This window comes from Semicossyphus pulcher, unplaced genomic scaffold, assembly GCF_022749685.1.
Source record: "Semicossyphus pulcher isolate SPU_LCO1_2020_fin unplaced genomic scaffold, fSemPul1.0.p SCAF_21, whole genome shotgun sequence".
NCBI lineage: Eukaryota > Metazoa > Chordata > Actinopteri > Labriformes > Labridae > Semicossyphus > Semicossyphus pulcher.
Window position 1 is genome coordinate 991,337 of NW_027211695.1, and position 144,179 is coordinate 1,135,515.

At 45.1% G+C, this 144,179-nt stretch overlaps 5 protein-coding genes and 3 non-coding genes across 9 annotated transcripts; 6 read left to right on the plus strand and 2 right to left on the minus strand.

The window, feature by feature from the left end:
• Positions 1-1,754: 1,754 nt before the first annotated feature.
• Positions 1,755-52,129, minus strand: zanl (zonadhesin, like; the record flags this gene model as incomplete). Its single annotated transcript, XM_069672695.1, has 99 exons — positions 1,755-1,810; positions 3,914-3,954; positions 5,208-5,304; positions 5,403-5,540; positions 5,822-5,957; positions 6,050-6,252; positions 6,405-6,535; positions 6,645-6,806; positions 7,071-7,272; positions 7,372-7,501; positions 7,587-7,837; positions 7,937-8,081; positions 8,273-8,481; positions 8,563-8,834; positions 9,093-9,220; positions 9,312-9,476; positions 9,563-9,709; positions 10,091-10,188; positions 10,277-10,421; positions 10,519-10,721; positions 10,913-11,184; positions 11,315-11,423; positions 11,520-11,697; positions 11,787-12,034; positions 12,144-12,288; positions 12,468-12,670; positions 12,867-13,036; positions 14,574-14,681; positions 14,926-15,069; positions 16,290-16,435; positions 16,798-16,922; positions 18,000-18,116; positions 18,428-18,566; positions 18,737-18,933; positions 21,732-21,873; positions 22,218-22,356; positions 22,789-22,917; positions 23,067-23,215; positions 23,363-23,607; positions 23,794-23,935; positions 24,079-24,272; positions 24,670-24,808; positions 24,982-25,178; positions 25,718-25,859; positions 26,204-26,342; positions 26,775-26,903; positions 27,053-27,201; positions 27,349-27,593; positions 28,671-28,809; positions 28,983-29,179; positions 29,719-29,860; positions 30,205-30,343; positions 30,776-30,904; positions 31,054-31,202; positions 31,350-31,594; positions 31,781-31,922; positions 32,066-32,259; positions 32,672-32,810; positions 32,984-33,180; positions 33,720-33,861; positions 34,206-34,344; positions 34,777-34,905; positions 35,055-35,203; positions 35,351-35,595; positions 35,782-35,923; positions 36,067-36,260; positions 36,673-36,811; positions 36,985-37,181; positions 37,721-37,862; positions 38,207-38,345; positions 38,778-38,906; positions 39,056-39,204; positions 39,352-39,596; positions 40,659-40,797; positions 40,985-41,181; positions 41,721-41,862; positions 42,207-42,345; positions 42,778-42,906; positions 43,056-43,204; positions 43,352-43,596; positions 43,783-43,924; positions 44,068-44,261; positions 44,391-44,447; positions 44,674-44,812; positions 44,986-45,182; positions 45,722-45,863; positions 46,208-46,346; positions 46,779-46,907; positions 47,057-47,205; positions 47,353-47,597; positions 47,784-47,925; positions 48,069-48,262; positions 48,596-48,674; positions 48,763-48,860; positions 48,948-49,115; positions 49,673-49,822; positions 49,906-49,990; positions 51,568-51,833; positions 51,937-52,129. Coding segments are annotated over 99 exons (15,780 nt in total), but the record flags the coding sequence as incomplete, so codon positions are not given.
• An 11,294-nt stretch (positions 52,130-63,423) lies between these two features.
• On the plus strand, positions 63,424-63,505 carry trnas-uga (transfer RNA serine (anticodon UGA)). The gene has a single exon. It is a non-coding gene; the product is annotated as a tRNA-Ser (tRNA).
• Positions 63,506-64,529: 1,024 nt separating this feature from the next.
• trnat-agu (transfer RNA threonine (anticodon AGU)) lies at positions 64,530-64,603 on the minus strand. The gene has a single exon. It is a non-coding gene; the product is annotated as a tRNA-Thr (tRNA).
• Positions 64,604-81,850: 17,247 nt separating this feature from the next.
• Positions 81,851-85,822, plus strand: serpine1 (serpin peptidase inhibitor, clade E (nexin, plasminogen activator inhibitor type 1), member 1). The gene is made up of 9 exons (XM_069672352.1): positions 81,851-81,905; positions 83,600-83,838; positions 83,932-84,156; positions 84,266-84,460; positions 84,549-84,747; positions 84,855-84,955; positions 85,065-85,151; positions 85,240-85,323; positions 85,408-85,822. Exons 2-9 carry the CDS (start codon positions 83,601-83,603, stop codon positions 85,452-85,454), a joined length of 1,176 nt encoding a protein of 391 aa, XP_069528453.1. The 5' UTR covers positions 81,851-81,905; position 83,600; the 3' UTR covers positions 85,455-85,822.
• Positions 85,823-87,191: 1,369 nt separating this feature from the next.
• Positions 87,192-95,076, plus strand: ap1s1 (adaptor related protein complex 1 subunit sigma 1). Of its 2 annotated transcripts, none has more exons than XM_069672309.1 (5): positions 87,192-87,343; positions 91,129-91,307; positions 94,220-94,328; positions 94,409-94,546; positions 94,970-95,076. In XM_069672309.1, the coding sequence occupies exons 1-5, from the start codon at positions 87,341-87,343 to the stop codon at positions 95,015-95,017; spliced, it is 477 nt and encodes a 158-aa protein (XP_069528410.1). In that variant the 5' UTR covers positions 87,192-87,340; the 3' UTR covers positions 95,018-95,076. The 2 variants fall into 2 exon arrangements, with proteins under 2 accessions (XP_069528410.1, XP_069528411.1); XM_069672310.1 differs by lacking the exon at positions 87,192-87,343 and adding an exon at positions 89,574-89,601.
• Positions 95,077-100,902: 5,826 nt separating this feature from the next.
• Positions 100,903-108,301, plus strand: vgf (VGF nerve growth factor inducible). The gene is made up of 2 exons (XM_069672689.1): positions 100,903-101,106; positions 102,805-108,301. Exon 2 carries the CDS (start codon positions 102,840-102,842, stop codon positions 104,943-104,945), a length of 2,106 nt encoding a protein of 701 aa, XP_069528790.1. The 5' UTR covers positions 100,903-101,106; positions 102,805-102,839; the 3' UTR covers positions 104,946-108,301.
• A 3,549-nt stretch (positions 108,302-111,850) lies between these two features.
• Positions 111,851-111,932, plus strand: trnal-aag (transfer RNA leucine (anticodon AAG)). The gene has a single exon. It is a non-coding gene; the product is annotated as a tRNA-Leu (tRNA).
• Positions 111,933-113,390: 1,458 nt separating this feature from the next.
• snapc2 (small nuclear RNA activating complex, polypeptide 2) lies at positions 113,391-117,647 on the plus strand. Its single transcript, XM_069672672.1, has 6 exons — positions 113,391-113,740; positions 114,259-114,432; positions 114,565-114,706; positions 115,028-115,540; positions 115,880-115,968; positions 117,138-117,647. Exons 1-6 carry the CDS (start codon positions 113,546-113,548, stop codon positions 117,447-117,449), a joined length of 1,425 nt encoding a protein of 474 aa, XP_069528773.1. The 5' UTR covers positions 113,391-113,545; the 3' UTR covers positions 117,450-117,647.
• Positions 117,648-144,179: the final 26,532 nt, after the last annotated feature.

Below are 144,179 nucleotides of genomic sequence, written 5' to 3' on the forward strand. Positions count from 1 at the left end.
ATGAACATCATGCTGTGTTGAAGAAGAAACTAGAGACTGAGACCATAAAGTCATTAGGAACATGTTTACTGAGGGAATACATCAGGAGAGGAGGAGGAGCATGTTCTCATAGACTTCTATAGAATCACACCCCCTGGTGGACGTTAGAAAGAATGCAGGATTAAGGCATGTGTCTACAGTCTACGGTTGGGATACGAGGTATTTGTACCATCATCAGTGTTCAGCAGCGACACAAGCTGTAGACGTTACAGACTCTTCTGTGAGATGACCGTCAGCACAATGTTCAGACCGAACATGAGAGAAACGTGTTTATAACTGTTGTGATCAAACACTGGAATTTAAAGGGCAGTCTGTATCGATCTGTGATCACAGCTGCTGTCCAGACAACATGAGTGTGCCTTGTGATTGAACTGTGTGAACGCTCCTCTTTCAGAGTGTGTGAGGAAGACGAGGGTCGACTCTCCTGCTGTGACGTTTCTCCTGTTTTCTGTTGAATAAAGAGTTGCTGGGTTTATTCTGTGTCTGTCTGGATCTGACTTTCATTCATCTGATAATTAGTTTCACATCAGGAACAGACACAGCAACACGACACGAAAAAGTCATGTAGGCTTCACCTGCCTAAGATTGTGTAGGCCCCCTTTAGCCCCCAAAACAGCCCTGACCCGTCGAGGCATGGACTCCACTCGACCTCTGCAGGTGTGCTGAGGTATCTGGCACCGAGACGTGAGCAGCAGCTCTTTAAGTCCTGTAAGCTGCGAGGTGGGGCCTCCATGGATCGGACTTGTTTGTCCAGCACATCCCACAGACGCTCCGTTGGACTGAGATCAAACCGTTCCTGAAGCATGTCTGCAGTGAGACAGGGCGCATCATCCTGCTGACAGAGGCCACTGCCATCAGGGAACACTGTTCAGGTAGGTGGTACGTGTCAGAGTAACATCCACATGAACGGCAGGACCCGAGGTTTCCCACCTTTGACACCTTTCTATCAGAACCAGCATTAACTGTTTCAGCAGCTCTTCTGTTGGATCGGACCACACGACCCATGACCCTGTCCCCGTGGACCTCCTTTGGTACCCCTGCCGACCAGGAACACACCGCAAGAGCTGCAGGTCTGCAGCTGCTCTGACCCAGTCGCTCCACACAACTTTAACAAGTGTTCACCTGCTGCCTAACCTACCCCCCCCCCCCCCCCACTGACAGGTGCCATGGTAACGGGATCATCAATGTTATTCAGTCAGTGGTCATCATGTTACGGCTGATCAGTGTTTGGAGCATCTGTGAGGATCCTTCGTCAGATTATTGATATTATTGATGATTGATCTAATGTCATCACACGTCTCACACTAATGACGTCTGCACTGTTTTTAAATGTTGTCACATTCATGTCTCTGTCACGTCTTCATGGTGCATGCTGCCCCCTACAGTACGAGAGCGTAACAGGAGGCAGCACCTCCGTCAGTTCAACACAGTTTAGACATGTGACCTTTAACCTCTCCTTGTAACTGTTTAGTGTGGACCAACACAAACACAGAGACACGTTTTCTTTGTTTGTTGGCGTTTAATTCCATAAATACATAAAACGACACACAGAGCAGTTTTCTGAATCAAACGTTCACATGATTAAAATCTTAACATAACACATCATAAGTTAGGAAAGCATAAAAAATCAAAATATTCACAATCTCATAAAACAAACGACTCCTTCATTTCTGTCTCTGCAGGCTGGTGGACGTGAAGTCCTCGTCCGGCGCTGCTCACATGCTGGTCACCTTCTCTCGTGTCTCGTCCTCTATGTTTTTATAAGGAACCTCTGAAGAGGAGAGAGAGGGATGTTAGAGCTGCTCCGAGGAACTACGTGACACCTGTCGGCAGCCTTCAGCACGAGTCCACACTCTCTGGAGGAAACTCCTCTTTAAGTGTGAAACTCAACAAATTAAACTTTGTTTTAACACCAAAGCAGCGCGGCCGGGCCGGTTCCTCTCACTCATTGATTACCCGTTTGATTGACATGAGTTGTGTTCAATAGTTTGAATGAAGCAGGACTGTTTACTTTGATCGTTAATCACCTGTAAATATCTCTGGTGCATTAAAGACACATTTATTTATCTGTTTGATTTTAGTTTCACTCCTTCATCCTTTCATGTTTCAACAGGTCACACTCTGGTGTCACATTTCACAGCAGCATTCGATCACTTCACTGTGGTGTCGCCACGACGATAATCTGTGTGTTTGGTTGTCTCGCTGTGTTTGGGGTGTGACATCATATTAATGTGACAGTGTATCTGTGGTGATCTGATGCAGGTCTGAAGCTTTGAGTGCTCACGGCCTGTTTTTTATGGTTTCACAGGTTTCTGGTGTTTGAGCTGGAAGCTGTCAGTGTGATCTGCCAACACTGCACCAAAGGGCATTCTGGGTATGAGAAAAAGAGGGATACCAGGTGCTCACGGGAGCAGGTTGTGTCATACCTAGCGACGAGGTCAACCACGCCTCCTCACTCAGATGAAAGTTTCTGTCCCTTCCTGCTCAGAGTTGCTCTGAGAGTGTTCCTAAATCACTAAATCACTAAAGTTTTTAAGCAAAGTGAGGATCTCTTCAAAAGTATTCTGAGAATGTTTGTGAATACGGGCCCAGGTGAATGCCAGGTGCTCTTGAAGGCTAAAAAGTTAACTGTGGAAGGCACACTCGCACCGAGACACGGGTTTAGTTTAAAATGCTTCTCTCGTACAAAACAACATACAGGAGTCAGGAAAACTCATGACTTTCATTTCATGACTCTTTGGGATTATTTGGCCTCACAGATGTCGTTTAACAAAAACCTAAAACAATTCTTTTTAAAATGTTCCCAGAAATGAATTTATATCTGTTTAAAAGCTTAAGCCTGGTGTTCAGAGGGAAACAGCAGCTGAGGATGTGTCAGCTTTACTTTCAGGTGTTACGGTCTGTGTGAGTTCTCTCCCTCTGTCTCTGCTGACACTCTGCATTCCCTCTTTGTGAACCTCAACCTCAAAGCTCAAACTAAGAGAAGGACGAACACACGGGCTGGAAGAGAAACCAACCGACTGACAGACAGAGCTACACAACACGAGCACACACGGAGCACCTCTCACTACCTCTGATGGTGAGGCAGTGAGGCAGCACAGAGCACACAACACAAGGGGTACATATAGACTTCACACACCTGGTGTTAATCAGGAGCAATCAGACACACACACACCTGACCTGCACTGAGCTGATTCCCTCATCAGACTCACAGAGCGAGTGTGTGAGTGTGTGTGAGTGTGTGAGTGTGTGAGTGTGTGAGTGTGTGAGTGTGTGTGAGTGTGCGAGTGTGTGTGAGTGTGCGAGTGTGTGTGAGTGTGTGAGTGTGTGAGTGTGTGTGAGTGTGTGAGTGTGTGAGTGTGTGAGTGTGTGTGAGTGTGTGAGTGTGTGAGTGTGTGAGTGTGTGTGAGTGTGTGAGTGTGTGAATGTGTGTGAGTGTGTGAGTGTGTGTGAGTGTGTGAGTGTGTGAGTGTGTGTGAGTGTGTGAGTGTGTGAGTGTGTGAGTGTGTGTGAGTGTGTGAGTGTGTGAGTGTGTGAGTGTGTGAGTGTGTGTGAGTGTGTGTGAGTGTGTGTGAGTGTGTGAGTGTGTGTGAATGTGTGTGAATGTGTGTGAGTGTGTGAGTGTGTGAGTGTGTGAGTGTGTGAGTGTGTGTGAGTGTGTGAGTGTGTGAGTGTGTGAGTGTGTGTGAGTGTGTGAGTGTGTGAGTGTGTGAGTGTGTGAGTGTGTGTGAGTGTGTGAGTGTGTGAGTGTGTGTGAGTGTGTGAGTGTGTGAGTGTGTGCGAGTGTGCGAGTGTGTGTGAGTGTGTGCGAGTGTGCGAGTGTGTGAGTGTGTGTGAGTGTGTGAGTGTGAGTGCTGCACACATTAAGCCTCACCTGATGACTTCATGCGGATGCTCTTCATGTCCTTCTTTTTCCTGCGGACACACAGAGCACAGGTGAGGCACAGAGCACAGGTGAGACACAGAGCACAGGTGAGGCACAGAGCACAGGTGAGGCACAGAGCACAGGTGAGGCTCAGAGCACAGGTGAGACACAGACACGCAAACACACTCCTGCCCGCATGCACAAACGAGAGAGAAGGCGACAGCGGCTCGAGATTACCCTCCCCCTCACCAGTCCTGACACCAGATTCACACTCAGGTCCAGTTAGTGACTTTGTCTCACCTATTCTGACACGACTGCTGAATAACATAAGCTTGTGACCTGCAATGGAAATGAAATGAGCGGTCACATCCCTGATCTCCTGTTTGTGCCTGAGGCCTCCTCCTCATGGTGTGTTCAGACCAAAGCCCCGACCCTCCCAGTGAGCCGTCAGCTCGGATCAGTACCAGGGTTTCTACCGGTGCTCTGTTTCAGCTGTGGAGCGCCTGTCCACCTGTCTCTGAGATCTGTCTCACTACAGCGCCATGAAGCCAACATGAACAGATGTTACTGAGATTTAATGACAATAAACAGGCTGAGAGGATGCTGAGAGAACTACATCAGGATGCTGAGAGAACTACATCAGGATGCAGAGAGAACTACATCAGGATGCTGAGAGAACTACATCAGGATGCTGAGAGAACTACATCAGGATGCTGAGAGAACTACATCAGGATGCTGAGAGAACTACATCAGGAGGCAGAGCTCATGCTTTGTCAGGTCTGTCTGTGAGACGACTTTAAAATGCTCGTTTTTAGAATGGAGTTTGGTTTGACAGTTTCTACTCCAACTCCAGGATGTTGGGAGAATCTCTACGCTCCTTTGAGTTAAAACTCTCATCTCGTTTTGCTTTCATTTGCACCTTTTGATTTTTTAGCTGGAAGATAAACATCAAACGTCCTCGCCCGCTCGCTGCTAAAGCTAACAGGCTAATCGTAAACCTTGCAGTTATTTGCAGAAGAAGAACTGAAAAGTGACGCTCATTTTTTAGACGGTTATGAGAACAAATAGATTTTTTTGCGCTGCATGAACTTTATTTTCTTCCTTCTTCTTCTTTGTAAAGAGGCGACGTTGCTCCTGAGACCTGTCTGTCTGTTTCTCTGTACGTGATCGGGCGGTGCCACAGTTGGCTTCGTCTCTGGTCTGAACACACCTTCAGGCTTTCATCCTGCTAATGTCACTCAGCAGTCGTGAAGCACGCACACACACAAAGCTGTGATGTTGCACGCACTCGGCCGACACTCACTTGGATTTGCGTTTGCACACACACACGATGGTGATGATGATGATGATGATGACCGCGAGGGAGACCAGGACGGCGATCAGGATGATCCACTTGGTTTCTGTGACAAACAGGATCAAAGAATGAAACAGAATCAGCCTCTGACTGAAGCAGAAGTGCGACTCTGATGAGTTTGAACTTTATCGTAAGACTTCTTACCGAGTCCTCCGTCGGGCGTGACCTCCACCTCACAGTTGGCGCCCTCGAAGCCGTCCGCACACTGACAGCTGTATGTGTTGTTGCTGCCCAGGTGACAGGTTCCTCCGTTCTGACACGGGTAGCTGAGGCAGGGACTCTCTGCAACACCAAACACCTCACTCATCAGCTCTTCCACTCTGTCCCCCCCGACAGCCACCGCTAACGTTCACACTGATGTTGCACTGATTATGTTAGAACCTCACAGGAGGATGTTACTGCCGGTTAGCCGGCAGGAAGGAGACACAAGAAGTTTAAAGATGAAATGCATCAGAGGAGAAATCATCCTGGCTCTGCAGTGCAGTTTGCACGCACTTAAACCTGGTTAAAGATTCAAACAGCATTTATTATAACCCGTAACATCTCTGCCCACGAGCACGCACCTCTGTAGCAGTCTCGTTTGAACTCGTAGATGGTGCAGATGTATCCCTTCTGGCAGCTCTTTGGCTGACACACGGCGCCGGTGGCGGTGCACTCGCAGGCCTGAGAGCAATCCTCCGTCACAAACTTCTCCTTCAGCTGCAGGGCGAGAGAGAGAGGGGGGAGAGAGAGAGTCAGAGGAGGTCACATGATCACACTCTCTGCTGTGTCTGACCCGGGAGGACTCTTACAGGATAGTATCTGTCCAGGAAGTCGCAGCCGCACTGAGTGTACGGCACGCAGGCGCCCTCGCTCATCACGAAGCCGCCGTCACACTTGCAGCCTTCCACACAGGAAGTGACGTCACAGTCGGAGGGGGCGGCCAGGTTGGCGCAGGAGGCGGGGCAAGGAGACATACAGGTGGAGTAGGAGCTGTTTGCACCGCAGGTGAGGACTGAGAGAGAGAGCGAGAGAGAGAGAGCGAGAGAGAGAGGCTGCTGAACATCTGAGACATGAACCAAAGCTGTGTCTGCAGAAACGAGAGTCTGTCCTCTGTCCTGTGTGTGTGTGTGTGTGTGTGTGTGTGTGTGTGTGTGTGTTCCTCACCACAGCCCAGCTGCTCCCTCCAGGCCCCCAGCGTGGCTCCGGCCTCCTGACAGGCTGCAGCGTACGCCTCGTAGCTGGCACAGCGCAGCTCTGCACTGCCCTGCTCCGCACACAGGTCGAACACACAGTCGCTGCAAACACACACACACATTTAGTCATTATATCCACACGTTATAAGAGCGCTGTAACACACACACACACACACACACACACACACACACACACAGTGAGAGCACTCACTCCTGGTAGGACTGGGGCGGCAGCTTCTCGTGGCAGTCAGCGAACAGACCGCCGGGGTTGGACAGAGCTCCACACTGAGTCGTGCCGTTGTAGTTGTTGAGCTGAGACTGAGAGCAGTCGGAGGTCTCGAACCCGGAGTCTGGATCCGTCTCTACATCCCGCCTGCAGGCAGAGAGCACAGAGGGCAGAGGAGACGTTAAGTGTCTAACAGGCAAACAGACGAGAGCTCCAGGGCATGACTTCACAGCCTGATATCACCAGAAACATTTACCCCGATGTGTTTGTGAACAGACCGAAATGTCTCGCTTCAGTGTTAACAGAAGAATGTTTTTTACGCGAGTCTGTGTTTGGAATTAAACAATCAGACACTTTTTAACTGATTTAAAACCCTCTGAACTGTACTTAAAGCCGTGGTTGTGGACCTACCTGTGGACGTGGACGGTGTGAGGACGGTCGAAGCTCCTCAGTCCGTCGGCCTGTCGGTCGGTGACCCTCCAGCTCTCTCCGAACGTGTCCAGATCTCTGACCACGACGCCGTCCGGCTTCATGTACTCGTTCCTGGTGAGGCCGTCGTAGTTTCCACACAGACCTCGGACAGAGTTCTTGTAGGTGCCGGGCAGGACGATCTCTGAAACACACACACACACACACACACACACAGATTCAGGATCAATCCAAAGACAGGAGTGTTTGATCAGAGAGGACAGAGCTTTCTTCTTCTTCTTACCTCCGCGGCTGTTTCCATCGAAGCGCACGGTGAGTCCGAAGGCGGTGGTGAGCTGCACCTGCCGGGAGTTCATGGTGATGCTCAAGCCCCCCACCGGGCTGAGAGGCAGAGCCACGCGCTCCCCGTTCACCTGCACACGAGATTTCACTTTAACCTCAAAGACACAGCAGGAAAGAATCTGAGCGGACATCAGACAAAGACACAAACGCACTGACCAGGACCCTCTTCTTCTGCTGGAATCGAACGTCCACGCCGTACACGCTGATGTACATCTGATCCAGGAGGGACACCCTCCTGTTGCCCCCGCGCCGGATGTTCTTGCCCCGCACCTGAAGGGGCTCCAGGCTGGCGTTCTCCACGTTGTGGCCCTGGGCCAGGACGTAGGTGTAGGGGCCCTGGAAGTGATGTGTGAAGCCGTCGAAGGTTCGGTAGTGAGGATCCCCGGAGACGCTGCACCTGTTGAACTCTGAGGAGGAAGATGAGACAGAGGAAGAGGTCAGACTCTCCTCTTTCATTAGCATCACTAGCAGCTACGAGATGCTAACAGGTGACGTGTCGCACTCACTGGTGGGTTTGCACTGCAGCTCTCCCAGGTTGTCCAGACCGCACACGGAGTTGGAGTTGCAGCTGTGATCTTTACAGACGATGTTTCCGCCCTTCTGACAGGAACACTGCTCTGCACACTTATCTGTGAGCCACGAGTCTCCCACCTGCGCGCACACACACACACACACACACACAGATAAGAGTCAGACTGACCCTCTCCTCGTTCCTCTCCAGTCCAGTCGGTGGCAGTAATGCCCCCCTAAGCTCGCTGCCTACCCTCAATAAACACTAGAAGAAGTGTTTTGTGTACTTCCTGTTTGTGTTCCTGGGCCAGAGGCGACCGTATTTTACTCACATCGTGGTACTCTCCGTCCGAGTCCAGGCAGCCGCACTTGTCCAGAGGAACACAGTTGTTGTCGCTGAGGACGTGTCCGGCGTCACACTGGCAGCCCTCCACGCAGGTGGTGGGGGGCAGGTGGCAGAAGATGGGGAAGAGGTCGGAGCAGGTGGGCGGGCAGGGGGCGGTGCAGTCTGAGTAGTGGCTGTTGGAGGGGCAGGGCAGAGCTGCAGGGAGGGAGCAGAGACGTGTGGTTACAAAGGATCACACTAGAATGAGTCGTTGTTTCACGTGTCTGAGAGACTCACGGCAGAAGGTGTTGTTCCTCCAGCTGATGGTGACGCCCGCGCTCTGACACGCCTGAGCGTACGCCTCCACGTTGTCGCACAGCGTCGCCTGCATGCCGTCGTACTCGCACATGTCGTAGATGCAGTTGCCCAGGAAGGCCTCCGGGGGCACCGCAGAGTGGCAGGGCTTGAAGGTGTCGGAGAGGATGATGGAGCCGCACTGAGCCTCGAACTGCGTCTCTTCTTCCGGGGTGCAGTCGGGGTCGACGTCAGGACGGGTGTCGGGCTGACAGCTGGAGGAGGAGGATGTCAGTGTGTTAATTCTACTCAGAGCAGCATCTGTGCGGGGGTCACTGAGGTCAAACTGAGGAAGAATTATTCTTTTAAAGATTAAAGTCGGACTTTTAAGGGTAAATAACTAGCAGGATATATTCGTGTTCACTGGGGGAGCTTCAGCCTCATACTTGGTCTGATGATTCAGAGACAGAGGGACAAGAAGGCCCTCATGCTAACCACATCATAACACTGTGTACAGGCTGTGTATGACTGACCCAGGGTCGCTGTCTCCCTCTGACTTCCAGCTGTTTCCCAGTTCGATCACATCCTTGGCGGGTTTCTTGTTGGGCATCAGGTTGTCGTCTTCGGCGTCCTGGTTGTAGTTTCCACACATGCCGCACAGCTGGAGAGGAGGGAGGGAGGGAGGAGAGTTAGTGCAGGGTTTAAGACACTGACGGCCATCTTGGAAGATCAGAGAGCGGCGTCATCGCTACCTTGTTGAAGTATTCTCCGGGCACGGTGATCTCCAGGTGATGGACTCCGTCAAACTTCACCTGCAGACCGAAGTCTGTGTCGAGCAGGCTGTAGGACCCGCTGGTGATCACTTTGGCTCCGGCCTTGTCGATGGTGATCGGGGTTCGAACGCGCCGTCCGTTCAGCTGAGACGAGACGGAGAGGTCAGACATCATCTCACTCTGCTCTGTCCCACAATGATTCATTTAATCTGAGTGAAAGTGTTCCTCACCAGGACTCTGCGGCTCTTCTGCAGCTCCACCACGGTGTCACCCGGCAGGTAGACTTTGGCCGAGCGGACGTACGAGGCCTCTGGCTGACCACGCTCCTCGTTTTTAGCCACGATCTTGAAGGGCGTTACCATTGTGGTGTTACACACCTGAAGGATCCAGAGGAGATGGTGTTACTTATTATGAACATTAAGGATCCCGACAGAGGCATAAAAACAGCCGGTGCAGCTCTTTCTTCAAAGCCACCAGACTCCATTGACAAAAACGGTCGTTTTAGCTCACAGACACAGAGACTCTGCTCCACTGCTGCCTCAGTTAGTTAGTGTGATTGTGTTACTGTGAGACTCTGTTGTTTACACGGTGAGTTCAGATCCAACACAATGTTGGTGTAAGAGAAAATAACACAAACAAACTGGACCAGCAGCTCCTGAGTTCGGTGAGCTAAAATCGCTGTTTTTCTCAATGGAGTCTGGTGTCTTCGAAGAGAGCGATGTAGCGTCTGTGTGCTACAGTAAGAGCTCCTCCCTCACCTCCACCAGAGTGTACGTGCAGGTGCCCATGAATGTGTGCATCACTCCATCAAAGGTGTAGTAGTGAGGATCTCCGGCCACGTGACACACACCTTTACCTGAGGGGGGAAACATGATTTAAACACTAAACATTAAACTGTGTGTGTTCTTCAGTCGGGATGAGGTGTAAGGCAGGTGAATGTTTACCTGTGGAGTGGCAGTCCTGCACTCCCTCCACCACCTTACACTCCTGAGCGGGGCTGCAGAGCCACGGCTCACACGTCACGTTGTTGTTGCTGTTACACTTGCAGCGCTCGGAGCAGTCCAGCTCCGTGAACCACGAGTCTCCCACCTTCAGAGAGAGAGAGAGAGAGAGCACACGGACGAGTTCAGAGCATGCTCACACTTGTCTCACACACCTGTCAGGTAAGTGAACCGCGCTCTCTCACCGGTCTGTACTTCCCGTCGTCGTCCGTGCAGCCACACTCGCTGAGCGGGACGCACTTGTCTCCGCTGAGGACGAGTCCCTCGTTGCACACGCAGCCCTCCACACACGGCAGGTCACAGGTGCTGTTGGAGGGGTTCTGACAGCTGGGCGGGGAGCAGGCGGGGCCGCAGTGGTTGTAGCTGCTGCCGGGGGGGCACTTCAGGGCTGCAGGATGTTAAACACACATTACAGCTTCTATCATGTTCATGTATTTAGTCATCAGCTTCACGTGTTTGACTTTGTTTGATCTTCTCGATTGAATCGACAGAATGATTCGCGGTGACGGCTGCAGTTTGTGGAGGAAACGATCTTCTCTTCTAACTTTGGTTTTACTGAGTGAATAAAGAGACACGTACGGCAGAAGGTGTTGTTCCTCCAGTTGATGGACACTCCCGCAGCGGCACACATGTCGGCGTAGCTCTCGACGGCCTGACACAGAGCCACGGGCTGGCCTCCGGTCGCACACATGTCGTACACACAGTTCTCAAAGAAGGACTCGGGGGGCACGACGGAGTGACACGGCTTAAAGATCCCGTTAGGATCAGTGATCATGCCGCAGCTGGTGGGCTTCATGGCGTCCTCCTCCACGTCGTCGTCACAGTCCTCTTGTCCTCCGCCGTTGGTGCAGCTGGAGAGACGAGGGAACACAAAGATGAGCGCTGGTTGTTTTTGGAGTAAATGAATCTCATACTTAGCAGCGTGTGAGCCGTCCATGTTTGATTATACTTCTGTGTTCATGTGTGGGTGATGTGACTCACTCGGGGCGGGGGTCAGGGACCTGCCAGCTGTCTCCCAGCTCGTTGGTGTCCGCGGCCGCTGTGTTGTCTGGCTTCAGGTTGTCGTCTTTGGGGTCTGTGTTGAAGTTTCCTGCAGAAGAAACAAACACGGGTCGGTCAGAGAGCCGGTAGCTTCAGGTTCCTTTGTTTTCCTTTATCTTACAGTTTCAAAGCTCCTGGTTCTTACCACACATGCCGCAGAGCAGGCCGTTGTAGGAGTTGGGCACGGTGACGTCAGCGTGGTGGTTTCCATCAAAACGAACCCTCAAACCAAACGAGGTCTCCAGGACGACGAACTTCCCGCTCAGGTAGATCTTCAGTCCGCTGATGGAGGTGACAGGAGGGACGACCGCCGTCCCGTTGACCTGAACAACAGAGGGACAGTTATTGTGATGATGGGAGTGCAGACATTTAAAGCAGTAGGTACCAGATCATAGTACACAAGGTGACCTACCTGGACTCTGCGTCCCTTCCCGAGGATGACCGTCACGCCGCTCACGTTGATCACCACCGCCCTGACGTAGGAGACCTTCTTGTTGCTTCCTCTGTGCTCGTTCTGGGTGTCCACCGTGAAGTACGGCAAGCCGGAGGACTCGTTGCAGGGTTTGGTGAGCGTGTAGGAGCAGGCTCCCATGTAGTGGTGGGTGCGTTTGTCAAAGGTGGTGTAGTGGGGGTCACCAGATACGGTGCAGATACCAGATCCTGAACAAGAGGCGGAGGAAGTGAGCTGAACTGTGTCACTCTGATGTCACTCTGATGTCACTGATGTCACTGATGTCTCTGTGTGTGTGTGTGTGTGTGTGTAACGTACCGACAGGGCGACATTCATAATCTCCGTCTTGCAGCTGGCAGCTCTCAATCACCGGTTTACAGCTGGTGTTGTGACACTGGACCACACCTCCGCTGTGACACTCACACCTCTGCTCACAGCCCTCCAGGGTCCAGTCATCACCCACCTGACAAACACACACGGTCATTACACACAGGTAGCCTACATACGATATCTTAATGCATCAGGGACGTTACACAACCTGACAAAATGCAGCGTCCCTTAAACGCCGACATATTTAAGTGGAGTTTGGTAGAGAACTCGCCTGATGTCAGTAATACTGTGTTTAATGTTGTTGACACTCACGGGGTGATAGGATCCGCTGGTGTCCACACAGCCGCAGTCTTTCAGGGACACACACTTGTCGTCGCTGAGGATGAAGCCGGGGTTACACGCACACCCCTCCACGCACACGTCCTCACAGCCGGAGGGTCCGGACACTCCCAGACAGTTCTCCGGACACGAGCTCACGCACAGAGAGTACGAGCTGTTGGGAGGACAGGTCAGAGCTGCGGGGAAGGACGGGGGGGAGGACAGAGGATTGAGACGAGGATGGAAAGATAAACGTCCGGTTACACGAGGATTTTATTGGCCCAAAAATGACGAGGTTACTTTGAGGTCACGACTGTCCAACAGTTTGTGGATCAGATGATGGAAAAAAGAAGATCTACATTTGGATGGACAAAAGCGCTCCTGGAGACTTACGGCAGAAGGTCGGAGTCCTCCACTGGTGGACTTTGGCTCCGGCGCTCTGGCAGGCGTCGGTGTAGGCCTGCAGCTGGTCACACAGCACGTGCTGCTCGCCGTTATACCGACACATGTCGTACACACAGCTCCGGAAGAACGGAGTGGGGTCTACGACGGCGATGCAGTCCCTGAAAGAGAGACAAACATCAGCTCAGCCTGATGGTCAGACACCAGAAGGTTTATTTTTGGGTCCAGTAGATGTGTTCATCCTGCAGCAGTGAAACAGGCAGTAACGGCTGCAACATAATCCTTGATGGGTCAAAGGTCATCCACTAAAAGTTCTTGTTGTTTCCACTGACAGGCTCAGATTGTTCTTCTAAGTGTGTGACAACATGACAGAAAGGATCCCTACAGAGATAGACCTTTTTGTTACAGAGGAAGATGATTGTTTTAACCACACACAGATGTTACATCGCTCTCTGCACACACACCAGACTCCATTCAGAAAAACACTGATTTAAGCTCACAGGACACAGGAGCTGCTGCTCTGCTGCTTCCACAATCTGTTTGGGTTTTTTTAGTTTAATTGAGTGTCTCTGGTGTTTAAAGGGTTAATTCAGATCGACACAATGTTTGTGTCAGATAAAATAACACAAACAAGCTAACCAGTCACAGCCGTGGTACACCAGCAGCTCAGCGTCATTGGAGGTAAAATTGCTATTTTTTTACATGGAGTCTGGTGAAAAGAGAGATGTGTGTGTGTGTGTGTGTGTGTGTGTGTGTGTGTGTGTGTGTGTGTGTGTGTGTGTGTGTGTGTTCAGAGTTCAGTCCAGTAATATCCATGTGATTTTCCAACAACGAGCTGTAACTGTAATCAGAAATAAGATAAACGAGTTCAACAATCTGAGCTGAGATAACACAATCTTTGTGTTGGACTGAGTCATGGACACGTGTGTCCGTTAGTAACCGTTGGACCCCTCCTTCAAAATAAAACACTAACTGCGTGTGGTGTTGTAAAGCAGGAACAGAAATAAAACCAATAAATCTCAGCCCAGTCACGCCCTGTAACGAGCGCAGCGTGTAATCTGACACACGCACGCCCGCACATACAGATAACAGTGCTGACTGAGCGCAGAGCAGGGAGGGTCTTTGATACACGTTTCAGGTGTGAAAGCTGAAGGTTAATACAGTTTGATGAAATATGACATCACATTGGAGTGAAAGAGTGATTTCTACGGTGGCCCAGAGAGCTCAGCGCACAGCAACTTTAGGAAAACGCTTCATTCTCTTCATCTAACTCTTCTTAGATTTTAAAGGCGTCATATTTTAACAACAGGTGGTGAAAGAAACTTCCCTCAAACACACAGTGATTGTTAAAAACAGCCTGTGTCAGACAGACATGAGCTGATACTGAGGTGCATCATGGGAAAAATAGAATCAGTTTTTAATGATACTAGAATGAAACTTCTTTCTTCAGCGTGCAGTGTTTTCTTTTGTGTGCTGGCCGAGGAAAGAGCAACAAAGTTGGAGCAGGGAAAGACAAGGAGAGGGCTAAACACACGCCTGTTACCAAGGAAACGAGGGCTCGAGTTACATGTGAACTGGTGACCAAACCACGGCCTCATCAGAAACTGTCCACACCGTAGTTTAGGTTGTTCAGAGTCTGCTCGTGTCTCAGCAGGGCGGTGTTGTTACTCAGCTCAGGTACTGAAGGTGTGTTCTCACCTGAAGGGTCCGGCGGGGTCTTTGATTTTGCCACATTTCTCTGGTTTCACCACCTCAGCCTCCAGACTGGGGTCACAGTCTGGGTCGGGTTTGGTGCCTGGAGAACACCTGAGCAAAGAAACAGCAGGGTCACTGTGCGTTCCTCACGTCGACACAAACTTCGATATCATTCCTAAGAAGTTGTTTTGTGTCCCAGTCTGCTCTCAGAGAGTTCACACAGGAATATAATCTGTTTATGTGTCACATGATTACGAACATGTGCAGACCAAACAGCCACATGCAGCTCGGTCACATGTTCTAACTGCAGAGAGAGCTGGAAGGAGCTCCACAGAGACGAAGCACGCCAACTCACGAGTCATCCTCGTCCTCCTCCGTCTGCCAGCTGTTCCCGAAGTCGTTCACGTTCCCGACCTGGACGCCATCTGGTTTGGTGAAGTCATTGTTCGCGTTGCCGTCGTAGTCGCCGCAGAGGCCGCACATCTGGTCGTGGTACGAGCTGCGGGAGGAAGACGAGCAGGGATTAAGAGATGAAGAGGAGCCTCTTAAGAAGTCTTAAAAGCTCAAACACTCTAAAGTCGACAAACACGGAGACGGGGAGCAGAATCTGTGCGTGTGAAACTCCGAGTCCGCCCGTCATCAATAAAACAAATGAAAGTATTTAGATCGCTGGGAGGATTTATGAACCATAGCAGATCTCAACAACCTTTGACCTGCAGCTGCACGGAGGATTTCTTAAGCTGTTTCCATCAAATATACCAATTTAGCTGTTAGAGATTAAAGTGCTGCATTCAGACCAGATTATCACGTCCTGCAGGGGTTTGTGTTCTTCTCACTTTGCAGCTTTGTTTCCACATGTTTCGATTCTGTTTGTGTTCAGCTTCTAGTTAGTTTGCTCTGATGTTTATGTCTCTGTTAGCGTCGAGTGTATTTTCAGCGTGTTTGATGTTAGGTCGGTAAAATGAGGAGAATGTGAGCTAACTGTGAGCTAGTTAAGAGCTGTGAAAGTTGTTTAACTTCTGTTCATCGGCTCGAGTTTCTGAGACTGTTTAGTCTTTATCTGTATACTGTTGATGACTTTGCTCAGACACTGCGCACACTCGCGCCGAGTTAATGTCGTCGCATTATGTCGAGCTTTTCAGGGACTCATGGAGCGTTTAGGCAGAATTAAAGCGTCAGAAAAATGAGATATCTGATAATATTGTGCATCCCTAGATTGCTGACAGGAGCCAATGAGGCTGAAGCTATTGTGATAGCTGCTCGTGTGTTCAGGTCCTTACAGGTGTACAGGTGACTTGAACCTCTGGGTCTGAACTTATTCCTCTCATCTCTCTGAGCGCGTCATCGTCCGTCCTCTCTGTGTTTTTGCAGCTTTTGTCTCCTTAATTTTTCTCGTGCTTTTGTTTGTGTCTTTGTTGTTTTATCGTCCTCAAACGTCTCCTGCTTCAGATTTATCTGTTAAAGCAGGTTGTAAACTCAAACTTGGCAGAATGATGAGGCTTTACTTGGCTCTACTTCAGCGTTCACCTGCAGGCAGAGCTGATTGAAACCAGTAGAGGGCGTGTTTGGATTTAGTTTGAACAAATTCAGCTGCAAAACGTGACGCAGTGTGCCGAGCCTCTTCACAATGAAAAGATGAAACAAAATGTAACAAAGCAAATAAAAAAACACTGCAATGCACAGCAGGTATATTGAATAAAGGCGATCCCCTGTACACACCTGGGGACTGAGATCTGAGCGTAGTGGTTTCCATCCCAGCGCACCTGCAGGCCGAAGGTGGTCTGCAGGGTGATGTACTGACCGGCCAGGCTGAGAGACATGAGGGGGGAGGGGGAGTGAGGGAGGGCCACACGCAGTCCGTTCACCTGCAGGAGGAGAGAGAAGAGGACGTTTAACAGAGGCTGTGTTTACGGTGAACATCTGATGCATCACAGATTATAAGAAACGTGGATGAAAACACGCAGCACGCGGGGATTTACGGGATGAGGGAGCTCCGACACCGAGAGAACCTGAGCACGGATCAAACAGATGAGGAGGAGCGCAGACAGACTTCTGGGATTATGGCATTAAAAAAGATAAAAGGAAGGAGGATGAGATCGAATGGAAAGGTGAAGAGAGCGAGGGCAGTTTAATTTCCTTAAAGGAGAAGATTAGGGCTGCTGCAGCTGTGAGGACGGGCCACATGTTAGCGAGTGTGCTGGTGTAAATACATGTCGTCGTCACTCACCAGCGTCCTCCTGCTCTTCATCATGGTCACAGTGACTCCGCTCACAGTCACGTACAGTTTCTTCAGGTACGACACTCCTGACACTCCTCGCTCCTCGTTCTTCCCTTCCACTGAGAACCAGGGACCTGCACGACATCACACACGACGAAAGGACGTTAAAACGGTCATCAACTGTTATCAGATTTAATTTCCTGCTCAGATATCAGCCTGATTTCAGTGACAGATCCCATCTAAGTGTGTGAGTGTCTCCAGTAGATGTGTTCATCCTGCAGCAGTGAAACAGGCTGTAATGGCTGCAACATAATCCTTGATGGGTCAAAGGTCGTCCACTAACAGTTCTTGTTGTTTCCACTGACAGGCTCAGATTGTTCTTCTAAGTGTGTGACAACATGACAGAAAGGATCCCTACAGAGATAGACCTTTTTGTTACAGAGGAAGATGATTGTTTTAACCTCACACAGACGTTACATCGCTCTCTGCACACACACCAGACTCCATTCATAAAAACAGTGATTTTAGCTCACAGGACACAGGAGCTGCTGCTCTGCTGCTGCCTATATCAGTAAGTTAGTTTGTGTTTTTGTGTTATAAATGGTTAGTTTGGATCTAACACAATAATTGTGTTGGACACATTAACACAAAGAAATGAACTGATTGACGCAGCAGCAGAGCAGCAGCTTCTGTGTCCTGTGAGCTTAAATCGCTGTTTTTCTGAATGGAGTCTGGTGTGTGTGCAGAGAGCGATGTAACGTCTGTGTGTGGTTAAAACAATCATCTTCCTCTGTAACAAAAAGGTCTATCTCTGTAGGGATCGTTGTGTTGCAACAGTCAGCAGTCAGGTCAGAGCAGGTCAGAGATCAGGAGTGTCACCTGTCATACCTGTGATGACATCACATGTCACATGTAAAGTGTCCAAAAAAGAAAAGGAAACTGTGTTTCTAATTGAAATATGGCTTTAAACAAGATGAACTGTTTCTGAACGTGTCATGTCGTCTCAGTGGCACCTTCTAGTGAAAGAAACTTTACAGGTCACTTAAAGAACACGTGTGCATGTTTCATATTTGGACAGTGAAACGTGCTTCAAGGCAGGCTGAGAGTTCTACAAGTTTGGGCGTTTACATTCAAGAACAAAAAGCAGACAAACAAAGTAAAAGCCTTTCATGTGAGCCGACGTTGGAGTGAGGACAAAATGCTGTTCCTACCTGTGATGTTCTTGCAGTTCCTGGCCAGCGTGTACGTGCACGTCCCCATGAAAGTGTAGAACTTGTCGTCAAACGTGTTGTAGTGAGGATCTCCAGAAACCACGCAGTCCTGAGAGCCTGAGAGAGACGAACACGCACAGGTGAGCCAACAGACTTCTGCTAGAACTGAGGACCAGCAGCTGTTCTCCAGAGAAGGTGTTTGAACTGTTATTAACTACTATGTGATTATTCTAGTGCTCCTCCGTTCACTAGCATCCATCCAGACGTTTTGCTTTGATGTCAGACAAACGCTGATCTTCCAAAGCAAAACCTTTTTACCTTTTACAAGAAAAATCTTTGATTGCAGTGTGGACTGTTTCCATCTCAACCTGATTCAGTCTGACTGCATAATAAAGACACACAAGTATCTCATATGGGTGTAAACTTACTAGTGGGGTGGCATCCCAGCTCTCCATCCTGGTGTTTACACTCATGCATTGGGGGGCATTCAGAGGCCTGACAGGTCACGGTGGGGGAATCACACTTGCACTTCTGCTTACAGTCCTCCACATAAAACTCCTCTCCGTGCTGAAACACACACACACACACACACAGAAACACACATATTTGAGCTGCAGATGTACATTTGTAGACGATATGTGAAATGTGCATACAGCTCCTAACCTTAAGCATCACAGCTGAATGCCTATAATGACCACCCCGACTGTATCCTCACCCTCTCTCTAACCTTTACCTACCTCATAGTACTGGCCGTTGGTGTGGTTGCATCCACAGGAACTCCTTCTGACACACTCGCCGGCACTCAGGATGTACCCGGGGTCGCACACACAGCCCTCGGAGCAGGGCCCGCCGCAGGAGGGGGGTTTCCCAGAGCAGGTCTCCTGACAGGGGTCTGCACAGGGCTCATAGTGGCTGTTGGGGGGGCATTTCAGAGCTGGGGGGACAATGATAAGCTGATGTCAGTGCTAGGGTGGGAAAAGAGGCAGATGCTTCGGCTACGATCTGCACTAACTCCTGTATCGGTTTAGTAAACACAACAGACACTCTAACTTAAAGTGGGCTTATAAAGCTTCCTGTCCTGTGCTTCTTGTGCCTTCGTGACGTCATTATTTGGTTTGTAGAATACTTGTCTGAAACCTTAAGCTGCCACTTTGTTCCTTGCAGCTAGAAGTGACCATATTTGGAGCTTCAGAGGAGCAAGGCGATAGCACACGCTCGAGCCCTGGCTTGGTTAGCAATCACAGTAACAGTGGTATCAAAGGTGCACTGTGTAAGATTCTACATGTATTAATCATTTTATATTGCCAATGTGTGAAGGGATAGGAGAGGAACTGATAAATTGAGACCTTCCCCAACTTCCTCCATTGCCTCTAACAGCCTGTAGGCTGGTTCCTATGTAAAGCACTCGGGATGGTTTACCTGCGAAAAGAAGAGAATGTGACGTATCTGCTACTCTCACCTCGCTGCCTAAAGCTCATTCTCCTCCATGACAGTCAACAGTGGGCAACATGAGACAACGCAAGATGAGAAATGGAGATGGATAATGCCAACAAACGACTGGCACCCACAACAACACCAACACAATGTACACACAAGAATAAAAAACACCCATTGGTTTCTGAAGCAGCGTTTTGCGCCGCCGCTGGGGGTCGCCATATTGGAAATGCCAGTGCCGGCTAATCTAGAGACGGGCAAGGAGGCGAAGCGTGACCGAGCTAAAGCCAATGGCTGAGCTCTATGGGCTGGCCGCATGAATCAGCCAGCTACGGCTATGAAGCTAGGCTATATGCTCCTCAGCGTAGCTAGCGGTTATTAGCCATAGACTGTATAAATCATGAATGAGCTGGTTTGACTTTCCCAGGAGGAGATTCTGTCGGTGACTGACTGCAGGTGTTTAGTTATCAGACTAAAGAAGTAGCGGACTCGCTGCTCGCTCGCCCGGTGAGAGAGCGGCGAGCCGACACGTAACGGGAAACTTAAAATAACCGATCTGCTCATCACTGCAGTCCGCTGTAATCTCTTTAACTCCTGACTCCTATCTACTGACGGACGATTAAATAAATGTTTGATAAACACTGCACAGGCTAACAAGCAGCTAAAGCGAGCACAGTATACCTGCTACTTAGTGCTAAAAATATATCAATACAATAACACTAACATTTAACTCACCGAAAAGCTGGAGCTCAGACTTCTTGCACAGCCATAAAGTTCCATAAACACACAGAGAGATTATTTGTCCAAACTTTGAATGAAAAAATCCCCAAAAGTCTCCAACAACACAAACAGGTGAAGGTAAGCTCAGTGTCTGTGTCTGTGTTGAGGTCTAGCACACAGCCAGCAGGATCCGCCTGTCAATCAAGTGATCCGGCCCCTATGATTTAAGGCTTAATATAATTAAAATGGGTGTGTTATAAAAAAAATTCACCCCCGGACAGTTTTCTTGAACAATAAAATTAGCTATTTATAACAAAACCGTTTTTTGTACCAGGCTGTAAACATGTTTATTTCAGCTGTAAAAATTGGCATTTTCCCACCTGCGGTAATGTTATTTCTTGTTTTCTGGCGCCAGCCTCAAGTGGCCACTCGAGGAACTGCAGTTTTTTGCACTTCCGCATTGGCTTCATTTTTCAACACCGGAGGTTGACGCTCGGTTTTATCTAGTGAAGCCCATCTGACCAAACAGGAAGTAACCGACATCAGGGGAAAAACTAGAGTCAACATCAGCAGGGCACGTGAATCATGGAGACCTTCGATTGCTTTTTGGATCAAAACAGAACCACAAGTGGCTTTGCTATTGGACAGGTAAGCTGACATCCCCGCAAAGCATGTGAAACATATATCATTGTGATACTGTGGTTTTAGCTGGCTAATGTTCGCTAATGCTTGGGATGATTTCCTGGTTTGCCGGGGTAATTTGCCGTTTGGCTACGAAGCAAGAGTATTTATGTTAGAGCTAGTTGGCTAACCTTAGCATGCTCGCTAACGTTATGAATACTATCTGTGTGTATGTCAGTTATCTAGCTGGACACATAACTTTGCCAGCTAACATGACAAACGGTGCTGATTTTGTAAATAATGTAGCAGAACAAAGCAAATGTATATAACTACCGATTGTTTTCTATTAGCCAATATCGTTACATTATCTGCCCAGGCTAATGTTAGCCAGCCAGCTGTAAGCTGTCAACAAGCTACTATTAGCAAACAAGCAATGTTAGCTTGTTTGCTATCGCAGACAAATTGCCAGTTAGCCAACCTAGCAAAACACCGTCGAGTAGATAACATCAGCTAACTCACGCAGACACTATCCAAGTGTGTAGCCTATGTCACTTGTCTAGCTTTACAAATAACTTTTCAGCTAACATGATACTAACTTAGGTATTATGAGAAACAGTGCCAATGGTGTCACTAACAATGAGGATTTTTGAAAGTTACACAATGCACCTTAATGTAGGATGCTAATTTTGGCTATCAAAAGAATATACTTACTGAACAGCCATCTCCTCTGATTCTATTTTATTACAACCAAACCCTACACAAGCATTGCTCAGGTCGCCATGGTAGTGACCTGTCATTCACAGGTAGCCCCGCCCTAAACCCTCCCCTGCTTTCTTGTCTGTGTGACTGTGTTTACTGAGGGAATAAATCAGGAGAGAATATAACCATATAACCAGTGGAGTCGCCCCCTGCTGGCCACTAACCCTCGCTAACGCATTGGTTAACCCAAAAACTCACGGCAGAAGGTTTCATTCCTCCAGGGTCCGATGGTGACCCCACGGTCCTGGCATTCATTGACGTAAGCTTCGATGGCTTCACACAGAATGGGCTTGGCTCCGTCCAACTCACACAGATCAAAGAGACAGTCCCTGAAGTGATTCTGAAGACAAACAGGAGAATGCATTAAAACACATGCACAGGTGCATTATCCATATTTTAATGATAAACAGTTAAGGCTTCAAAATATCTTCATGCTTTTCAAAGTTGGCAGCGTTCTTGGAATTTGGAGTCAGCATTTGTTTGGAGGGCCATTTGGAGGGCAAGATGACCACTACCTGTAGATCCCCAAAAGAACTGGGACAACCTACGCTACCTGGCAGAGGGGTGGGGCCAAAGGGTGGGATTGGGATTGGGCCACTAATTCTTACAACAAAACAGGGAACATGTTTATATTTTTGTACTGTACATGTGTGTGGTTGTATATAACTGTGTGTATTGACTTACATTGGGGTTGACTTTGGGATGGCACACAGCGAAGGGGCCGTTTTTGTCCAGCAGGATACCACAATATCCAGAGCTCTCGTAAAGGTCCTGTTCTTCTTCATCACATTCAGGGATGGTGGTGTTGGGTTTCTTGTTACACCTGCCAACACAGACTGTCAGCTAGAGAACCTCTCTTTGTCTTAGTTTTTGTCCTGAGCAATTAATGAAGGGGTTTAAAACTGGAATCTTTTGGGAGGCCTTCCAAGCACATCCAACTGAGAGGACTTTGGGGTAGACCCAGAACTCATTGGAGGGATTATAAAGGTCATATGCCTAAGGAAAGCAAGTACACCATTGGAAGAGTTGGAAATGTTGCTATGGCAACTTGCATCTTGGATAACTTGCAAAGAATGCTGCTACTGCAACCTGACTCAGGATAAGATGAAGAGAATGGATAAATGGACATGCTTTATTGTGACGTGGGTGAACTTATCCTTTGATACGTAAACAACGAAACAGAGATTGGTAAACAAAGATAAAGACTTTAGAGATGAAGTGGGTTTCTGTAGAAATATGAATGCATGCCACTCACTCTGGATCAGTGTTCCAGCTGTGTCCAAACTCATTGGCGCTGTTGGTCAAGGATCCATCTGGTTTACGGAAGTCATCTTTAGTATCTCCATCGTAATTTCCACACAGTCCACACACTTTGTCCTCATAGCTGCAAAGTACAAAACAATCTGAAATGAGTCATTTGTGGAAGTGAGAAGTCCTCTTTACCACGTGCAAGAGGTTGTGACTTGTTTTCATTCAAATCAAGTATTCATGTTTTCACTGATTATTCGAGACTATTTCAGTGTTTTCACTCACTCTTTAATAACTTTGATGTCCATGAAGTGGTTTCCATCATAGCGAACTGTTAAACCAAAGTCTGTGGACACAGTGTAATGCTTTCCAGATTTAAACACAGAGACACCAGGGGCCGGAGACACTGGCAGGTTAACATTGGTCCCATTCACCTGAATGGAGAAAGCAAAGTCAATTATTAGAAACTCTCTACATATAGAATCTACCTCTTAAAAGTAATTTCGTACTCTTGTCGATGAGTTGTAAGTAATTGTTGTTACCCTGTTAAAACTGTGTTAGGTCCTCCCCTCATTTCTTACCTGGACAGTGCCACCTTTGAGGATGGAGATCTTCACATTACGAACATGCACATGTACAGCCTTCACATAGGAGATGGTGGGCCTGTTGAAGCGATTTTCATTGTCCGCATGGACCTCAAAGTATGGCAGAGCCGTTGTATTGCAAGGTGCAGACATCAAATAGCTGCAGTTGCCCATGAAGTTGTACTTGCGTTTGTCAAATGTGGTGTAGTGGGGATCACCGGATGCTATGCATGTAGATGTACCTAAGGGAAATCCAAATGGGAAACTGTACGTTAGCAACAGACCAGGAATTAAAAGATTAAGGAAGTCCCAACCAAACCCATCTCTCGAGGGTACAGCAAATGAGGACAACAGATCCCTTTGGACCATATTAGCTTTAATCAGAAGGTCCTTTTGAAGTGAGACATGTCAGACACAGTTTTTGTTACCTTTAGGATAGCAGCCTGAAACACCATTAACCTCGCGACACTCTTCAGTGGGTTCACAGGAGTTATCAACACATTCCAAAGTGTAGTTCCCTGCACAGCGACACACCTTTGAGCAGCCATCCCCAAATACGATCTCGCCAGGCTGAAACAACATTCAACACGGGATCAGTACTAGCAGGGTTTACAGAATCTCACAAGAACAAAATAGTATAACCTTCTTGTCATTATATCCTTGCACTGAGCAGAAATTCATGCATATGGGGAACATAAACCCAGACATCTGACCTCATAGTAGTTATTGTTGTCATCCAGACAGCCACATTGCTCCAGTGGTACACAGCGCCGTCCCTTGAAGACAAACCCTGGTTTGCAGAAGCAGCCACTGATACAGGAGCCAGAACAGTTGGTGGAGGGTTCCATACAGGTGGGGATACAAGCTGGACCACAGTCTATATACTCTGCATTAGGAGGACATGGATCTGTACGGCAGAACAAAAAGAAATTGGTTAATACAAGATTTGGATAAAATACATCTGAAAAAAGAAGAAAGAACTATGGATAAAGTGTTATTGGAGACCAGAACCAAACTTTATAAGGACATGTCATACTTGGTGGTTTGGTTGTTGTTGGTCTTGGAGTTGTTGGTTGTGCTGGTGATTAAAAAAAAATAAAAGATACATTTTTAATTTGCAAACCAAACCCTGGGCTTCCAAAGCAAAACATTTGGATTTGCAATCAAAACTGTTACATTTGCATCTAGACACCTGTAATTACAAGAAAATCTTTGATTGCAGTGTGGACTGTTTTGATCTCAACCTGATTCAGTCTGACTGCATAATAAAGACACACAAGTATCTCATATGGGTGTAAACTTACTAGTGGGGTGGCATCCCAGCTCTCCATCCTGGAGTTTACACTCATGCATTGGGGGGCACGCAGAGGCCTGACAGGTCACGGTGGGGGAATCACACTTGCACTTCAGCTGACAGTCCTCCACATAAAACTCCTCTCCAGGCTGAAACACACACACACACACAGAAACACACATATTTGAGCTGCAGATGTACATTTGTAGAGGATATGTGAAATGCGCGAAGGACATACAGCTCCTAACCTTAAGCATCACAGCTGAATGCCTATAATGACCACCCCGACTGTATCCTCACCCTCTCTCTAACCTTTACCTACCTCATAGTACTGGCCGTTGGTGTGGTTGCATCCACAGGAACTCCTTCTGACACACTCGCCGGCACTCAGGATGTACCCGGGGTCGCACACACAGCCCTCGGAGCAGGGCCCGCCGCAGGAGGGGGGTTTCCCAGAGCAGGTCTCCTGACAGGGGTCTGCACAGGGCTCATAGTGGCTGTTGGGGGGGCATTTCAGAGCTGGGGGGACAATGATAAGCTGATGTCAGTGCTAGGGTGGGAAAAGAGCACTTGAGCCCTGGCTTGGTTAGCAATCGCAGTAACAGTGGTATTAAGTAGGATGCTTATTTTGGCTAACAAAGACTATACTTACTGAAAACTGAACAGCCGACTCCTCAGAGTCTATTTTATTACAACCAAACCCTACACAAGAATTGCTCAGGTCACAATGGTAGTGACCTGTCATTCACAGGTAGCCCCGCCCCTAAACCCTCCCCTCTTTCTGGTGTGTTTGACTCTAAATGGGAGCATCAGTGACTAAACGAACATCACGCTGTGTTGAAGAAGACTTGAAACTAGAGATTGAGACCATAAACTCATTAAGAACATGTTTACTGAGGGAATACATCAAGAGAGAAGGAGGACCATTTTCTCATAGACTTCTATATAATTGGACCTATTTTTGCAACCAGCAGAGTCGCCCCTGCTGGCCACTAACCATCGCTACATTCCTTCATCCACCTATTATTTCTCCACCCATTGGTTAACTCAACACTCACGGCAGAAGGTTTCATTCCTCCAGGGTCCGATGGTGACCCCACGGTCCTGGCATTCATTGACGTAAGCTTCGATGGCTTCACACAGAATGGGCTTGGCTCCGTCCAACTCACACAGATCAAAGAGACAGTCCCTGAAGTGATTCTGAAGACAAACAGGAGAATGCATTAAAACACATGCACAGGTGCATTATCCATATTTTAATGATAAACAGTTAAGGCTTCAAAATATCTTCATGCTTTTCAAAGTTGGCAGCGTTCTTGGAATTTGGAGTCAGCATTTGTTTGGAGGGCCATTTGGAGGGCAAGATGACCACTACCTGTAGATCCCCAAAAGAACTGGGACAATCTACGCTACCTGGCAGAGGGGTGGGGCCAAAGGGTGGGATTGGGATTGGGCCACTAATTCTTACAACAAAACAGGGAACATGTTTATATTTTTGTACTGTACATGTGTGTGGTTGTATATAACTGTGTGTATTGACTTACATTGGGGTTGACTTTGGGATGGCACACAGCGAAGGGGCCGTTTTTGTCCAGCAGGATACCACAATATCCAGAGCTCTCGTAAAGGTCCTGTTCTTCTTCATCACATTCAGGGATGGTGGTGTTGGGTTTCTTGTTACACCTGCCAACACAGACTGTCAGCTAGAGAACCTCTCTTTGTCTTAGTTTTTGTCCTGAGCAATTAATGAAGGGGTTTAAAACTGGAATCTTTTGGGAGGCCTTCCAAGCACATCCAACTGAGAGGACTTTGGGGTAGACCCAGAACTCATTGGAGGGATTATAAAGGTCATATGCCTAAGGAAAGCAAGTACACCATTGGAAGAGTTGGAAATGTTGCTATGGCAACATGCATCTTGGATACCTTGCAAAGAATGCTGCTACTGCAACCTAACTCAGGATAAGATGAAGAGAATGGATAAATGGACATGCTTTATTGTGACGTGGGTGAACTTATCCTTTGATACGTAAACAACGAAACAGAGATTGGTAAACAAAGATAAAGACTTTAGAGATGAAGAGGGTTTCTGTAGAAATATGAATGCATGCCACTCACTCTGGATCAGTGTTCCAGCTGTGTCCAAACTCATTGGCGCTGTTGGTCAAGGATCCATCTGGTTTACGGAAGTCATCTTTAGTATCTCCATCGTAATTTCCACACAGTCCACACACTTTGTCCTCATAGCTGCAAAGTACAAAACAATCTGAAATGAGTCATTTGTGGAAGTGAGAAGTCCTCTTTACCACGTGCAAGAGGTTGTGACTTGTTTTCATTCAAATCAAGTATTCATGTTTTCACTGATTATTCGAGACTATTTCAGTGTTTTCACTCACTCTTTAATAACTTTGATGTCCATGAAGTGGTTTCCATCATAGCGAACTGTTAAACCAAAGTCTGTGGACACAGTGTAATGCTTTCCAGATTTAAACACAGAGACACCAGGGGCCGGAGACACTGGCAGGTTAACATTGGTCCCATTCACCTGAATGGAGAAAGCAAAGTCAATTATTAGAAACTCTCTACATATAGAATCTAACTCTTAAAAGTAATTTCGTACTCTTGTCGATGAGTTGTAAGTAATTGTTGTTACCCTGTTAAAACTGTGTTAGGTCCTCCCCTCATTTCTTACCTGGACAGTGCCACCTTTGAGGATGGAGATCTTCACATTACGAACATGCACATGTACAGCCTTCACATAGGAGATGGTGGGCCTGTTGAAGCGATTTTCATTGTCCGCATGGACCTCAAAGTATGGCAGAGCCGTTGTATTGCAAGGTGCAGACATCAAATAGCTGCAGTTGCCCATGAAGTTGTACTTGCGTTTGTCAAATGTGGTGTAGTGGGGATCACCGGATGCTATGCATGTAGATGTACCTAAGGGAAATCCAAATGGGAAACTGAACGTTAGCAACAGACCAGGGATTAAAAGATTAAGGAAGTCCCAACCAAACCCATCTCTCGAGGGTACAGCAAATGAGGACAACAGATCCCTTTGGACCACATTAGCTTTAATGAGAAGGTCCTTTTGAAGTGAGACATGTCAGACACAGTTTTTGTTACCTTTAGGATAGCAGCCTGAAACACCATTAACCTCGCGACACTCTTCAGTGGGTTCACAGGAGTTATCAACACATTCCAAAGTGTAGTTCCCTGCACAGCGACACACCTTTGAGCAGCCATCCCCAAATACGATCTCGCCAGGCTGAAACAACATTCAACACAGGATCAGTACTAGCAGGGTTTACAGAATCTCACGAGAACAAAATAGTATAACCTTCTTGTCATTATATCCTTGCACTGAGCAGAAATTCATGCATATGGGGAACATAAACCCAGACATCTGACCTCATAGTAGTTATTGTTGTCATCCAGACAGCCACATTGCTCCAGTGGTACACAGCGCCGTCCCTTGAAGACAAACCCTGGTTTGCAGAAGCAGCCACTGATACAGGAGCCAGAACAGTTGGTGGAGGGTTCCATACAGGTGGGGATACAAGCTGGACCACAGTCTATATACTCTGCATTAGGAGGACATGGATCTGTACGGCAGAACAAAAAGAAATTGGTTAATACAAGATTTGGATAAAATACATCTGAAAAAAGAAGAAAGAACTATGGATAAAGTGTTATTGGAGACCAGAACCAAACTTTATAAGGACATGTCATACTTGGTGGTTTGGTTGTTGTTGGTCTTGGAGTTGAAGGTCTTGGAGTTGTTGGTTGTGCTGGTGATTAAAAAAAAATAAAAGATACATTTTTAATTTGCAAACCAAACCCTGGGCTTCCAAAGCAAAACATTTGGATTTGCAATCAAAACTGTTACATTTGCATCTAGACACCTGTAATTACAAGAAAATCTTTGATTGCAGTGTGGACTGTTTTGATCTCAACCTGATTCAGTCTGACTGCATAATAAAGACACACAAGTATCTCATATGGGTGTAAACTTACTAGTGGGGTGGCATCCCAGCTCTCCATCCTGGAGTTTACACTCATGCATTGGGGGGCACGCAGAGGCCTGACAGGTCACGGTGGGGGAATCACACTTGCACTTCAGCTGACAGTCCTCCACATAAAACTCCTCTCCAGGCTGAAACACACACACACACACAGAAACACACATATTTGAGCTGCAGATGTACATTTGTAGAGGATATGTGAAATGCGCGAAGGACATACAGCTCCTAACCTTAAGCATCACAGCTGAATGCCTATAATGACCACCCCGACTGTATCCTCACCCTCTCTCTAACCTTTACCTACCTCATAGTACTGGCCGTTGGTGTGGTTGCATCCACAGGAACTCCTTCTGACACACTCGCCGGCACTCAGGATGTACCCGGGGTCGCACACACAGCCCTCGGAGCAGGGCCCGCCGCAGGAGGGGGGTTTCCCAGAGCAGGTCTCCTGACAGGGGTCTGCACAGGGCTCATAGTGGCTGTTGGGGGGGCATTTCAGAGCTGGGGGGACAATGATAAGCTGATGTCAGTGCTAGGGTGGGAAAAGAGCACTTGAGCCCTGGCTTGGTTAGCAATCGCAGTAACAGTGGTATTAAGTAGGATGCTTATTTTGGCTAACAAAGACTATACTTACTGAAAACTGAACAGCCGACTCCTCAGAGTCTATTTTATTACAACCAAACCCTACACAAGAATTGCTCAGGTCACAATGGTAGTGACCTGTCATTCACAGGTAGCCCCGCCCCTAAACCCTCCCCTCTTTCTGGTGTGTTTGACTCTAAATGGGAGCATCAGTGACTAAACGAACATCACGCTGTGTTGAAGAAGACTTGAAACTAGAGATTGAGACCATAAACTCATTAAGAACATGTTTACTGAGGGAATACATCAAGAGAGAAGGAGGACCATTTTCTCATAGACTTCTATATAATTGGACCTATTTTTGCAACCAGCAGAGTCGCCCCTGCTGGCCACTAACCATCGCTACATTCCTTCATCCACCTATTATTTCTCCACCCATTGGTTAACTCAACACTCACGGCAGAAGGTTTCATTCCTCCAGGGTCCGATGGTGACCCCACGGTCCTGGCATTCATTGACGTAAGCTTCGATGGCTTCACACAGAATGGGCTTGGCTCCGTCCAACTCACACAGATCAAAGAGACAGTCCCTGAAGTGATTCTGAAGACAAACAGGAGAATGCATTAAAACACATGCACAGGTGCATTATCCATATTTTAATGATAAACAGTTAAGGCTTCAAAATATCTTCATGCTTTTCAAAGTTGGCAGCGTTCTTGGAATTTGGAGTCAGCATTTGTTTGGAGGGCCATTTGGAGGGCAAGATGACCACTACCTGTAGATCCCCAAAAGAACTGGGACAACCTACGCTACCTGGCAGAGGGGTGGGGCCAAAGGGTGGGATTGGGATTGGGCCACTAATTCTTACAACAAAACAGGGAACATGTTTATATTTTTGTACTGTACATGTGTGTGGTTGTATATAACTGTGTGTATTGACTTACATTGGGGTTGACTTTGGGATGGCACACAGCGAAGGGGCCGTTTTTGTCCAGCAGGATACCACAATATCCAGAGCTCTCGTAAAGGTCCTGTTCTTCTTCATCACATTCAGGGATGGTGGTGTTGGGTTTCTTGTTACACCTGCCAACACAGACTGTCAGCTAGAGAACCTCTCTTTGTCTTAGTTTTTGTCCTGAGCAATTAATGAAGGGGTTTAAAACTGGAATCTTTTGGGAGGCCTTCCAAGCACATCCAACTGAGAGGACTTTGGGGTAGACCCAGAACTCATTGGAGGGATTATAAAGGTCATATGCCTAAGGAAAGCAAGTACACCATTGGAAGAGTTGGAAATGTTGCTATGGCAACATGCATCTTGGATACCTTGCAAAGAATGCTGCTACTGCAACCTAACTCAGGATAAGATGAAGAGAATGGATAAATGGACATGCTTTATTGTGACGTGGGTGAACTTATCCTTTGATACGTAAACAACGAAACAGAGATTGGTAAACAAAGATAAAGACTTTAGAGATGAAGAGGGTTTCTGTAGAAATATGAATGCATGCCACTCACTCTGGATCAGTGTTCCAGCTGTGTCCAAACTCATTGGCGCTGTTGGTCAAGGATCCATCTGGTTTACGGAAGTCATCTTTAGTATCTCCATCGTAATTTCCACACAGTCCACACACTTTGTCCTCATAGCTGCAAAGTACAAAACAATCTGAAATGAGTCATTTGTGGAAGTGAGAAGTCCTCTTTACCACGTGCAAGAGGTTGTGACTTGTTTTCATTCAAATCAAGTATTCATGTTTTCACTGATTATTCGAGACTATTTCAGTGTTTTCACTCACTCTTTAATAACTTTGATGTCCATGAAGTGGTTTCCATCATAGCGAACTGTTAAACCAAAGTCTGTGGACACAGTGTAATGCTTTCCAGATTTAAACACAGAGACACCAGGGGCCGGAGACACTGGCAGGTTAACATTGGTCCCATTCACCTGAATGGAGAAAGCAAAGTCAATTATTAGAAACTCTCTACATATAGAATCTAACTCTTAAAAGTAATTTCGTACTCTTGTCGATGAGTTGTAAGTAATTGTTGTTACCCTGTTAAAACTGTGTTAGGTCCTCCCCTCATTTCTTACCTGGACAGTGCCACCTTTGAGGATGGAGATCTTCACATTACGAACATGCACATGTACAGCCTTCACATAGGAGATGGTGGGCCTGTTGAAGCGATTTTCATTGTCCGCATGGACCTCAAAGTATGGCAGAGCCGTTGTATTGCAAGGTGCAGACATCAAATAGCTGCAGTTGCCCATGAAGTTGTACTTGCGTTTGTCAAATGTGGTGTAGTGGGGATCACCGGATGCTATGCATGTAGATGTACCTAAGGGAAATCCAAATGGGAAACTGTACGTTAGCAACAGACCAGGAATTAAAAGATTAAGGAAGTCCCAACCAAACCCATCTCTCGAGGGTACAGCAAATGAGGACAACAGATCCCTTTGGACCACATTAGCTTTAATCAGAAGGTCCTTTTGAAGTGAGACATGTCAGACACAGTTTTTGTTACCTTTAGGATAGCAGCCTGAAACACCATTAACCTCGCGACACTCTTCAGTGGGTTCACAGGAGTTATCAACACATTCCAAAGTGTAGTTCCCTGCACAGCGACACACCTTTGAGCAGCCATCCCCAAATACGATCTCGCCAGGCTGAAACAACATTCAACACGGGATCAGTACTAGCAGGGTTTACAGAATCTCACGAGAACAAAATAGTATAACCCTCTTGTCATTATATCCTTGCACTGAGCAGAAATTCATGCATATGGGGAACATAAACCCAGACATCTGACCTCATAGTAGTTATTGTTGTCATCCAGACAGCCACATTGCTCCAGTGGTACACAGCGCCGTCCCTTGAAGACAAACCCTGGTTTGCAGAAGCAGCCACTGATACAGGAGCCAGAACAGTTGGTGGAGGGTTCCATACAGGTGGGGATACAAGCTGGACCACAGTCTATATACTCTGCATTAGGAGGACATGGATCTGTACGGCAGAACAAAAAGAAATTGGTTAATACAAGATTTGGATAAAATACATCTGAAAAAAGAAGAAAGAACTATGGATAAAGTGTTATTGGAGACCAGAACCAAACTTTATAAGGACATGTCATACTTGGTGGTTTGGTTGTTGTTGGTCTTGGAGTTGAAGGTCTTGGAGTTGTTGGTTGTGCTGGTGATTAAAAAAAAAAAAAAGATACATTTTTAATTTGCAAACCAAACCCTGGGCTTCCAAAGCAAAACATTTGGATTTGCAATCAAAACTGTTACATTTGCATCTAGACACCTGTAATTACAAGAAAATCTTTGATTGCAGTGTGGACTGTTTTGATCTCAACCTGATTCAGTCTGACTGCATAATAAAGACACACAAGTATCTCATATGGGTGTAAACTTACTAGTGGGGTGGCATCCCAGCTCTCCATCCTGGAGTTTACACTCATGCATTGGGGGGCACGCAGAGGCCTGACAGGTCACGGTGGGGGAATCACACTTGCACTTCAGCTGACAGTCCTCCACATAAAACTCCTCTCCAGGCTGAAACACACACACACACACAGAAACACACATATTTGAGCTGCAGATGTACATTTGTAGAGGATATGTGAAATGCGCGAAGGACATACAGCTCCTAACCTTAAGCATCACAGCTGAATGCCTATAATGACCACCCCGACTGTATCCTCACCCTCTCTCTAACCTTTACCTACCTCATAGTACTGGCCGTTGGTGTGGTTGCATCCACAGGAACTCCTTCTGACACACTCGCCGGCACTCAGGATGTACCCGGGGTCGCACACACAGCCCTCGGAGCAGGGCCCGCCGCAGGAGGGGGGTTTCCCAGAGCAGGTCTCCTGACAGGGGTCTGCACAGGGCTCATAGTGGCTGTTGGGGGGGCATTTCAGAGCTGGGGGGACAATGATAAGCTGATGTCAGTGCTAGGGTGGGAAAAGAGCACTTGAGCCCTGGCTTGGTTAGCAATCGCAGTAACAGTGGTATTAAGTAGGATGCTTATTTTGGCTAACAAAGACTATACTTACTGAAAACTGAACAGCCGACTCCTCAGAGTCTATTTTATTACAACCAAACCCTACACAAGAATTGCTCAGGTCACAATGGTAGTGACCTGTCATTCACAGGTAGCCCCGCCCCTATACCCTCCCCTCTTTCTGGTGTGTTTGACTCTAAATGGGAGCATCAGTGACTAAATGAACATCACGCTGTGTTGAAGAAGACTTGAAACTAGAGATTGAGACCATAAACTCATTAAGAAGATGTTTACTGAGGGAATACATCAAGAGAGAAGGAGGACCATTTTCTCATAGACTTCTATATAATTGGACCTATTTTTGCAACCAGCAGAGTCGCCCCTGCTGGCCACTAACCATCGCTACATTCCGTCATCCACCTATTATTTCTCCACCCATTGGTTAACTCAACACTCACGGCAGAAGGTTTCATTCCTCCAGGGTCCGATGGTGACCCCACGGTCCTGGCATTCATTGACGTAAGCTTCGATGGCTTCACACAGAATGGGCTTGGCTCCGTCCAACTCACACAGATCAAAGAGACAGTCCCTGAAGTGATTCTGAAGACAAACAGGAGAATGCATTAAAACACATGCACAGGTGCATTATCCATATTTTAATGATAAACAGTTAAGGCTTCAAAATATCTTCATGCTTTTCAAAGTTGGCAGCGTTCTTGGAATTTGGAGTCAGCATTTGTTTGGAGGGCCATTTGGAGGGCAAGATGACCACTACCTGTAGATCCCCAAAAGAACTGGGACAACCTACGCTACCTGGCAGAGGGGTGGGGCCAAAGGGTGGGATTGGGATTGGGCCACTAATTCTTACAACAAAACAGGGAACATGTTTATATTTTTGTACTGTACATGTGTGTGGTTGTATATAACTGTGTGTATTGACTTACATTGGGGTTGACTTTGGGATGGCACACAGCGAAGGGGCCGTTTTTGTCCAGCAGGATACCACAATATCCAGAGCTCTCGTAAAGGTCCTGTTCTTCTTCATCACATTCAGGGATGGTGGTGTTGGGTTTCTTGTTACACCTGCCAACACAGACTGTCAGCTAGAGAACCTCTCTTTGTCTTAGTTTTTGTCCTGAGCAATTAATGAAGGGGTTTAAAACTGGAATCTTTTGGGAGGCCTTCCAAGCACATCCAACTGAGAGGACTTTGGGGTAGACCCAGAACTCATTGGAGGGATTATAAAGGTCATATGCCTAAGGAAAGCAAGTACACCCTTGGAAGAGTTGGAAATGTTGCTATGGCAACTTGCATCTTGGATACCTTGCAAAGAATGCTGCTACTGCAACCTAACTCAGGATAAGATGAAGAGAATGGATAAATGGACATGCTTTATTGTGACGTGGGTGAACTTATCCTTTGATACGTAAACAACGAAACAGAGATTGGTGAACAAAGATAAAGACTTTAGAGATGAAGTGGGTTTCTGTAGAAATATGAATGCATGTCACTCACTCTGGATCAGTGTTCCAGCTGTGTCCAAACTCATTGGCGCTGTTGGTCAAGGATCCATCTGGTTTACGGAAGTCATCTTTAGTATCTCCATCGTAATTTCCACACAGTCCACACACTTTGTCCTCATAGCTGCAAAGTACAAAACAATCTGAAATGAGTCATTTGTGGAAGTGAGAAGTCCTCTTTACCACGTGCAAGAGGTTGTGACTTGTTTTCATTCAAATCAAGTATTCATGTTTTCACTGATTATTCGAGACTATTTCAGTGTTTTCACTCACTCTTTAATAACTTTGATGTCCATGAAGTGGTTTCCATCATAGCGAACTGTTAAACCAAAGTCTGTGGACACAGTGTAATGCTTTCCAGATTTAAACACAGAGACACCAGGGGCCGGAGACACTGGCAGGTTAACATTGGTCCCATTCACCTGAATGGAGAAAGCAAAGTCAATTATTAGAAACTCTCTACATATAGAATCTAACTCTTAAAAGTAATTTCGTACTCTTGTCGATGAGTTGTAAGTAATTGTTGTTACCCTGTTAAAACTGTGTTAGGTCCTCCCCTCATTTCTTACCTGGACAGTGCCACCTTTGAGGATGGAGATCTTCACATTACGAACATGCACATGTACAGCCTTCACATAGGAGATGGTGGGCCTGTTGAAGCGATTTTCATTGTCCGCATGGACCTCAAAGTATGGCAGAGCCGTTGTATTGCAAGGTGCAGACATCAAATAGCTGCAGTTGCCCATGAAGTTGTACTTGCGTTTGTCAAATGTGGTGTAGTGGGGATCACCGGATGCTATGCATGTAGATGTACCTAAGGGAAATCCAAATGGGAAACTGAACGTTAGCAACAGACCAGGGATTAAAAGATTAAGGAAGTCCCAACCAAACCCATCTCTCGAGGGTACAGCAAATGAGGACAACAGATCCCTTTGGACCACATTAGCTTTAATGAGAAGGTCCTTTTGAAGTGAGACATGTCAGACACAGTTTTTGTTACCTTTAGGATAGCAGCCTGAAACACCATTAACCTCGCGACACTCTTCAGTGGGTTCACAGGAGTTATCAACACATTCCAAAGTGTAGTTCCCTGCACAGCGACACACCTTTGAGCAGCCATCCCCAAATACGATCTCGCCAGGCTGAAACAACATTCAACACAGGATCAGTACTAGCAGGGTTTACAGAATCTCACGAGAACAAAATAGTATAACCTTCTTGTCATTATATCCTTGCACTGAGCAGAAATTCATGCATATGGGGAACATAAACCCAGACATCTGACCTCATAGTAGTTATTGTTGTCATCCAGACAGCCACATTGCTCCAGTGGTACACAGCGCCGTCCCTTGAAGACAAACCCTGGTTTGCAGAAGCAGCCACTGATACAGGAGCCAGAACAGTTGGTGGAGGGTTCCATACAGGTGGGGATACAAGCTGGACCACAGTCTATATACTCTGCATTAGGAGGACATGGATCTGTACGGCAGAACAAAAAGAAATTGGTTAATACAAGATTTGGATAAAATACATCTGAAAAAAGAAGAAAGAACTATGGATAAAGTGTTATTGGAGACCAGAACCAAACTTTATAAGGACATGTCATACTTGGTGGTTTGGTTGTTGTTGGTCTTGGAGTTGAAGGTCTTGGAGTTGTTGGTTGTGCTGGTGATTAAAAAAAAAAAAAAGATACATTTTTAATTTGCAAACCAAACCCTGGGCTTCCAAAGCAAAACATTTGGATTTGCAATCAAAACTGTTACATTTGCATCTAGACACCTGTAATTACAAGAAAATCTTTGATTGCAGTGTGGACTGTTTTGATCTCAACCTGATTCAGTCTGACTGCATAATAAAGACACACAAGTATCTCATATGGGTGTAAACTTACTAGTGGGGTGGCATCCCAGCTCTCCATCCTGGAGTTTACACTCATGCATTGGGGGGCACGCAGAGGCCTGACAGGTCACGGTGGGGGAATCACACTTGCACTTCAGCTGACAGTCCTCCACATAAAACTCCTCTCCAGGCTGAAACACACACACACACACAGAAACACACATATTTGAGCTGCAGATGTACATTTGTAGAGGATATGTGAAATGCGCGAAGGACATACAGCTCCTAACCTTAAGCATCACAGCTGAATGCCTATAATGACCACCCCGACTGTATCCTCACCCTCTCTCTAACCTTTACCTACCTCATAGTACTGGCCGTTGGTGTGGTTGCATCCACAGGAACTCCTTCTGACACACTCGCCGGCACTCAGGATGTACCCGGGGTCGCACACACAGCCCTCGGAGCAGGGCCCGCCGCAGGAGGGGGGTTTCCCAGAGCAGGTCTCCTGACAGGGGTCTGCACAGGGCTCATAGTGGCTGTTGGGGGGGCATTTCAGAGCTGGGGGGACAATGATAAGCTGATGTCAGTGCTAGGGTGGGAAAAGAGCACTTGAGCCCTGGCTTGGTTAGCAATCGCAGTAACAGTGGTATTAAGTAGGATGCTTATTTTGGCTAACAAAGACTATACTTACTGAAAACTGAACAGCCGACTCCTCAGAGTCTATTTTATTACAACCAAACCCTACACAAGAATTGCTCAGGTCACAATGGTAGTGACCTGTCATTCACAGGTAGCCCCGCCCCTATACCCTCCCCTCTTTCTGGTGTGTTTGACTCTAAATGGGAGCATCAGTGACTAAACGAACATCACGCTGTGTTGAAGAAGACTTGAAACTAGAGATTGAGACCATAAACTCATTAAGAACAAGTTTACTGAGGGAATACATCAAGAGAGAAGGAGGACCATTTTCTCATAGACTTCTATATAATTGGACCTATTTTTGCAACCAGCAGAGTCGCCCCTGCTGGCCACTAACCCTCCCTACATTCCTTCATCCACCTATTATTTCTCCACCCATTGGTTAACTCAACACTCACGGCAGAAGGTTTCATTCCTCCAGGGTCCGATGGTGACCCCACGGTCCTGGCATTCATTGACGTAAGCTTCGATGGCTTCACACAGAATGGGCTTGGCTCCGTCCAACTCACACAGATCAAAGAGACAGTCCCTGAAGTGATTCTGAAGACAAACAGGAGAATGCATTAAAACACATGCACAGGTGCATTATCCATATTTTAATGATAAACAGTTAAGGCTTCAAAATATCTTCATGCTTTTCAAAGTTGGCAGCGTTCTTGGAATTTGGAGTCAGCATTTGTTTGGAGGGCCATTTGGAGGGCAAGATGACCACTACCTGTAGATCCCCAAAAGAACTGGGACAACCTACGCTACCTGGCAGAGGGGTGGGGCCAAAGGGTGGGATTGGGATTGGGCCACTAATTCTTACAACAAAACAGGGAACATGTTTATATTTTTGTACTGTACATGTGTGTGGTTGTATATAACTGTGTGTATTGACTTACATTGGGGTTGACTTTGGGATGGCACACAGCGAAGGGGCCATTTTTGTCCAGCAGGATACCACAATATCCAGAGCTCTCGTAAAGGTCCTGTTCTTCTTCATCACATTCAGGGATGGTGGTGTTGGGTTTCTTGTTACACCTGCCAACACAGACTGTCAGCTAGAGAACCTCTCTTTGTCTTAGTTTTTGTCCTGAGCAATTAATGAAGGGGTTTAAAACTGGAATCTTTTGGGAGGCCTTCCAAGCACATCCAACTGAGAGGACTTTGGGGTAGACCCAGAACTCATTGGAGGGATTATAAAGGTCATATGCCTAAGGAAAGCAAGTACACCATTGGAAGAGTTGGAAATGTTGCTATGGCAACTTGCATCTTGGATACCTTGCAAAGAATGCTGCTACCGCAACCTGACTCAGGATAAGATGAAGAGAATGGATAAATGGACATGCTTTATTGTGACGTGGGTGAACTTATCCTTTGATACGTAAACAACGAAACAGAGATTGGTAAACAAAGATAAAGACTTTAGAGATGAAGTGGGTTTCTGTAGAAATATGAATGCATGCCACTCACTCTGGATCAGTGTTCCAGCTGTGTCCAAACTCATTGGCGCTGTTGGTCAAGGATCCATCTGGTTTACGGAAGTCATCTTTAGTATCTCCATCGTAATTTCCACACAGTCCACACACTTTGTCCTCATAGCTGCAAAGTACAAAACAATCTGAAATGAGTCATTTGTGGAAGTGAGAAGTCCTCTTTACCACGTGCAAGAGGTTGTGACTTGTTTTCATTCAAATCAAGTATTCATGTTTTCACTGATTATTCGAGACTATTTCAGTGTTTTCACTCACTCTTTAATAACTTTGATGTCCATGAAGTGGTTTCCATCATAGCGAACTGTTAAACCAAAGTCTGTGGACACAGTGTAATGCTTTCCAGATTTAAACACAGAGACACCAGGGGCCGGAGACACTGGCAGGTTAACATTGGTCCCATTCACCTGAATGGAGAAAGCAAAGTCAATTATTAGAAACTCTCTACATATAGAATCTAACTCTTAAAAGTAATTTCGTACTCTTGTCGATGAGTTGTAAGTAATTGTTGTTACCCTGTTAAAACTGTGTTAGGTCCTCCCCTCATTTCTTACCTGGACAGTGCCACCTTTGAGGATGGAGATCTTCACATTACGAACATGCACATGTACAGCCTTCACATAGGAGATGGTGGGCCTGTTGAAGCGATTTTCATTGTCCGCATGGACCTCAAAGTATGGCAGAGCCGTTGTATTGCAAGGTGCAGACATCAAATAGCTGCAGTTGCCCATGAAGTTGTACTTGCGTTTGTCAAATGTGGTGTAGTGGGGATCACCGGATGCTATGCATGTAGATGTACCTAAGGGAAATCCAAATGGGAAACTGTACGTTAGCAACAGACCAGGGATTAAAAGATTAAGGAAGTCCCAACCAAACCCATCTCTCGAGGGTACAGCAAATGAGGACAACAGATCCCTTTGGACCACATTAGCTTTAATCAGAAGGTCCTTTTGAAGTGAGACATGTCAGACACAGTTTTTGTTACCTTTAGGATAGCAGCCTGAAACACCATTAACCTCGCGACACTCTTCAGTGGGTTCACAGGAGTTATCAACACATTCCAAAGTGTAGTTCCCTGCACAGCGACACACCTTTGAGCAGCCATCCCCAAATACGATCTCGCCAGGCTGAAACAACATTCAACACGGGATCAGTACTAGCAGGGTTTACAGAATCTCACGAGAACAAAATAGTATAACCCTCTTGTCATTATATCCTTGCACTGAGCAGAAATTCATGCATATGGGGAACATAAACCCAGACATCTGACCTCATAGTAGTTATTGTTGTCATCCAGACAGCCACATTGCTCCAGTGGTACACAGCGCCGTCCCTTGAAGACAAACCCTGGTTTGCAGAAGCAGCCACTGATACAGGAGCCAGAACAGTTGGTGGAGGGTTCCATACAGGTGGGGATACAAGCTGGACCACAGTCTATATACTCTGCATTAGGAGGACATGGATCTGTACGGCAGAACAAAAAGAAATTGGTTAATACAAGATTTGGATAAAATACATCTGAAAAAAGAAGAAAGAACTATGGATAAAGTGTTATTGGAGACCAGAACCAAACTTTATAAGGACATGTCATACTTGGTGGTTTGGTTGTTGTTGGTCTTGGAGTTGTTGGTTGTGCTGGTGATTAAAAAAAAATAAAAGATACATTTTTAATTTGCAAACCAAACCCTGGGCTTCCAAAGCAAAACATTTGGATTTGCAATCAAAACTGTTACATTTGCATCTAGACACCTGTAATTACAAGAAAATCTTTGATTGCAGTGTGGACTGTTTTGATCTCAACCTGATTCAGTCTGACTGCATAATAAAGACACACAAGTATCTCATATGGGTGTAAACTTACTAGTGGGGTGGCATCCCAGCTCTCCATCCTGGAGTTTACACTCATGCATTGGGGGGCACGCAGAGGCCTGACAGGTCACGGTGGGGGAATCACACTTGCACTTCAGCTGACAGTCCTCCACATAAAACTCCTCTCCAGGCTGAAACACACACACACACACACACACACACACACAGAAACACACATATTTGAGCTGCAGATGTACATTTGTAGAGGATATGTGAAATGCGCGAAGGACATACAGCTCCTAACCTTAAGCATCACAGCTGAATGCCTATAATGACCACCCCGACTGTATCCTCACCCTCTCTCTAACCTTTACCTACCTCATAGTACTGGCCGTTGGTGTGGTTGCATCCACAGGAACTCCTTCTGACACACTCGCCGGCACTCAGGATGTACCCGGGGTCGCACACACAGCCCTCGGAGCAGGGCCCGCCGCAGGAGGGGGGTTTCCCAGAGCAGGTCTCCTGACAGGGGTCTGCACAGGGCTCATAGTGGCTGTTGGGGGGGCATTTCAGAGCTGGGGGGACAATGATAAGCTGATGTCAGTGCTAGGGTGGGAAAAGAGCACTTGAGCCCTGGCTTGGTTAGCAATCGCAGTAACAGTGGTATTAAGTAGGATGCTTATTTTGGCTAACAAAGACTATACTTACTGAAAACTGAACAGCCGACTCCTCAGAGTCTATTTTATTACAACCAAACCCTACACAAGAATTGCTCAGGTCACAATGGTAGTGACCTGTCATTCACAGGTAGCCCCGCCCCTAAACCCTCCCCTCTTTCTGGTGTGTTTGACTCTAAATGGGAGCATCAGTGACTAAACGAACATCACGCTGTGTTGAAGAAGACTTGAAACTAGAGATTGAGACCATAAACTCATTAAGAACATGTTTACTGAGGGAATACATCAAGAGAGAAGGAGGACCATTTTCTCATAGACTTCTATATAATTGGACCTATTTTTGCAACCAGCAGAGTCGCCCCTGCTGGCCACTAACCCTCGCTACATTCCTTCATCCACCTATTATTTCTCCACCCATTGGTTAACTCAACACTCACGGCAGAAGGTTTCATTCCTCCAGGGTCCGATGGTGACCCCACGGTCCTGGCATTCATTGACGTAAGCTTCGATGGCTTCACACAGAATGGGCTTGGCTCCGTCCAACTCACACAGATCAAAGAGACAGTCCCTGAAGTGATTCTGAAGACAAACAGGAGAATGCATTAAAACACATGCACAGGTGCATTATCCATATTTTAATGATAAACAGTTAAGGCTTCAAAATATCTTCATGCTTTTCAAAGTTGGCAGCGTTCTTGGAATTTGGAGTCAGCATTTGTTTGGAGGGCCATTTGGAGGGCAAGATGACCACTACCTGTAGATCCCCAAAAGAACTGGGACAACCTACGCTACCTGGCAGAGGGGTGGGGCCAAAGGGTGGGATTGGGATTGGGCCACTAATACTTACAACAAAACAGGGAACATGTTTATATTTTTGTACTGTACATGTGTGTGGTTGTATATAACTGTGTGTATTGACTTACATTGGGGTTGACTTTGGGATGGCACACAGCGAAGGGGCCGTTTTTGTCCAGCAGGATACCACAATATCCAGAGCTCTCGTAAAGGTCCTGTTCTTCTTCATCACATTCAGGGATGGTGGTGTTGGGTTTCTTGTTACACCTGCCAACACAGACTGTCAGCTAGAGAACCTCTCTTTGTCTTAGTTTTTGTCCTGAGCAATTAATGAAGGGGTTTAAAACTGGAATCTTTTGGGAGGCCTTCCAAGCACATCCAACTGAGAGGACTTTGGGGTAGACCCAGAACTCATTGGAGGGATTATAAAGGTCATATGCCTAAGGAAAGCAAGTACACCCTTGGAAGAGTTGGAAATGTTGCTATGGCAACTTGCATCTTGGATACCTTGCAAAGAATGCTGCTACTGCAACCTGACTCAGGATTAGATGAAGAGAATGGATAAATGGACATGCTTTATTGTGACGTGGGTGAACTTATCCTTTGATACGTAAACAACGAAACAGAGATTGGTGAACAAAGATAAAGACTTTAGAGATGAAGTGGGTTTCTGTAGAAATATGAATGCATGTCACTCACTCTGGATCAGTGTTCCAGCTGTGTCCAAACTCATTGGCGCTGTTGGTCAAGGATCCATCTGGTTTACGGAAGTCATCTTTAGTATCTCCATCGTAATTTCCACACAGTCCACACACTTTGTCCTCATAGCTGCAAAGTACAAAACAATCTGAAATGAGTCATTTGTGGAAGTGAGAAGTCCTCTTTACCACGTGCAAGAGGTTGTGACTTGTTTTCATTCAAATCAAGTATTCATGTTTTCACTGATTATTCGAGACTATTTCAGTGTTTTCACTCACTCTTTAATAACTTTGATGTCCATGAAGTGGTTTCCATCATAGCGAACTGTTAAACCAAAGTCTGTGGACACAGTGTAATGCTTTCCAGATTTAAACACAGAGACACCAGGGGCCGGAGACACTGGCAGGTTAACATTGGTCCCATTCACCTGAATGGAGAAAGCAAAGTCAATTATTAGAAACTCTCTACATATAGAATCTAACTCTTAAAAGTAATTTCGTACTCTTGTCGATGAGTTGTAAGTAATTGTTGTTACCCTGTTAAAACTGTGTTAGGTCCTCCCCTCATTTCTTACCTGGACAGTGCCACCTTTGAGGATGGAGATCTTCACATTACGAACATGCACATGTACAGCCTTCACATAGGAGATGGTGGGCCTGTTGAAGCGATTTTCATTGTCCGCATGGACCTCAAAGTATGGCAGAGCCGTTGTATTGCAAGGTGCAGACATCAAATAGCTGCAGTTGCCCATGAAGTTGTACTTGCGTTTGTCAAATGTGGTGTAGTGGGGATCACCGGATGCTATGCATGTAGATGTACCTAAGGGAAATCCAAATGGGAAACTGAACGTTAGCAACAGACCAGGGATTAAAAGATTAAGGAAGTCCCAACCAAACCCATCTCTCGAGGGTACAGCAAATGAGGACAACAGATCCCTTTGGACCATATTAGCTTTAATCAGAAGGTCCTTTTGAAGTGAGACATGTCAGACACAGTTTTTGTTACCTTTAGGATAGCAGCCTGAAACACCATTAACCTCGCGACACTCTTCAGTGGGTTCACAGGAGTTATCAACACATTCCAAAGTGTAGTTCCCTGCACAGCGACACACCTTTGAGCAGCCATCCCCAAATACGATCTCGCCAGGCTGAAACAACATTCAACACAGGATCAGTACTAGCAGGGTTTACAGAATCTCACGAGAACAAAATAGTATAACCTTCTTGTCATTATATCCTTGCACTGAGCAGAAATTCATGCATATGGGGAACATAAACCCAGACATCTGACCTCATAGTAGTTATTGTTGTCATCCAGACAGCCACATTGCTCCAGTGGTACACAGCGCCGTCCCTTGAAGACAAACCCTGGTTTGCAGAAGCAGCCACTGATACAGGAGCCAGAACAGTTGGTGGAGGGTTCCATACAGGTGGGGATACAAGCTGGACCACAGTCTATATACTCTGCATTAGGAGGACATGGATCTGTACGGCAGAACAAAAAGAAATTGGTTAATACAAGATTTGGATAAAATACATCTGAAAAAAGAAGAAAGAACTATGGATAAAGTGTTATTGGAGACCAGAACCAAACTTTATAAGGACATGTCATACTTGGTGGTTTGGTTGTTGTTGGTCTTGGAGTTGAAGGTCTTGGAGTTGTTGGTTGTGCTGGTGATTAAAAAAAAAAAAAAGATACATTTTTAATTTGCAAACCAAACCCTGGGCTTCCAAAGCAAAACATTTGGATTTGCAATCAAAACTGTTACATTTGCATCTAGACACCTGTAATTACAAGAAAATCTTTGATTGCAGTGTGGACTGTTTTGATCTCATCCTGATTCAGTCTGACTGCATAATAAAGACACACAAGTATCTCATATGGGTGTAAACTTACTAGTGGGGTGGCATCCCAGCTCTCCATCCTGGAGTTTACACTCATGCATTGGGGGGCACGCAGAGGCCTGACAGGTCACGGTGGGGGAATCACACTTGCACTTCAGCTGACAGTCCTCCACATAAAACTCCTCTCCAGGCTGAAACACACACACACACACAGAAACACACATATTTGAGCTGCAGATGTACATTTGTAGAGGATATGTGAAATGCGCGAAGGACATACAGCTCCTAACCTTAAGCATCACAGCTGAATGCCTATAATGACCACCCCGACTGTATCCTCACCCTCTCTCTAACCTTTACCTACCTCATAGTACTGGCCGTTGGTGTGGTTGCATCCACAGGAACTCCTTCTGACACACTCGCCGGCACTCAGGATGTACCCGGGGTCGCACACACAGCCCTCGGAGCAGGGCCCGCCGCAGGAGGGGGGTTTCCCAGAGCAGGTCTCCTGACAGGGGTCTGCACAGGGCTCATAGTGGCTGTTGGGGGGGCATTTCAGAGCTGGGGGGACAATGATAAGCTGATGTCAGTGCTAGGGTGGGAAAAGAGCACTTGAGCCCTGGCTTGGTTAGCAATCGCAGTAACAGTGGTATTAAGTAGGATGCTTATTTTGGCTAACAAAGACTATACTTACTGAAAACTGAACAGCCGACTCCTCAGAGTCTATTTTATTACAACCAAACCCTACACAAGAATTGCTCAGGTCACAATGGTAGTGACCTGTCATTCACAGGTAGCCCCGCCCCTATACCCTCCCCTCTTTCTGGTGTGTTTGACTCTAAATGGGAGCATCAGTGACTAAACGAACATCACGCTGTGTTGAAGAAGACTTGAAACTAGAGATTGAGACCATAAACTCATTAAGAACAAGTTTACTGAGGGAATACATCAAGAGAGAAGGAGGACCATTTTCTCATAGACTTCTATATAATTGGACCTATTTTTGCAACCAGCAGAGTCGCCCCTGCTGGCCACTAACCCTCGCTACATTCCTTCATCCACCTATTATTTCTCCACCCATTGGTTAACTCAACACTCACGGCAGAAGGTTTCATTCCTCCAGGGTCCGATGGTGACCCCACGGTCCTGGCATTCATTGACGTAAGCTTCGATGGCTTCACACAGAATGGGCTTGGCTCCGTCCAACTCACACAGATCAAAGAGACAGTCCCTGAAGTGATTCTGAAGACAAACAGGAGAATGCATTAAAACACATGCACAGGTGCATTATCCATATTTTAATGATAAACAGTTAAGGCTTCAAAATATCTTCATGCTTTTCAAAGTTGGCAGCGTTCTTGGAATTTGGAGTCAGCATTTGTTTGGAGGGCCATTTGGAGGGCAAGATGACCACTACCTGTAGATCCCCAAAAGAACTGGGACAACCTACGCTACCTGGCAGAGGGGTGGGGCCAAAGGGTGGGATTGGGATTGGGCCACTAATTCTTACAACAAAACAGGGAACATGTTTATATTTTTGTACTGTACATGTGTGTGGTTGTATATAACTGTGTGTATTGACTTACATTGGGGTTGACTTTGGGATGGCACACAGCGAAGGGGCCATTTTTGTCCAGCAGGATACCACAATATCCAGAGCTCTCGTAAAGGTCCTGTTCTTCTTCATCACATTCAGGGATGGTGGTGTTGGGTTTCTTGTTACACCTGCCAACACAGACTGTCAGCTAGAGAACCTCTCTTTGTCTTAGTTTTTGTCCTGAGCAATTAATGAAGGGGTTTAAAACTGGAATCTTTTGGGAGGCCTTCCAAGCACATCCAACTGAGAGGACTTTGGGGTAGACCCAGAACTCATTGGAGGGATTATAAAGGTCATATGCCTAAGGAAAGCAAGTACACCATTGGAAGAGTTGGAAATGTTGCTATGGCAACTTGCATCTTGGATACCTTGCAAAGAATGCTGCTACCGCAACCTAACTCAGGATAAGATGAAGAGAATGGATAAATGGACATGCTTTATTGTGACGTGGGTGAACTTATCCTTTGATACGTAAACAACGAAACAGAGATTGGTAAACAAAGATAAAGACTTTAGAGATGAAGTGGGTTTCTGTAGAAATATGAATGCATGTCACTCACTCTGGATCAGTGTTCCAGCTGTGTCCAAACTCATTGGCGCTGTTGGTCAAGGATCCATCTGGTTTACGGAAGTCATCTTTAGTATCTCCATCGTAATTTCCACACAGTCCACACACTTTGTCCTCATAGCTGCAAAGTACAAAACAATCTGAAATGAGTCATTTGTGGAAGTGAGAAGTCCTCTTTACCACGTGCAAGAGGTTGTGACTTGTTTTCATTCAAATCAAGTATTCATGTTTTCACTGATTATTCGAGACTATTTTAGTGTTTTCACTCACTCTTTAATAACTTTGATGTCCATGAAGTGGTTTCCATCATAGCGAACTGTTAAACCAAAGTCTGTGGACACAGTGTAATGCTTTCCAGATTTAAACACAGAGACACCAGGGGCCGGAGACACTGGCAGGTTAACATTGGTCCCATTCACCTGAATGGAGAAAGCAAAGTCAATTATTAGAAACTCTCTACATATAGAATCTAACTCTTAAAAGTAATTTCGTACTCTTGTCGATGAGTTGTAAGTAATTGTTGTTACCCTGTTAAAACTGTGTTAGGTCCTCCCCTCATTTCTTACCTGGACAGTGCCACCTTTGAGGATGGAGATCTTCACATTACGAACATGCACATGTACAGCCTTCACATAGGAGATGGTGGGCCTGTTGAAGCGATTTTCATTGTCCGCATGGACCTCAAAGTATGGCAGAGCCGTTGTATTGCAAGGTGCAGACATCAAATAGCTGCAGTTGCCCATGAAGTTGTACTTGCGTTTGTCAAATGTGGTGTAGTGGGGATCACCGGATGCTATGCATGTAGATGTACCTAAGGGAAATCCAAATGGGAAACTGTACGTTAGCAACAGACCAGGAATTAAAAGATTAAGGAAGTCCCAACCAAACCCATCTCTCGAGGGTACAGCAAATGAGGACAACAGATCCCTTTGGACCATATTAGCTTTAATCAGAAGGTCCTTTTGAAGTGAGACATGTCAGACACAGTTTTTGTTACCTTTAGGATAGCAGCCTGAAACACCATTAACCTCGCGACACTCTTCAGTGGGTTCACAGGAGTTATCAACACATTCCAAAGTGTAGTTCCCTGCACAGCGACACACCTTTGAGCAGCCATCCCCAAATACGATCTCGCCAGGCTGAAACAACATTCAACACGGGATCAGTACTAGCAGGGTTTACAGAATCTCACGAGAACAAAATAGTATAACCTTCTTGTCATTATATCCTTGCACTGAGCAGAAATTCATGCATATGGGGAACATAAACCCAGACATCTGACCTCATAGTAGTTATTGTTGTCATCCAGACAGCCACATTGCTCCAGTGGTACACAGCGCCGTCCCTTGAAGACAAACCCTGGTTTGCAGAAGCAGCCACTGATACAGGAGCCAGAACAGTTGGTGGAGGGTTCCATACAGGTGGGGATACAAGCTGGACCACAGTCTATATACTCTGCATTAGGAGGACATGGATCTGTACGGCAGAACAAAAAGAAATTGGTTAATACAAGATTTGGATAAAAAACATCTGAAGAACTATGGATAAAGTGTTATTGGAGACCAGAACCAAACTTTATAAGGACATGTCATACTTGGTGGTTTGGTTGTTGTTGGCCCAGGAGTTGAAGGTTTTGGTGTTGATGGCCCAGGAGTTGAAGGTCTTGGAGTTGAAGGTTTTGGTGTTGTTGGCCCAGGAGTTGTTGTTGGTTGTGCTGTAAATAAAAAAGGGTTAGGGTTCGGGTTATTACGCAGCATATACATTTCACTCAAGAAAAGTAACTGGAATTCCTTCTGGTCAGTTTCTTACCTTTGCAGGCCCAGACACACACGGCATCAACGGCAATATCTGTCTGGGGAGTTTCTCCATAGGTGCCCACAATCACAAACTGAAATCCATATAATGTGAAAAGACAGTTATTATAATCCTCTGTGCACACGCTTATTTATACAAAGACACAGAGTTCCAGAATATACCTTAACAGAAGTGGTTCCCAAGTAGCGGACCTCAGCAGGCCTCCAGCCTTCACCTTGGTTCCCCTTGACAGTGAAGAGAGCAGGTCCAAGGCTTCCACCTGGGAAGTAGAAAAATGAATTCAAATAAACATTATTTTGTCTGTTATAGTGTCTGAATGGACCTTTGAATAAATGCAGTCTTTTACCTGTGGTGATGGTGTGGACGCTGATCTCCATGGTGGTGCTGGTACCATACAGGTAGTAATAGAAGGTGAGGTCCAGACATCCAGAGGTTGGGGTTAGTTGAGGACTTATGATCTGAGACTTTTCACCAGGGATAGCCTCAACAGAGTCCATCAACAGATAGGAGCCCACTAAATATAAGAGTAAAGAAATACCACTTTTTAGGTATGGATAAAGTCAAACTAATAAGAGAAAGGTAAAAAAAATGATTTTATTATGTTATGACACTGTATTGTATTGTTACAGTCCCAACATTTATTTTATTGTGAGTGTGTTTGAATGCAAAGAAAATATTAGAGGTGGTGCTTTTTAACATGGCAGACATTTTCCTTCATCACCAGGCTACAAGCAGGGATATGGTTATAGTGTTATACTGCTCTGTTCCAGGTTTTTAAAATTGTATCTACTTAGGAAATTTGACGAATCACTATCATGTCACCGTTTTTTAATTGATAAACACCTAAAAGGCATTGGAGGGACATCAACCATATTTCAAGGAACAAAGGACGAACAAAGCAGTCCAAGAGGCAAATTGATGCACACAACACGATGACTTCAAATTCAATCCGATCATTTGTTCAGATATCGTTGCTTGCATGTTCTTTTATTTAAATTATCAAACTGTTCCGGCAGAATCTGTGAAAAACTGTTGTTCTATAACAAACATTTGAAAAAAAGAACCACTTACATCCAGGTTTGGAGAAGTCATCATCAGGTCCAGTGCCCTCAGTGTCTGTTGGCCCATTCCAAAAATCAAATCCAAACAAATCAGGGTTTCCAACTTCCGTCGTCCAACCACAAAGGTCAACTTCGTCAAAATTACATCCAGAAACACAAGCTGTGGACAAAACATTTAGACAATCAATGATATAGCAATACATGTTTTTGTGTGAACGTGTGTGTAGATGCTTGTACACTCACAAGGACAGGCTCCGTCACTTATTACGATGTTGTCCAGAGCTGTGTCACAGGAAGCACTGAGGCCTCGTTCGGCCTGGAACACAATCTAAAGATGCAGGAAAAAATATATTACATGATAATGTAAGGAAAGCAGCCATTACTGTGTGGCAACATTTGCATATAAATCTGGATAGATTGGATTGATTTTTATGGTAATTGACTTAGATTGCAGCTGTTAAGAAGTTTCACTATATTGATTTAAAAAAGACTGGGCCTCGACCAATTTACTGAGACATACAGTGTGTGCAAAGGATCAATTCCAATAAAATCCAAACAGATAAGCAGCAATGCATGCAACATTAAACGGTGAAGATTAATTGTTGAGGGTGCGACTTTATGAAAGAGTGTTACATAGTGTTACCATGGATATGCCCTCAGCTTTGCCGACACATCAGCACTTCTACTGTTCTTTATTTCCTCTCCTGATGCTCACATTGTTTTACAGCTGTTATTAAGACAATGTTAAATATATTTACGCTGACGTATTAAAGGTAAGAGTTGCTGTAAAATAAGTTGTACACGTTTGTGTGCATTGACTAGATCATGCTGAATCAGTCTGTCCAGTATTTCTCTCTGTAATATCTTAAAGCACTGCACAGATTTAAACGATTGAGGTAACTCGTGGCCAATTAGGTGATTTCCAAAGTAAGTTATCATAAATCCTGAAAATGTATCGGTGCAATTACTATTAAAAGCATTGTTGCATGGGGTCAATAGACCGTTAATAATAATAAAGTCCTGTTAAACGTTGTGATACTGTTCATTATTTAAGTTTGAGCTTTGTTTGGAAAAGTTTGTTAGCTACTTGATTTAAGCTACTTTTAAGTTAAATACATTATGTATTTAATTTATTTACATTATTACATGTTTTGTGGTAAGTTTTGTAAATATGTTTCGTACATATGTGAGGTTTTTATGTGAGTTTGGTGCCAAAGATATGTAACTTAGTAGTTTCAGAAGTTATAGTACCAAACATGGCTTCAGTCCAACATTGCTTTAGCGAGTACAATACAAAGCGTTGCTTGTTTAAGAACATGATAGCCCTGGCTGTATTTTTGGGCACTATAAAGCTACACCACATCCTCCACTCTTCTCCCTGCAGCTTTGCTTGTAGTATATCAGGACGATCGTTTGCACTTCATGGACAATAGCTCGCTCATATTGTATGAGGAAGAGGTATCCTACTACGTCACCTGGGTTACTTTAGTTAAATAACAAATGCAAATTAGATTACTATGTTATGTATGTGATGTCAACACTGACTTTAGTTTTAACACCGGACTTCGGCCTTCTGGGTAAAAGTCCTGTTTGATCCATTCATCAAACCCAACCCCTTTCCCTTAATGACGTCTTACTCTTTAAACTGTGGTCACCTGACTTCCTTCTTTGCTCCCCACATAATAACTACTGCCACTATGAGCTGCCTGACAATAAACATTTTGGTCGTTAAAAAAACTGTTTGCAAGAATTGTTGCATTTTCGGGAGGACAATCGTACACTGTGTGAGAACTTTGTGAAGTAGTAACTCTTTAATCCTGAAAAAAATGATAGATTTGAGTGCAATTTCCAAGTCCCCATTTTTGTTTGTTAGAGCAACTTACAGAACAAATTGCAGTAACTTACAGTGACACTGGATCCGCTCGGATTTGGCACAGTGACAGAGCCCTGCAGCCAGGACGGACTCTGGATTCCGACCTTCTCAAAGACTTCAACCTCAGCATCCGGCCTCTTTGCCAGAACCTTCAAAACATTGCGGCTGTCTGAGCCGTACATGTAGTAACGGAACTGGACACAGATCTCAGTGGATGGTGATGAGATGGCCGGGCTCAGCAATTGAGCTTTCTTTCCATTTGATACATTATCAGCCTCGTGGTAGATGTAGTAGCCCTCTGTAGACAGATGGATCAATTATCATGAGTCAGTCATGGCCTGGTTACCAAAGAGATCAGTGTGCAGAAATGACACATTTCAAATAAAGCATTCAGAACTGACTTCCATCAGGGAAGTCTCCAGGGGGGCCGGTGTGTTCTGTCGGGGTTGGACCCTTGTGTCGCGTCCAGTCGCTGTCGTCTGTGTAGTCCTGAGCGAAATTGCAGAACGGGTCACTGTTGCTGTTAAAGTCACAGGAGGTCAGCACTGCAGGAGAGATACAAACACAGGAAGACAGAGAGCAATGCAACGTCAGTCACCACCAACACAGTTAGTGGTCGCTGTAATAGATAATTAAATGCTGTGTGTGATGAATTCTTCAACTGACTGACAAACAAACTGGTTACTATTAGCAGATTAGCTTTGTATGAACCAGGAATGGAGTTTAATGTGTTACAGATACACAATGACCTTGCTTTTGTATTTTATTGTCATTGTCAACAAGTTAGCTAGATATACGAACCATGAGTATAATATAAATGCAAACATTGAAGGTGTAACAACTACTTTTTGACATATAATGTTTAATATTTAAATTGTTTTTTTCAAAGAGCAAGAAGCTTTTTTTAAGTAACAGAACTTTTACTGTAATAAAAGTACGTTTTACCAGAGTGGAATTGTTTTAAAGAAACAGAACTTTCCTTTAAAGTAATATTACTTTTACTTGAGTATTATATTCTAGTGGTCCACAGGACAGTGATTTCATTGCTCTTTCTCAGTACTGATGTATCTCTTTGGTGTGCTGTGTGTGATTTGCTCTGTGTTAAGATTGTGTGACAGTCTTGTGTATGGTGAAGATAAGGAGCTGTAAAGAGGTAAAGTCCACATCCATCTCAAGGACAGTGTGTTGGAGGCTGTGGATCACACGAGGTGCTGCTCTCATGCCAAGTTATTCTTTCAAATTCAAATTCATATTTTTCTGCAATTTATTCTAAATGTTTACATGTAACAGATACGGACGATTTATAGAATCATTCAACCCAACGTACCTCCTTCTCTCTGTGTTTTCTGCAGGCTGTAAAAGAAAGACAAGAAGAATATTCAGGTTTTCACGTTTCCTCAGCTTGTTTCTCTGAGAGACACCAGTACCCTGATTTTATAATTACAGCTGAAGGAAGTAAGAGCAAGCATATTTTAACAACATGAGATAGTTCCCTCTCAGAGTTATTATCAGGTTCCACTGATGTAAACAAACCCAGGCAGGAGCTAAAGAGCGAGAGCCCTGTAAGACTCACAAAACCATCCTGTATTAAAAAAGCAGAAATCCTTTGATGTGGCAAAGAACACAAATCATCATTTTGGTAATTAAATAAAAGAACAAAACAAAAAAACATTATTAATTAACTTTGATAATCACATGATTTTAAAAAGGCAGTACAAGTTTTCAAATGTATTAGATTAGAAATATTATATGGCATTAGATGAACATATCACAGATCAACAAAGAGCCGTCACTAATCATTAACACTTTTTAACTGCTTTTTTATTAAGAACTGTGACTGTTCAACCCTGAGCAGACGTTCGTCACCTGCAGCTCAACAGTTTGGGAACACATTAACCGAAGTCAGAACACTCATGGAATCCTTTATTTGTTGCTGGTATTTCTGACGTGAATGTAGTTATATTCAAAAATATAGATTCTTTAAAAGGAATCAGCACCAAAGATCCCTAAAATATTCAAATGTCTTGATGAACTGTAGATTGGATTACTATGCTGTCCCAAAGACTACAAGGTTGGGAACCACGGACCTCCCCCGGGAATTAATGAAGTATTTCTGGTTCAGCTGTTCAAATGTACAGTCTGATATGTTGGTTCTTTAGTGGAAGAAATAAAATATAAAAGAAAACCAATCATTTCCAGATCAATAGCATGCATCAAATTATTGATTTATTCACAAGTAACACTCGGTCACATAGTTCTTTACAAAGGCCGAAATATAAATAAACAAAATCAGGAAGCAAAAAATAAAAATAAATGAGTAGAAAATGTAAAACGAGCAGGATATAATTGAATTAAATGTTTTCAATAAATTCAGTGGAACACTGATAATAAATACACGTATTAGTGATTAGCAACTTATTTGATTAACAGAAAATGAATAATTGAACCATAATAGACATTTTTGTAAACTTAAGTTTTGAAGTGGTGGTTTGATAAAATCATTGACTTAATCTCTTTTTGGTGCAGACATTAAAGTTTATTGATTATTTAACTCAATATATTAAATCAAATGATTATTAGAACTGATTGATGAATCAATTTTGATGATTTTTTCTATTGAATTAGAAAAACTTGTGATTTGTTTTGATGTTTTGATTTTTGGGGTAGACTCACCTGTACTGTTCCCGTCCTGCTCCGCAGCCACACATCCATAAGAGCAGGAATATAAAGTGTAAAGTGTCCATTGCTAACTGTTAGTTAGCAGGAGAGGAAGACGCAGGGACACAGCAGGACACTTTATATATAGAGGCCTGCATGCAAACTGGGTGGATGTGTTGGGGGGGGGTGGATGCGGAATCGCTGCATTACTTGATGTTGCAAAATGTGTAAATAAGTAACAGTGAGCAATAGTGACAGGGTGTGTCCTCCTGAGTGTGTGTACATGTGCTTTTTGACCTCTGAGCAGTTCACGTCCTGGGTGGGGATGCCCATTAACACTTACAAAAAGCAAATTGTACTGTAAGATATGATCCAGCTTTTTGTGTAATAAACAGAAAACTCTGATCAGGCGGACACACCCTTCTCCTCATGTGCTGTACATCGACTTATTTATGAGACAAAGGCTTGTGTCCTGTCGTTTAAAGGCGAATGACAATGCCAATGTCATGCTGTGTGTGACTTTGAAGGAGGCTCATTGTTGAGGCACAGACAGCAGCAGCTTCAGTCACCAAGACTCAAACGATTAAGTGTTTCATTAGGAACAGCCGTTTCAGTGACACCTGCATTCAGATCCATTAGAGAGACACAATTTGGTCCGACTTGTTAAGGAGTGCTTTGAGCAGAGACACAAAATAAATCTGTCACAGAGTGATATTAAATACAAAGCCAATGCAAAGTTGCATATAGATGCAAATTTGTGCTGGCCGACGCTATTGACACCACTTTTTGTCATCGCATCAATATTTCACCAAGAAGTCTGGGAAGTTTCGGGATCTTTGGAGGCCGATTTAGATGCAGAGTTGTGTCTTCAAAAGTCTGGAACAGGAGACTCTGACACCAGAGAATACTGTAAAATCTGTCGTCTTCCTCCTCCACCTCTCATATCTGACTGAAATGTGTGACTAAGAAGTTTTAATAGTTGAGATAAAGCAAGTTATAAATGTCTGGGTGTGACTGGGAACAAAAACGCTATCATGACTATGGCTTTTATCCCTTCTCTCCTGCAGATCTCTTGATTTGATGCCTCACAAGATCCTACAAAGTTCATCACTTAAAACCCGAATGTTAACAATAATAGTAGACTAAAGAAGGGCAGTTAGGATAATAAGAGAGAAACACTTTATTCAAAATAATACAAGACAGAAAAATAACAATAAAAATTAAATAGCATTATAATAATGATCAACAGTAAAATATTATCAAAATAAAGTTAAATAAATTATGATGAAGAAAATAAGCATTCAACACTTCACAGAGCACCTTGGGGTGACACCTAGCAGACAGCTAGCAGCTCCCACCTGTCAGTCAAAGAGGCCACGCCCCTAATGCTGCATCACTTTAAGCCTTAATATAATGTAAACAGGTGAGCTGTATAAAGATTCTCCCCGTACAGTTGTCATGAAGAGAGAAATGAGCTATAGAGACCAAACTGTTTTTTGTACCAGGCTGTAAACATGTTTATTTCTGCTGTAAAGTTTATCATGGGGCTCTATGGGGACTGACTCACTGCTGGAGGCAGCCTCAAGTGGACACCAGAGGAACTGCAGCTTTTGGGACTTCATTTGGTAACAAAATTTCAATCCACAGATTTTCTTGACGTCCTGATGTTGCATTAGAAATTGTTGAGCACTGGTCAGCCACAAGTAGCTGGAAGCAGCAGTAAAGCTAATATGTAAGACAGAATGTTATAGGGCACAGAATACTAAGTTGTTACTTGAGGCTTCAGACTTCAGAGGGTTATTTAAAGGCGTTCAGGTTTTGTTCTGTCTTGATCTTCTTCTTGGTTTCTATTTTTAGCATCATCACCTTAGTGCTACTTAGATAGACAGCACACTGTTGTTAAACGTTGTTTTCCATAGCAACCAGGCTGACTAAGTTTCCATGTGCAGTTTAACCTTTGACACGGTGACACTTTATCTGGGATTTTTATCTGATTATTGTCTTTTAGGACTTCACTGTTCATTTTGCAGTGTTTCACTTCAAATCCTCCACTAGACATGGTTCAAACTTTTAAATTAGAAAAAAAGATCCTTTCCCTAATTTGCAATGAGCTTGAGATACAGACAATAACTGTAAAAAAGAATGAGAACAGGACAATACTCAGTTAAAACAATTGGACACTGTTGTGAAGTAGTTTTGAATAATCGTGTTGAATTTTGTTCCAATATTGAGAATGTGTTGTAAATAATGTTTGGGACCCAAGACAAATATTATATTCAATATGCATATTGAAAATTCAGAATGAACCTGCAGGAGGTTAAACAAAAAACATGGTTTGGTTGGGTCTTGTGGTCCAATCAATCATAGATGTTAAACAAGGTATTTATGATAACAAGATTACAAGAATTTCCTTTTCGGCAGTTTGGAGTTAAAGCACCATTGTGAAACCACTTTACCTTAAAACAACTGCCTCAAAATCATTCTGAAGGCTGCCCAAAAGTCATCACTTCGTCAAAATGTCCTCAGTCTGTCAAAATGTCCTCGTTTCGCCAAAATGTCCTCACTTTGCCAAAATGTCCTTGTTTCACCCAAATGTCATCACTTCGTCAACATATCCTCACTTCCCCAACATGTCCTCACTTCCCCAACATGTCCTCACTTCGCCAACATGTCCTCACTTTGCCAACTTGTCCTCACTTCGCCAACATGTCGTCACTTTGCCAACACGTCCTCACTTTGCCAACGCGTCCTCACTTTGCCAACGTGTCCTCACTTAGCCAACATGTCGTCACTTTGCCAACACGTCCTCACTTCGCCAACGCGTCCTCACTTCGCCAACGTGTCCTCACTTTGCCGACGTGTCCTAACTTAGCCAACATGTCCTCACTTCGCCAACATGTCCTCACTTCGCCAACATGTCCTCATGTCCTCACTTCGCCAACATGTCCTCACTTCATCAGCATGTCCTCACTTTGCCAACGTGTCCTCACTTAGCCAACATGTCCTCACTTCGCCAACATATCTTTACTTCACCAAATGTGCTGCTAGCTATCTGTCTAGACTGAAAATATTAAAACAAATCTATCTAATCTGGCTCTATGTGGTGTTACATAACTTTTATGCTTTTTAATTAACATTTCACTGTTTTACCATAAATTATTTTTTTGTGTAGTGTCTATTCTATTTTTATCATTATTTTTAGTTATAATTACTTTAAACTATTTTTTTTATGTCTTATTATCTTAACTTCCCTTCTTTTATTCTCTATTATTGTTTTTCTGGCCACATTCGGGTTTTAAGTGATGATCTTTGTAGGATTTTGTGACACATTAAATCAGAGATCTGCAGGAGAGAAGCCATAAAAACCATAGTTATAATGGAGTTTTTGTTTCCAGTCACACCCAGACATTTATAACTTGCTTCGTTACAACTATTAAAACTTCTTAGTCACAGATTTTAGTCAGATAGGAGAGGCGAAGGAGGAAGACAATATATTTTACAGTAGGGATAGATTCTGTTATTTAGAGCTCAGTTACAGTAATTCAGACGCATGACAGGTCAACTGACGCTATCGGCAAAATAATCAGGCTCCATATTCTCAGACAGGTTGTATCAGAGCTTCCTGCTCCAGACCTTTGAAGATACGATCCTGCATCTGAAATAAATAAAGAAAACAGAAAGATGACAGGAAAACAAGAAGAAACACTTTAGATTAAACAGAATACATTTCAATAAAACGTCAACATTCATTTCTTGTTTGGATGGATGGTATCGGTCAAACCAAGCTTTGCTGAGCTTTAATGTAGGTTTTTAAAATAAATTTTAATCATTGACTTACAGGACACTGATGTTCTTTATGGCCTGCTGAGCATAATGATAGTTCTTTTCTCACTTGCCTTTCAGGGCTTCTGTACAAATGTTACAGTGAGTGTCAAAATAGTAGTGTCATATTTTATGGAGCATCGATTTGATTGATTACTTGATATTCTTTTATATTTGGATATTAAACAGCCTGTTGAAGCCTTGAAGCCTTGACAGAAAGAAACTCCTTCAGGTTTGACATCCGCATTATTTTTGTAACTTACATAAAAGTTGCTAATGTTCTAACTCTTCTCTCCTTTACCTCTTCTTCTATTACTGCAAGAAATGTAACAAAAATCTTTTAGGACTCTTAGTGCAAATTAATATCCAAGACAAGTTAACAAAACAAGTTCTACAATAAGGTTATGCAGCGTTGTCATGGCGTCAGCTTTCTGTTTCTTATTCTGTCATTCATACATATTTGATTTTATTTCACTGCACAAACTTGGAGAAGATCCAAGTCAAGTAAAATGTTATGTACAAAAGGCTGCCATAGTCATAACTCTTAAAATGTTGAATTATCTTTATAGCCCAATCAAGGGCGTACCCTTAGTTTATGGTGGAGGTGGACAGAAATGTTTTGCAAAGGGCAGTTTTCAAGGTTCTCCCCTACTTAAAAACATTTAATCTAACTTTTATGTGTGCTTCAATAACAGTGAACACTAAAAAAATAAACTTAAAACCCTTATGTGCTATTAAAACAAAAGCTTTCCTGGCACGACAATGTTACGTGTTGTTTCAGTTCACAAATCCATTAGAAGCTACCTTTTAAAGTATACAATGAGTTTCCACAAGGTACCACAATTTTCGCCAGATTATCTGTTTTCTGACCTGCTGTTGTGTTCTGTAAAAGGTTCTGTTTTTTTAATTGAATGTTTTTAATTATGTTTTTTAAAAAGTGTGTGTTTATTTCCTCAACAGATGTGTTTGGTTCCCATCTGACCTGATTCAGCTCCGGTCGATCCATTTATATTATCGAGATGGATTTCAAATATCTTACTTTTGACTCCACTACTTTTCTATGAATGTCCTCGTTACTCGCCACTTTTTAATTTTTTTTCTTTTCTAAAATCTGAAAGACAATAAACTGTTCATGTAGTTCGAAGTTTGAACGCAGGCACAAACACAGAGCAAACGTCACTCAGGTCAGGCAGTTCATTTAGTGGTGCTAATGATGGCTACAACAGAGAAGGATGACAATTCATTCTTTGTGAAAATACAACAATGTTTTGAGATTTAAAAAAAAGTAGTTTGAATACTGACGTATTTAAGTAAGAACTCCAGTACTTTAACAAAGGTAATAAATTGACTGAGAAACTTGTATTGGAGTCATATTTGACCAGGAGGATCTATACTTTGACTGAAATAACAAAGTACTTTGTCCATCACTGGGTTTCAATACCGTTGAGACATTTTCATAAACAACCAAGATGGCTGCCGCTAACGTGGAACATTCTGAGTTTGCTATCATGTCTGGTTTAAATGGAATGGAGGATAGTTCACACTACAAAAATTAGGTTATCGTTGCGTCTGCTAAACGTCCGCCTACCAGCCTACCGCTACATCACGTTTTCTTGGTCTGATTGGTTATAGGTCTCCTATTGCTTCCAGAAGTATTTTGGACTGTGCCTGTTGGAAATGCCCGATCAATGGAAAATGAACTTAGACGATACCATTCTCTTATTTCCATCAATAATTGTTTACATTATTTAATGTTCTGCCCCTGCAGGCGGTTAAATACTTCCTGTTTGTGCCAGCACTGTCATAAAGTAAATGCTACATTAAGTGCTGTAATGCTACATTGAAAAATTGAGGCTCAGTTCTCTCTGTTAGTCTCATTTGGGGACTTTATTTGAAATAAGATCGGACCATTCAAATTAACGTTTGGTTGCAGTCACGTGTTAGTGGAAGACGAGTTGTTCTGGCACAGTGCAGGTAGCTGTACCGACTGAGACGTTTGCGAGTTGTGGCTGAAATGCATCTAAAGTAGACACAGGGTTAGAAAGGAGTTGTTGTGCTTCAAGTGCTCACCTGAAACCTGCTTCACTCACACCTTACTGACGTCTGAGTGTGGGAAAACTGTCTGACAATGTTTGTGGAGCAATTGTTCTAACGTGCGTCATCATTTTGAAATTCATCATGTTGAGATTACAAACACACACAAAAGACACAAAAAGGCTGGAGAGAGATGAAGGAGGCATTGGGCTGCAGGAGGACAACAGAGAAGCCGAGGCCTTTTCACCACATGGGTCTGTTTAAATCTGAAACACAAGACTGATAAAACTTAAAAACGTGTGTATGGACAACTGTGTAATTTAACTGCTGGGTATGACAACAATGTAATTGAATTTTACTGATATTAATCAGCCATCAAACCTCTGGGCCTCCAGAGCAGTTAGCGGCTTATGCTAACCAGCCTGGGGACTCAGTATTGTGCAGCTATATTTGAGTTTTGATCTTTACTTAAGAGCTTTTTGTTTGAGTCACACAGAAATAATGGCTGTCAATGAGTCAAAGTATGTTTTCTTATGTTTGTACAAGGTGCAAAGAGCTTTTGATCCATGGAAATTTTCAAGCTTACAGGAAATCTTACACTGAAGCTGTTTTGATTACATATTCAGTTCTGGTCACCAAGAAACAGAAATAAAATAATACTGTGCATCATTAAAAATGAGTAACACCACTCATACTCATGAGAGCATCGTGTTAAAAATAAAATGTTAAAAATAACCTTTGACCTCAGCTGTTCTGTAGGTGGAGACTGGGCTTAAATCATAAAAAGATAGGATCATCTACATGACTCACATGTTCTGAGTGTGCGTGTGTAGAAGTCTTAGTCTCATAAAGATACTGAGACAAGAGAAAACTCCTCCAAAGTCAGGACTTTGAATTCGATATCTTTATGATCAAGTGAAATATATGCGTTTCCTGGGGCGGTGGATGAGTATTAATTTAACAAGCTTAGTTTAGCCAGCTAGCTGTGACTTAATAACGCATGTGTTGGTATTTTATAACATGAACTGATACGATAATTAGCAAACAGCAAGCTAGCTAATTTAGCAGCCGGAGCAGCACCAAGGGTTTGGCAGATGTTATCTTACTCAAGACAGCAACGTGAGCTAGCTAGCAATTATGTTAGCGAGCAAACTGATGTTGACTAGTCTGGGCTGGAGACATGTATGTTTGTTATCATTGGCTAATTCAAGTTTTAAGCTAACATTAGCAGTCTAGGCGCTGGAGGCATGCTTGCTAGCTATAAAAGTGATATATCAAGTCAAATGTATTTTGCTAGCCAAAATGTTAGCGAGTAAGCAAGCTCAGGTTAGCCAGCTAGCTGTAACTTAACTACGCTTGCGTTGGTTATTTTGTAACTTTAAGGTAATTAGCAAACTAGCTAATTTAGCAACCAGAGAAGTCCCAGGGGTTCGCAGATGTTACTTACTCAAGACAGTATTAGCTAGCTAGCAATTCTTTAATGTTAGAGAGCAAGCTTCTGCCTGACTTCTTTCACCCCCAAAAAAACATTTTTTTTAATATTACAAAGTGTTCAAGGAAAGCTGTGAACTTACATCTGAGCATGTACAAATAATATAAACGCAGCTAGCTTGTTATGTCATCCTAACAAATCATTACAAAGCTAGAAGCATACAAACTAAACAACAGGGAAACACTGAAATACATTCATAGATAATCATCCTCCTGCAATGCATGTATGGAAACTCTCTGAGGGAATGCCACCCAGAGATAAATCACTGATCTTTGCACCAACACATAACCCATTCACCTTAATATCACCTGTGGAACAAACCAGGTGTGGCTCACAAGTGTCTTTAAGTGTTCAAACAAAGTAAGTGTTTGTGGAAATACATCAATTTTAAATCCAATGACCTGCTCCAAGTTATTACACAAGCTTTACCAAACAGAGACATGTTGGACACAACCTTTAGAGATACGAGTCTTTTACTTGAGAAGAGAAAACTTTAAGAAAATGAAAAGACTGTTTCAAAGAAAAACACAAGATTAACAGACCCCTGCTTTGACTCCTTTTTGGATATTGAGAATATTGTTGGTATCTGACTTCTGCAATAATTATAACCAGCTCCGCCTCCTCCATGTTAACAGATGAGACATGAGTCAAACTATAAAATCAAAATACACGTCAAATACATTTTTCTCAAACATGGTTTCTGTCATGATAGTTAGTTCTTATCATGCTGATTTATGTCCAAGTGTTCATATTTCTGACAAGTTTACTTTTAATTAATTTTTTGATGCTATAAAAAGGGGGCGTGACCTCATGATTGACAGCTCTGTGGACAAATGGTGCTCCTGCAGCGTTCTGGACTGGCATTACTCATGTTCTTCCACATGAGTAAACAATGAGCGTACTTTTGCCAGCTTTAATAATATATTAACATCTATATAAAGCCCCATCTGGGCGACAAATATGCAACCTGTTGAAGCAGCTCTACTTCATTCTTATTTGTCTCACTTTTACTTGGTGTATCACATATATAAATATAATATCAGACAAATACAATTAGATATTTTCATCTTTTTGGAGCCAACAGTGGCTCATGCCAACAAGCCTCTGGAAGGTGCATGGGTGATATAGCCTACTGTGGCCTTTAGAGACACTGGAGAGAGTAAGAAATGTAAAACTTCAAAACATTTTCCAACCTTAGATTTCTCAGACGGGGGGTTGATTTTTGATTGGAAAGTAATCTAAATGATATTTATGTTCTGAGTTGACCTACTATAGACATGTATGCATTTTACCAGGCCATCCCTAAACTGTTACCTGTGCAGGAGCGTGTAGTGTATAACTCTGTATAACCTGTGGTATTGTTGGCAGTATAATCATTATGGATTAGCCGGCAATTATTCCTGCTGCAGGTAGGAGCTTTTGTTTTGATCACACGCCACAACATTTCGGTCTTTCAGTGACCATGGAGCATGGGAGCATCGACAAACACCGGGGATTTGAAAGCGCATCGATGGATCTGCGCTCGTCTCTATTATGAAATGTCTGTATCGTAATTATCCATTACTAATAATAAAAACAGTTAGATGTAGCATTCACGCTCTGTCTGGCTCCGTTTCCCTCAACAACTTCTTACCTGTTTAGTTGCTGTGGCTGCTGCAGCGTAAAACGTTCTAAAATGAGTCTACAGCGCCATCATGTGGCCGATTGAATTAATATTTAATGGAACGTTCATAAATCATTTCCGGTTCTGGGGCCAAGCGTGATGCTTGAGTTCGTTCCAGCTCACAGCGATGGCAGCCACAGCAAAAAAACATACAAAGAAAGCTCATTGATGGTCGTAATCACTTTTAAATAGGTATTGTACGACATCGAAGGACAGCTGGCTGCGATGGCCGAGTGGTTAAGGCGTTGGACTTGAAATCCAATGGGATCTTCCCGCGCAGGTTCGAACCCTGCTCGCAGCGTCACTTTTCTCGCGATGATTACATTTGATTTGACAAACGTGATTACTAAACTAATGTCAGTTGTCAGTCATTTACAGAAATTAACCTGGACAGGGAACTTCCTGTTTCAGAGTAAACGTATTTTAAAAATGGAATCTTTCTTACTGTGAAAATATTTCAATTATATTATGTTTGCATTTCCTTAATCTAATGCTGATGTTTTTACTCTTGTTTTGCAGTGGCAAAATTGTTTTCATGAAACTTTCCCGTCTATAAAGTACGGAAGCGCGTTGCACTCACGGGCTTGTCCGAGGCTTAACCCCGGTACGTACGGGCACACTTTCACCACAAGACGGTCTGGGCCATTACGCACGACGCGGATGAGAGTGTTCGTTATCTGGACGAGCTGCAATTGCTGACTCACTGCAGGGAGGAAGCTTTATTATAAACGGTTAAACTTATAACATGTTTACACGTGCATGTGACAGAATGAGCTCCGCCAGGATGAGAGCGCAGCACAGAGTGTTGGTGCGGACGGATCTCCTCAATCAGACACAAAATAAGAGAAAACTGCACGGAGCAGAGAAACTTTATGGTCGTGTTAGCGCTTGATTATCATGAACACAATATGCTTTGTAAATTGGACCTTGAGACGGAGCAGATTGCTGGGGCAAATGATGCCCAAATTATGGTGTTATTATCCCTTCTTACTGAGTTCGTTAACAACAAAGACATGAGATACTGATTTCGCAATTACGAGATGAGGGTCCATTTTTTTCCTTTGATGCAATGCGCTTCCGTTATAAAGCCTTTCAGTTTAATTAGAACTAATATAGAATAGGTGTTAAACCCTGACCATTACTCCAGATAGAATGATACTTTAATTAATCCTTTACAGGAAATTACACAACAGTAACATCTGTATAACAGTGGGTCTCATAAAATGCGGGACAACATGATCCGGTGTAACACGTCGTCCGCCATTTTAATCACTTACTTCAATATAAAGTGATTTAATATACAAAAAACTCCCTGCAGTTACAAAAGGCACCGCTGGGATTCGAACCCAGGATCTCCTGTTTACTAGACAGGCGCTTTAACCAACTAAGCCACGGCGCCATCTGCTGCATGGGACCGACATTTACATTTATAAATTGTAGTTCAGCAAGGTAAATGTTGACACAACAGAACTAAACACTCAACAAAAGTGGCGTTATATGTTCAGAAATTAACAAAAATAAAAACGATAGTAGAAAAATCGTTTAATGTCAAGTAAATGGCCAAATGTATCCTACGCTATTTATCTGGTTATCTAAAAACACAGAAGGTATTTGTAGTAGTGTTCTAGCTTTCCAGTTATGGTTGACATTTTATAGGAATTATTTTGTTCTTGCCTAGAGGAATAATACAGGATATTCAATTTAAAGGTTCTATTTTGGATAGTCTAATTAATGCATAGTTTTCCCTTAACCAATATGTGATGATCTGTCTACGGGAGATAGGAAAGTTAATATGAATAATACTTAAATTCCTGCTCCAGTCTGTCCCTGGCATGTTTTTAAATACTTTATTAATCATAGAGTTGCATCACTGTAAAAGGGCTGTCCTGACACAACCCACATGAACTTAAAACTACATGAATCCACCCTGTGCTGCTGAATGAGACCCAGAGTTATCGTACATGTTAAGACCTTAAATGACTACGTGAGGTTACAAATGTTAAAAATATGCCAGTTTTAGAACATTCCTTAATGTTCTATATATAGACCCTACACACATATTTTGTCCTGTGTGTAACTTTCATTTTCCATGAGTTACTTCCTGTCAGTAACCAGCAGGCCCCCTCAGCGTCCTCCTCTCTAACCACACAGGCTCCTTTATCACTTCCTGTTCATTCTCTGTTCATTCTGTCACATTCAAAGCCGCTGACTCAGCCTGAAACAACGTTATAATTAAATCATGACTGAAATCCTTTTTGTGTTTGTGATTATTATTCCTGTTTTTACTTATTAGTTCATGTGCTCTGTAAATAAACTGAGCTGACTCAAAGGACGCTACAGGCGTGGTTTGGACACACGTGTGAACATGAAATAAGTTAATTAACAACATAAAAATATTAAAACACAATGTGCATAAAAGTGAACAAATAGATGAATAAACATAGATAGAGCGTTTTTAGAGGACTTCCCTCCTTCTACTAGAACAACCTCTCGTCCTCTTGTTGTTCATACTTCTTTATATTTTATTTCTGTTGTCTTTTCAAGTCAATAAGAGGGTCAGCGATATAATGAAATGTGCTGGACGGGAGAAAACAGGCCAGCTCAGCATTAAACAGCACAACTCATTGTAAGGGAATTTTACTATCGTACACACATGGGAAAAAAGAGGATTGTAATTCAGTGGAAGTGAAAAATGAATATTATTATTTAATAATAAAATAATAAAAATAAAGGAAAGGCAGTTAAAGCAATAAAGAAATACAAATAGATAAATAAAAGAATAAAAGATGATAAGAAGACAACATCAAATCACAGGAAATAAAACAGATAAAACGACAGTTAGAGGAATAAAAGATAAATAAGTAAATAAAAACAATGAAGGACGGTAGAACGCCAGAGGAGGACTTAGGAACAGATGAAAGGATTCATTTTTAAAAAGGTGACATCACATAAAAGCACGTCTGTAAAAGTGAGTTTGAACTGATTTCACTGATTCTGCAGCCTGATCTCGTCAGGCAGGTCGCTGAAGTGTCAGACTACTGAAAGACAACAACATGAGGAAACATTTACAACATCTGAGAAGGTGCAACGGACTGAACATATCAGCAAAAGCATCACCAGCTGCTCAGTGCACTGCATTTAACTGTGAATAGTTCTCTAACGACGCTCACAGAGATTGTTTAGTCTAAATCCTGCCTACAGCCTCCATGAGAAGTTACACCATATGAGTAGTATTCCTCAAAGGTCCTCCATTCTGTACATCTGTGTATGATATATAAGTACCATCGTTCTGTCAAATAGACCATGACACTGCAAATAAAATGTAGAATTAAAACAGATTCTCTTCATATGAAAATGAAAATAATTACATGAAAAACATAAAACATAAAAGAACACAAGATATTATAAAAGCAGGCCAATCACTAAAACGTGTGTGAAACAAAAATGTTTCAGGGGATAAATCGTGTTTTAAACGTTTAAGGTTTCTGAAGAGGACTTTTCATGATCTCAGCTGCTTTAAACTCTTTTAATCAAATTCATCTCTTTGAACAAATCTGTATTTTGCACCATCAGAAGGTTTTTTTAGAACGCACCTTACCGAAACATTTTATCCAAGAGCTGACATGACATCAACCCACATTATACGTCTGAATATACTGTTTCTGGAATGTGTGCTGGCTGTCCAAAAAAGCCAAAATACAAAATGTATTTAAATGTGTATATATGTGTGTGTATGATATGTGTTTAAATGCTCTGTGACAGGATTATGCATCCTGGAAAATTCAATGTTTGGATGTTTAATAAATTCCACATTTGTTTTCACATTTCTGAGAAGAGAGCAGCAGCGATGAATCTTTCCACATGTGTCTGAGCTGTCCTTCAAGAATTCAGTGAATCCACGTGATGAAAGTGAACCGTTAGTGATGAATGAGAGCACACGCACTGCGTCATGAACAGATAGGACACGGTGACAGCAGATCCAACATTAGTCCTGATTGCATCTGTTGGTGTCACGCAGAGTGTCAAACTGCACGTAACTCACTTCCTGTCAGACGGTCAGAGCGGTTAAAAAGAAGCTGAATCAGACTGAGACTGTGAGGAAACAGAGAGAGGAAGTTCATCCAGGGAACCCTGCTATCACAATCAAGTGACACAGAGGTAGTATTTTTCATGAAGCTTTCATGACCTCTGTGACCTCCAGAGAGGACGAGGATGACTGTACCGCACTCAGAGCAGTAAAGATATAACAAACTCCTCATCGCTCACACATCTGAGCAGCAAACTAGAAAGTACAAACAGTTCTGGGCCGTAAGAGGACAGAGTTTATTTTTTTATTTTTCCATTATTCTCAACTGCACCTGAACCCCCTGTGACAAGCCCCGCCCCCTTCTATTTCATCATCAAGACTCATTAATGCATTAGTCAGGCACTTGACCTTTGTGCAGTGTGCGTGTTAAAGGTCGGATGCTCTGTAGTGGAAATAACAGACATAATAATTAGTAGAAGCGTGTCAGATGATGGAGATGTGGGTCACACTGTGATCTAAAGATGAGTCAAACTCTTACTGTCTTCTCTGTGTTTAACATGACAGATGATTTTACACACCTGCTGACTCATCAGATACAGTATGGAAAAAAAACAGTATGAGGACTGTGTGCAGGAGAGAGTACTAAATATACTGTCCTTTATTTACTGTGCAGGAAAAAACTGGAGCTCCACCAGGGACAGATACTTGTGTAAAGTATACGTACAGACACTTGTGTAAAGTACACATACAGATACTTGTGTAAAGTATACGTACAGACACTTGTGTAAAGTACACATACAGATACTTGTGTAAAGTACAGATACTTGTGTAAAGTACACGTAAAGACACTTGTATAAAGTACACGTACAGACACTTGTGTAAAGTACACGTAAAGATACTTGTGTAAAGTACACGTAAAGACACTTGTGTAAAGTACACGTACAGATACATGTGTAAAGTATACGTACAGATACTGGTGTAAAGTACAGATACATGTGTAAAGTACACGTACAGATACTTGTGTAAAGTATACGTACAGACACTTGTGTAAAGTATACGTACAGATACTGGTGTAAAGTACACATACAGATACTTGTGTAAAGTACAGATACTTGTGTAAAGTACACGTAAAGACACTTGTATAAAGTACACGTACAGACACTTGTGTAAAGTACACGTAAAGATACTTGTGTAAAGTACACGTAAAGACACTTGTGTAAAGTACACGTACAGATACATGTGTAAAGTATACGTACAGATACTGGTGTAAAGTACAGATACATGTGTAAAGTACACGTACAGACACTTGTGTAAAGTATACGTACAGATACTGGTGTAAAGTACAGATACATGTGTAAAGTGCACGTACAGATACTTGTGTAAAGTACACGTACAGATACTTGTGTAAAGTATACGTAAAGACACTTGTGTAAAGTACACGTACAGATACATGTGTAAAGTACACGTACAGATACTTGTGTAAAGTACACGTACAGATACATGTGTAAAGTACACATACAGATACTTGTGTAAAGTATACGTAAAGACACTTGTGTAAAGTACACGTACAGATACATGTGTAAAGTACACATACAGATACTTGTGTAAAGTACACGTACAGACACTTGTGTAAAGTATACGTACAGATACTGGTGTAAAGTACAGATACATGTGTAAAGTACACGTACAGATACTTGTGTAAAGTACACGTACAGACACTTGTGTAAAGTATACGTACAGATACTGGTGTAAAGTACAGATACATGTGTAAAGTGCACGTACAGATACTTGTGTAAAGTACACGTACAGATACTTGTGTAAAGTACACGTACAGATACTTGTGTAAAGTATACGTACAGACACTTGTGTAAAGTACACGTACAGACACTTGTGTAAAGTATACAGATACTTGTGTAAAGTATACGTACAGATACTTGTGTAAAGTACACGTACAGATACTTGTGTAAAGTATACTTACAGATACTTGTGTAAAGTATACTGAGACTATTAAACTGAAATCATGTGAACTTCAAATCAAAGAACAATATAGTGAAAATAATGAACATGAACTTTGCTTCCGTGTGTAAATCAGTTGGATGTGGAATGTCTTGCTGCTTGTCGTCGGCCATGTTGGCTGCTTCACTTTCATCCATGTGGCTCCAAGTTCTCCCTGTCACTTCCAGACATTCACATTCACGAGACGCCTCTTGTCCACGCTGCAGTTTCCCTCTCTGTCTGTTCGTCTTCACCCGTCTCTTAGCTCCTTTTCTTCTCGTTACGTCTGTCCTGATTAATAATCATGGTCTGCTGTCTGTCTCAGGGCCCTCTCTCCGGCCTGTAAGCTGGGACTGTTTTCTGCTTCACAATCTGGATTCACCTCTCTTCCTTCTTTTCGGTGTGTGTGCGGCTCAGAAGAACAGGGAGTGTTGAGTCAGTCTGTATGTAACAGAGGGAAACTCCTAAAGAAAAGTGCTTTGTGGGAAATTTGATGAAGATTTTATAAATAACAGGATCTCTGTGGCGTTCAGATTTTCCGTGTCCTCCCTGGAGAACAAGTGTGCTCTGTTGAGTAATGTTGGTGTGGGCCGGGTTCACACTCACTCTACAGGCAGCAGGAAGGTTACACAGAGCGTGAGCTGCATTTATCAACAGCAGCTCTCTCTGTCTGTTCGTGTCGTTTACTGGAAGTCTGTGGCGTTTATGGAGCCTCACTGTGAACTGTGCAAGTGGAACAATGTGCTCAGGGTTCAGGTTGATTTGTACTGAGGGATTAAAGCTTCCCCGGTGTGCAGTGGAAAGTGGACCGAAGTTAAAGGGGCTCATTTGTGCTGCAAGGGGTGAATCACTGCAAGGAAGTGTGTGCAAGTGTGTGCTCTTTTTGTGTATCTAAAGACCAACCTGTCATATGGAAGAGAAACACAGAGGGGAGGGCCGGGATGCAGGCGGAGATGTGGGAGGTGGTGCTGCTCCAACGAGTCCATTGAAAAAAGGTAAACCAGTCCAAACCACAGCTACAAATCCAGGAAAAGGCGGAAAATAAAAACCGGCTCACAAATGTTTGGTATACGGACGAGTGAAGCTGAAGCAGGTGAGAGAGACAGGTACCTGCAGGGCTGATTATAAGTGGGATCAGGTGTGGGGAGAGGTGGAGAGCAACAGAGCATGGCCTGAGAGACGAGAGTCCAGGCCGGTGACGGGAACAGAGATGAACGTGCAGATTGTAACACAGCCTTCGTCACACAATGCGCATGTTTATGAACTTCTTCGTGAGTTTCTTTAAAGTTTAACAATAAAATCCAAACTGCTCTCGAGGTAGCAGAAGAGAGGGGTCGAGGAAAGCAATCAAAACACATCAGAAGCACTTTTTATCTTGTCTTCTACAAGTCTGAATAAGTTAAAAACCTCCAAACATCCTTTTCTCTGTCTGAAGTGGACTCTGTGTTCACTGCTCACTCGATCCGGCGTGTGCAGAACGAAGCTGCAGCCAGCGATGTGCCTCTAGTCAGTCACTGTTAGCGAACTCTCAGGCGCTACAGCTTTCAGGGAACAGGAGCTGGACGTTAGTGAATATAACCTACGAGCTCTGCAAAACAAAAGTCAGATAGTGCAGACAGACAAGTCAAAGATCTGTCGAGCATCATTTGTCAGTCAGTCAACTGCTGGAAAGAGACGTGCCCGTATCTGTGACTGTTTCTGTGTTGATATGAGTTCATTCATTTTCACATATACACACATATACACACATATACACACATATACACAATATCACAGACAGACTGTGAGTTAGTGGAAAGGTAGGAAATGGATGAAAGTATCTGTTAACAGTTATTTGTTTACGATCTTTGTTCCTGAGAAATCAAAAGGCAGCAGCCTGAACGACTGATTTGATTCATCTGTTGTTGTTGTTGTGTCGTCGCTCTGTGGGTCAAAGGTCAGCAGACTCAGGCGCCCTCTCTGTTTGGTCTTCATGTTCAGACACATCTTTGTGTCTCTGACAGGAATTGTTAAATTGTTATCAGGGCCATGAGGGTTCGCACACACACACACACACACACACACACACTGACTCACTCACACACCGGGGTGGAGCAGAACTGTTCATCACAGACGGTGAGTCAGTCTCTGCAGGTGGGTCAGAGCGTGATGAGGTTAACAACCTCAAAGAGGAACACAAGAGCAAAAGTAACAAGTGCTGTATTAATGCATGAATGCTATTCTCAGCATGCTAACATGCTAACACTGCTACATCGTCTTCCTCCTTCCCTGCTTCCTGAAGCACCCCAGCGGTCCCGCCCGGGCTCACAGCAGCTCTGAGTGTAAAGTCGTCACAAACTCCATCAGACGAGCGTGTCTCCGTTTAAAGAACACGTCTGCCTCTAACACAGAAGCCTTCAGGACGTCAGGTGGAAGGTGGAAGGTGTACAGACAGTCTGCTGTCAGGAGGGACGACAGGCACAGGACGTTAACCCAGGAGAACCCGGCTCGACTCTTTAACTTAAATGACACAAAAAGTACCAAACATGACGAATTATAAAAACACGTTTACGATGACACACCTGGTCTACCATTATATCTGGATGTAGAGGATGAAGGTGGCGTGTTTTGTTTGGATTGTGGTTGCTGACTGTCTCCTGTCCTGGCATGCACGAAACGCGTTCGCTCTGCAGGAGGAGCAGCACACAGGCCCGCATTAAACTGATGCTTTGCAGTATGAAGCTCAGTGTTTGGACAGTCGGTCCGCTCTGTAACACGAGACAAACCTTTTAATTACCTGTGCAAGAGTTCAAGATGCAGCACACATTCAAAGAGTACATCTGGACTCTATTTAAACATATTTTTGTGTCTAAAGGAAAAAACGATACAGAAAGTTTGCAGCAGATTTCTTCAGAATCTGCACTGACACTGCGGCGTGCAGCTGCAGCAGAGATGAGTCTCAAAGTGAGCCGATGGTAGCTTCGACTCCTGGCTACACGGGGGGACAGTGATGCCTAAAAGTGTGCATCTTCCGGAAACAGTAGAAGAAGACAACTTTGCAACCAACTTAAAGACAAATTTTTTAGTTGTGCATAAATTCTGTATTTTTTTGCGCGGCTGCAGGAGATCGCAGCACTGAGTAACATTGGAGTGACTCTGTCCCGACACACGCGTGTCAAAATACGTCTGTGTAGATTCCTCTTAAAGCTTGGAGACAAACGTGCCCGATCAAAGCACGTGCACTAAAAGTTCTTGTTTTTAACCAATCAGAGGCGTAGACTGCCTGTGAGCACGACATGCACCTTCACTCAAACCAACAGAGAACATTGATTTGAACCGTGACCTCCAACCTAACGAGGCCTTGTTAGGCACACACCTGGGGGTAGACGGCGGCTCAGTCTGAGTTGGCTCGGGAACTTTAGGGTGGCAGGTTCAAATCCTGGTACTGGTAGCTGGAGGGGTGCAAAGTCCTTTCCTGAGGTCCGTCAAAGTATCCTTGAGCAAATCCCCTGCTGCATGTGCAGCCTGCTCACGCTGACATCTCTCTGTTACTGCATGTCCACAGACCTCGACCTTGGAGGAAGCAGATCATCTTGTGTTCAGTCTGTCACTTGTATCTGATTTAGAAGACGTTGATAAAGTCATTTGTCACACGTTCGTGTCTGCAGGATGCTGAAGGCCGGGGTCAGAGTTCAGAAAATGTTCCTGTGAATGTTTGTGCATCTAAAGAGAATCATATGAAACTCACCTGCTGTGTCTAACTCACCTTTAACTCAAAGCTGCTGTTTTGTAATCACAGCAGACCATCTGAGGAAGAACTGGGAGGATCCTGCACACGTCCAAGTCCAGGCCGGTGCCAACAAGCGCGGGCTTAATCTGGATTAGAGCTGCGAACACTGATGGAGATGTCAGACTGTTTACATGCAGTCTGGTTATCTGATGGATCATCTGAACTCCTCACGTTATGTAAGTGTGTGTTACGAGTGTGTGCATGAACATGTTGAGTCTGCACACTCAGTCTGGTTCAGAGTAACCTCTCCCACTTACTCACACCACATGCAGGTAAACACAAAGGCTTTAGATTCTGCGGTTTAATCAGACCGAACATCCTGTTTCTCCATCGCTCTGCCCACACGTTACATAACACGGTCAGGCTGTTTCTGTTGGCCGGAGAGCTGCTGACCGGAGAGTTTCCCATCCAACGCCGAGTCATCAGAGGGTTTCTGAGGCTCGACTGAAGGACTCGACTTTGTGTTGACTCCAGATCTTCTGTTGCAGCTCTTCTTTTCATTTCCTGCAATAACTGACCGATAACGACCTGCTGGACTGATGTGATTTATCCTGTTGAATCTGAGCACACTCGTGCATCACAGCCTGACATGCACCGAACAAATGTAACGACAAGTCGCAGCAAAACAGACTTCCACACCTATAATGGACAACTCCCTGTTTTGGCAATGAAGGTACAGACGCTGACTTACAGCCGTGTGAAGCTGCTGCAGCCTCTGCAGCTTTCCTGCGTTACTATGATTTTAGTAAAGTAACTGTTTAAGGGTTAGGGTTAGGGTTACATCAGAGGGTACCAAAGGTGACCAGGTGTTTGCAGCCAGAGTCCTCAGACTGTGAAATTAATCATGAACATAAATGTTTATCTGCTTTGTCCTCAAGCTTGAACTGGAGCTACATGACGACTGATGGTGAGACGATGCTTTCAGGACGGAGTGACTCTCAGAGTGAGTGTTTCTATTGTTACCGTCCAGACAGGACAGACGCTGATGGCCGACTGGAACTCGCCTGTCATCTGTTGTTTCCAACGTGCCGACGTCCCAAACATGTCTGAGATAACTGAGAGGACTTTTATTGTGTTGGGGAGACAGGAAGTGTGACTGATTCTGTCCTTTGATTCACTTCCTGTTTTCAACACCCTGAGATGTCCTCCTCCTGCGTGCAGACGGGGCGGCGGGGGTTTTCAGTTGTCACAGAGATAAACAAACCTCTCAGAGCGACATGTTGCAGCGCCTGTAACCCTGACGACCAACCCGACAGACCTGCTGCGCTCCGACAGACATGCTGCGCTCCGACAGACCTGCTGCCCTTTTCAGTGCGGTCAGCTCGCAAACTGCAGCGATGGTTTCGGCGTCTGTTCTATTGTCTCCGCTCGCTGCGGGCAAATCTGTCAAGAAAACACACTGATGGATAAACACACACGTGTTTATGGCCACAGACTGAACTACACGACGCTGCTAACAAACACTGTGGCCATTCATTCAGTGTTTGCTCTCATAGGCGCTCTACAAGTGGACATACATGCACAGTGTGTCAGGCACACATACATACAGGTTACTTATCAGCTCTACCTGTCACAGGAGAGCAGAGGAGCATGTCCCCGGCCCCCCCAGCTGTCGCAGGTTCTCACCTGTTTGCATCCCTGCAGACTGAAAGGCCCACTATACGCCTGAACCAGGATTCAAACCAGGAACCTTCTACCTTTCCAGTGAAGCTCGACCGTTAGTTGATGATGAGACTGCAGCTCAGCGTCGTGTCGTTCTGCTGTTAGAGGAACAGAAACTCACCGATGGTTGTTTCCCTGCGTTCGGACGAGGAACTGTTCTAACTGTCCGATGTTTCTGGGACTCCCCATCACTGACGCGCCGACAGGCTCGTGTGTGATCGTGCTGCTTTATATCTGAGTTTAGCTTTCGTGTTCCTGCTGAGCAGAGACGGAAGTAACAAATATGCCACTAACAAAGAAGCTTTCTGGTTTACTTTTTATTTCTCTGACAATTTATTAACATTTTAACACAAATATCTCGACTCTCTTCTCCTTCGCATCATCGTGCGCCTCCGTCCACATCCAGCCTGATTCCAGCCGACATGTTTAAACGATAGCTTCCTCGGTGTCTCCGTCAGGTCAGACATAACATGAAGACGCAGTGAGAGACGTGTGAAGACGAACAGACAGAGACGAACTGCAGCGTCGGAGTTAACCCTGTGTGTGGTCCATGTGAGGCTGAAGGAGGACGATGACTCTGTGTTCTGTTGTTTAGTCTGAAGAGGGACGAAACCAAACAGACATCGCTGTGCATCATTTTTTCAGCCTCACATGTTGGGCGTCTAAAACTAGAATCTCATCACTGATTCACACGAGGTGCTGCACATGTTTGTAAAGATGTCTTCCCAGCTGGTCTCACAGGGTACGGGACTTTAATGTTCAGCTTCTTTTGAGCTGTGTGCAAAGTTTGTCCGGGAGCTTTAAAGGTTAAGCCCAAACTCAAAAGTCATCAGCTTGTGTTCACACAAAGAAACACGTCTCCGAACGTTCTCAGACCCGACAGGAGAGCGGGGAAACGAGCTGAAGATGCAGAAAAGAATTTACAGCTCTGAGGGGGCTGCTGACAAGGACACAAACATGCTGAAAGGTGCTGCTAGTCATGTGATCTGAAGGTGTTTCACAGTAACTGTTAGTAATCTGTTTGTCACTGCAGCAAAGATTGAGACACTGATACAAACAAACCAGTTCAGACCGGTCTGATGAGACACACACACGTGCAGAGCTTTAGTTTCAGTTTGAGTTCAGAGGTTTTCTAACTGCTCTCACTGACACCATCATCAGTGTTCTTCACTCGCTGCAGACTCCGCCGTTTCTCATCTGCTGATCCGACCTGAACTTTCCGTGTGTTTCACAAAACATCTCACAGTTAGCGAAAAAACTGCAGCAGCAGAGTTTAGCTGCTGATTCAAGCCAACGCTCTGCAGGGCCGGCTGGTGACACACGCGTCACGTGTTCCTGATTCAGTATTTATGCTGTAAAAGTTACTTTAACGTCGGCTCAGGATCAGGACGACAGCTCCCTCACTAACTCCATCAACTGTGCCTCGTTAGCCCTCACACCTGTGCCTCGTTAGCTCTCACACCTGTGCCTCCCTCAGGTAATTACCTGTGAACACATATTAGCCTGCCTGAGCCCTTCTGTCCTGTTCGTCTCAGGTCTCACATCCCTTCAGATTTCTGTTTGTCTTTACAAACGTGTTATCTTGTGAAGTACCAGAAAGAGCGCAGAAACACTGACACCTGTGAACACCTGTAAAACAAGAGTCAGGCCTCTGACACTTTTGTCTTTATTGTATTCAAACAGAAAAAACTTGAAGATTAAAAATGTTTGAGTCTCAAAGGTTTTCTTGCTGACTCTCACAGGACGGGTTGATGATGATGTCAGACACGTTTAACCTTGTGAACACCTCCGTGTGGTGTCGTTCATAAAGACACATCAGAGACAACATCAGCATCACCTCCGTGGCTGGGCCGGTCTGCTGTTAACCTGCAGCGCACCAAGGACAGGCTGAACAACACGTGTTCTGATTGGCAGGTTTGAGACGTCACAAACCTGAGGAGCCAATCCTGTTAATGGACGGGGTGACGCTATGCATGTCATTATGTGTAACCTATGGCAACCACTTCGGCGATGCGCGAGCCAGCTTGAACCGTCACTACTGACTGCTAACGCTAACGTTACTGCTGCTAATGACTACATTTCAAGCTAGCTAAGATTCAACACGCTGCTTTTTAAAAGCTTTTTCTTTTGCATGAAAACATTTTTTATTTCAAATGTTTTGAACTGACAATAAAACTTTCTATTGTTCTGAAACCTTCTTGTTTGATTGCATAATAACGACACAACAGTATCTAACAAGGTTGTATTAAAGACACTGGAAGCTTTCTAACCACGTGTGTGTACATTAGTGTGTTTCTTTAGCTGACCTGTTGTGACACAGGAGGTCAGTCTGCGCCTGCGCCTGCTCGACACACCGAGCTACACCAGCTCCTCCAGGTCACCGAAATACCTAAAGCCAGACTGAAATCCTGCGGCTCAGAAAAGATCTTTGTGGAAACAAAGACCAGGATCAAACCGCCGTTCTCTCTTATGTAACTCTGAGGAGACGGAGAGTAACGTTTGAATCACTCATTCTTCTTCTCTTGTGGTCAAAGCGCATTCTGATGTAAACAACAGATGTCTGAACAGCGCGCCTTTTATCTGCAGAGAAGAAGAACGTCCGTACAAGAGCTGATCCAAACTTTGTGATGCATTTTGAGAACACGATTAAAATCTACTCTGTCCTCTCTGCTGCCCGACCGGGTCAGAGGTCGGCGAGTGAACCAGGGGAGTCCCTCGTCTCTGACTCACAGGTCACCGTGTGTTTTCCTGTGAGACATGTGGGAGGATGATTTTGTTTCCAATTAAAGAACCAGTTTGTTGTTAGTGAGAAGAAGCTGTTACTTAATCAAACTCGGCTGCTGAAGGTCACGAGAAGGCGACCTCTCGCGTCTTTACGTAAGAGCTCCAGGAGCGTGGGGAAACTCGCATGTGGTCACAGTGAAGTTTCTATTATGACAAATGTTTCTTCAGAGGGGTGTGCCCCATTGTTTCCTCTTTTCGTGAAATCCGTCTGAAGTGTTTGTCAGAGGAACACGTGTTTTATTCTCTGAGCTGTTTTTATCGGCTGGGAGAGTCAGGTAACAGGATGGTCAGGTAACAGGATGGTCAGGTGACAGGATGGTCAGGTGACAGGATGGTCAGGTAACAGGATGGTCAGGTAACAGGATGGTCCCGGGCGAGTCGAGCCGGGCCGAGCCGTACCACGCAGGGGGACAGAGGCGTGAGGTAGATGGGCAAAAGTCTTGTATAAACACAGACACAGAGAAGTTGATCGTCCCTCTCTCTCATCTCATCCTCACCTGATGCTTGTGTCATGTCAGCGTATCAAAGACAGCGCTGGCTGACTTCATCTCTTGGTCCAGCCCAGGTGTTTCAGTGTTTGGAGGCTCCACAGCACCTGATGCTGTTTGATATGTGCGATGAAACGTCCTCAGTGTGTTCTCAGGTTCATCCCTGTGGCTGCTGCTGCACAGACAGAACTCTGAATCAAAGCCTCTTTGTTGGTTTGTTTGTCGTCTTCATCTTCTGCCTCTCTCAAGAACTTCATCACACAACCAGAAGTTTTATCACAACACTGAGTAAACAAATAAAAACTCTCTTTGTCACAGTGACATGAAGCTTTTTATGGGCCGAACGATCAGGAAGTGATATCAACAGAAACAAACAGATCAGTTATTTCTGTACTTATTGTCCCTGTTGTGTTTTGTCTTGGCAACAGAAGATTCCCATGTTCCCTGAAGCCCCCGCAGAGAGGTGGGCGGGTGGTACGAGCCACTTTTCCATTCACAGCCTCATGTGGAATGTACCAAATCCCCGGGGTGCGGGGGTCAGAAGCAGAAACAGATGTTCGTGTGTGTGCGTGTGTGTGTGTGCGTGCGTGTGTGTATGTGCGTGTGTGTGTGTGTGTGTGTGTGTGTGTGTGTGTGTGTGTGTGTGTGTGCGTGCGTGTGTGTGTGTGTGTGTGTGTGTGTGTGTGTGTCAGAACAAATAGAAACACACTCTATAAATAACTGGTGGGCCGGCTGATATCGTCCTCTGTGTGTCGCAGTGTTTGTTGGTTATTAGACTTGTGAGAGAGGATCATAAAGCAGCTGTTTGATGTCATTTAAAGACGACATCAAAGAGCAGAGACACGTCTGTAAAGAGTCTCCACAGTGACATCAGACCGTCTGCTGCTTCATCCTTTATGTCTCAGAGTTTTTACTATAACAGCAGGATGGCGTCTCAGCTACACTGGCTTCATTTCCATCGTATTAAAGATCATTTACAGATTTATTGTTCCATAACTTCTTCATTAACCTTCTTTAAAGAACTTTTCTTTGGTTCTCAGAAACCATAAAACAGCCCGTTGGTGGAACCGGCTGAAAGCAAACTTGAAAACCGCAAGGTAAAGTTTTGTGACGTGTAAAGGCCTTCTTAAAGCTGATCAGAGGTATCGCGTCTTGATCGGCCCGAACAACGTGCTGCCAGATGATCACAGGAGGAGGAAGCTAAATCTTTGCAGCCTGGAGTCCAAGACAAGTTTCTCAATCAATAAAGTGCAAATTCTCGCAGCAGAACAGCTTCTTGTGTCGGTCTGAAGCAGATATTCACGCTGATGGAAAGTTCACTGACTGTAGTGTTAGTGTTAGTGACGTCTCCTCTCGCCGTTCCTCCTCTACTCTGCTACTCGGGAACAGAACGCTGCAGGAGCCCCATTTGTCCACAGAGCTGTCAATCATGAGGCCACACCCCCTTTTTATAGCATCAAATAACTAATTGAAAGTAAACTTGTCAGAAAAACGAACACTGACATAAATCAGCAGGATAAGAACTAACTATAATGACAGAAACCATGTTGGAGAAAAATGTATTTGACGTGTATTTTGATTTTATAGTTTGACTCATGTCCCATCTGTTAACATGGAGGAGGCGGGCTTTATGAGCTATACTGCAGCCAGCCAGCAGGGGGCGACAGAGAGGGTTTGGCTTCACTGTTAGGGAGCTGTCATGTCGGCCATCTTTTTATAGAGAGAGATACAGTAATAAAACATATCGTGTTGGAGGTCAGGAACAAATGCCCTCTGTAGGACGTTGCTGAAACCTCCTGAAAGGACCTTTCATACATAAACAACGTATCACACGGCCTTCACCTTCTCTCTCCACTGTGTCTCCAAAGTGGAGGACAGAGGAGCTCAGGCCTCCTCCTCACGCCCGGCGGATCAGCGGATGTGAGTGTCTGATTTGTGGTTTTCAGATGATTGCAGAACTCCCTAAAACGCTAACGTCAGAAAGGTGTGGGGGGAGACGATCTCAAACATGTGAGATGATCCAACGATCACTCAGCAAACTGAAAAACCCAAACCAGATAACTACCACCAAACCAATCCACACACAGATATCAGCGTCGTGTGTTAGAGCAGCTGTAGGCATGAAAGCTGATGCACTTTTACTCATCGTTAAACTGTGTGTTTGTTATTCTCGAGATCAGATCAGGGACTATTTCTTCAGAGGAAAGTAGTCCCGCTGTAAACAGATGGCTGTGTGTTGTGTTCAGTGAAACAGGGACTCTGTTGTTGTTGGTGTTTCTCTAAAGGAAACCCCAAACACTTAAAGATGAATATCTGAGCGGGCTAACTCGTCACGCTGGTTAAAGAGAAAAGTGTCTGCGGCTCTGTCAGCGTCTCATTCCCTGGAAAATGTGTGTTATTCCCGCTCTGTCCTGTCTGCCACATGCTGGTGAGTCGTGACATCAGGAATGCTGAAGCTACGACCATGTTTGGTGTTTTAATGTGTCAGCCCCTCAAAGTGAGAGTGCACATGCTGACTGTATAAGGAAGATAAAGAGATGTTACAGCCTGGTGATGAACCAGAGCCTGGTGATAATGTGCAGAGAAAATATGGTGAAATACAGAAGCTGGCGTTTGGGGGGGTTCAGGGTGACATCACCTGATCCTCGCCGCAGAGGAGTTTGTTTGAATTCAATCGTAAATGTTTTTACCATTATTCCTTTGTTACAACCTCCGAGCGTCTCCTCCTCCTCCTCCTCCTCCAGATTCAGGAGAAACACTGGACCCTGAGGCGTGTTGGCTTTGTCATCTAATGTTTTTAACATAAATGACTTTGAGTCTCTGCAGGGCGCTTCAGGGAGGTGATTAAAGAGAGGACATGTTTGAGCCTGACTGAACTGATCTGTTGTCATGTGGAAGTTTTTAAAATGGGTCAAATGGTTCGTTTAAGTCTCTGATGAGCCGACGGCAACACGTTCAGCTCCTCTGCAGCGCTGACAGTGTGCAGCACGAGCTAACGTTAGCTTAGAGTAAAGACCGCTAACATAAACAAAGGTCACCGACCACAGCACACAGGCTACCTCGTGGAGAGAAACGAGGCTGTGAGAGGAACATGTTTGATTCATGGAGGGACGTTTGATTTGTTACGTAACATTTGATGAACAGTCGCACAGAAAGTATTTTTCTTTTAGTAACCTTTTGATTTTATAAATAAATTTCAGGGGGCAACAAAACTCTGTCTCACACTCTGATATAACATGTGTACGAGCCAACACTGTCCTCTCATCGTGTATAATAATGTGAATGTAAGAGAAACCTTTAATAATCAAAAACAGTTTCTGAAGATGAAAGTCATTTTATAAATATAAAGATTTAAGAACTGTGAAAAGACGTTTCCTGTTTTTATTATTATTAAGTTATTTAATGTGTGCAGGCAGATGATGAATGTCTTCTGTTAGCATGTGATTGTTTTGTTTTATTGGACTTAAAGAATCTTTTTCTGCTCCAAACTCCTTTAAAGGGAATCCTCACAAACGCTTTGAAGTTTATTTTGAAAAGAAAAAACATTTCAGCCACTTCCTGTTCAGATGTTTTTAAAGTTTCTGCAGGAAAAAACACAGATAGAGAAAGAATCTAAAAACATGACTACAGTGTTTCCTGCACATGCCAGAGTGGTGTGTGTGTGTGTGTGTGTGTGTGTGTGTGTGTGTGTGTGTGTTCAGTGACTTTCCATCTGCCCTGTCATGCTTTGGGGAAAAGAGAGTGAGGAGAAAAGGAAGCCTGTCCAGACAGCGTCAGATGACATCATCGTCTCTAATAATGTGTGTGTGTGTGCGTGTGTGTGTGTGTGTGTGTGCGTATGGGTGGGAGGTCGGGGGCGGGGCTTCACACCCTCTATAAAGAGAGGAGCCCATTGAGACTGAAGCAGAATCAAGACGCAGACTGAAGCAGGAACAACAGAGCAGCTCTTCTCAGTCACACACGTCTCAACCACAAGGTAAGAGCACCTGACGAGCACACCTGGACACCTTTAGACACAAACATCACATGTTGAACTGAGTGCATTTTATATTGTATAGCTGTGTTTAATGACGGGACAGTAGTGGTACGGTAATATGATGAACACGGCTGCACAAACATCTGCAGAGGGCTGAATGTTACGTTTCTGCTTTCACGTCTGCTGAAACAATTTAAGACTTTTATTCTCTAAAAAACTAAACTGCTTTAAAGTCACTGACAGCATGACGTCGGTTATTTTACGAGGAGCTGAAGTCATTAATGCAGCTGTAATATTTAGCTTATAGTTGTTTAAATGTGACTAAATATGTAAACTCGATTAAAGTGACAGATTTGTTAAACTAGTTACTTTAAATATTTCGATTAACGCACACAAGATGTTTTTAGTTTGTAATAAAACATGAAACACTTTAAACTGTTGGAGAGAATAAAGCAGCTCAACGACTCAAAATATAAAATCGTTTAACTTTTCATCGACAGCAACAAACATTTTTATCAAAGTTATTTTATGTTGAATTAATTTAACAAATATAAAGAAATGAGACATAAAAACATGTTAAAGGAATAAGAACACAAACATATAAAGATAATAAAACCGTATATGTTTCTTCTTTAATGGCAGCATTATGCCTCCATATAAACACATGAAGTTTGACCTTTAACTGTGCAGATCAGACCGTGTTTATATTATTATGTTTATATTATTAATGAAGCTCTGAGTCTCTGAGTGAATCATGCAGCCGTGTGTGTGTCACAGAAAGTTTGCTCAGAGCTGGAAGTGACTGATTACACAAACAGAGGCCGAGGTCACAGCGCGCTGACCTTTGACCCTGAACGGACTCGACGTAAAGCTGCTGTACATACAGTGTTCACTATTGATGTCAGAGCTGGAAAAACCGATGTCACAGTGTTTCCATGTTATGAGTCACACACACACCCGCACGCACACACACACACACACACACACACACACACTCGCTGAATTTAAAGGTTCATTTCAACGTTTTAAAATTTCATCCTGGATTTCAAATTAAGAGTCTGACGCACGTTTAAAGAGCTCTGCAGGACTGAGAGTCAAGACGTCAACATTATTATTTATTATTATTATTTATTATTATTACGTCATAAACTAAATGTTTAAGTGAAGATAGAAGTCCACGTGCAGCTCCTCATCACCTCCTCTTTGTAATCATTGTTTCTTCTTCTTTTACTCTTAATAATAATCATAGTTTTTATAATAACTTCCTGTTGCAGCACTTTCCTGAGCTGTGGTACAGAGACCAGACAAACACACAGAGGAGGTGAAGAGCAGAGACGGGAATAAAAGAGAAACATGTGAAACCTGAAAAGTTTATAGCATTATAAGAGTCCTGCACGTTTGAGTGACTCCCGTCAGTTCATACTTTTGTTCCTCCCTCACCTTCTCTCTGCCGGTGGTCCGTTTGGATCCCGGCGCTGTGTTTGCCTGCTGTGACTCACTTCTCACAGTCACTGTTCTTTAATGAGAAACAGAAACGCTGCAGCGAATCGTTCCAACTGAGTCTGCTCTCTGCTCCTCTCAGGAACATTTCGTCCTGATGATGCATCTGAACATTTCTTCTCTCCTGTGGGATGACATCACCTGTATTTAACTCTGCATCAGTGTTTAAACCAACCACTCGTTCTCTTTCCCAGGATGCTTTGCGTGTACATCTTCCTGTTGCTGACCCTGAGCGGAGCAGGCCTCGGCTCTCTGCAGGACAAACAGACCGACTTCGGCCTGAAGGTTTTCTCTCAGCTGGTGCAGGACTCTGCAGACCGGAACGTGGCCGTGTCCCCGTACGGCGTGGCCTCTGTCCTCGCCATGGCTCAGCTCGGCGCTGCAGGAAGCACTCGCAAGGCTTTAACGGCGGCGATGGGGTTCACTCTGCAGGGTGAGTCACACATGGAGCAAAAACAGGATCTACAACAGTATAAACAGTATAAAAATGACGAATCTAACTGACTCTCTTCTGTCTCTCCTGCAGAGCGAGGGATGTCCCGGCAGCAGCGCCTCCTGCATCGCGACCTGTCCAGCGAGGAGGGGGTGGAGACGGCCAGCGGGGTGATGGTGGAGAGGAAGATGAGCCTGGAGAAAGGATACCGCCGGGCCCTGGCCAAGGCCTTCCAGACCCACCCCCACCAGGTGGACTTCACCAAGCCGGAGCAGGCCATCAACGTCATCAACGCCTGGGTGTCAGACCACACCGCAGGTACTTACACCTCCACGCGAACAGCACGTCATCGGCAGGCCTCCCTCAAACACTCTGTCCTACTTTCCCTGAATCCTCTGTGACCTCTTTGTTGTCTTGTCTCCTGCAGGATCCATCCCAGAGTTCCTGGCGTCCGGCTCGCTGTCTGATGAGACCCGCCTGGTCCTCCTGAACGCGCTCCACTTTGAGGCTCTCTGGAAGGTGCCCTTTGACCCCAAACTGACCCAGGAGAGGATGTTCCACTGCGCCAACGGCAGCAACGTGCCCGTCCACATGATGAGGCTCACCAACCGCTTCCACTACGGTAGGTTCAGGTTCCCCGCACCTTCTTTTACTCTGTTGTTCTGACAGACGATCTGTGAGCTAACATCAGTTATCTCCCGAACCAACAGGTGAGTTCGTGACCGCTGACGGGGTGGACTATGATGTCATTGAGGTCCCGTACGAGGGCGACTCACTGAGCATGTTCCTGGTGTCTCCATTCGAGCCTGAGGTTCCACTGAGCACGCTCAGTGCGGACTTGAGCAGCCAGAAGATTCATCAGTGGAGAGCGGAGCTGAGGAACGTGAAGAGACAGCTGGCCCTGCCCAGGTGAGTTACAACCTGTCGCACAGATTCTCTTTCATGCTTTATATGCGAGTTGTTAACAGACTCGGGGAAGCAGGATGAACACTGAGCGTGTGTGTGTGTGTGTGCAGGTTTTCTCTGGACTCTGAGGTGAACCTGAAGTCCACTCTGCTGAACATGGGGCTGGGAGACATGTTCAACCTGGCCACGGCTGACTTCACTCGCATCACCAGTGAGTTACACTCCCACAGAAAGACACCAGATCCCCGTGTTAAAACCTGCAGAATATAAAGTGCAATGAGATTAACTGTGAACCTAACCTGTGTGTGTGTTTCCTGCAGCTGACGAGCGGCTGTGTGTGTCCAAGGTCCTGCAGAGAGTGAAGATCGAGGTGAATGAACGAGGAACCAAAGGATCAGCAGCAACAGGTAAGCTGTGGGCATTATTAAGGAAACTCTAACCCTGAAAATGAAAGTGAAACCGCCTCTAACTGACGACTTCTCCCTCCTCCGGTAGCTGCTGTGATGTTTTCTCGCATGGCTGTGGAGGAGCTCACTCTGGACCGACCCTTCCTCTTCCTCATCCAGCACAAACACACAGGTAACAATCTTTTATTTTGAAATCCAAACCTCCTTTACACCACCGCCCAGGTGAGAGTCTAATGTTGCTCTTCTTTTTGTGCAGGTGCTGTTCTGTTCGCCGGTCAGTTCAACCAGCCTGAACAACAATAGCGCACCATGAAGACGTTCATCACTGTGTCTGACTACTGCTACTCATGAGGCCCACACAGGACAGACTCCTTCACACACACACAGTTATTTATAATGTCATTAATAAGAGGAACGTGACGGACGTTGGGGTTGTAAAGTTTTATTTATTCGTCTGAACGTCTGCGGCTGACCGAGAGGACGATGAAGGAGAGTTAGAATCAGACATTATTGCACTGCACACAGAGAGGCTGTCGGCTGCACCGGGACCATAAAGATTTATTTTTGTTCTTTCGTGATGTCTATTTTTGTAATCGCTTATGAAACATTTGTATTTTGCAGTATTTATATTTATTAAAGTATTATGTTTTTACAAAGCTGCTGTCTCTATGGTTACTGTGAGGAACGACACAACGCTGACCTCTGGTGGTCACACAGGGAAACGTCACGACCTTACCCACTTTAATGCACTGCTGAATTTCTCAGGCAAACTTTATATTAAAACATTAAAACGAGCATCAAATGAAAAGTAAAAGTTTCTACTGTATATTAATATATTTTATGCACACATAATCTTTTCCATATTTAAGTGATTCATGATTTAAGTCATGCTGTGTTTGGATTGGTGGCACAAAACATTACACATCAAACATTTTTAAGAGAATAAACTTTAATACTTTAATAAGCCCTCATCTGTAAGAATATTCAAAATAATAATAATAATTAACTGATAAATCTTAAAATAACCCAACAACATGTTTTTTACTAAATGCTGCAGGTGCACACGTGTTCCAACCAAACCCCATTCACATTTAACCCGATTCTGTGAATGTATAAAACTGCATGCAAGTAAATTATTTTACGTTATAAAAACAAACCTAATATTTATTTAGCGAACAATATGTGAGAGGAAGCAGACAATAAAGAAAGAGAGAGACAAATTTGTGCTCGAGAGTTTAAGAGAAACAGAAAGACAGAGAGTCGTCCTGTCGTTGACTCTCATGAGGTTTGGTTCCACTGTAAAGAGTATGGTTAGAACTTATGGAGGTGCTTTGTTATTTATTTTGTTAAATATAACTTCAACAACACATTTGAACAACAGGTGTAAAGCAACTAATTAAGTCATCTCAAGCATTTCACCTGTAAGTGCAGTTTGTGGGTCATTTTCAGCTTCTAATCCACCACATGTCAAAGGTTAATAATGTATTTTTTACACCACTACACTTATCAGACAACTTTAAGTCACTATAAACATTTATAGGTAAAGATTTTACATTATTAAACCGTTTGTAAAACTTATAATTCATCATGTTGTAAACCAGTTATTACAAAAACGTTTCAAGTTATGTTTCAGATGTTTATGAGTAGTTGGCATTTTCACCATGAAGATATTTCTCCTCTTAACTCTCACACACTTTCATTTAAATAATTATTATATAACGTGATTAATTTTCTGAGACTCAAAGAGGTTAGCCTACTTTGCTTTAGTCGTAATTTTAACGTCGTTATTAAATTAATAACTGTACCTTGAGTATTTAAACACTTTTGTATTCGTACTTTTAATTGTGTAAATAATCAGAATACTTCTCCCTCCACTAATTGATAGAAAAATGAAAAGAAGGGTCTCGTGTCATAAAAGCGCTCGGATGTTACCTGAGAAGCCGAACTCGGGGCAGAAAATAAACGTTTAAAGTACTGCGCATGCCCAGCAGAGGCGGAAGTGCTCGGTGCAGCAGGGAATGGGTTCACTGTAGTTCCAGTGGTACAGTATCTGACACACAGACATGGACAGTCCTCGTTAGCTGCGGTGTGTGTGTGTTTGTGTGTGTGTGTGTGTTCGTGTAGGACCGGGACGTGTGAACGTTCAGCTCGTTAATAACGTCACCGTAGTTTTTTAAAACCCCGAAGAAATGGTGAGTTTCTCCTCCTCACTCGGTTTAAAAAGGCAGCAGCTAGGTGCTAAGCTAATGCTAGCAAGGTGTATGATTTCAGGAAGTCCACCTGCGCTACCTTCACCTGGCCTCCGTCAGCATATAGGTTAGCATGTGAGCTAACAGGCCGTGTTACCGGACCAGGTGTGAAACAGTGTGTGACAGTGTAGGGCTGTCATTCAGGTAGTTTTAGCTTTGTCTTTATGACATTCAGAAGCTAACCGCTAATGTTACACAGAGTGAGACAGGCTGTGTAATGTAAGGTGAGGTAACACCTGCATTATGAGCTTCCTCCTCACAGGTAACGCAGGAGCTAAGCCCCAGGTGTTAGTCTGTGTCAACAAGGGAGGAGACAGTTAGGGGACAGTATTTCAGATGCTAGTCATACCTGCTCCTCAATATTAAACAGTTATTACATGAATGTTATATTAAAGTGAAATAAGTGATATTCTCACCTGTTCAGGTGTTCTGCTGATGTTTACCTGCTGGCCTAAGCTGCGCCCGTGTCAGTTAAATGATCTGAATCACCACAGTGACTTTGTGTGTGATGGAAGGAGCTGCATTGTTCTGTAGTCTGTTGTAGTTTTATATTAAAATGTTTTAATGACTTTGAATGTTAAAGCTGCTGTTGGAAAAGATCTTTAATATGTTTGTTCAGCACTTTAGTTTCACTCTCTCGACTGGAACCAGGCGAATCACATCATCCCTGTTCTATAAATATAGATTCAAAAACACGGCATGGTCAGAAGTATGTGATGGACATGGTGCACGTATATAACAACTATTACCCTTTAATGATTGAATGTAATGACAGTTGAGGCTGGTTAATATAATCAGATGTATCTAAAACAAGACTTTTATTTCAAGTTGTTTTTATGTCATTTAAACCAAAGAGACACGACTCTGTCTGGTTTTAGTTTGATAAGGAAAAGCTTCTTAAAGAGCAGGAAGTCTTTATGGTAAATGAAGTGCTCACCTCAGACAGGTGATGTCACATCACTGTATCTATCACCAGTCACGTTCTCATATTAGGCTATATTGATTTAAAGTACCTGTTGAAGTAAGGTATGATGTCATAACCTGCCTGGGGACGGCAGATGAAAATTAGCTCATAAGCTAGCACACACGCAGGCATGCTAACAATTATACATTAACTTTAATGCTGATTCATGCTGAACCAACGAGCTACCGTGCTATGGCTAATAAACAGCCGCTTGTACACTGACAAAACTCTCAAAGTAAAACAGCACTTGACTTTATATAACGATGGCCGACGTGCCTCCATCCCCTCTCGTCATATAAAAAGAGTGGAGTGGAGCCGCAGCCTCGACGTCCCGCCCCTTCCTGTACCCGACACACACCTTTACCTTGAGGCCTCGCCGTGTTGGAGCCCTCAGGTGGGCTCAGTCTGCAGCAGAACAGCTTCTTGTGTCGGTCTGAAGCAGATATTCACGCTGATGGAAAGTTCAGTGACTGTAGTGTTAGTGTTAGTTACGTCTCCTCTCGCCGTTCCTCCTCTACTCTGCTACTCGGGAACAGAACGCTGCAGGAGCCCCATTTGTCAACAGAGCTGTCAATCATGAGGCCACACCCCCTTTTTATAGCATCAAATAACTAATTAAAAGTAAACTTCTCACTGTGACATAAATCAGCATGATAAGAACTAACTATAATGACAGAAACCATGTTTGTGAAAAATGTGTTCTGATTTTATAGTCTGACTCATGTCCCATCTGTGAACATGGAGGAGGCGGGCTTTATGAGCTGTACTGCAGCCAGTCAGCAGGGGGCAACAGAGAGCTGTCATGTACACATTTAGTTAACATCCTTGTTGGCTGTTTATCGCTCTGGGAAACATAAATATAATAATCCAGAACAAGATGATTATTTAAATGACACCTGGTAATATGTCCTGGTAACACTTACAGGCCTCAGCTGAGTGTTACAGCCTGAACCAGAGGGTGGCTGTTCAGTGCTCATGGTGTCAGACTCACATGTTTAACTGTCCACATACTTTTGGCCGTGTCGTTCGTCTCAGAGCGTCTCACTGTTGAACAGCAGCTTCACTGAATGGGCGCTAAAAACACAGTGACGTTTTCTTTGCACTAAACAAACAGACGTGTTTTAAATAGCTGCTCGGACAGTATTTATATCCTGCTGCAGTAAATCAAACAGGAACCTCCCACACTGTCTCTCTGTCACATAGAGCACACAGAGAGGCGCGCTGCTAACACGCAGATGTAAGTAAAGACGAGTTCTGTAGATCTGTGTTAGTTTCTCTGTTCCAGCTGTCATCCTCCCTGCAGTGTGTGTTCATGGTGACATGTAGTCTGTGTCTGTCAGTTAATTAACCTGTGCAGTCGTGTTTAATGTAGGTTTACTGTGTACGATCCTCTAGCTGCAGGACATGTCTGTGCATGTGTGCAGAGAACATCACACCAAACTCCATGTAAAAATCTGGTGATTTAAGGCGGACTGAATGTGTTTATTTCCATGTTTCTTGGTGGCATTACTAAAGAGATTTTCGTACTTAATTAAGGTTTGAATTAATGAAACAATGAAAAGAACATTAATTTAAAACAGCGTTGTTATCTGTTAATTGTTTGTTTTATTTTAAAGCAGAAACATTTCCTGGTTGCAGCTTGTTAAATGTGAGGCTGTGAGACTCTTACATTAAAGACAGCGACGTTTTTATTCTTTAGGTTTTAACAGGTTGCAGATTAAATTATGGGAACATTTTTAAATATGTTGTGTTTTGTCCACAACCCAGCGATGTTCAGTTTACTGTCAGAGAGAGAATTTTCGTCTCAGATTTCAGCGCCTGTCGCTCAGCCGAAGACTGAAAGTCAACCTTTGTCCAAACCACAGCCGGTGTGAGACAACATTACAACATCCATCAGGAGGCAGGTGACGTGCCTCTGCAGGTTGAAGCAGTTCACCACCAGTTTCCTGTGACAGTGAGAACACGTTTAAATACAGGCCACAGGAGTTTGGTGTGATATCCTAGATTGTTCAGGTAGTGTCGGTTGAATTGTTTTCTATCATAAACTCAATGAAAGGCTGAAAATTGATGGATAAAAATAGATGTGTTCATCCTGCAGCAGTGAAACAGGCTGTAATAGCTGCAACATAATCCTTGATAGGTCAAAGGTCGTCCACTAACAGTTCTTGTTGTTTCCACTGACAGGCTCAGATTGTTATTCTAAGTGTGTGACAACATGACAGAAAGGATCCCTACAGAGATAGACCTTTTTGTTACAGAGGAAGATGATTGTTTTAACCACACACAGACGTTACATCGCTCTCTGCACACACACCAGACTCCATTCAGAAAAACACTGATTTAAGCTTGCAGAACACTGATGTTGCATGGCTACCGCTGCCTTGATCTGTTCGGTTGTTTGTGTTGGTGTGCAAACTTGGTGTTTTAAACGGTGAGTTTAGATCCAACACAATACATGTGTAACACACAATAACAAATATAAAGCTAGTCGATCAAGGCAGAAAGAAAACCAACAGCTCCTGTGTCCTGTGAGGTAAAATCACTGTTTTTATGAATGGAGTCTGGTGTGTTTGCAGAGAGCGATGTAACGTCTGTGTGTGGTTAAAACAATCATCTTCCTCTGTAACAAAAAGGTCTATCTCTGTAGGGATCCTTTCTGTCATGTTGTCACACACTTAGAATAACAATCTGAGCCTGTCAGTGGAAACAACAACAACTTCAGGTTAAATGTTCTCCTGTGAACGTCCTCCTGTGTTACTTTCAGATGCGTTTCATGCTGCTGTTCAGCCGGCAGGGGAAGCTGCGTCTGCAGAAGTGGTACACGGCGACGGCCGAGCGCGACAAGAAGAAGATGGTCCGGGAGCTGATGCAGATCGTGCTTGCCCGCAAACCAAAGATGTGCAGCTTCCTGGAGTGGAGGGACCTGAAGATCGTCTATAAACGGTAAAATCATGAAGCAGGACTCGACAGGCTTTAATCAGTTTGCTCATCACTGTCTGAGTCCATTAGCTCAGACGGTGGCTAACAGAGAACACAGACAACAGCCAATAATATTATGTTATTAAATCACTTATGAGCCGACAGAAGAAAGTGTCAGGAGCACTCTCCATCTTTTTCTCTTTACTGCTGCGTTCATGTGCTCCTCGTAAACATGCCAACTTAACAGAGTCTATTCAAAATACGCCTGTAAAACAAAGTATTTGAATGTGACCAAAGTTCATGTAGTAAAATAAGAGACGCTTTAACTGCTGATGATTTATGAGCTCATAACGTGCCTTAAAGCTCTCCATGAGCTCGTGCTGTCAGCCAGACGACTTGCTGAAGTCCAGCCGGCTACTTTATTATATTAATGTTTGATTGTAATAAATTAGTATTGATTAACAAGTTGGGATTTCCTGAGTGCACATTTTATAAACACGAGGCTCCTCCCAGTGTTTCCTGTCTCCTCTCTGGACCTCTGCGCCCCTGCAGCTCCGTTCCCTCGCAGTGCAGAGGTTAGTGAACAATGTTAAGCACCTTAAGCAGCAGAGCGTTAGCAGTCCCTCCTCCCCCTCTTACTATGGAGCTCCACTTCTCCTTCTTTCAGCCGCACGTCCTCCCTGATCTTCATTCTTCCTTTGGGTTGTTCTGCACCGCCTACACGCCTCTCTTCGTCGGTTAGCTTGAAGCTTTTGCACGGCCGGATCAGAACAGTTATTGTCAGCACAGAGACGGTGCGCTGTGAGGGTCAATCTAGTAATGAGTGTACAGTTAATGACGGTCATGTGTTGCATGCCTCCACCAGTGCACAGAGTCGATGCACATGTAGACGTCACACTTACAGTGTGTGTGTTGTAGTGATGCGAGCTGAAGAGTGTAAATACTACAGGAACTCAGCAGTCGGTGGCGTCTGGCCTTTATTGTTTTATCCACCTCCACGTTTAGAGAGTGACAGGTGTTAATCTTGGACCCTGTCTGCAGACTGAAACTCTGAGGTTCCTCCTCAGCGCCGCGACGAAGCTCCACCATCGTGCAGCCTTTGCCATTATACATTGGACCACGCTACGCCGCCGTGAAGCCGCCCCAGTGTTTGTTTTCACGACGTTCCGGTGTTGCAACGTGTGTGTGAGGTGTAAACAATCAGCGCGTGCTTCAGATACACACACACGGCGCTCAGAGACGCCGGCTCAGAGGCGGAGCGACTTCGCCACCATTCAGCCTCCGTGTGTTTTACATACAAGACGAGGCGCAACAGAGGCCTCATAATCCCGCCTTGAACTGGCGGTGTATAAGAGGCTGCTGTTGCAGGGAAGCCCTGCCGCCGTCCAAAAGCCTTTCTGACCTCTGACCTCCATTACAACAGAGGCGTGTAAACTCACCGACTGCAAACATTGTGACTCTCTGAAGGATCATTGGAGGTTTTCTATTTGACGGCAGGCAAAGTGTCCGTGTGGCAGAATGTGCATGTTACGTGACACACAGCGTTATGATGACGTGCTGTCGTCCTGCAGAGATGCCGTGGCTCACGTATCTGATGACAAATCAGGATTTTAATCGCGATCGATGGAGATAATCAGCACATGATTTTATTTCTTTCCAAATCTGCCGTCGTGTGAAATCTTACTTTAGTCCTCCTCCTGCAGAGAAGTGTGTGTGTGTGTGTGTGTGTGTGTGTGTGTGTGTGTGTGTGTGTGTGTGTGTGTGTGTGTGTGTGTGTGTGTGTGTGTGTGTGTGTGTGTGTGTGTGTGTGTGTGTGTGTGTGTGTGTGTGTGTGTGGGGGCTGAGCAGAGTTAGATTTTAGGTGGGTGGAAAGGGTGAGACCCAGCTTTCCTCTCTCATTGATCTGACTACACAAACACACACACACACACACACACACACACACACACACACACACACACACACCCAGAGGGCTCATTACTGCCAGCAGAATGCAGAGGTGGACAAACAGCACAGGGGAGAGAGTGTGTGTGTGTGTGTGTGTGTGTGTGTGTGTGTGTGTGTGTGGGTGGTTGATCACTGAGGGATTTCCTGCAGAGGAGATGAACTGAGGAAACTCTGCACTCGTATCAGAAGCTCTGCTGTTCATCTCAAACCTCCTGTGAAACGTGTGAATCCTTTTTCGACATTAAATCTGACAAATGAGATCGAAGCTGCGATGACGAGTCCGTTAATTGATCTGATTAAAAAAGCAATTTGATTGTTAATGAATCATTGATTAGGGAGGTAAAGCTCCTGGTCTGTTGCCTTCTGGTTCCTTCCTTCGTCAACGCTCTCGTCTTTAAAGGTGACGTTTACACAAAGTGATTAAATGTCTCCGAGCACCGTGCAGCAGTTACATCCCTCACGCTGAGTTTACATCATTTGTTTGTGGAGATCACAGACAGACGGCGTCCTGCGTCTCTTTTATTTTCCTGTTGGTCTTCTATCGTGTGTTTTTGCAGTGCAGAGCGGACGGACGTGTCGGGGAGTCCTCCTGTAATCTCTCTAATGTCCCCTTATGTTCCTGCTACACTTAGACTGGAGGCATTTCTTATTGCTGTATCTCTGCAGGGACAGAGTAGATAAAGGAGACGTTAGGGCTGCAAGAAAGCAGGATTTTGTGTGGATGTTGGCGCCCCCTGTGGACGAAGTATGTAGGCACACTTAGAGCTCTGAAGTCTGTTGATCCAATCCAGTTTTATTTTGAAAAACCAGGTCTAACATTCAATCTTTTCACACCTGTGCTCTGCTGTTTCCTCTGATCGAGCATCTAGTGGACATTAAAGGTGCTGCACCTGTCTGTCTGTGTCAGGCCTGATATTAAGTTTTGGTGTGTGTGTGTGTGTGTGTGTGTGTGTGTGTGTGTGCGTGTGTGTGTGTGTGTGTGTGTGCAGGTACGCCAGCCTGTACTTCTGTTGTGCGATTGAGGAGCAGGACAACGAGCTGATCACGCTGGAGGTCATCCATCGCTTCGTAGAGCTGCTGGATAAATACTTTGGCAGCGTGAGTTACAAACGTCCGACTGCTCTGTGTGTGGATGTCTCTGCTGCAGAAAGGATTCACCTGTGAGTTTGTCCGTGCAGGTGTGTGAGCTGGACATCATCTTTAACTTTGAGAAGGCCTACTTCATCCTGGACGAGTTCCTGATGGGAGGAGAGATCCAGGACACGTCCAAGAAGAGCGTGCTGAAAGCCATCGAACAAGCCGACCTGCTGCAGGAGGTACGTTCAGCCCCGACCCCGCCATGTTCATGGTTTCTGTCTGCTCTACAGTCACATGTCGACCTTTAAACTTCAGGGAACTCCACCCACATTATTCAAGATGATTTATGACTCACAGAAGGGTGCGGGCTGGGACAACACTTATTGCTGGGTGCCACAGGTGTTGTTTCTCCAACAGAACTTGAACACACCTTCTCTGTACTCGGATCTAAAGACACACAGACGTCCTGAACTTTGACCTGCAGCCGTCCCTATCCTGTTTAGAGAGAGCGGCGTGTTTCAGGGTCGCATAACGACTCAGTGTCATGTGATTGCAGAAGGTGTGACTGTGGCTGCCCCTTTAAATCCTGATGTGTGTGTTTAATGTGTGTGTGTGTGTGTGTGTGTGTGTGTGTGTGTGTGTGTGTGTGCTTCCCTCTACAGGAGGACGAGTCCCCCCGCAGCGTGCTGGAGGAGATGGGCCTGGCGTAGCTCTCAGCGGCAGCAGGTTTCTGACAGACTGTGGACACTGAGGGGGCGGGGCCAGTTGAGAGGGGGCGGGGCCAGATCTGGACTCACAGCGCTGCTGCTGTGTTGTTGCGGCTCTGGGGACCGATGGGGAAGAGACTCTGAATGGAAGATCCTTAAACTGACAAGCCCTTTAGCTCTGTCTGTGTGTGTGTGTGTGTGTGTGTGTGTGTGTGTGTGTGTGTGTGTGTGAGAGTTGGGGAGAGAAAAGGGGATGTGTGTGTGTTTTGGGGGGGTTGTGTGTTTTTAAGAGGGTGAGTCCACGTTGCTTATCAGAGAGAAGACGTGAGGGTTGGTCAGGTGACGTGTGTCTGCTGCGATTCGATATTTATTTCTACTTTCAGTAAAAACGATGAAGAGACGAACACTGACAGCGTCGCTCCGTCTCTGGACGCCCACAAACATTACAAAGAGCAAATAAAATAAACAGTCTGATTTTTAAAGAAGGACTCGTAAAGGTGCGTTTGTCTGGGACTACTTTCAGCGGCGGATTAATCCATGTCAGACTGTGATACACACACAATATTTAAGATATGATTTAATGATTGTTTGTTCGGGTCTGATCTTTAGATTTCATGATAATCAAAATTATAGATTTTCAAAGTAAAAGTCTGTGTTTATAACATCCTGTTTGTAGCGTCGGCCTTCATTCTTATTGGTCAGGAACACGACGATCAATAACAAGGACAATAACACACTGTGTGCAGATACAATCAAAGCTGTTGCTGTGTCTGCTCTCAGACTCTCCTCCTGTTTGTTGCTTTGATGCAGCTTTATTCTCTGCATCCGTACGTCAGTTCTCCTAAATACTAAAAAATACTTACAGTAAGTTTTTTGTTGCGAGGCGTAGTGAGCGTGGTTGTTGTCGGCTCTGTGTCCCTCCCACAGCGACACGCCGTACACCACAGATGACAGCACAATGCAAGATCTGTCCTCACTGAGATAAACCAGAGCAGTACGACGGCGTATCGGGGCCACAGGAGACGAGCAAACGGAGCCGGAGGAGACGAGAAATATTCAGAGGAAAAGTCGTAAATCAGCGTGAGGCTGTGGTTCACACATTCACCTGTGTCTCCTCTCTGCCCTGTCGGAGCAGATTCAGTTTTCTCTGCACACAAGAACTTTTTTCTGGCAAATTTCCGACTTTTAATTTGGGAATGTTTCGAGTTTTTTCCTCTGAATATTTCTCTCCTTCAGCTACGTGTGTATTTTTTTTTAACAACGGCCCTAATACGTCGTGGTAAAAAAGTGCACAAAAATGAGGCAAATAACATAAATAAATTGTGCTGTCGTTAAGTGTGTGTGGTGTTCTGCAGTGGGCGGGGCTTAGCCTCTCTGCTCTTACACGGACGGAGCTCAGCGGAGAGTGTGGGAGTGACGGGTGTTCTCCTGTCGCTGCAAATGCAATACTGATCTTTGGATCGAGAGTTCTGATATAATGTCTGAGTTTACACCAAAAGCTCTGAATCAGTGCAGCTCAAACGTTTGTTGCGGTCGTGTTGTGAAGCGAGCCGCAGGAAGTCGCATCAGTCTGACCCGGAGCAGGAGCATAGTGACCGATAGGAGTGAGGGCCGAGCCTACAGGAGGTTTGTTTTATCTTCATGTTCTACTTAATCCTGACGTCTCTGTGTGAATATTAAGACGCTTATTTAAACTACACGTAATGTTGGAACTCTTTCTATAGGATTTATAACCGAGGCACCGTCGTCCTGTCTCATGCTGGGTGACGAGCGGTGTTGGATTGTAAATAATGAACCAAAGGCACTTGACATTTGTATCACAGCCTGAATAACGTGTTTCCATATGAGCCATTCATGTACTGTACGAGGTCTGTTTTATGCAATGAGCTACGCGTCCTGCTGTCCGCCTGCAGACAGGACGATGAACACACTGACGTAGGTGAAGTTGTGCTGGTACGACTGATGTCTGTGATCCGGATGAGAATCCACTGCGAGGGTAGTGACACTGAAAGTGCAGGACGGTGACGCTGTCTTTAATCTAAAGTGCATTTCTTAAACGTCAGAGGGGGGAGGTGTGAATGTATCCTTCAGGTGTCTTGGTGGGTTCGGTTTGTTCCTTCAGCTCAGAGCAACAGGCTGAGATCACCTGCCTTCAGTCTGACTGTGTTTTGATCAGAGTAGGGATGCACGATATTATCGGCACGTTATCAGTATCTGCATATTATGGCTTGAAAATGACATCATCAGCAGATATCTCATTTTTCTGCCGATATTCTCCGCCGAATAAAACAGCGCTTTAATTCTGACTAAGCTCTCGAGGAGTCCCGATAAAGCTTGACGTGATGCTACGACATTAACTCGGCTCGAGTGTGTCTGCACAAAGTTCTCAACAATATACAAATAAAGACTAGCTCTTAACTAGCTCACAGTTAGCTCATCAAACATCAAACACACCGAACATACACTCGCAGCCAAAGCCGACGCTAACAGAGAGAAACATAAACATCAGAGCAAACTAACTCACATCTTCATGGACACACACACGATGAAAAGAGTCCGTCAGCGATCACTGATGTCTCCGTAGTCGCTGCAGTAAACAAGTCCGGGCATGTCTCCCTCACTGCCGTGTTTGGGGGGATGCTGCATTCAGGTGCGCTCAGAAATGTGAGTGATCAGACACGTGACCTTTTGTACAACAGCTCTTCTATCAAGATGTCTGCAGTGTGGCAGTTTTGGGCCTCTACAGTAAGAGCAGGCGTGATATCAACTCCGCTACAGGGGAGACTTGATGTTCTCTGCAGTTAGGTGGGAAAAAAACATGTGCCGAATATATCGGTATCCAAATCGGTAAAAAGGGTTGGAAAATATCGACATGTCGGATATCGGCAAAAGTCCAATATGGTGCATCCCCACATCCGAGTATAATCAGACGGATCATAGAGGCTTTGTCCAAGCTTCCACGTCACTAACACAGACTCTAAGATTCTCCTGACTTTACATCCCATATGTTCAAACCAAACCCCATTCAATAAACGAGCATTTTAAAGTCGTGTTCTTGTCCTGCCACAGCATGAGCTCAGCCTTTGTACAAACCTGCATCCTGCTGTAGTTATTTCAGCACCTGTTTGTTGTCATTAAATCTCAGTAACATCTGTTTGTGTTGGCTTCAGAGCGCTGTGCTTCATAGAAAATAAACACCACTCCACTTCTTTAATCGTGGAAGCCGACGCGTGGCTGTTTGATGAACCTCCCTCAGGTCGTCTGACAGGAATGTTCTCCATGTGACCTGCTGATCGGACGGAGAGCTCGTAGGTGAGCGTGAGACTGTTACTGCAGCGTCCTCAGATGAGCGGCTGCTGCTCGGTGTCCTCTGCTGAACTGTGAACGATCGTCTGTGTTCTTAGAGAAAGGGCTCAACGTGTGACCTGACTATTTTATACACACTGGCACATACAGGTACTGCAAAACACCTCATGGCCACGCCCCTTTTTGGGGATAGAAACGTAAAGATCCTATAGATTTATTTATTTGATTGATTATTGTCTGATAATTATCTTGTGACCTTGCCTGAACCTGAGCTCTCACAGCACCTTCATAATAAAAGTCGATCAGTAAGCGTCGCCTCATGTGAGTGAATACGTATCTTTGTGCCTCAAAGCTCAGCGCTAACGCCTCAGTCATTAGTTTCTTATGGAGCACAATGATTCAACGATTGTTTAAGCTCGTGTGAAAGATTGCGACTCCCAAAAAGGGGCGTGGCCTTGTTGATTGGCGGTCTATGGTGTTGAATGATGAACCGTGTCGGCGTGTGGAGGAGCGATCTGCTGGACACTGCTGCAAAGACGTCAGATTGTTGGTGCATGAACTGATTTAATATTCAGAGAAACGTGTCTTTATTTTATGATCTCACACTTGTTCCTGTCGACCTCTGACCTCTGACTTCTTTAGTGTATTTAATAATGTTATTCTTCTTGATCTCTGTCTTTGCTCAATCAGCTCCTCTAATAATCTGTTTGGTAATGGTTTTGCTCATCGATAACTTCTTTTAATGAAATGAATATTATGATTATAGATTTAAGAGCTTTTTTTAGTTGCATTAAAGAGAGAGACGTCCGAAGCGTGCGGCTGGCGGCTGTGAACGGGCCCTCTGGTGTCGGAGAGCAGAGAATCAGTGAAGTGTTCTGCAGGCAGCGGCTAAAGGGACTCAATGTGTGAATGTACTTTTATAAAGAAATAAAGCATTTTAAGCTAAACTATCCCGTGTGTTCCTCATGTTTCATTACTGTGTCTGCTGTCGTGTGAGAAACTAAACTACAGTCTGATGTTTACATGAACAAATCTCCAACAGGCTCCAACAGAACAAACACGGCCCAGAGGTTACGTTCAGTGACTGAGTTAGCTGAGGGGACACCTAGCAGACAGCTAGCAGCTCCCAGCTGTCACTCAAAGAGGCCACGCCCCTAATGCTGCATCACTTTAAGCCTTAATATAATGTAAACAGGTGAGCTGTATAAAGATTCTCCCCGTACAGTTGTCATGAAGAGAGAAATGAGCTATAGAGACCCAAACTGTTTTTTGTACCAGGCTGTAAACATGTTTATTTCTGCTGTAAAGTTTAACATGGGGCTCTATGGGGACTGACTCACTGCTGGAGACAGCCTCAAGTGGACACCAGAGGAACTGCAGCTACAGTGTTGGCTTAGAAAAGGTGATAATCTTTTAATTATCTTAATTACATACAAGCGGACACTAACCTGCACCTGACCGCAACCACCAACAACCTGTATTAGTTTCCTTCAACGATACGTCACCTGACTTCTTCCCTTCCCCTAGTAATACTAACTACGGCCACTAGAGGACGGCAGAGTTTTTGAGTTAATTAATAATCTCGAACATTTTCATGTAAATAAATGTCTGTTACGTCTCCATCTATCTCTGAATGAGGTAACACAATGACTAAGCCTATGGCCCACTGATGAAAGCCTTTCATCTGCAGTATATAGTGTTATTATGGGCTGGGTGTCTGTGGCGGCGCCCAGTTAGTGACGTGTTTTCCATCATCCAGCAGTGGTTGGTCTGCCAGAGAGGGTAGGCGGAGCTAAGCGGCTGCTTCTCCGCTCTCTGCAAGTGTTGCGAGTAAACAGTAATCTACTATGGCTGAACAAACAAAGAAAAGATGGATGACTACAGATACAACTTCAACAAGAAGTGAAAATCCAAAGAAGAAGAAACAAACTCGACGCTCAGATGAAGCAAACAGTCTGAAAAGGAAAGCGACCGTCAGCCAGGAAAATCAAGAGTTACAACCGGAGCCGACCGTGGACCCGCAATTACCGATTATCGCCAGTGGGTGGCGTTCAAGAGCATGAAACAGAAATATTCGAGATTGTATCTTCAACATTTTTTAGTTAAGTGAGGAAATTAACATATAATAAAACTGTACGTATTTATCAGGTCACGTGTCAGTTTTGTCTGGTCTTACTTGAGCTTTGAGTATATAAACTGTGAATCTGTATGTTTCAATGAGCTGCTTGTGTTCTGTGTGATATGTGAACACATGAGGAGCTGCGTGCTCTTATATCTGTATCACAGCTCATGTATAAAACACGTGACTGAGGAGAGTTTGCTTCACAAACTGCGGATTCATTCAGCAGCTTCTGTTCATTCAGCAGCTCCGGCTAATTGATGGGTTTAGGAGGGAGGGGCGTGTGTGCGCGCGCGCGCGTGTATGTGTGTGTGTGTGTGTGTTTGCTGAAAAATCTTATGAATGAAACCCAGTCTGGTGACGTCAATGGGGGGCCTCTTGACGCAGGAGTCACGTGGGCCTGGAGGGCGGAGGTATAAGAGCTGCAGCCGCTGTCCGTGGTCCTGAAAACAGGAGAACGAGGAGCGAAGTCCCGGGAGAGGAGACCGAAGCTCACAAACAAACAGCAACAACAATATAGGAGGAAAAACAACAACTTAAACAACAACAACAACATCAGCGCACGCAGCGGGGTCTGTGCGTGACAGCGGGACCTCCAGCAGCTGAGAGAGTGACGCGCGAGAGGAGGGGAGGCTGGAATCCCCCCGCTGCTGCCTCTGAGCCGCAAGTAAGTCTCAACTTATCTGGATGGACTTTATCTGCTCTGCCGGGAGAGGATGATGGTTCAATTTCTTTAAAGAAGTTTAATGTTTTTGTTGTGCAGAAAATGTCAGTTTTCTCTGTTGGTGTGTGAGGAGCAGGTTTGATCATTAACCAGAGAACATTTACATTCCTTTAACACACATGGATAATCACACAGAGTAAATGTGACTGATTATAAAGATCAATTTAAGCAGTTAATCTAAAAATGAGCGTTTTTTAAATGAGGTTTGGCATTATGTTGCTGTGAAGCTGAATGGAGCGTTTTTCTTTGTTTGTGGTCACACAGAGGTGGCTGTATTGTCCTCCCCTCCTTCTCCCCATCACCATCATCATCTTCATCACAGTCACCGTCATCTCCACCATCACCATGACTCGCTCTGCCAAAAATAACCAGAATGTAAATGAGGTTAATTTAAAGGTTCGGTGATGCTCAGAGCAGAGAGGCTGTTATTCCACAGAGACAATACAGGGTCTTTGTCGTGCCTGGGTGTCTGCACACGCACACACACACACACACACACACAGACACACACTGACGTCCATGTTTGTGTGGGCTTCTGGAGGTGGTTTTGTTCTTGCTTGTTGCCTCTCAGATGATTAATCCGCTGTGCTGTGCGGTCTGACCCGCTCAGGCCTGATGGAGATAATCAGATGTCATCCAGCTGCTGTGTTTGGTTTAACTGTGCGGGATGAGATCAGTCATGTTGGTGCTGTTTATCTCGCTGCGTGTTTGCACATCACGCATCATCATCCTCTGCAATCCCGCCACCTCCGCTGCAGCTGCGGAACATGCGCGCGCCTCAAACACTAATCTCGTGTTTTGCAGAGATGTAAACACGTTTCCATCATAAACAAACTTTCACAGATTCACTGATCCAGAACTTTGCTTTAAATCACAAATGATTTCTGAACATGTGAAACAGGTGGTTTCATTTTCACTCTGTGGCAGATTTTTCTTGCTTGTTAGTAAAAGAGGATTTTTGACGCTAAAAAAACACAAAATTCCTGCAGATATTTGTCTCAGTGTCCTGTGAGAGTGACTGCAGCACACTGTGGCGTGGTGCCATGCAGCACCACAGAAGAAGAGCAGCCATGTTAACCTTTCAGACCACTCAGTGACACGTCCGTGGGCGTGTGTTCTGATGCCTGAGACTCAACAGTCACTGCACTTGTTGCACTTTGGGGATGTTGTGGTGAAGATTTCAGCACCACAGACAGAGCCCCCCCCCCAGCCCCAGCACCAGGAGCTGTCCTTGGTGCTGAGGAACAAAACAGCGTTCATGATGCAGTGCTGCTGACTGCTGCAGAACTGCAGATATGCTCATATGTGCACATGTTCCAGCTCTCTATTGGCCGAACACATCTGATGTGGAGCTGCAACAAATGATCGATTAACTGGTTTGAATATTTATTGATGCTCCGCTCGCAGCTCGTTCAATGTGAATGTTTTGTTCTGCACATCTTCTCTGCCTATAAACTCAGCTGTGGTTAAAGTAAGTGACAGACTTGTGACAGGTGTGGTCATAGTGGTTCGGTCCTGCAGAGAGCAGGAGCATCTCGAGCAGCTGAATCTCACGAGGACAACGTTTCTAAGATAACTGTGATTTTGTTGGAAAACTTCTCGAAACTGAAGACGTGTTTTCTGTGTTTTTCTCTCCTCCAGACTTTTCTGACCATCAGGCCGTGATCTGAGCGGCCATGACCGGGTACCACCATGCCTCAAGTGCCCTTACCCTGCTCCTCCTCCTGACGGGGGCCTCCCTCCTCCATCCGTCCTCCCCCACCCCAATAAACGCCCCTGAGGGGGGCGTCAACCCCCCCAGAGATTCTCTTCCCGTGCTGGCTGTGTCTGGAAGTGAGGAGCGAAAGGAAGAGGAGAGACGATCATTAAAGAAAGAAGAGCCAGAGGAGGAGGAGGAGGAGCTGTTCAAAGATGTGGATCCAAAAACACTCGCAGCGGTTTTACTGGAGGCGCTGAACCGCTCCGACGCAGGGAGGAGGAGGGAGGAAGAGGAGGGAGGGATGGAGGAGAAAGAAGAGGCAAACAGAGAAGTGAGAACGATGGAGGGAGCGGACAGAGACAGAGATGGACGACAGGAGCTGGAGATGCTGATGGCCGCGCAGGGGAAGGAGAGACAGCGAGAGGAGGAAGAGGAGAGGAGGAGAGCTCAGGAGGAGGAGGAGAAGATGACAGAGAAGGTGACCAGTCGGACAACGAGCCAGACGGTGCAGGTCCAAGCAGAGCCACAGCCCCAAAGTCCAGACGGAGGAGGAGAGAACGAGAAGCAGGGAGCAAACTCTCCTCCTGAACAAGCCAACAACGAGGAGGAGGAGGAGCAGCTCAGCCCCGAGGAGCTGAAGAGCCTGGAGACCATGATGAAGGAGTTCCCTAGTTTGAACACGGCCACCAAGAGGGAGGGAGAGCAGAACCAGAGAGAGAGCCGAGGGTGGAGCAGCTACAACGAGGTCATACCCGTCAAAGGAAGTGACATCGCCATGAGCAAGAAGAAGCTGAAGTGGCAGGAGGAGACGCAGAAGGGAGTCAACTTCCCCATGTTCAGAGGAGGAAACTTCATGGACGACTTTGAGGAGAGTAATCGTGTCGGAGGTAACGAAATTCAGCCGCAGCTTCCAGCAGAGCAGGAGGCGACCGAGGAGGAGGAACCAGAGGAGGAGGAGGAGGAGGAGGAGGAGGAAGTGTTGAGTCCCGAGGAGGAGGAGGCTCGCGCTAAAGCAGAGCAGGAGGAGATGAGGAGGCAGGCGGCCGAGGCCCAGCGAGCCAAGATGGAGGAGGAGAAGCTGGCAGACATCGCCTCCGACATGCTGCTGCGCTACATGGTGAAGCAGAACAACGGGAACAGGAAGTACAGCTCGTCTCTGTCCAACGCCGCCGAGGACAAACGCTCCGACGAGGAGCAGGAGGCGACGGAGGAGGAAGACCTCGACCCTCAAACCATCGACAAGCTCATCGAGATCTCCAGCAAGCTCCACCTCCCGGCAGACGACGTGGTCGACATCATCAGCGACGTGGAGAAGAAGAAGAAGAAGGACGTCCCGCCAGATACCGCGTCCCGTTGGCAGCGACCTCTGACCCCGCTCTCTTCCTCCTTCTCCTCCACCAAAGGTTTGTCTTCCTCGCCGGCCAATCAGAATAACTTTCCCGTCTCTAAGCAACCGTCTCCAGCTGTCAATCTCCTGAAAACGTGGTTCCAGGAGAAAACGCCGATGAAATCGCCGGATCTGTGGAACAAACCTCTGCGAGCCAATCAGAATCTTTGGGCCAAACCTCAGAGGCCGAAACAGGAAGTCTGGTTCAAATCGCCCAAGCCTGTTCAGACTGGATACCCCTTTTACCCCTACAGATACCCCTCCTACTACCAGAGGAAGCCCTACCCCGACTACTACCCCATCTACTTCCCTCCACCCCCCCGACCAAAACCCCGATACTACCTCCCCAAGCCCGCCCTCCCCCGGGGAAACACCCTGAACGACCCCTACACTTTCCCGCCCAAACGCCGCTACCACAGCTGGGTCCAACCGCGGCTCAGAAACCCCCCTGCAGGCCTCCAGCAGAAGCCTTACTACCCCAGTTACCCCCTCCCCCTGTACCCCCGGACATTTCAGCCGTTAAGGGTCCCTGCGATGCCCCCGCAGAAGAAGCAGTTTTACTTCTCTGCTCCGGCAGCTGCAGCGACGAGAAACGAAGATTATTACGAGGCAGGAAAACAAGCGGAGAGCAGCCGCGACGAGCTGGAGAAATACATCCGGCAGATCCTCCTGAAGAGGCCGCAGAAGTCGGACTGAGAGACGGATCAGAGGAGGACGAGATGACAGAGAGGGAAAATGATCAGGAAAGAGTTTTTCTTTATGATTTATTTTGCTGGTTTTCTTTCAAATATCCGTTTCCTTCTCTTATGTTCACTGGCTGTGTTTTAAAACGGACATTCAGAGGACTTTCTGGATAAAAAACTGGACTTTGGTGGGAAAATGAAAGCAAAGAGTCACATCTACACTCCTCCTCCTCCTCCTCTGCTGTGGAGGAGGAGGGAAACAGGATGAATGTTGGACAGCGTGATGCAGCAAAGATGAGTATCACGCTCGAACTCTTCATCCAAACGCCCGACACGACAACATTCTCCATGTGGACGTTTTTAAATGCCAACAGAGGAGGACGCTTGAACACGCTGTACCTTTAAGAAATCTCTGTAAGAGTCGGATGAGTCGTAGGCAGTGATGGATTATGGGAAATATTTGATGGCTGCCAAAAAAGAGCGTTGGTGCAATTATCTCAGGCAGGAAGTTTGAACATATTTCAGACACGCGATCTTTCAGAGACACGACGTGGCGAGAAGTCTGCGGACGCCACAAACACATGACGGTTCAGTTCAGAGCTGAAGGTTGAAGCAGACTGTGTATAAGATGTGGTCTGAAGAGTGGAGCCGATGGAGAAGTGCCTTAAACTTGCATTCTTTCTAATGGCCAGCAGGGGGCAGAAAGGAGTCTGAGCCTATAGAAGTCTATGAGAAAATGGTCCTCAGTAAACACGTTCCTAATGAGTTTATGGTCTCAGTCTCTAGTCTCAAGTCTTCTTCAACACAGCATGATGTTCATTTAGTCACTGATGCTCCCGTTTAGAGTCACACAGACCAGGAAGAGGGGAGGGTATAGGGCGGGGCTACCTGTGATTGACAGGTCGCTACCATGGCGACTTCTTGTTCAGTGTTTGGGAAGTCTAAAGTTTATTTTTAAAGTTCCAAAATTTAGTTTACAGCCGTCTTTAGCTAGCCACAGCTCAGTGTTCGCTAACCCGTCACTCCTCTCCAGCTCCACCCTCTCGTCCAAATATGGTCACTTCTGGCTCCAAAAAAACAAGATGGCGGCATCCTGAATGCTTTAAATGGCTTCACAGGCTGATGGGTGACGTCACGGCGGCTTCGCCCTCTTCTTATACACAGTCTTTTTCTTCCACTCTCATGTTGAAACAGGAAAGGGACCAAACAGTCTCACTGTTGGCTGAAACGTCGTCGTGTGCTGGAGCAAAGGGCCGCAGACTGCAGGGCGTCCGCAGACTTTTGGCCGTGTCGTGTAAAACTGAACGACTGTCACGAGATCAAACATCACACACACTCTGAGAACTCACTCGCTCTCTCGTCCTTTAAAATGATGTTGATGTGAATGAATCATTTGGTTTGATTTGTGCTGTCATGATGTGACGCCTCACATGCATCCAGAGCTCTTCATAGTGAAACATCCAAACAGCATGTTTCCTGAGCAGCTGTGGAGCTCTCTCTCTCTCTCTCTCTCTCTCTCTCTGCTATAATGGCCCGATGACTCATCCTTTTGCATAACTTCAATTACCTTGTTGCTATGGTGCCAAACCCTGGCCAAAGTCTATATGGCATTCTCTTACAGCTGACGCCTTCAGAGGACGCAGCGGTGCAGGAGAGCTGGGCTCTGACTGAACGTTTGAAAGGACACGGCTGCTCCGTTAAACCACACGAGGAGACCAAACGTGCTGTTTGTGTCAGATTCAGGCTCCAGCTCCTCCTGAACACTCGAGTTTACACATTTGAAATATATGATTTCATTTAATAATAAGTCAGACTGGAGGAAAGGTGGTGCTGTCACCACTTCCTGTCTTTGAATGTCTTTGTAACCGTGATGAGGGGACCATCGGGGCAACAAGCACGCGTTTACATGCACTCCGTCACGGCCGACACGCAGGTCGATGTACATGGTTCTAAACTGTTGCTTTGCAGAACAAGAACGGCAACTTCAGCTCGGACTGAATTTATAAACACATATCTGCACGTGCCGAATCTGAGAGTTTTATCTTTGGAAGGTTTTTGTTTGTAGTCCGAGTCGTACTGACCAATCACGTGTCAGCAGGCTTTGGTTGCATGCAGGAGGAACAAACAGACAGACTGGCAGGGATGTGATCCTAGAAGCAGCTATGATCTGACAATAATTTAGCTCTGGTCGGAGACGTTGTCTGAATCCTTCTCTCATCTTAAGTTAAGATCTTAGACAAACAGCAGCACACGTGAGAGGTTCACCAGGATGTGCACAATCAGTGATCTAAAAGAGCCCTAAATGTCAGCGTACGCCCACCGAGGCTACGGCGGAGACGAGCTGTGTTCATCCCTTTTGCAGACGACCTGAAGCTGTTCTGATCTGACGGTTGGTGCACATCGACACGAGAACGTGTTGCATTATTTCCCCTTGACTCACGCACAGTGGAGGACTGAGCTCCACGCTCAGTCTGAGTCCGAGCGTTGTAGAAATTGAGCAGCCTTGTCCTCCAAACGTCCGTCATGTTTCCTTAAAGTGCCACTAAATCCCAACGTTCCCTTCGGCCTAACGAGCCGCTCAGTGTTTCTTTCATTCATCGTCAGCTCAGAGTTTATTTTTATTCTCTTCCTTTGAATGTCGCACAAACATGGTTCATACATTTGAAAGGTGTGAATCTGAGCAGGAGTCTGCTGCCTTACATCCTGTCGCTGTGACATCCATGAGATCTGAAGCACGAGGGAAGTTTACCTTTAATCACTCACCGAGGGTTTTTTCACTGCGAGCATCGGACGCTAAAAATGATTGTAACGTTTTTTATGTGCAAAAAAGGGAAGTCCTGCTGATTTCTTTCTTTCTTTAAAGCTGCTGATAATCAGTGATCAATAACTCTTTCTTTGACCTTTCTCAACACGACACGGGGAACGAGAGCAGATCTTTGGTTCTTCTGTACTTCGACCTTCGTGGCCATCTGAGAGAGCCGAACAGAAGTGACAATCTCATATTTAAGAGTGGACACGAGGCCATCGCTGAAACAAACGTGGAGAGTTTTTGTATTTTTACTAGTTTGTTGTTTTGTATGCGCTGAGGGAGCTGCGGCGGAGCAGAGGGGTCAGTCTGCACGTTTATGTATATTTGCATCTAAAACTTCTTTACGAGCATCAATGAAAAAAGTATAAAAAAAACCTAAAGCGACAGAAACGAAGACGTCGGTGTACCTTTACTCATTGTTGGAGTGTGCGGCGAGCTGTGTCTGTACATGTACTTGTTGTAACCATCGTAATAAACATGCGTTTGCTGGATGTAAATATGCGCATGTCAATGACTACTTTTGCTACACAGAAAGAAACGAATAAAGTCGAATATTTTTACTACCAAACGCTTCATTGTGACACAGAGAACTTTATTTAAGTGTTTCAGGAGCACACCACACTGAGAGAAACCTGAAGCAACAGAGTAACACAGTGCACGTTTTATATTATACCTTTAATTTCCTCTAAAGGTTTGAGTCGTTTGTCTCCGGACACACGCTGAAAACATCTAAAACAAAAAACTAAAACAAGATTTGTTCTTTAAAAAAACATATTCATTCAAAGTTCCTCAAATTCAAGACGATGCAGAATTTATTTCATTCATACGGGAGCCCGAAGCGGACATGCATCTATACATTTTATTTACTCTGTTTTCCCGTGATAACGAGCAATGTCAGTTGTTTTCTTGAGATTTCAACTCATTTATCTCGTTATGTGGCGAAAACAAAGCTGCACCACTGTAACATCAGATGATCATAACTCGTATACTAAAAATCGAACACAATAAAACACCAGACAAAAACGCTGAGAGACAAAATAAAAGATGACAAACAACCCGGGAAAGTGAAATCAGAGAGGCCCTAGGACGCTGCCTTGAGGAACTCCAAATATAGATCATCAAAGCCTCTGGAAATCCTGATCCACAACAGCCTTCTTACTATGTAATTCATGGTCACTGGTACATAACAGTAAGCTTCTTAAAAAATATATACATTTTTTTTTACAGTTTTGTCCTTTAAGCTTATTAAACGGCTTTAAAGTTAAACCTGTTATTGGGTTTGAATTGTACGGACGCCCAAAGCAGACATGCATCCATACATTTTATTTACTGTATTTTTAATCTAGAAAACAGGCTGCTCACTGTGATGTTACAGGGACACGCCGTGCTGCCATCGCCCACACTGATGAGGTCAGTTAAGCCTGTTTGTTTTCAGGAGATACGAGTTATGATCATCTGACGTCATGGTGCTGCAGCTTTGTTATCTCGAGATAACGAGATAAATAACTCGAGATCTGGAGAAAACGACAGAAATGACTCGTTATCATGGGAAAACTGAGCAGATAAAAGGTATGCATGGCCTCTTAGGGCTTCCGTACATGCAGAACACATTAAAGCAGTTTGCATTCACACTTTCAACAGATTGAACAGAACTGTGACATCAGCGTCCCGGACGAGGTGGAGGTGTTATCGACTGATTCAAGTTATAATGTCAAAGATCAGACGGACTGCAGAAAAGATTCATGTGCATTATCTCCTCGTCATAACATAAACATAAAGCTACAAATAATCCTGATAGATTAATACTGCACTAATGTGCAAACACTGACTGCTTCTCTGACATGTACAAACTCTGATGCAGCACTTCTTATATGTTATTGATTATATTTGCTGTATCTCTCTTACAGTGGCCGGCTGTGACGCTTTGATCCCCCTGTGAGGATCAATAATGATTAAAGCTGTGAGCAGCACACACATCTCATGCACCTCTGTGTTAGTACAGGTACAGATGTAACAAACTCCAGGGGAGAACATGCTTCATCATTTGCTTGAGTTAAACAGCAGACTGAGGCCGATACGTTCCTCTGCTGATGAATGAATCACGATGAACAGATTTAATCTGCAGGAGTTAATGATGATAATCCCCCCTGATCCTTTCATGTAGAACAGAATCAAAGGTGGGCGGGAACAGAGAGCAGGATCAGGCTGCTTTGATACGTCGTGCTGTTTAAGGAGGGGGTGTTGGAGTTCAGAGCCTTCATCATCATCAGAGAGGAGAGGAGGACTGTGGGCTGCAGGGGAACGCTGAAACACCCACACACAGCGCAAACAGCAGAGGCATGTTCGTGTCACGCTCCGAGAAAAGTTCTGGAGGCGAGTTGGAGCGAGGAGACGTGATGAAGAGACACCGAATAATACACCAAACAGAGAGGTTAAAATTAGATTAAAGCTGCACGCAAATAGAATCAGATGAGAGGCTGTGGGTAAAAATAAAAAAGAGAGAGGGAGAGAGAGAACCAGATGAAAGGGGGAGGAAAAGGTAAAAGGAAGGGGTGAGGGAGGAGGTGAGCGAGGGGCGGAGTGGGTGATGGTTGCAGCTCTGCCCGTGGAGGAGAGGTGCAGTGATTCATGGAGTCACGTGGTGAAGACTGGGTGACTCATCCACCAACATCATCAGCCACTGCAGAGCGCACACACACACACACACACACACACACAGCAGCTGATCAAACAGATTCATGAGCGTGTTAAAGTCAACATGAAGCGGCTCGAAGCGTTTAACAGGACTGTTTACATGAATGAAGCACATGGTGATCACACACACACACACACACACACACACACACACACACACACACTTCCACCTGGTATGAGCGTGTGATCTGTAGCTGTATAACGACTCCTGTTTATGACCCATTCAGCACACAGTGTGATCACATGCAGATGAAACAGGTGGAGCTGTCAGGAGTGAGCACACCTGAAGCCTCTCAGGTGAAGAGACTCTGCTACATGTGCTGTTGTTTTGCTACAAAAGGAACGTCCTCATTAACCATTTAGATATGCCTCCTAATTTCCTATTATTGTTAGCATTAGCATAATCTAAGAACAGAAATTAAAGTTGAACAACTTGGAGTTTCCACAGACGGTATAAAAAATGGACGTGGCCACCACGACGTCACCCACTGGTTTATCGATAGCCCTATAAAGAACGTTGAGTTCGGCATTTGCCCGCAGCCATCTTGGTTTTCGGTTTTTGGTTTTTGACTGAGTTAGCTGAGGGGACACCTAGCAGACAGCTAGCAGCTCCCAGCTGTCACTCAAAGAGGCCACGCCCCTAATGCTGCATCACTTTAAGCCTTAATATAATGTAAACAGGTGAGCTGTATAAAGTTTCTCCCCGTACAGTTGTCATGAAGAGAGAAATGAGCTATAGAGACCCAAACTGTTTTTTGTACCAGGCTGTAAACATGTTTATTTCTGCTGTAAAGTTTAACATGGGGCTCTATGGGGACTGACTCACTGCTGGAGGCAGCCTCAAGTGGACACCAGAGGAACTGCAGCTTGTGGGTGTTTAGATTTAGAGCTGTATATTTAATAGTACAGGCTAATTCTTCAATTGCAGCATTCTACTGCCGGTTATTTCTGTACAGCTAACTATTGTACATTATAATAATATTATTCTGATCTAAGAACCTGCTGACACTGTGACAAAAAAGAACAGATAGAGACAAATAAAAAGGTGCAGGAAAGGTAAAAAGACCAAAAGAGAAATCAACAGAACACAGAATGGACTTTGACAGTGCTTAATGTAAATGTGACAGTTACAGAAAACCTCAATAAGGAGCAGCAGTGATTCAAACGGTCACCTTGTCTTACTTCACCATCAGTGGAAATGTTCAGTTTACAGTGAATTTTAACAGCTGAGTGCACTGATTATAAGAATTTAGCATTTTAATATACTTAAGCCACTCCTCTCTTTTTTAATTTCTTCAAGAAGCTTCTCCTGTCAGTATTTGTTAAAAGTACAAACCAATAAACAATATGAACCCCAAGTTCTAGTATTGATATGATATTTATATTCAGAATTTGCTATCATGTGGAGCACCTGTGGTAGCGTGGCCGAGCGGTCTAAGGCGCTGGATTAAGGCTCCAGTCTCTTCGGGGGCGTGGGTTCGAATCCCACCGCTGCCATACACTCCTTTTAGTCATCAATAAACAAATAGTGTGTCCTTATAATGACTTCGAAGCCCACCCTTGTTTCGCTTAGAACTACTGAAACCTCCTTTCGCTCTCCAAATTGAGTAATGTTTCCGTTTTGCCACAGAAAGTGCCTGCTGGTTGACCATGTTACCTCGTCCCTGTGCTCAGTCTTGCAGGCAGAGTTCACCTCAGGCTGTATCCGCTCATCTCATGACACCGGCAGCATTTAGAGCCAGCTGTTACTACCCAGACTTTCGCCCCCTTTAAGTACGAAGTTCGTCTGTTGAAGCTTGTTGAAAAAGCAAACTGCAATTTGAAACAAGAAACAACACCTGCGAGTAAAAGAGCAGGGCGAATAATCGTAAACGTATACCTTAACCCGGAAGCGGTTAGTCTCCTAAGGAATTTACATTTTAAAGACCGTTTCGTTTAATTTGGTCTATTTTAAGTCGGCCTTTATAAAATCATGCCTTAACTTCTTTAACTTACCTTTACCTTTAGTATTTAAACATCCAGGGGATCTCCTGTAAAAGAGGTTCAACTTTGATCACTTTAGCTGTTTATCCTTTCCTGTACTATACAGAACTAGTTTCTTAAAATCTGAATTTAACTTAAAAATATATAGAAAATAAATATACAGTATTAGTACAAACTTCCATTAGAGATAAGATGTGCTCTAAATGTAGACATTTTAAAATTCAGGTTAAACACATGTTTATGTGTGCCTTTGAATGAACCCGACAACCTGCACTTTATTCTTACTGTGCAGTAGTTTTAACATGGAGTGGAGTACTACAGTATATCCTCTGTCAATCATTCCTCTTTTTCTTTTAAAATTATCTTAGTATCTTTTAGCATAATTTCATATTTTCACTGTATTTTAACATTGTAATATTGTATTTGTTCAAACATGTTATTTTTATCTTCCCTTTGATGTCTGTTTTATTTTAGTGAAGCACAGTGATTTGCCTTTGTGCATGAAATGTGCTATATAAATAAATCTGCCTTGCCTTACGAGGACCAAAAACGTATTTTGTTGCATTTTGAGGATAAAGTCATAATGCATACATTTTAGTAGTTCAGAATGAAGTTTTAGTACCATTTAAAATGAATCCTCAACATTTTGTCTTTTTTGCTACGAAATATGAAATTATTTTTTCAAAATGTCCTCCTTGCATTGTTTGTCCACGTAACACTTTTTCGTCGAAATTTTGGAAAAAGACGACTGTACATTTTTAATGTAAAAATGTAACATTGGCCCACATTCAAGCGTATAATGGGGGCCATTTAACACCTTAAACCTAGAAGAAGAAGTAGAGTTAAATCCGTAAAGTGAAAAAAAATTGCTACGCAAAGCTTTTATTCTGAAAATATTGCCTCGGAAGTAGTACATGCTGTGACCCAGCGGCGGGTTTGTTTTGCTAGTTCGATCTCTCTACTGGGGGCACCTACTTTAAAGTACTTTTAACGTTCAAGTAAAAACATTTAACACCCGGTGAGTCACCGACACGTCCCCGAGAGGAGCTAACGTTAGTGAAGTTTGTGTCGTTCATCTTTCCGTGCAGTCTCTCCGGTCTCTGTAGCTGTCAGCCGGTCGGGTCCAAATGAAGCCGCCTCCTCGAAAACGATCCAACCCGAGGCCGAAAGAGTCTGTTCTCATGCGGTCCGGTCAGTGGCAGAGAGCCGAGCTGCAGAAGCTCCTGAACGGCCTGAAGAGACTGAGCCGGACCGCCCGAGAGCACGGAGACATCGACCACGCTGCGCTGAGGAAACACGTCCCGACCCGGTCCGTTACCGAGGTACTGTCAGGGCTGAGCTCCTGTTAGTTGATTTATTTAAAGTTTCATTCTTTCAGACTCAGAGGAGAGATTACAGACGAACATCCAAGTTTGATATTTATTCATACGAAAATAACGAGCCAAAGTTTTATGTCTGACTTCTGACTTAAATCCATGACTGTGTAAAGTCCTGAATTAATTATAAAATCTGTTTTTTTATAGTCATTTAACGTTACATTATTACATTGAGCCTGGACATCTTTGTCTGCAATAACACACTCTTGTCCCTGCAATCATCATTGATTGTTGATTATGTTCTGGATAAATTAATTATTTGTTTGTCTCTAAAATGTCAGAATATGCCTTTAAAAAATAACTCAAACTGATTAATCAATAATCAAAATAATCAGTGTTTATTGTATCTATTCTGACCCCCTTAATGGTTTTTAACTCACTTGTTATATTTCTGTCTCTGTTTTACTGACTGATCGTATCGATAAAGTTTTATTGACGTTTGGACTGCCTGTTCCCTCCGTCAGATCCAGTCTGTGGTGAACTCTCTGAAGGACAAGGTGATCTCCTGTGCGAGCTTTAAGCTGAAGAAGAGGAGATGGGAGGAGAGGAAGGCCATTAAGCCCATCGAGGTGTGGACGCACATGGCTTCTTCTGTGGCGGGAAACCTGGAAGAGACCATCAACACGGCGTTCGCTCAGGTGAAGACGGGACAGATGATGATACATCAGGGTTAGATCACTGACAGCTTGTTGTCTCTTCAGGTGTGCCTGCAAACGCTCTGCTGCTTACTGGTCGAGGTCGTCTCACCTTCACTCTCTCCTCTGTGTCAGATGCTGGTCGTCTCCTCCACAGAGCCCCGCACCCTGAGGAACTGTGACCCCCCCCAGCTCCCCAGACCACACACGGATCAGAGCCGGCCTGCTGGTCGCACCGTCCCCTTCAGACCGATGCCTCGATCAACGCCAGGGCAAGGTACGCCGACGTCGTGGCAGACGACGAGTGCTGCCACACGTGTGCGATGCTGCTCCGCCTGCTTTATGTTCACCTTCAGAAGGAGAGAGAGGGTCACATGTTGTGTCCTCGTGTCCAGAGAGTGCACAGCTGTTTTATTTGGTTTAAAACTCAGAAGTTCACTTCCTGATGCCGTGTGTTGAGTCTATTGACCAATCAGAGGCTGTGTACTTATTGTTACACCAATCAGAGGAGGGAGAGATCCCCAGACTGCTTTCTGCTCCTTTCTGTCTCTTTGTGTGTTTTTACCTCCATCCTCACCTGTTGCTCTCCTGTGCTCAGGTGTGCGTCCTGGCAGCAGCCCTGCCCCCCCTCTCCTGGTCCTGAAGACCCCAGCCCCCACCATGGGCCCCGCCAGGAGACTCCAAGCCCCATCTCAGGTGGTTCGAGTCCCAAACAGCCAAGTCCCTCCACCCCAGCCTGCTAACAAACCTGGCGCCTCTGCTGCCCCCTCCTGCCTGACGGCTGCTACTGCACCCCCCCAGCCTGCCCCACAGACCCCTGTTACCCCCGTTGCTGGAGCTGGCACCCCCAGATCTGACTCTGCAGCAGCATTAAAGAATACCCAGAAACCCTCAGAGCAGCAGCCCTCCCCCTCCGCCCCCAGCCTGACTCCCCTCCCCACCCGGCCCTTGCCCTCCCCTCTCTCCAGCCCGCCCGCCGCCCTCAACGCCCGGTGTGGTCGCAGCAGCCCCCGGGTGTCGGGGGTCAAATGTGTGGTGGACTTTGAGAGGTTGTACAGATACCTGAGCGTCATCCTGAAGCCCGGTGAACAGTGTCACCTCACACCCATGGGTGAGTCAAACTTCACCTTATCAGCAAACTTCAGAGTAACTGAAGATCAACTACAAAGTGTGAAAGAGCTGCGTGTGAGCGCTGTGTGAGGCTGTGACAGAGACTGGACTCACTAAATACACTGAAACAAGTTTAATAAGTTCAGCACTGACAGAAGGTCCTCACGTATCTGATCTGCAGTAAAGTTGTTCTGTGACTGAATTTCTTTTCTAAGATCAATAACTGTCTCTTTTTAGTTTTAAACAACGTTGTGTTTGTAACGTCTGTTTGTTCTGTGGTTCTGAGAAGCAGCTTTTCCCTCTGCATTAAAATGCTCCTGTTTTCTGATTCCTCCTCCAGAGGGCGCCATCATGCTGGATCTGTTGATGTCTCTGCCGGAGGAGCTTCCACAGCTGGACTGCAACAAGCTGCAGGAACACCTGAAACAGGTAAAGCTGTAGAGCTGTAGAGGTCAGGTGGGAGGACGGCAGCTGAAGAGAAACCAGAGACTGTTTTTACTTAGAGATTGTACGAGTCTGACCCGGGATAGACCTGATTAGACTGAACATAGTTTGAAGCAGGCCCCCCTCTGGACCCGGGTCAGCTCTTGTGTGAGGACTGAACTCTGCTTAAAGAAAGGAAACATACTCAAAATCTAAAAACACATCGAGTGATCTGTTTAACTTTGTTACAAAGTGATAAAAAGCCTCTCAGAGTTCAGTTCCTCCTGATGTCAGAAATCATCAAACCAAACTCCATTCAAAAAACAGCCATTTTAAACGTTTGTTCTTGTTGTCTTGCAGACAGACCTGACAAATCATGACTTCAGACTTTTTACATATCAGCATCATGATGTGGTTTATTCCACATTGCTTGTTGGAGCTGGTGTAAGGGAGCGCTCTCACAACTCTGAGTTCATCACAAACTTCTGCTCAGACTGAAGCACAGTCGCTCGTTTCAGGCGTCAAATGTTCACAAATAGTGATGTGATAACTTCAGTTAACTTTGCACCAGGCACAAGTTGAACAAAAATACGTCTTAACTGAGACTGTGTCTTAAAAGCCTCTCAGCGAGAAGATTCTCCTGATGTCCTGAGGTTGCTTCACAAATCGTCAAACCAAACTCCATTCAAAAAACAGTCATTTTAAAGTCCTGCTCTTGTCGTCTCACAGACAGACCTGACAAAAGATGAGCGCAGCCTGTTTACAACCCTGCCTCCTGATGTAGTTCTCTCAGCATCCTCTCAGCCTGTTTATTGTCATTAAATCTCAGTAACATCTGTTTGTTGTGGCTTCATAGCGCTGTAGTGAGACAGATCTCAGCCTACATTTAGCTTGCTAGATACAGTGAAATTGCCACTCAGCGGAGACAGATGGACAGGCGCTCCACAGCTGAAACAGAACGCCGGTAGTTGGTGTCCATCAGACAAATCCTGGTACTGATCTGAGCTAACAGATCATCACACTGGGCACTGGTCAGCCTGAAGGAGCTGGAAGCAGCAGGAGAGTTCATCAGACACAGCTCAGGAGGAGGAGGGGAGGTTAACCAGCTGTGTGCTCCTCAGGATGATGTTCTGGGTTTCTGATGATACAATCAAATCTCCTCTTCGTGTCTTCAGGTGTACCAGAGTCTCTCCTCCCCCGCTGACTCCAGGACGGCCAGAGACATGTTCAAAGACCTGCAGGGCGGACTCTGCGCTCACACCGACACACCAGGAGGTCCTGACGGTCAGCAGAACCCTGCTGGACCCGCTGACACACAGAGCGGGGCGGAGACACCGCAGCCACAGGAAGCTAGGAGCCAATCATCAGCGAGCAGCAACATGTCCAGTCGGGGCGCAGACGTGACGGCGGCCTGTCCCCCCCTCAACCCTTTCATTGTGCCTCTGAACCTGTTGAAACGCAGAAAGGTCAGGGGTCAGAGAGTGTAGATACACGTGTAAATGTAGTTTGTATAATAATGTTTTTGTACGATGTTGAAGTTCAGCGCTGAATAACTGCAGTGTGTGTCTCCAGAGGTTCTTCGTCAGATTATTTATTTCTCATTCAGCTGCTTAAACAAGATTAAACGGTGATGAAACAGGAAGTGTGGCTCATTTTGCTCCGTCAAAGGAAACGTAAAGGCTCAGATCAGGGATGCACGATATTATCGGCTCGGTATCGGCCGATATTGGCTTAAAAATGAACTCGGACATCGGCCAACACGCCGATATCCGCCGATATAATTAACCGATAAAAAAATGGGCTGCTGCATACTTGATTAAATGCCCGACCTCGGCGCAATGTCCCCGGCGCAAAGAAGACCTGCACGGTGCAGCGTGATGACGTCACATGTGTCTACCTGCAGCATGAGAGAGTTTGAAGAGGTGTGGAAGTTTCTCAAAGTGTCCGAAATAGAGAGCAAACATGCTATTTGCAATGACTGCTCAGCTTCGGTGATGCGAGGAGGAGCCAAGGCAAAGTCTTTCAACACTACAAACTTGATTAATCATCTCAAGACCCGTCACCCCGACCGTTGTAACACATGTGACAAGAGTATCACCATTATACTGTACGCTAATTCCAATACAGAAGAGAGTTGATGATCTCTGTAATTAGGTGTGCGGGAAAAAAATATCGGTATCGGTAATCGGCTAAATGAGTTGTAAAATATCGGCATATCGGATATCGCCAAAAAATCCAATATCGTGCATCCCTAGCTCAGGATCAATATACATTCTTAACGGGAGGGTCAGCGTTCGCAGCAGTAACTGTGATGTATCGAGAACTGGAGTGACACATGAGAGGTGTGTCTGTCTTTATCAGTCAGTGACAGAAACAAGTACTAAAGAATAAACAGCTCACATTCACATCAAAGCATAATAATGATACTAATAATGATATGAGCTGACACGCAGAGGGCGTGTTCAGGTGGATTCATTTTTTATTGCTTTATAATGTTTGTCTTGTGCGACCTCTGACCCCATGCTCATCCTGGTTGTGTAACTGCAGAGATAAAGTGAAGGCGTCTTTTCTCTGAAACAGAAAATGTAACGTACAGTCTAAATGAAGTGTGCATTATTCCAGCCCAGTCCAGACCTGTTTAAGGGTTCAGGTCAGAGTTCTGCAGACCAGCTCTGATCCAATCAGAGACAGTCTGACGGCGATGCAGCCTCTGGGCACACCTGTGAACATGTCGGGGCATGCAGTCAGCGGTTAGCAATAAACAACTTCCTCTCCGCGCGCTGCATCGATTACAGGAGAAGGAACTTGTGACTGACTTTATTAACGGCTCTTCAGTTTGCTGAAATAAAAACATCAGGATGCAGATTAGGAACAAGTCAACATGAAGCTTTCTCTCCTCTAACACACCTGACTCGTATGTTGTGCTCGGTCGCCTCAGAGGCTTCAGCTGGTTGATAACGAGTACGGAGAAACCTAAAACATGCAGGACGGCAGCTCTGCAGCAGCAGGGCTGGAGACTCAGTTTACAGATGGTTTAGTCCATCCTCACATGTGAAGCGATGTAAAATAGCTTCATTATAAACTGTCGGATCGTTGGATGGAGTTTGAAACGTTGTTGCGTGTTGTCTCTCTCTCCTGTGTGCTCTCCAGGTGCAGCTCTTTCCCTCTCTGCAGCAGGTGATTGAGCTCACCTGTGTTAACTTCAGCAATCAAGGCCAGAGGATAAAGAGGGGAGGCCGAGGGGAGGGTTAGGGTTAGGGAGGGTCAAACAACAACAGAGCTTTTACCCAGGAGACCAGAGTTAAGCCACGTCTGATACTAAAAGTCAACTTTAACTTATTTTAAGTTAGACACAGACAAAGTGTTCAAAATGTCCTCTGTCAGTTACCTAACCAAACTTTTGCTTCGGGTTTGCTTTCACTATAAACATTTTGAACAACATAAACCAAGCGTTCAAAGTCTCTGTCTGGTACGGACGTGTAGGTGAGGCCTTGTTGCCTGACATCTCTTGAGGCACCGTTTTAGGAAACGCTCCTTTTGGTCCTGTTGGAGGTAGAAACAGACAACCTGTGCAGTCCTGAGGCTCGGAGGACTTCTGAGTCCTAATTTCACCGAGACACGACATAATACAGGATATTATATAATACAGATGGTCCCAGTATTTTTCAGTATCAAGTCTGTGCATGATTTTCCTCAGGGGTAGAAAGTATTTAGTAAATGGAATGGGACCCAGAATAGACCCCTGTGGTACTCCATAACTGACAAGATCATAAGAGGAGGAGGCATCCCAACGCCTAACAGAGAAAGACTTGTTTACCAGAGATCAATGAATCATTACTTGATCACAAATGATTGTACAGGTGTACCTGGTAAAATCACAGCTGGGTTTGTCCTTTATTATGGTGTGTTTCCATAGAGATCAACCACTTTAGTTCCTGATTGGTGGTTTTATGACTTGACAGTATAAAATGTGACTGAAAATGTGCTCAGAGTTCTGTTTCTGATACAATGAAACTGAACTCTTTCTTGTAACAAGGAGAATTATTTATAAAGCTTCAGGGAAGTGCTCACCGCCTGTTATCGACATCAGGAAAAATAAACTGAGTTCAAAGCCAAAGAGAAAAAATGTGTTTCAAGAGAGGATTTCAAAACAGGAAGTGAGTCGACCTGCCTTGTGCAAGGGCAACTCATTCCAGAGTTTTGGGGCAGCAAGTGAAAAAGCTCGGTCCCCTCTCGACTTCCTCTTCGTCTTTGGGACGACTAACAATAACTGATCTGCTGACCTGAGGGAGCGTGAGGGAGCGTCAGCGTCAGGTCAGACAGATACTGAGGGGCATGACCACGAAAACATTGAAAAATAAAGAAGAGTTTTAAAATCAATCCGAAAACGAACCGGGAGCCAATGAATAGATGCCAAAGCCGGGGTGATGTGCTCTCGTTTTTTGGTACCAGTTAAAAGTCGAGCCGCAGCATTTTGAACCAGCTGTAGTCGAGTGAGTGACTTCTGGCTAAGACCAACATAAAGTGCAGTGCAGTAATCTAAACAAGCTGTGATAAAAGCATAGATTAAAATCTCCAAGTGATGCCGGGACAAAAGGCTTAACTTTGGACAGTTGCCTCAGCTGAAAGAAGCTGGACTTGACCACTGAATTGATCTGTGTGTCAAGTTTAAGATCACTGTCCAGTCTTACGCCCAGGTTTGTTGCTGTTGGTGTCAAATATTGACTTAAAGGGATCAGCATGGACTAAGGTAGCATCACTAGGCCCAAACAACATGACCTCAGCATTGACAACTATGTCTTTGTTTCTGCAAAGCACTCCAATAGATGATTGGCATTCCCATGCTTTAGTGGCACATAAATTTGGCATCATCGGCATAAAAATGGAATGCGATGCCGTGTTTACGGAGAATTGATCCTAAAGGAAGTAAGTACAGTGCGAAGAGAAGGGGGCCAAGAATAGAGCCTTGAGGCACTCCACATGTGAGAGGCGCTGCAGAAGACTCAGCGGCTCCAACATGGACGCAAAAACGTCTCTCTTTTGAATTGGACCTGAACCAATCCAAAGCACCACCCTGAATACCCAACCAGTTCTCCAGGCGGGACAGGAGGATCTGATGGTCCACTGTACGAAGGCAGCTGTTAGGTCCAACAGAACCAAGACAACAACGTGACCAGAGTCTGTGGCTGAAAAAATGTCATTAAAAACCCTCAACAGTGCCGACTCAGTACTGTGTCGGGTCTTAAACCCAGACTGGAACACCTCAACAATGTTGTGCTCATCTAAGAATGACTTCAGCTGGCAATAAACAATTTTCTCCAAAATCTTAGACAGAAAAGGGAGTTTAGTGATTGGCCTAAAATTCGACATAACAGAAGAGTCTAAGCCAGGCTTTTTTTATCAATGGTGTCGCCTCTGCATGCTTAAAGCTCACAGGTAAAGTCCCATTAGCTAGGCTGCTGTTTATAACATTGAGCACGTATGGTGCCAAGGAGGGGAAAACCTCTTTAAAAAGACGAGGTGGGATTGGATCGTTAGGAGACCCAGCAGGCTTCATATGACCAACTGTATCCCTCAAAGAGGGCAGACTGACGAGCTCAAACAGCAGAGCATGTGACAAAGATGGAGGGGTCATAAGGAGGAGGACTAATGAGGGCCCTAATACTCGAAACCTTGTCAGGAAAAAAGCTCAAGAAGTTCTCACACACTTCGGTCGAGTTCTCCAGGCAGGCTGATTGTGGGGCGTTAATAACAGAGGTTACGATTTTAAACAGAACACGAGGATTGTGACAGATGTGCCTAACATCATCTCAAGTATTTCTTTGTCGTTCATTGAAGTAAAATACGCTCATATCTCCGGAGAGGCCTGGATGTGTGTCTCTACGTCTTACTGACAGCCACAAGTGTTCTGAGTCCGCTTTAACATCCTCAGCGGTGACTCAGGCAGGTGCCTATCACTGCTGCTGGTAATGGCAGTGGGCAGGACACACACAGGATAGGTGTGTCTGTGTGTGTGTGTGTGTGTGTGCAATAAACTTCCGTCAAGGTCAACATTTTTAATACTGATGCTTATCTGAGACTCTCCCGCTATCTGTGATATTTCCTCGCCTGCCTGACACTGCGTTTGAGAACAGGTGGCAGAGCGTGGCGCATGTGTGATTTCTTCAGAGCTTGTGTTTAATTTCAGGATTTTTGTCAGATTTTGTGTCATTGATCGCTGACGAACACGGGGCAGGTTTGGTCCACTGGGATGTAATCCGGTGATGGCGTTTTCTTCAACTTTCATGCTCATTTTTTTCACGCTCACCTGCTCTGCTTCTGCTGACCGAACAGCTGACGGTAAGATTCAGAACTTTGATTGTGTAGCGTAAATGGGTGGCAAGATTAATAACTAATAACTAATTAATAGCAAAAGGATTTATGTTTACTTTAAAGTCAGTGTTGGACGCCGCCCAATTTTGACAAAACAGGGAAAACTAATAATTAGTTATTAATGACTTTAGGCTCCTGATCTCAGGGTTGCTACGAGGTTCTTGGACACGGTGTTCAGTGACTTTACCATTTCATACACACACATCACATGGATCAAGGTCTTTATAAATGAGAGGTTTATTTAACTACTTCTAAGCGGAATATGAATGAAGAAATAAACAGGGACAATGAAAACAACGATGAACAACACATGAATGACAACGGACCACATCGTAGAAAGCATCTCTGACTGGTTTCTTTGATGTTTTAGAATTAAATGGGATTTAATGACTAATGCATCGCTCGGCAGTTAAGAGTTTAAACGGGCACCAAGGAAGATTGTGAAGCAATTCAAAAGTAATTCTAATTTTAAAAGATTTTAGGTTTAATGTTGATGAATCCTAGTTAATTTAGCATCAAGCATCAACACATGGGAGATGTAAATGTATCACCTGATGATCATGGGTGTGGCAGCAGGCTCTCTTTTGTCGCTCGGGCCTTTTCAGGACAATTTGTCCCTCGTGGCCGATTCGGCTTGAATCGGGTTTCTCCATCTCTCTCTCTCTCGCTCAGCATGAAGCTGAATCATCTTCATCTTCACCCCCCCTTTCTCTGGCTGGGGTGAAGTCTGTGGCAGTTTTGCCAGACGTCGTTCGGGAGTGTCTTTTGTGCAAAGTCTCCTTTAAAGGTTGCTGGATTCGGCTTTTTCAACACGCTCAGTGCAGCACGGGGTCAGCAGGGTGATACTGGCGGGGTTCTGCGGCCCAGTACACAATAAGGCCGTTCTTGACGGCTCAGGGCTTCAGGAGAGGTTCAGGCTGCATGAGCTGACAGCAGAACCTGGGACAGGCCATTACTTTAAGTACATTCCAATTGCATAGGAGAATCAGTCACTTTAGTCCTTATATTCTCTGCAGAAAGGATGTGCATGTGAGTTATCTTCTCTGGAATGTGAGAAGGGTCGTAAACTTGGGGGATGGTTGGTACCTAAATTGACCATTTGTACAGCATTCTTCTTACAGACTCTGCATGTGTCTGTTCCAATGATCAGAATACTAAGATGCAGAATTAACTTCAAGGTGATTCACGCTACAGTCTATGGCAAGCCGTTTTAACATTTAATCGAACCACGCTCCTATCTGTAATTACATTTTAGATAGCCATAATAGCATTTCTCCTAGTCAAAATTGTATTCTCACTAGTCAGAATGGTAATTAAAGATACCCGCAATAACATTCTTACTAGTAGAAATTGTATTTCAAGATATCTACAACTTTGATTGTACTAGTCAAAACTAAATTTAAGATATCTAAAAATCCTTAAAAAGTATAAGTGGCCGTTTTAACATTTAATAGCTAGACTGGATATGTATTGCAGATATCTGTAATTCAATTCCTCCTAGTCAAAAAGAACATTTCAGATATCCACAATGACATTCTTCCTATCCACAATTGTCATTTCAGATATCCACAATGACATTCTTCCTAGGACAAATGACGTCACTTTTGCCATTCATGTGTATTGGGCTTTCAATTTCAGATATCCACAATTACATTCTGGATATCTAGAATGAACATTCTGGATATCTGCAATAGAATTCTCACTAGGAAAAACTCCCATTTCAGATATCTTCAATCCAATTGTTACTAGTCATAATTTTCATTTCATAAAATGGCGTCCTGTCTACCCGTCAACAGATATTAACAATACTTTTATGGATATCTGCAATTGTATTGTTTCTAGTCATAATCCTAATCGTAGATATCTGAAATTACATTTTTACTAGTCATAATACGAATTGTGGATATCCATAATGACATTTTTACTAGTCACAATGTATTTTGGATATTCAAAATTACATTTTGGATATCTGGAATAGTTTTTCATTTTGGATATCTGAAATGAAAATTATGACTAGTAACAATTGGATTGAAGATATCTGAAATGGGAGTTTTTCCTAGTGAGAATTCTATTGCAGATATCCAGAATGTTCATTCTAGATATCCAGAATGTAATTGTGGATATCTGAAATTGAAAGCGCAATACACATGAATGGCAAAAGTGACGTCATTTGTCCTAGGAAGAATGTCATTGTGGATATCTGAAATGTTCTTTTTGACTAGGAGGAATTGAATTACAGATATCTGCAATACATATCCAGTCTAGCTATTAAATGTTAAAACGGCTTGCCATAACAGTCCCCCCGAATCGCACTGACGAAGCCTTCAGTGTAGTCTGGGCGATTCAAAGGCGTGGAGATCGGCACGTGTAGATGGACAGGTGCATGACAAATCTTGTTTTATATTACTGCCTGAGTAATAGTGACCTGTGATATCCAGATATCAAAGTCTTAACAGTCACGAGGGACTCTTCTTTAAAGGCACTTTCAATACTTAACGTATATTTTATGATTAGGCGTAGTTACTTTTCCAAATTGAATTTACAGTGTGGTTCTAGTTTTAATCAAGTCCAGAATTTGAATGCTTCTCTTCCCACTGGTGACAACAAAGGTCAACTCTTATCATGATGCTTCAGATACTCTCAACTGCGACCGGGTGCAAGTCAAAGTTTCGGTCACTTCATTTTAATTTTACATTCAGATTGTGAGGCAGAGATCCCAGGGCTTTAGCCAGGGAGTTTAAAGTTTACTACTGGCTTTCGCTCATAAGCTCAATAAGTATTTTAGCATTTTAGCATTTTAGCAAAGGGCTTCCTTTTGTAAAATGGCAAAAGATGTTATAACTCTGACTCCGGTCGCAGGAGCAGTTCAAATCGCTTAGCGTTTTCAGTTGCACTGTGAGGAGAGTTTTAACCTGAGTAATCCTGAGGTGAATTTCTTACTTAGAATATTTGCCTTATACTGAGCTTCTAGGTTGGGGCTGTAGTTTCAGTAGATGCTGTGTGGTTTCAGACAACTTTGCGGGTTTTCAAATAGAGAGCTGCATTATTAGAATTACAGTTAATGCAAGTTAAAGTTAGAAACAACTAAAATCTAGAAATTAATTTAAAATCTAATAGAACTAAAACTGCTTTAATTAACTGTTCACGTGGGCTAAGAGTTGTTTTGTCATTGCAATGCACTGTGTGGCAGTGAATGCCGGCCCACTACACATTAAACCTTCCGGAGATTTCCATTTGGTTACTTAAATTTGGCCCGAGCGATGCATTTAAGCAAAATGGTTCAAATCTTTTCAGGATTCAGAAAGTTAGAATTCTTGTTACAAACTTGCCGTTAACGTTTGAACAAGTAAATACTAAAAGTTTCAAATGCAGCTGTCAGTCAATATTGTTTTCATTAGTATTGACAGGAGGTTGACTATGGTTTTTGTAATGCTTGGGTCAGTATCTGGCCTTTAAGCACTATGAAAGTTTGGTCACAGGTTGGTGTTGGTTGTCTGTAAGACCGCAGTCAGACACCCTATGACCTTTGACCTTTTTCCAGGTCACATGAGCGAGAGGGTTATGCACAGAGAGTTAAGTCAGGCTTGGAGTAGGGCTAAAGCCGACTTGATTTGCAAAGCGGTTAGCTAATGAAGCAATCAACATGCTATCCTTCATATCAACGACAGTACTTTCGTAGAAGTTCAGCTCGCAACGTTTATTAGCGGCTAATGCTAATGCTACCTCCTTCGCGATAGGGGAACTATGAGGGACAATGGCCTGAATTTTGAGGTCCATTAACAATGATTCAGATTTAGTACACTGTGGCGTGTACATTTCTTACCGTATGTATTCCTTACAGTGACGGTCCTCCGGATTTCAACCGCGAAAATTTGGCCTGCCGTGTGTGTTTCACAGTGACGGTCTTAGGGCTCTTTAAGGGACGGTGAGAGTCACTCGTAGTGCTCTCAATAAATCATTGTTTCCCATATACTTCTAGCCTGTTGTATATTTATTGATGCAGTTTTAGGGCTTAAGTTAGCGGTCAGCGCTCACAGATACTGCTCTGAACGGGTCTGCCACTATTCCAGCTGATTCTTGCTCTGTCGCTCGGTAACCGTAGTAACAGCTCAACACTTCCTGTATTCACTTTTTGATACAGACACCTACTGAAATTAGTTATTACTTGATCTACAATGAATATGTGTGTATAAAACTTCTAGTTTGGGTCAGGCCCCACGTTGGGCGCTAAAATATGTAGCGGCTCAAAGGACTAATAATTAATAACTAATTAATATCAAATGATGTAACAATAATCCATAACTCAAAGTTTTGCATCATTATTACAGACATTGGTGTAAAAGCTGAAGGAGAGTGAGGGCATTCATCTTCGGCTCCTAGAAACGATTAGTTCATTAATAAATAACAGAGTTTAGGTTTACCTTAAGTTCAGTGTTGGACGCCACCCAGTTTTGACAAAACAGGGAAAACGTATAATTCGTTATTAATTAATCTAGGCTTGTGATCTCAGGGTTGCTACGAGGTTCTTGGCCATGGTGTACAGTGACTTTACCATTTCATACACACACAAATCACAGAATCAAGGTCTTTAAAAATGAGATATTTATTTAACTACTGACTACATGATTAAACTACTGAATAGGAAATACATGAATGAATGAAAAATAAATCAGTGAGCACAATGAATAGTCTCTTTATAGGATTGACATTAAGTCAAGTCAAATCAGTGACCGCATCTTTGGAGGTTTATTGATTGATTGAATGTATAAAACACATTCGGCAGTGGAGAGTTTGAGGAGCATCATGGAAGACTGTGAAGCAATTTAATATTAGGTTTAACTATAATTTTGATTAAGGATCCTAGTTTAGGTCTAATGCTTATTAAATCTCTTGATTAATTTCTCAATTTAGCATCAGTTGTCTGACATCAACTATTAACACTTGAAATAGTATTGTTCACCTGACGATGGGCGGAGTGGCAGCAGCAGAAGTTCTTCCTGGCGGCCTCAGCATTTTGGGTCCCACGTTGCAGACTGCAGGCTTTGAGTCTGTGTCTCTCCATCGCTCTCAGCAGCAGCTGGAGCATCTCTTCATGTCCTTTGGCTGACGGGGGTCATAATGGCAGCTTTGCCATATTCAAAGTCTCTTCCGTTCAAAGTCTTTGTCTCTGACGTCATCTTCATTCAAAAGCTTTTACTCAATAGTCGCAAGATTTGGCTCTCAGGCAAGTTCAGTGCAACTTAGGATTCGAAGAGCGCAAGCAGCAATAAGGGATCCTGGCTGGCAAGACTCAAAGTTCTGATTGTTTCCAAAATCAGAAGTTTCCTTCACGGGTTGGTTGGATGTCCCTTCCAACTTGCTCGGTGTGGCTTGAACTCTGCAGCGGGCCTTGGGCTGCCAGACGGCAGGCTTGACCCCCCTCTCTCCGGCCTTCGGCCATTAGGCCAGAGAGAGGGAGGACCACATCAGTACATCAGTCCTGGGTCTCAGCAGAAGAGCCACAGCAGAAGACCAGTCTTATCCCTTCTCCTTGGGTATTAGCTGCTGACCACTCCCCATCATAAACCATCTGTTGATTCTTTCAGTTAAACTTCTTTAACAAACTTAATATTAATTCGCTTCACCTTTTTAATTCTACCGTATTTGAAAGTTTTGCTCTCTCTGCTTTGAAATAAGACCAAATACTTAATATCACTCACCGAATAAAACTTGATCAATTGAAATAAAAGTATTAAACGATTTCAACAACCACATAGATGATGACCTTAGTTGTTAAGACAAATATGTATACCTGTACACATACATTTCATCTATATGCATCTGTATACCCTTTTGTACACCAAGTGAGTGAAATAACTTTAATAGTCTTATCAATGCTCCCTCTACCACAGGAACGTGTCTGTGTCCTGTGGCGTGCAGAGGTGCTCAGAGAGATCTTGCAGGCAGATAAATTCACACAACATACAAAACACAGGAAAGGCAACCATTGTCCATTAGTGTCCTTATCAACCAGTTCTTGTTGATTCACTTTGTTTTGTCTGAGCGTTGTTCAGTCCATAAGAAAGTGTTTATTTGTTAATCCCTTGTTAGGGGGTCCACGGCCCGTTAGAGAGGTAGAAGGGTTGTTGCTGTTTAACCCCTGTATCTTCTGAAAGGTCATTTCCTGAGGTGTCTGGACCTGGGATATCACCGGGAAGCATCACTTCTGTCGTCTTTATGACTTTGAGTGCAAAGCCCATGAGGAGGTGTCAGGACGTCTGCTCGAACATCCTCCCTAGGCTTAAGCACTAATGTGCACATGCATTCCTATCAGAGACTTTAGGAAACATGTTACAGAAATATAAGTCTAACACATAACATATTAGTAAATGTACATTTTAATCATGAAGTTCTTTATTTTCATACAGTTTTTGGAGATCTCCATCTTGTTGCTCGAGTGAGTCTTTTGATGTTAGCCAGAAATCAAGGAAAGTCGTCCTCCTACAAGAGCCATAAATTAGCTGGCTTCACTTGTCGTTATTGACCCAGAGGTCATGTGAACAGGAAGAAAAAGATTCCGTTTTTGTTAAGGAGTTAATGATTTTAATTCTTCATCATCGGATCATCTGCTACAATTGACTTCCCCCTTTAATTGAGTTCGTTCAAAATGTATCATTATGTATTTATTAAATGTGAACACTTTCATGATGATTCAAATATTTGCAGTTTCATATTTCTCCAGTGATCAGTCTTTGTCCATCAGCTTCTTTGTTTGACAAAGACGTCATTCAGGAGATTTGGTGAATATGACAGATCTCACTGAAATCATGTGTCTTTATTTGCTGCACACCACACAGCATCAGCATCAACAGTACGACCCACTGACAGTGTTGTGGTTGTTATGTACCTTTTAGGACCTTAACGTTTATTTTCTGTAAAAAAAAAAAAAAATCCTGAGAAATGGTTGAAGTTTTCAGAACAGTAACGAGTCAGCAAAGCAGTCAGTGTAACATTAGTCCACTGTCGCTGTGTGGCCGACTGACGTGTCACATCCAGTGTTTTAGAAATACTCAGAGCTCAATTCATGATGTCACTCTCCACATAAACCTGCTACAGCACCAGTTCACTAATATAGATATTCATTTATTAGACTGTAATACATTTATGATGATTTACACGATGGCTACATTGATTAAGGCCTCTGAGTCTAATCCAATTCATTTATAAACAAGGTCAATACACTTCCATTTCGTGCAGCTACGATCTTAGCCAGAGCATCCTAAACATTTAAAGACTTTAAATTCCAGCCAGTGTTTCTCAAAGTGTCTGTGTTTACATTACACAGAGAGTACAGGCAGAGCAGCCAGAGGACAGCACACCAGGACACATGTTCTCAGTGGCGGCTGGTGAAAAATATTCTAGGTGGGGCTGTGCCGTGCCATACTCAGTTTTTAACAACCATCCCACTCTGATTTCACTTGCTTGTTAGTTGATTTTAATATCTGGCTGATCCGGTCCAGTTTCTTTAATCCGTAATCTTTCACTTAAACTTCTCCTCTCGAACGGATTTTGAAGAAGAGAGCGTACAGAGTTGTTTGCGGTGTCAGCGTCCATCATTGTCATAACCATCACTCATAGACTGATCAGACTCCAACCACCAAGACTAACCGAATTTATTTAATTTAATTTATTTATTTCCTACGACGCTGATTGGCCAAATTCACGTTGATATGCACGTATCTTGCCCCAGCAACAGTCCCTGATTGGCTACTCGTCTCTGCTTTATCAACGCTTTTCCCAGCGCCCCTAAAGCAGAGACGAGTAGCCTAACGCTTGTTTCCCACATTTCCAATGAACATGAATTAATGTATATATTTTTTTGGATAAATACATATATATATATATATTAAATATTTAAATAATTAATTTTGTTAATATAAGTTTTTAAAAATAAAATAAATAAAAATAAAAACACACTCTCCACTAGGGAGGGCAGCGCCCTAGCGCCCTCTATTGGCCATCCACCACTGCATGTTCTCTATGAAATATGTTCCAATTTCAACTTAATCACTTAATAAAATTTCTTGTACAGTTATCAGTGAAGTTCATGAACTTTGAACTCTACCAAATAGTGACCTGAGGCTACAATAGTGTGCCTGCACAACATTGAAATTGGCCGTCTGACCTTTAGCCCGTACTACAGCTAGGGGGGCGACCTGTAGCCCGCATTACAGCTAGGGGGGCGACCTGTAGCCCGCACTACAGCTAGGGGGGCTTACCAACATGGTCATAAAATGTCACTGCCTACTGTATAGTTAAATGTTTGTTAGTCTTCAGTGGGTTAAATGTCTTTATTTCTGTATGCAATTCTGACATCATGTAAAGTGGGTGTTTTTGAGGAGTTTATCACAAGAAATGAACCAAGTCACTTGACTCAAATCTTTAGTACAGATCAAAAACATTCTCTCTCTCTTTCTAAAACAGAGTCAAATAATGGCACCACCACAAATGATGAACCGAGTGCAACTGTGGTGAAAAGTGGGACAACTGATGCCCCCACCACAACTGATGAACCGAGTACAACTGTGGTGACAAGTGGGACAACTGATGCCCCCACCACAACTGATGAACCGAGTACAACTGTAGTGACAAGTGGGACAACTGATGGCACCACCACAACTGATGAACCGAGTACAACTTTGGTGACAAGTGGGACAACTGATGGCACCACCACGACTGATGAACCGAGTACAACTGTGGTGACAAGTGGGACAACTGATGCCCCCACCACAACTGATGAACCAAGTACAACTGCAGTGACAAGTGGGACAACTGATGGCACCACCACGACTGATGAACCGAGTACAACTGTGGTGACAAGTGGGACAACTGATGCCCCCACCACAACTGATGAACCGAGTACAACTGTGGTGACAAGTGGGACAACTGATGGCACCACCACAACTGATGAAACGAGTACAACTGTGGTAACGAGTGGGACAACTGATGGCACCCCAACAACTGATGAACCCAGTACAACTGTGGTGACAAGTGGGACAACTGATGGCACCACCACAACTGATGAACCGAGTACAACTGTAGTGACAAGTGGGACAACTGATGGCACCACCACAACTGATGAACCGAGTACAACTGCAGTGACAAGTGAGACAACTGATGCCCCCACCACAACTGATAAACTGAGTACAACTGCGGTGACAAGTGGGACAACTGATGCCCCCACCACAACTGATGAACCGAGTACAACTGCGGTGACAAATGGGACAACTGATGCCCCCACCACAACTGATGAACCGAGTACAACTGCAGTGACAAGTGGGACAACTGATGCCCCCACCACAACTGATGAACCAAGTACAACTGTAGTGACAAGTGGGACAACTGATGCCCCCACCACAACTGATGAACCAAGTACAACTGTAGTTACAAGTGGGACAACTGATGGCACCTCAACAACTGATGAACCCAGTACAACTGTGGTGACAAGTGGGACAACTGATGGCACCACCACAACTGATGAACCGACTACAACTGTGGTGACAAGTGGGACAACTGATGGCACAACCACAACTGATGAACCGAGTACAACTGTAGTGACAAGTGGGACAACTGATGGCACCACCACAACTGATGAACCGAGTACAACTGCAGTGACAAGTGGGACAACTGATGGCACCACCACGACTGATGAACCGAGTACAACTGTGGTGACAAGTGGGACAACTGATGCCCCCACCACGACTGATGAACCGAGTACAACTGTGGTGACAAGCGGGACAACTGATGCCCCCACCACAACTGATGAACCAAGTACAACTGCAGTGACAAGTGAGACAACTGATGCCCCCACCACAACTGATGAACCGAGTACAACTGCGGTGACAAGTGGGACAACTGATGGCACCACCACAACTGATGAACCGAGTACAACTGTAGTGACAAGCGGGACAACTGATGCCCCCACCACAACTGATGAACCGAGTACAACTGTGGTGACAAGTGGGACAACTGATGGCACCACCACAACTGATGAACCGAGTACAACTGCGGTGACAAGTGGGACAACTGATGCCCCCACCACAACTGATGAACCGAGTACAACTGCAGTGACAAATTGGACAACTGATGCCCCCACCACAACTGATGAACCGAGTACAACTGCAGTGACAAGTGGGACAACTGATGCCCCCACCACAACTGATGAAACGAGTACAACTGTGGTGACAAGTGGGACAACTGATGGCACCACCACAACTGATGAACCGACTACAACTGTGGTGACAAGTGGGACAACTGATGCCCCCACCACAACTGATGAACCGAGTACAACTGTAGTGACAAGTGGGACAACTGATGGCACCACCACAACTGATGAACCGAGTACAACTGCAGTGACAAGTGGGACAACTGATGGCACCACCACGACTGATGAACCGAGTACAACTGTGGTGACAAGTGGGACAACTGATGCCCCCACCACGACTGATGAACCGAGTACAACTGCGGTGACAAGCGGGACAACTGATGCCCCCACCACAACTGATGAACCTAGTACAACTGCAGTGACAAGTGAGACAACTGATGCCCCCACCACAACTGATGAACCGAGTACAACTGCGGTGACAAGTGGGACAACTGATGGCACCACCACAACTGATGAACCGAGTACAACTGCAGTGACAAATTGGACAACTGATGCCCCCACCACAACTGATGAACCGAGTACAACTGCAGTGACAAGTGGGACAACTGATGCCCCCACCACAACTGATGAAACGAGTACAACTGTGGTGACAAGTGGGACAACTGATGGCACCACCACAACTGATGAACCGACTACAACTGTGGTGACAAGTGGGACAACTGATGCCCCCACCACAACTGATGAACCGAGTACAACTGTAGTGACAAGTGGGACAACTGATGGCACCACCACAACTGATGAACCGAGTACAACTGCAGTGACAAGTGGGACAACTGATGGCACCACCACGACTGATGAACCGAGTACAACTGTGGTGACAAGTGGGACAACTGATGCCCCCACCACGACTGATGAACCGAGTACAACTGCGGTGACAAGCGGGACAACTGATGCCCCCACCACAACTGATGAACCTAGTACAACTGCAGTGACAAGTGAGACAACTGATGCCCCCACCACAACTGATGAACCGAGTACAACTGCGGTGACAAGTGGGACAACTGATGGCACCACCACAACTGATGAACCGAGTACAACTGTAGTGACAAGCGGGACAACTGATGCCCCCACCACAACTGATGAACCGAGTACAACTGCGGTGACAAGTGGGACAACTGATGCCCCCACCACAACTGATGAACCGAGTACAACTGCAGTGACAAGTGGGACAACTCATGGCACCACCACAACTGATGAACCGAGTACAACTGTGGTAACGAGTGGGACAACTGATGGCACACCAACAACTGATGAACCCAGTACAACTGTGGTGACAAGTGGGACAACTGATGGCACAACCACAACTGATGAACCGAGTACAACTGCAGTGACAAGTGGGACAACTGATGGCACCCCAACAACTGATGAACCGGGTACAACTGTAGTGACAAGTGGGACAACTGATGCCCCCACCACAACTGATGAACCGAGTACAACTGCAGTGACAAGTGGGACAACTGATGCCCCCACCACAACTGATGAACCGAGTACAACTGTGGTGACAAGTGGGACAACTGATGGCACCACCACAACTGATGAACCGAGTACAACTGTGGTAACGAGTGGGACAACTGATGGCACCACCACAACTGATGAACCGACTACAACTGTGGTGACAAGTGGGACAACTGATGGCACAACCACAACTGATGAACCGAGTACAACTGCGGTGACAAGTGGGACAACTGATGGCACCACCACAACTGATGAACCGAGTACAACTGCGGTGACAAGTGGGACAACTGATGCCCCCACCACAACTGATGAACCTAGTACAACTGTAGTGACAAGTGGGACAACTGATGGCACCACCACAACTGATGAACCGAGTACAACTGCAGTGACAAGTGGGACAACTGATGGCACCACCACAACTGATGAACCGAGTACAACTGCAGTGACAAGTGGGACAACTGATGCCCCATCCACAACTGATGAACCGAGTACAACTGCAGTGACAAGTGGGACAACTGATGCCCCCACCACAACTGATGAACTGAGTACAACTGCGGTGACAAGTGGGACAACTGATGCCCCCACCACAACTGATGAACCGAGTACAACTGCAGTGACAAATTGGACAACTGATGCCCCCACCACAACTGATGAACCGAGTACAACTGCAGTGACAAGTGGGACAACTGATGCCCCCACCACAACTGATGAAACGAGTACAACTGTGGTGACAAGTGGGACAACTGATGGCACCACCACAACTGATGAACCGACTACAACTGTGGTGACAAGTGGGACAACTGATGCCCCCACCACAACTGATGAACCGAGTACAACTGTAGTGACAAGTGGGACAACTGATGGCACCACCACAACTGATGAACCGAGTACAACTGCAGTGACAAGTGGGACAACTGATGGCACCACCACGACTGATGAACCGAGTACAACTGTGGTGACAAGTGGGACAACTGATGCCCCCACCACGACTGATGAACCGAGTACAACTGCGGTGACAAGCGGGACAACTGATGCCCCCACCACAACTGATGAACCTAGTACAACTGCAGTGACAAGTGAGACAACTGATGCCCCCACCACAACTGATGAACCGAGTACAACTGCGGTGACAAGTGGGACAACTGATGGCACCACCACAACTGATGAACCGAGTACAACTGTAGTGACAAGCGGGACAACTGATGCCCCCACCACAACTGATGAACCGAGTACAACTGCGGTGACAAGTGGGACAACTGATGCCCCCACCACAACTGATGAACCGAGTACAACTGCAGTGACAAGTGGGACAACTCATGGCACAACCACAACTGATGAACCGAGTACAACTGTGGTAACGAGTGGGACAACTGATGGCACACCAACAACTGATGAACCCAGTACAACTGTGGTGACAAGTGGGACAACTGATGGCACAACCACAACTGATGAACCGAGTACAACTGCAGTGACAAGTGGGACAACTGATGGCACCCCAACAACTGATGAACCGGGTACAACTGTAGTGACAAGTGGGACAACTGATGCCCCCACCACAACTGATGAACCGAGTACAACTGCAGTGACAAGTGGGACAACTGATGCCCCCACCACAACTGATGAACCGAGTACAACTGTGGTGACAAGTGGGACAACTGATGGCACCACCACAACTGATGAACCGAGTACAACTGTGGTAACGAGTGGGACAACTGATGGCACCACCACAACTGATGAACCGACTACAACTGTGGTGACAAGTGGGACAACTGATGGCACAACCACAACTGATGAACCGAGTACAACTGCGGTGACAAGTGGGACAACTGATGGCACCACCACAACTGATGAACCGAGTACAACTGCAGTGACAAGTGGGACAACTGATGCCCCCACCACAACTGATGAACCTAGTACAACTGTAGTGACAAGTGGGACAACTGATGGCACCACCACAACTGATGAACCGAGTACAACTGCAGTTACAAGTGGGACAACTGATGCCCCATCCACAACTGATGAACCGAGTACAACTGCAGTGACAAGTGGGACAACTGATGCCCCCACCACAACTGATGAACCGAGTACAACTGCGGTGACAAGTGGGACAACTGATGCCCCCACCACAACTGATGAACCGAGTACAACTGCAGTGACAAGTGGGACAACTGATGCCCCCACCACAACTGATGAACCGAGTACAACTGTGGTGACAAGTGGGACAACTGATGGCACCACCACAACTGATGAACCGAGTACAACAGTGGTAACGAGTGGGACAACTGATGGCACCACCACAACTGATGAACCGACTACAACTGTGGTGACAAGTGGGACAACTGATGGCACAACCACAACTGATGAACCGAGTACAACTGTGGTAACGAGTGGGACAACTGATGGCACCCCAACAACTGATGAACCCAGTACAACTGTAGTGACAAGTGGGACAACTGATGGCACAACCACAACTGATGAACCGAGTACAACTGCAGTGACAAGTGGGACAACTGATGGCACCACCAGAACTGATGAACCGAGTACAACTTTGGTGACAAGTGGGACAACTGATGGCACCCCAACAACTGATGAACCGGGTACAACTGTAGTGACAAGTGGGACAACTGATGCCCCCACCACAACTGATGAACCGAGTACAACTGCAGTGACAAGTGGGACAACTGATGCCCCCACCACAACTGATGAACCGATTACAACTGTGGTGACAAGTGGGACAACTGATGGCACCACCACAACTGATGAACCGAGTACAACTGTGGTAACGAGTGGGACAACTGATGGCACCCCAACAACTGATGAACCCAGTACAACTGTGGTGACAAGTGGGACAACTGATGGCACCACCACAACTTATGAACCGAGTACAACTGTGGTGACAAGAGGGACAACTGATGGCACCACCACAACTGATGAACCGAGTACAACTTTGGTGACAAGTGGGACAACTGATGGCACCCCAACAACTGATGAACCGGGTACAACTTTGGTGACAAGTGGGACAACTGATGGCACAACCACGACTGATGAACCGAGTACAACTGAGGTGACAAGTGGGACAACTGATCCCCCCACCACAACTGATGAACCGAGTACAACTGCAGTGACAAGTGTGACAACTGATGCCCCCACCACAACTGATGAACCGAGTACAACTGCAGTGATAAGTGGGACAACTGATGCCCCCACCACAACTGATGAACCGAGTACAACTGCGGTGACAAGTGGGACAACTGATGCCCCCACCACAACTGATGAACTGAGTACAACTGGGGTGACAAGTGGGACAACTGATGCCCCCACCACAACTGATGAACCGAGTACAACTGTAGTGACAAGTGAGACAACTGCTGGCACCACCTCAACTGATGAACCAAGTACAACTGTAGTGACAAGTGGGACAACTGATGGCACCACCACAACTGATGAACCGAGTACAACTGTAGTGACAAGTGGGACAACTGATGCCCCCACCACAACTGATGAACCAAGTACAACTGTAGTTACAAGTGGGACAACTGATGCCCCCACCACAACTGATGAACCGAGTACAACTGTGGTGACAAGTGGGACAACTGATGCCCCCACCACAACTGATGAACCGAGTACAACTGTGGTGACAAGTGGGACAACTGATGCCCCCACCACAACTGATGAACCGAGTACAACTGCGGTGACAAGCGGGACAACTGATGGCACAACCACAACTGATGAACCGATTACAACTGCGGTGACAAGTGGGACAACTGATGCCCCCACCACAACTGATGAACCAAGTACAACTGCAGTGACAAGTGGGACAACTGATGCCCCCACCACGACTGATGAACCGAGTACAACTGCGGTGACAAGTGGGACAACTGATGCCCCCACCACAACTGATGAACCGAGTACAACTGCGGTGATAAGTGGGACAACTGATGCCCCCACCACAACTGATGAACCAAGTACAACTTTGGTGACAAGTGGGACAACTGATGGCACCACCACAACTGATGAACCGAGTACAACTTTGGTGACAAGTGGGACAACTGATGGCACCCCAACAACTGATGAACCGGGTACAACTGTAGTGACAAGTGGGACAACTGATGCCCCCACCACAACACCTGATGGACCGAGTACAACTGTGGTGACAAGTGGGACAACTGATGCCCCCACCACAACTGATGAACTGAGTACAACTGGGGTGACAAGTTGGACAACTGATGCCCCCACCACAACTGATGAACCGAGTACAACTGCAGTGACAAGTGAGACAACTGATGCCCCCACCACAACTGATGAACCGAGTACAACTGCGGTGACAAGTGGGACAACTGATGGCACCACCACAACTGATGAACCGAGTACAACTGTGGTGACAAGCGGGACATCTGATGCCCCCACCACAACTGATGAACCGAGTACAACTGAGGTGACAAGTGGGACAACTGATGCCCCCACCACAACTGATGAACCAAGTACAACTGCAGTGACAAGTGGGACAACTGATGCCCCCACCACAACTGATGAACCGAGTACAACTGTGGTGACAAGTGGGACAACTGATGGCACCACCACAACTGATGAATCGAGTACAACTGTGGTAACGAGTGGGACAACTGATGGCACCCCAACAACTGATGAACCCAGTACAACTGTGGTGACAAGTGGGACAACTGATGGCACCACCACAACTGATGAACCGACTACAACTGCGGTGACAAGTGGGACAACTGATGGCACCTCAACAACTGATGAACCCAGTACAACTGTGGTGACAAGTGGGACAACTGATGGCACAACCACAACTGATGAACCGAGTACAACTGCGGTGACAAGTGGGACAACTGATGGCACCACCACAACTGATGAACCGAGTACAACTGCAGTGACAAGTGGGACAACTGATGCCCCCACCACAACTGATGAACCGAGTACAACTGCAGTGACAAGTGGGACAACTGATGCCCCCACCACAACTGATGAACCGAGTACAACTGCAGTGACAAGTGGGACAACTGATGCCCCCACCACAACTGATGAACCGAGTACAACTGCGGTGACAAGTGGGACAACTGATGCCCCCACCACAACTGATGAACCGAGTACAACTGCAGTGACAAGTGGGACAACTGATGCCCCCACCACAACTGATGAACCGAGTACAACTGTGGTGACAAGTGGGACAACTGATGCCCCCACCACAACTGATGAACCGAGTACAACTGCGGTGACAAGTGGGACAACTGATGGCACCACCACAACTGATGAACCGAGTACAACTGTGGTGACAAGTGGGACAACTGATGGCACCACCACAACTGATGAACCGAGTACAACTGTGGTAACGAGTGGGACAACTGATGGCACCCCAACAACTGATGAACCCAGTACAACTGTGGTGACAAGTGGGACAACTGATGGCACCACCAAGACTGATGAACAGAGTACAACTGTGGTGACAAGTGGGACAACTGATGCCCCCACCACAACTGATGAACCGAGTACAACTGCAGTGACAAGTGAGACAACTGATGCCCCCACCACAACTGATGAACCGAGTACAACTGCGGTGACAAGTGGGACAACTGATGGCACCACCACAACTGATGAACCGAGTACAACTGTGGTGACAAGCGGGACATCTGATGCCCCCACCACAACTGATGAACCGAGTACAACTGAGGTGACAAGTGGGACAACTGATGCCCCCACCACAACTGATGAACCAAGTACAACTGCAGTGACAAGTGGGACAACTGATGCCCCCACCACAACTGATGAACCGAGTACAACTGTGGTGACAAGTGGGACAACTGATGGCACCACCACAACTGATGAGTCGAGTACAACTGTGGTAACGAGTGGGACAACTGATGGCACCCCAACAACTGATGAACCCAGTACAACTGTGGTGACAAGTGGGACAACTGATGGCACCACCACAACTGATGAACCGACTACAACTGTGGTGACAAGTGGGACAACTGATGGCACCACCACAACTGATGAACCGAGTACAACTGTGGTAACGAGTGGGACAACTGATGGCACCCCAACAACTGATGAACCCAGTACAACTGTGGTGACAAGTGGGACAACTGATGGCACCACCACAACTGATGAACCGACTACAACTGTGGTGACAAGTGGGACAACTGATGGCACCACCACAACTGATGAACCGAGTACAACTGTGGTAACGAGTGGGACAACTGATGGCACCCCAACAACTGATGAACCAAGTACAACTGTAGTTACAAGTGGGACAACTGATGGCACCTCAACAACTGATGAACCCAGTACAACTGTGGTGACAAGTGGGACAACTGATGGCACCACCACAACTGATGAACCGACTACAACTGTGGTGACAAGTGGGACAACTGATGGCACAACCACAACTGATGAACCGAGTACAACTGTAGTGACAAGTGGGACAACTGATGGCACCACCACAACTGATGAACCGAGTACAACTGCAGTGACAAGTGGGACAACTGATGGCACCACCACGACTGATGAACCGAGTACAACTGTGGTGACAAGTGGGACAACTGATGCCCCCACCACGACTGATGAACCGAGTACAACTGTGGTGACAAGCGGGACAACTGATGCCCCCACCACAACTGATGAACCAAGTACAACTGCAGTGACAAGTGAGACAACTGATGCCCCCACCACAACTGATGAACCGAGTACAACTGCGGTGACAAGTGGGACAACTGATGGCACCACCACAACTGATGAACCGAGTACAACTGTAGTGACAAGCGGGACAACTGATGCCCCCACCACAACTGATGAACCGAGTACAACTGTGGTGACAAGTGGGACAACTGATGGCACCACCACAACTGATGAACCGAGTACAACTGCGGTGACAAGTGGGACAACTGATGGCACCACCACAACTGATGAACCGAGTACAACTGCAGTGACAAATTGGACAACTGATGCCCCCACCACAACTGATGAACCGAGTACAACTGCGGTGACAAGTGGGACAACTGATGCCCCCACCACAACTGATGAAACGAGTACAACTGTGGTGACAAGTGGGACAACTGATGGCACCACCACAACTGATGAACCGACTACAACTGTGGTGACAAGTGGGACAACTGATGCCCCCACCACAACTGATGAACCGAGTACAACTGTAGTGACAAGTGGGACAACTGATGGCACCACCACAACTGATGAACCGAGTACAACTGCAGTGACAAGTGGGACAACTGATGGCACCACCACGACTGATGAACCGAGTACAACTGTGGTGACAAGTGGGACAACTGATGCCCCCACCACGACTGATGAACCGAGTACAACTGCGGTGACAAGCGGGACAACTGATGCCCCCACCACAACTGATGAACCTAGTACAACTGCAGTGACAAGTGAGACAACTGATGCCCCCACCACAACTGATGAACCGAGTACAACTGCGGTGACAAGTGGGACAACTGATGGCACCACCACAACTGATGAACCGAGTACAACTGTAGTGACAAGCGGGACAACTGATGCCCCCACCACAACTGATGAACCGAGTACAACTGCGGTGACAAGTGGGACAACTGATGCCCCCACCACAACTGATGAACCGAGTACAACTGCAGTGACAAGTGGGACAACTCATGGCACCACCACAACTGATGAACCGAGTACAACTGTGGTAACGAGTGGGACAACTGATGGCACACCAACAACTGATGAACCCAGTACAACTGTGGTGACAAGTGGGACAACTGATGGCACAACCACAACTGATGAACCGAGTACAACTGCAGTGACAAGTGGGACAACTGATGGCACCCCAACAACTGATGAACCGGGTACAACTGTAGTGACAAGTGGGACAACTGATGCCCCCACCACAACTGATGAACCGAGTACAACTGCAGTGACAAGTGGGACAACTGATGCCCCCACCACAACTGATGAACCGAGTACAACTGTGGTGACAAGTGGGACAACTGATGGCACCACCACAACTGATGAACCGAGTACAACTGTGGTAACGAGTGGGACAACTGATGGCACCACCACAACTGATGAACCGACTACAACTGTGGTGACAAGTGGGACAACTGATGGCACAACCACAACTGATGAACCGAGTACAACTGCGGTGACAAGTGGGACAACTGATGGCACCACCACAACTGATGAACCGAGTACAACTGCGGTGACAAGTGGGACAACTGATGCCCCCACCACAACTGATGAACCAAGTACAACTGTAGTGACAAGTGGGACAACTGATGGCACCACCACAACTGATGAACCGAGTACAACTGCAGTGACAAGTGGGACAACTGATGGCACCACCACAACTGATGAACCGAGTACAACTGCAGTGACAAGTGGGACAACTGATGCCCCATCCACAACTGATGAACCGAGTACAACTGCAGTGACAAGTGGGACAACTGATGCCCCCACCACAACTGATGAACCGAGTACAACTGCAGTGACAAATTGGACAACTGATGCCCCCACCACAACTGATGAACCGAGTACAACTGCAGTGACAAGTGGGACAACTGATGCCCCCACCACAACTGATGAAACGAGTACAACTGTGGTGACAAGTGGGACAACTGATGGCACCACCACAACTGATGAACCGACTACAACTGTGGTGACAAGTGGGACAACTGATGCCCCCACCACAACTGATGAACCGAGTACAACTGTAGTGACAAGTGGGACAACTGATGGCACCACCACAACTGATGAACCGAGTACAACTGCAGTGACAAGTGGGACAACTGATGGCACCACCACGACTGATGAACCGAGTACAACTGTGGTGACAAGTGGGACAACTGATGCCCCCACCACGACTGATGAACCGAGTACAACTGCGGTGACAAGCGGGACAACTGATGCCCCCACCACAACTGATGAACCTAGTACAACTGCAGTGACAAGTGAGACAACTGATGCCCCCACCACAACTGATGAACCGAGTACAACTGCGGTGACAAGTGGGACAACTGATGGCACCACCACAACTGATGAACCGAGTACAACTGTAGTGACAAGCGGGACAACTGATGCCCCCACCACAACTGATGAACCGAGTACAACTGCGGTGACAAGTGGGACAACTGATGCCCCCACCACAACTGATGAACCGAGTACAACTGCAGTGACAAGTGGGACAACTCATGGCACAACCACAACTGATGAACCGAGTACAACTGTGGTAACGAGTGGGACAACTGATGGCACACCAACAACTGATGAACCCAGTACAACTGTGGTGACAAGTGGGACAACTGATGGCACCACCACAACTGATGAACCGACTACAACTGTGGTGACAAGTGGGACAACTGATGGCACCACCACAACTGATGAACCGAGTACAACTGTGGTAACGAGTGGGACAACTGATGGCACCCCAACAACTGATGAACCCAGTACAACTGTGGTGACAAGTGGGACAACTGATGCCCCCACCACAACTGATGAACCGAGTACATCCGCAGTGACAAGTGGGACAACTGATGCCCCCACCACAACTGATGAACCGAGTACAACTGCGGTGACAAGTGGGACAACTGATGCCCCCACCACAACTGATGAACCGAGTACAACTGCAGTGACAAGTGGGACAACTGATGCCCCCACCACAACTGATGAACCGAGTACAACTGTGGTGACAAGCGGGAACACTGATGCCCCCACCACAACTGATGAACCGAGTACAACTGCGGTGACAAGTGGGACAACTGATGCCCCCACCACAACTGATGAACCAAGTACAACTGCAGTGACAAGTGGGACAACTGATGCCCCCACCACGACTGATGAACCGAGTACAACTGTGGTGACAAGTGGGACAACTGATGGCACCACCACAACTGATGAACCGAGTACAACTGCAGTGACAAGTGGGACAACTGATGCCCCCACCACAACTGATGAACCGAGTACAACTGCGGTGACAAGTGGGACAACTGATGCCCCCACCACAACTGATGAACCGAGTACAACTGCGGTGACAAGTGGGACAACTGATGCCCCCACCACAACTGATGAACCGAGTACAACTGCAGTGACAAGTGGGACAACTGATGCCCCCACCACAACTGATGAACCGAGTACAACTGTGGTGACAAGTGGGACAACTGATGCCCCCACCACAACTGATGAACCGAGTACA

Bases quoted from the DNA above. Each gene is read 5' to 3' on its own strand.
- serpine1 (XM_069672352.1), top strand. From the start codon at position 83,601: ATGCTTTGCGTGTACATCTTCCTGTTGCTGACCCTGAGCGGAGCAGGC. The intron at 84,157-84,265 runs GTACTTACACCT...TGTCTCCTGCAG, and splicing joins GGTGTCAGACCACACCGCAG to GATCCATCCCAGAGTTCCTG. The intron at 84,461-84,548 runs GTAGGTTCAGGT...CCGAACCAACAG, and splicing joins CACCAACCGCTTCCACTACG to GTGAGTTCGTGACCGCTGAC.
- ap1s1 (XM_069672309.1), top strand. The intron at 94,329-94,408 runs GTGAGTTACAAA...TTGTCCGTGCAG, and splicing joins TGGATAAATACTTTGGCAGC to GTGTGTGAGCTGGACATCAT. The intron at 94,547-94,969 runs GTACGTTCAGCC...TTCCCTCTACAG, and splicing joins AAGCCGACCTGCTGCAGGAG to GAGGACGAGTCCCCCCGCAG.
- vgf (XM_069672689.1), top strand. From the start codon at position 102,840: ATGACCGGGTACCACCATGCCTCAAGTGCCCTTACCCTGCTCCTCCTC.
- snapc2 (XM_069672672.1), top strand. From the start codon at position 113,546: ATGAAGCCGCCTCCTCGAAAACGATCCAACCCGAGGCCGAAAGAGTCT. The intron at 113,741-114,258 runs GTACTGTCAGGG...TCCCTCCGTCAG, and splicing joins CGACCCGGTCCGTTACCGAG to ATCCAGTCTGTGGTGAACTC. The intron at 114,707-115,027 runs GTACGCCGACGT...TCCTGTGCTCAG, and splicing joins TCGATCAACGCCAGGGCAAG to GTGTGCGTCCTGGCAGCAGC.